Source organism: Phaethon aethereus (genome assembly GCF_964289735.1).
Source record: "Phaethon aethereus genome assembly, chromosome: Z".
Classification (NCBI taxonomy): Eukaryota; Metazoa; Chordata; class Aves; order Phaethontiformes; family Phaethontidae; genus Phaethon; species Phaethon aethereus.
In genome coordinates, this window is record NC_138577.1 from 14,850,981 (window position 1) to 14,995,159 (window position 144,179).

General features: G+C 39.1%; 1 protein-coding gene across 4 annotated transcripts; it reads left to right on the top strand.

Moving 5' to 3' along the window:
• Nucleotides 1–45,222: 45,222 nt before the first annotated feature.
• SLC1A3 (solute carrier family 1 member 3) lies at nucleotides 45,223–108,164 on the top strand (the record flags this gene model as incomplete). 4 transcript variants are annotated; one of them, XM_082012804.1, is made up of 9 exons in its annotated part: nucleotides 45,223–45,403; nucleotides 63,898–64,035; nucleotides 88,591–88,795; nucleotides 90,193–90,235; nucleotides 98,568–98,863; nucleotides 100,213–100,446; nucleotides 104,061–104,255; nucleotides 105,718–105,852; nucleotides 107,960–108,164. In XM_082012804.1, the coding sequence occupies 9 exons, from the start codon at nucleotides 45,223–45,225 to the stop codon at nucleotides 108,162–108,164; spliced, it is 1,632 nt and encodes a 543-aa protein (XP_081868930.1). The 4 variants fall into 4 exon arrangements, with proteins under 4 accessions (XP_081868930.1, XP_081868931.1, XP_081868932.1 ...); XM_082012805.1 differs by lacking the exon at nucleotides 105,718–105,852; XM_082012806.1 differs by lacking the exon at nucleotides 63,898–64,035.
• Between the last annotated feature and the right edge of the window lie 36,015 nt (nucleotides 108,165–144,179).

Below are 144,179 nucleotides of genomic sequence, written 5' to 3' on the forward strand. Positions count from 1 at the left end.
AAAAAGCCAACAACCATGATGTTTTAAGAAACAGTCTAATTCACAGTAGAAGTCAAGTTTATCAGCATTTTTAATGAGACATTGTAAGTCTGTGCAGACAAACATGGAGTTTTCATAATTATGAAATTATGAAGGGTGTGAAATGCAAGGACAAGAACAGTAGATGGTGGGTGGAAGTTAGCTAATGACATTATTCCAAAAGGTAAGACAATGAACTAGAAAGATTTCATTGATTGCTTTGAATGCTCTAAAGGGTTATAGTGTATGTACCCGAAAGGCTTGTTTTAGTACTAAAGAAATTTAGCATAAAGCAGTTTATATAGCATACTAAGACAGCAAGAATTTTACATTTAGACCTTCTTGAAACCAGAGCTTCCTCCAGTTTTTAATTGCTGCCCTTCAATAGGATCTGGAAAACCAGCCTAGTTCTGCAAAGGGTTACCTCTATTTTGGCCTTGTTGCTATTGAAGTTTGTTTGTCCTTATAGATTGAGTCTATGGAAACTAGACACCAATGACAATGTTTTTTGTATAGGTATAAATAAAGGGAAGTTTCCACTGACAGATCTCTAAAGCTTTGGATGACATGAGTGGAAGCAAAGGAAGGTAAGGCCAATACTGACTGATCTTTAAAATCTTTGCCAAATTGCTTTCATTCCTGGAATTTTTTTTCCTTTACCAGTCCAACCAAGCTTTACACCAGCATAGCATAAATTCGGTTGGCAGAACTGAGTGAATAACTGATCCTTCGGTTCATTGGACAAACAGAGAAGTGACTATTTTGGATGGGTCAAAATAAATGATTTGCTGGCTAAAATAAAACACTACCCCTTACTTTCAGGGGTAAAAAAAGGTTTTACCTTTTTTTTCAATTAAATGTAGAAAAGTGAGGCATTTCAAAACAACAAAAATACAAAATACACTTATAAAAATCTGTGTTTTGTTTTCAAAATCCCTGAAATGACTTCCTGAGTTGGACAAGTTTCACACAAAATTACTTTTTCAGATGACACACTATTTTCTAATTTTTCACCACCTTTATCCATTTCTTCACTTAATGTTTTAAGTCTTGGTTAAGCTGATTGAGTGTGATTTGAAAATTTACAGATTTAAATGAATTCTATTTGGAAAAATGTTAAGCAGTAATTTCTTTTGCAGCTTTAAGAATATTGTGCATCTGCTAGCAGTGATACATGTAGTCAATGCAGTCCAAAAACAGCAAAAGAAAACAAGAAATATATCAAAATCCTCAAATATACCAAATTACTGTTAAAACTTCTGTTACATTGATTACCTTGGTTCTGCGTTTCTCTAAAGAAATCTATGATGAATGAAGAAAGCTAACAAAGATCAAAAGCAGTAGGCATCAGTTATGAAAAGTTGCCAGCACTATATGGCTGAACTAGATTTTTTGGTGACAAAACCAAGAGCTGTATCCTTGTAATGCTGTTCGTCATGAACTTGATAAAAAAAAAAAAAATCTAAGCTGGTCTAAACTTTTTCCTGTGAAAGTGACAGAAGTATTCATGTGCACTACACTCCATTAACAGAGAAAATACTATTACCCATTGTGGCCAGAGTATAAACACTGCCCAGATTCTTTTGAATTTCTACTGAAAAAAAACCCATGATGGAATGAGACACTTCAAATGTTGCTGGGTTTTTTTAATTATTTTTTAGTTTTTAAACTGAATTTATAAGAAGTCTCATTTGTTGAATGTGGTAAGATCAAACTACATCAAGCAATTCCTTGCTCACAAGTCCAAGATAGTCTTTCCAGCCAGCACAAATAAAAAAATCTGTTATGCTTTCTGCTTGCTTGTATGTGTGTGTTTCCAACATCCCTCTGCTCTTTAAATATTTTTAATACATGCACACCTTCGTCCTCACCTTCCCTTTCATAGATATTGTACAAGACACAACAAGTACCCAAAATATCAGATAGTGATCTACAAACAACTTAACCTTTAGATAATAAAAGGGCACTCACTCATCACCCTCTACCTGACCAGTAAATAACTCACATTGCAAAGCTTAGCTTCACTGAGAAACAGCAAGGGAAGCTGGATTCCATGTCATATGTTAGTAGCATTCATGCTTCAGAAATTTCTGGCAAAATTTTGTTTCCTAACTGGGGAAACCAGAGTGGCCTTGTTCACAGATGAATCCAAATCGTTCCCCAAGTTTTATATTTGGATGATGTACCACTCTGTTTTAGCCATCTGTCAAAGAACAATAAATTACTTTTTTCCCCATTTCAACCGAGTGGGCGGCAGCTAACATACCTGTCAGCTTGAGTGAAGTCTGAAACTTCCCTAGATCAAAGATACACTTACTAGCACCCACTCAACATCTAGCATAACATATTATATTTTTTCACTAATGAGCTACAAGCAAAATCCCATCTGCATATAATCTGATCTAATTAAATTCCTTGCCCGGCCAAAAGAACTTGCTGCAGGACAGGGAGAGAAAACAAGTGACCACTGAAACAGAAGCACCAGTCTGTTCGAGTCTGAAACCAAACTGACGCTTGAGACTGAAAGGACATCATGGAGATTACCTGGGCTCGCATACCACAACATGTTCAGCCACAGCCATGTTGTTGAATGTTAACAAGTGCCACAATTTGCCTGTTGCGCAGCAGCCATGGCACAGCCCAGGAGAGAAGGTGGGCTCGTCAGCATAGCGGTTCCTCACACGACCTCCCTCTCCTTGAGCAGGGCACAGCGTGATTCAGAAGAAAAGTCCAGGCAGGGCAGCGCGGTGGTCCCAACTTGCAGTGCACGTGATGGGGACGGGCCTGCAGTGTCCCCACACTGCCATGGGCCCTCAGGTCTCTGCCATGAGCCAGAGGTCTCTGCTGAGTCTACCCAGCAACGTAGATGGGGCAGAGAATGCCTACTTCTGATTGGCTCAATTCTCGTGTCACCTGCTGATTGGCTGCTGCCGTGCTCACAGGCTGCCCTTCTGGAAGGTTCTCCACACGTCTGCAAGGACTCAGACGAGGTTAGAAGGGGCAATTTGAATGATTGCGGGGGACCGGGGTTTGTACCTTTTTGCTCACAGGCTTCCTTTAAGGAGCGTGAGCCCCTTGTGACGTGGAGGGTACATTCATGGGTTTGGGTTACCTCAGCAAGTTACTGCCCGTTGTCCGGCCCATGGTGACCGACTGCTACATTTCATGCCGTTTTATAACTGGCTTAGTAATATTTATCACTATTTTAAAAGCAGAATAACTGCATTAAGGTATGCATTGTTTTATGGATGAGATGGTCTGAGATCCACCTGAACACACATCCACCTGAACATTTTTTCCCGTATTTAAGTGATATTCAATAATGCCATTACATTTTTTGGGTAATATTCAGAATGTAATATCTATATTACGAACAACCTTATTTTCAGCTGTAGAAAATAAAACATACAAACATAGTCTGAACTGTATTCATGTTTTTTGATTGCTATATTACTGCATAATGTATGAAAATCTTTCAAAGCAAGCTACAAAATAGGGGGTAATAAATTGCGATTCCTGCCATAGGAAGGTGAAGAGAAAGCTCTCGGACTCAAAGCCAGACACTGTACTTCCTGTCTTTTAGACCTTCTAACATGTAAATTGACCGTTACAAAGAGGATTAACTACTAGAAGTGTATGACTGAAGCCCAACATTCAGCCTTGCTCTTTATTCACCACCAGAGCAGACCAGGTGTCCAGAATCCTAATGCTCAGCTCTGTAGTTGGGATTTATATGATCTGCATACTAAGCACAAGTCATCATTGTTTTCTGGCTTTAATTTATTGGTGGCCTTAACAACTGGCTATTTTACTGCTAATTGTACTTTAAATTGCTGGTACAAAATTAAACAGCAATTGGGACTCTAAACACGCACTTTCATGAAGTACAGTTATTTTTAAAAACTGTTTATTTTATCAGAGAATTAGATTTATGCTCAGCACCTTCAGGCTTTCTCACAGAAAATTACCTTGTGGTATTTTAGTTATGTTAATGGCTTAAGCTTATCATAATTTTCTTAGGAAAGCTTTATAATGTATACTAGAAATGGGACGATGGTGTAAGAAAATGCTTTCAAAAGTTGCAATTGAATCGTAAGTTTATCTGTGTTGTTTGAAAATGAAGCCTCGGGCATTTGAGAATCTTCCCCTCTTAGCAATTCTTGCAAAAACAGGCCCAAGTATTCCAACAAATTAAGTTTTGGAAAATCTGTCTTATTTACCAAAAGTCACCACATGGCTTCAGTTTGTAGTTGAAAGTCTATCTTGTCCTGGTGGCTGTGGGGCAGAGCTGAGGGCTGGCAGGGAACATGTCTGACCACAGATGTGGATGTTATTGTGGTACAGTCTAGGCCTTTTTCTAAGACAGTCTAATCTTCTAAGAAGTAATTTCCACTTGGAGGAAGTGAATTTAAACTACATGGCTTGCCAAATATTTTGGGATCTGTCTTGCTGAAAGAGATAATGAAATATTAATAGCTACCTTCTCCACCTGGAGCTCAAAGCATTTTACAGATCTACTAAATGATGTCTATTAGCCCATTTTTGTAGATGAAAAAACCCTCAAGTTTTTAAAGATTGTAAGTAACTTATCCTGAGTCACGCTAAGCACCCCTTGCAAAGCTGGAGACAGACACTGAATTTTTCATTTCTATCCTGTCCTTCAATAACAAGACCACCATTTTTCAGTAAAAACTGAGGGTCATCTTGACCTACAGAAAATACAGGGGCTGGTATATAACCTAGAAACAAGATCCACTGCATGACTACTCTTCCAGGACCTGGCTTCATTTTTCCACTTCAAAATACTCGCCAGGCAGAGTTGATGGTGTTCTTGTATTTCTCTATGGTTACCAGATGTGCAGTCGTCCATGATGGAAGTATAATTTCTGATGTTATTGGACTGCAATGTCATAAAAATGCAGCAAGAACAATGGTAGCCATATAGTCAACTCTTGGTTTTGTATGAGTAGTTATTTGGGTTGCTTTGTACTCAACCTTGCCAAACAAGCTTGAGTCCTTCTGCTATCAGAATGTCAAACAGTTGTATTTCCATCCTGTGAAATACGGTCCTCATGTTGCCAGCCATGGAATAGCCAGTGATGCTTCTAACTGCAATTAATCAGTTTAAAGTACTTGGCATAAAAGAATGAACAAAATGGAAATATAAACATAAAATTTAATGCTGAGAAGAAAAAATACTAAAACCAAATTGTATCTCATACTCAGACCATAAAAGTAAAAACCCAGTTGCAAGTGCCACTTCTAAAATTATAAATTTATTACAAGATACTTTAGAAGACTATTTTAATGAAATTCTTAAAAACATTAAACCTGCATTGAAAACTGTAAACATTTGATGGAATTTAATATGTGATAAGCAGTAGATTTAAAATTCTCTGGGGAATATGTAAGCTTAAGTATACTCTGCTTTTTAACTCCCAGAACTGAAATCCTCACCAAATGCACTGGAATCTCTGCAATTTACTTGAATGAACACACCAGTGCAGACCTCAGCCCTCAGACCCCAACCCCATGAAGAGGCATGAAGTAGTTGTTTCATGCCATGCAGCAACTCAGCAAAGAGTGGGAAAAAATTGTAGGGTTACTTCAACAGACAGTAACCAGGCTGGATTTTCTTCTCTTTTTTTCCTTTTAATCTTGGCAAAGACAAAAAGGTAAATAACCCTACTTTTAAGAATGGTGCTATAAACATTTTCACCATCCAGATGAGGGCAGGGGCTTGATTTCATACTTCATTCAAGTGGTACCAGCAGCTATTGTGCTATAGCATTGCTGAGACAGTATTTAAGACAATACCTAGCACAGAGAAACTACTACGAGCTGAAATGCTAACATGTAGTAACAACAGCAACACTTTTTCCAAGCTGTGACATACAACTGGTGAATCTATCAGAATAATTTGAGAGACCTGTTTAGATTACAGACTGACAGATGATTTGGTTAGTCTGTGCAACACCTACAGCATTTTCTCCAATGAGAAAAAGTTGAGCAACTGCAAGGTGACACTTTAAACTGTGTTATTGGAAAATCAGTGTTAGGCTTGAAAATGTTATGAATCATTCTTGCTGCTGCTCCACTTTAAAAATAAGAAGAATTAAACCATCATTATTTATAAAACCTGACAAATGTAAACTGACTACTGAAAATTTACTGAACTTTTTTTCAAGATTCTTGGTTATTTGTCTTTAGAAATTTGATGCTGTCATGTGACAGAGGCTTGGCAGAGCTCTACTTTGTGCACAGTCATTCTTTTGTTGGTATCTGGAGCTGAATTAAGTTGTGAACACCCATCTATGATTCTTTCCCATATGTTTAAAGTGTATTGTGTGTAAATAGAAATGAGGAAAAAAAGCCTGGAACAGGGATACAGTCATTCAATCTGCTGAGATTGAAAGATACATTTATTTTATGAGTGCTTAATTTTAAAGGTCATATCCATATGACATATCTGTGCATTATATGTTAAGAATTGCACCCTTTGTCAGTCTGTTCTACAGATTTGGGAAAAAAGGTTGGTTGTCACTCTGGCAGATATACATATTTATATTTCGACAGTGTTGTCACTTTTCCTGTTCTGTGTTCTCTTGTTTCACTCTGAAAACCTTAGAGATTGCTCAGCTAGTGTTTGGATTACTTGCTAAAAATTCATACTCCTCCATGTATGTGGAGGAGATTTCTGTCTTTATAGTGTAGAGTAACACACACTGTTGTGGCAGTGCCCATTGGAATAGAACTTAGTCCTTTTCAAACACTTGTGAGTTGAGGTAAGGAAGACTTTTCGCTTTTATTTTGTTAAAGAGTAAGGCACAGAAGGACTGTATTTTCAAAACTTTGCCAAATAGGTGTGAATGGTTCATTTTTCAGAAAACTCGCTTGAAATATTTCTAGAGAGAACCTGATGCTGAGCCTCTATCTCATTGCTTTGTTTAGTGGTAACTGTAGATGCTCACTCCTTTGGAAAATCAAAGAAACAGCTCTCCCAAATGATCTGTAAAAATGGTGGGCAGCTTTGAAAATTTTGAGCTACATGTAACTCAAAAAATACACAGGAGTTCTGTGAAATATTCAAGATCAGAACATAACTCTTCTAAGTATGGTTCCAGCCCCAGAATTCTCCTATACTGCCTGTTTATTACTCTCAAAAAGTTTTAAATTTGCTCCATGGTAGTCAGCAAAAGGTACAATGCACTTGATGTATGCATTCCATCTGCTTTAGCAGAAGGAGTCACTCCTTTCCATTATGACTTCAGCATTTTACTGATGAACAGATTGAGTGAAGAGCCTTTTCATGAAAAGCTATTTAGTTTAAGGAGTCAAACAAAAAACACAAAGTATATTTTTCTGAACCTATGAAAGCACTTTTGAAGTTCTAGTTCTTACCAATCATTTACTAAAGGATAATCTTTCACATCTTCTTTTTCAAGCCCAGTGGTAAAGTCAAGTCTATGAATATGGTACGTTTAATAGAGCATTTGAAAGTGGTTTGAAATAACTTTAACAGGAATTAATCTGGTTCCGATTTATGTTAGTGAGACCCATATGCATGCAGCTTAGGTCAAAATATGCCCAAGGGATTTATGTGGTTGGAGTTCGTCCATGTCTCATAGAAAGAAATAAAAAGATTCTCATTGAGTAAGAGAATTCTACAATGGCAAATTTACTCTCTAGTTTACACAAGAAACACTGGTAGATTTCAGTGGGAATCGTGCATTCATTCACACCTGGAAGAGTGAGAAATAGAGAAGAAAACCCAGAAACATAAATACTGACTCTATCTGTCTCTGTCTATTTAAGTATAAAGAATTCTATTTGATACTGGTCATCTAAATAGAACACTAAAGTGAGGAGTAACTTTATATAATTGCTAAACAAATGAGAAATAAATAAAATTAAGATTTTCTCATGTCTGACCTACAAAATAAATACTTACACTGCTATAGCAGTGAAATGGGTAAGACTGACCTCTACAGCAGTATTAAAACAAAACTGTAGTGTCTTTTCATATGAATGTTAATTAATTTTAAAATATTCTTCAAGTTTTTAAACATCTTCCGTAATACATTTTCTTAGGGGTTTTGGTTTTTTGCTTTGGTGACTTCCTTTTACATATTTGGACAAAAGAAGTTTAGTTATCACTCGGGTCATAAGTAATTTGCAGTCCATCCTCTTGCCTAATTCTTTCTACCAGGATGACACTAATCCATACAGAGTGAATATGAAAATGTAACCTATCAAGTTAGTTAATAAAACAGAAACTAATCCATATCCTTTACTGGAGCTGGAAGCTCTAAATTCTGTGAAGACTCAGCTGTGACTTTGTTACAAGTTTCAGATAGCTGGCTACTGTGCAGATATACTGCCTCAGGATCACATCTGAAACAAAAATATAAATCAAAATATTGTAATTCAATCACTAGGTTTCCTCCATTCCATCCCTTCAAAGATGTCAAAACCATTACCCTTTCCTTAAGCAGTTTCTGTACCATTCTATAGATTTGATGAACATACTTTTGTCTGAGTGCACATAAATTGTTCTAAGTTAAATAAGAAACTATAAATAACATATACCTCACCCCAGATTCAGATTCAATTGCAGATTCAGATAGCAGTTAAATTTAGATTTATCTCATCAAATGCTTTTGATTAACATAACAGCTCATGCTTTGTTCTTTCTGAAGATCAGGAAGATTTTTTCTATTTGAGAAGGCAGTAGTTCTGACTAGCTAGGTGAAGAACCTACAGCAAAAAAAACATTGCAATTCAAACATTTCCTCCTGAGAATTATCTGTGAATGATAAGATGTTAACAGATTTGTTTGTTGTTCTGATATTAACTGCTAGGTTATTCACAAAATTACAGATTTCAAACTGTTTTTCCTCATGCTTCTAATATTTCTTCACTAGAAGATTTTTTATTATTGGCTGGTACACAAACTTTGAATCATTTCTGGATGGATATCTCTTCTACAAAAGTGCTTTTAGCAAGCTTCATGAATGTTCTGGGATATATACTGGGGAAAAGTTAAACTGATATGAATCTTTTCATTACTGTCTTTTTTTCAGAAATTTTTTGATGAACAAAGCAAAAATATATTTCCTGTACTTGTCTAAGTGAACAGTACTTCATGACATATATCAAAACCCACCTTCAATATATTATCTGCTGCATATTTTGTGATATGTGCTTCATTCTAAGCTTCTTAGAAATATAGCACTTCCCTGCCAACTGATTTACTAGTAGATTGTGTAAAGCATGGAAGCAAACCGAAACAGAGCATAGTGACATACTGCTGAAGCTCCCCTATGGCAGACCAACATATATTATATAAAATTACTGCAGGAATTCAGCCAATGAAGCTGAGTTGCCTGCAGCTTCTAAACATGACTGAAAAACCATAAAAGGTAGGTAGAATTAAAGAGGAAAATGAGACAGGTATGTAACTTCCTTATAAGCTCTGAAGTGCAACAAATGCCAACAGGAGGGTGGGGATGTCCTCCAGTAAACTTTGCTGCACTAACATTTTAGTAATGAACAATAGTCAGAAGTATTAGCAGAATTTGTGTCCTCCAGCAATACAAAATCAATAATTTATACCTAATGATTATTAGTTATCCAGGTAGTCAGAGATTACATTTTTATGCATTATATTAAGTGTAAATTGGTCATATGTGTGGGTTTTGGGCTCTGATGGAATTTTTACAAAATATTCTATTTTGTAGGAGGCCTTTAAACCATGGATATAAATGGATGCAAAAATGGGCAAGTAAGTTATATAGGAAGAGGAAATTGGTCTTTATTAGACTAACTGATAAAGTTGGAAAAAACAACTTTTTTGATGGAGTTTAATTCTGAGAGTTCTCTTGTTCCTGGCATACTATAAAGATTTGGTTTTTATTTTAAAATACACTTCCATGCAGACATACTTGTCTGCATTTTGCTGGTAAAGCAAGCACAAGAATCCACAAAGAGGAGTTAAGGTGCCTGGTTCACAGCTCTCTTCCATTCCACAGAGGCTACCCAAACTGAGCTGCTACACAGCTCACGTTCAGCCCCAGCAAGTCAGGAAGCTGAGGAAGGATGCATTGTGTCTGAATGTTTTCAGGTGCAATTGTGATCCCTTGTAGTTGATTTTTTTTTTTCAAATTCTGCTGAACACTGATTGTTTCATACTGAAGGCTATTATACCACATCACATCTTTGATATAACAAAACCCTGAGCATGAAATGCAGCTAAATTACCAAGAAAATGCTAGACCCTTTTAGTTGGGTTTTGTATTGATAAAAACTGCAGCTTCTGAATGTGAACTTCAGAATCCCTAGGAAGAGGAAAAAATGGAAGAGTCATTCATGGGAGCATATGGGCATATGATACCCTATCACACAGCAGAAATTAAGAGTAAAATCATGAAGCGGGTTCTAATGACTGTTATTTTTCTCTGTGCACTGGTATATTACAAACAGGCCTGAACAGAAAAAGGCAATAACAAAAAGTGTGATTTTTGTGTAGAATGACTGCAGTCTTGAGTATACTGCAATAAAGTGAGACCCACCACCTGTAACAGAATCTTGTTACTCACAATGCCCCAGGGAACCTCTATTCATTTTTATGTGCCACTTCAGGATAGTAAGTAGTCTTTTAAAAAAAAAAAAATTATTCCTCCACACTGTGGTAAGTGACAGGAACTGCTCACAGGGCTGCTGTTTGTGTGCTCTACAACTTCCAACTTTTGGTCACATACTTCATTTGTTTAAAATTACTATTGCAATGATGACTGCTATGGCAACTCTTGATAAACTTCGAGAGGAGGGGAAGGTAAGGGAGGGGAGGGTAAAGGAGGGGAGGGGCGGGAAGAAAACACGTCTTGCACTAAACTGTAGGAAGATAAAACATTTTTATCTTCGGCTCACTTGCTGCAGGACCAGATTCCATTCCCCTTTCTCACTCAGTGAGTTAAGGCACAGGACTGATTATGAAGAAAAAAGCTAGCAACAACAAGAATCAGACTATCTGAATTTATCCCATAAGCTTAAGTTTCCTACTTCCACAGAGCTCTTTTCAACTCCCACTGTACTACTGAGTGAAAGATCTTCTTTTAATAGCACCGAGTTTAAAATCAGACATTATCACTGTTTTTACAAGGTAGATGGATCATACAGGTTTATAAGTACCAGACAATTCTTAGTGTATTTAGTTTCACAAAACTCCTGTACAAACACTCCAGTCAGCTGGGCAAGCGTTTTGCAGAGGGAAGATTGAGCTACAGAAAGAATAAAGTCTCAGACACTTGGCTCAGTCTTATGAATTGCAGTCAACAGCAAAGGTATGTTACCACTTTATGCATGCTTCTAGCCATGGCAAACATGAATTAAATGCATTACTTTATAGTTCAGAAATACTGTATGAGAGACGTCATGGTATCTTAAAGCCTAAGTTAAAAACCATGGAACCCAAATCTATTACAGCTATACTTCATCACTACCATGTTCAGTCTCAGGAGGTTTAAAACAAACCACATGTTACCTTTGTTCATATAATAAGCAGTTAGCTGCATGGACATATTTATAAAAGTTCTAAGTTTCATTTAAAACTTTAAAATTGACCTCCACCTCACAGGGTGGAAAAGATTATTTTTTACACTAAAAAAATAGATAGTTCTTAGCAGGTTGTGTGTTTCTTGCACTTTTCAACCCAAATAGGCCCTGCTGGCTTTAGGTTTATTATACATTAAGTAGAAGTGGTAAACCCTCCCAAAAAGGGTCAACATCCTTATTAAGTTATGTTCACAGAAATCCTAACTGAAGAAGAGAAGGGTGCAGATTAAGTCTGAGTAAGAAGGCAATTTGAGGACAGGGCACCACATTCTTACGAGCTTTGCAAACTGGAAGGCAGGACCTTTCTGAGAGCATCCAGTATCTCAATGAAAATCTTAAGGGTGTCCAAGTGGTAAGAGGATGCTTCAACTACCTGCATGGGCAAGTCTGGAGGCTGAAATATGTGAAAGGGAGATCTTTAAGTGAGTGGGCTAGAGGTTCTTTGGCATCAATGTGACTGCAGGGAAAGTACCTAAATGGTCTCTTCTCCCAAGTAACAAGTGAAAGGTTGAGAAGAAATGGCCTCAAGTTGTACCATCAAGAGGTTTAGACTAGATATTAGGAGAAATTCTTCACCAAAAGCATTGTGACGCCTTGGAACAGGCTGCCGAGGGAAGTGGTGGAGTCACCATCCCTGGAGCTATTTAAAAAAAGCGTAGATGTGGTGCTTAGGTACATGGCTTAGTGGTCGACTTGGCAGTGTTAGGTAACGGTTGGACTCGATGATATTAAAGGTCTTTTTCAACCTAAATGATTGCATGATTCCAAAAGTCTCTCCCATAGAGTTTGCAATGTGTTATTTCTCTTGGATACAAAACCAGTGGTGTTTTTAATCTGCTAAACAGAAAAGTGCACCCAAAGCAAGTTTGCAGATAACACCAAGCTGGGTGCTGCAGTTGCCATGCCTGAGGGACAGGATGCCATCCAGAGGGACCTGGACAAGCTTGAGGAATGGGCCCGTGTGAACTTCCTGAGGTTCAACAAGGCCAAGTACAGGGTCCTGCACATGGGTCTAGGGGACCTCCAACATCAGTACAGGCTGGGGCATGAAGGGATTGAGAGCAGCCCTGCCCAGAAGGACTTGGGGGTGGATGAAAAGCTGGACGTGAGCTGGCAATGTGCACTCACAGCCCAGAAGGCCAACCGTACCTTGGGCTGCATCCAAAGCGGCGTGGCCAGCAGGCTGAGGGAGAGGTTTCTGCCCCTCTGCTCCACTTTGGTGGGACCTCACCTGGAGTCCTGCATCCAGCTCTGGAGCCCTCAGTACAGGAAAGACATGGACCTGTTGGAGTGGGTTCAGAGGAGGCCACCAAAATGATCAGAGGGCTGGAACAGCTCTGCTGTGAGGACAGGATGAGAGAGTTGGGGTTGTTCAGCCTGGAGATGAGAAGGCTCCAGGGACACCTTCTTGCAGCCTTTCAGTACTTAAAGAGGGCTTAGAAGAAAGATGGGGACAGACTTTTTAGCAGGGCCTGATGCAATGGGACAAAGTTTTAAACTAAGAGAGGGCAGATTTAGATCAGATCTAAGGAGAAATTTTTTCACAGTGAGGGAGGTGAAACCCTGGCCCAGGTTGCCCAGAGAGGTGGTAGATGCCCTGTCTCTGAAAACGTACCAGGTCAGGTTGGACAGGGCTCTGAGCAGCCTGATGTAGATGATGTCCCTGCTGTTGCAGGGGGTTTGGACTAGATGACCTTTAAAGATCTCTTCCAATGCAAACTATTCTATGATTCTATGAAAAGCAAGAAATGGCAACTTCTTTCTTCTCAATAACCATTTCTGAGAAATCTTTATCTGGCTTGCAGAATAAGCAGCACAGGAGTAGCACACAAAGTTATTTCTAAAAGTAGTGTATTGCCACTATTAACAATACCTGTTTTGTTAGTGTATTATTTAGTAGGTCTCAGTCATCAGTCTTGGAAAGAATTATAAACTAAAGAAAGAATGCAATTTTACAACTCACAGCCACGATTAACAATAGTTAGCAATGGAATTATAAAATACAAGGAGTCACAGAATTGTTTGCAAATTCAGTACTTTGAGTTCTCCAGTATTTCTCCAGAATGTCAGATCACACTGCCCAAACAGATGTTTTCTTATTGATTTATTTTATGTAGAAGAACTAATGTTGCAAGAATAGGATGCCGTACAGAAGTATGGCAAAGAGAAAACAAAGAGAAACTTTACTTTCTGCAGCATTTTAAATCCCTGAATATGGATTGTCATTACACATAAATCATGTAGATTAAAGCCTGTGTGAACATGAAACAATTTTACTGTCACTAATACTTACTCAACACTTAAAACTAGTGGCATCTAGTTAGATGAGATCAACAGAGGAATAAGGATGTTCATGTAAGAGCTGGGATAAAATCTACTGCCTAATGTATGATGGATAAATAACAACTGGATGGTGATATACGAGAGATTTAAGGTACAGAATTATAAAGGAGAGACACATTATTTTATCGTTGTGAAAGGACATTACAGTGAAAAATTTCATGAAAGTAACTTTGTTATGGTCATGGTCCCTTGCAGAAAATACTTGAAAGTATCTGAAACAAAATACTAAGTAATAGACTGTAGGAGACTGCACTAGATAATTTTGCTCAGTGTATATAAGAAGGCATTAAAAAGGTAGAATAAACAAAGATCAATAAATGAAATCCACATAATCTCTTTTCTTCATGTTGTAGAGAATTTCTAAAGCTGTAAAGATGGGGGTCCTTTGTGGAGCAGACCTATCAGCCAGAATGACTCCTGTGCCTATTGTGCTCTCTGGAACTCAACCAGAGATTTGGGGCACAGAGCTGTGCAAGCCCCATTGAGTCTTCTGTCTGTCCTGGATGTCTGCCATGTTTGGGGAAAAGGCACTAGTCTCAATTTTTTCTATGAGGGAGAATCCTGAAAGACAGGTGGCTCACCTATGTGCATCCTTGCTCACGCTTATTCTGCCACCTTCTTTTTTAAGGGGATCATTTAGGCAAAAAGTCTCTCTCCTGTATCTCATCTTTTCGAGTTATTTCTAGCTGCTCTCCCCAGCTTGCATGTTGTGCCTCTTTCACAGCTGGCTCCTATTAAATTCTTTAAATGCTTTATATTCATCACTTTCTTAAACAAAAGCATACTACATGTGTACAACCTAGCTGCGTTAGTAGGGTAAACACTACCACTAAACACACACTCCAGCATTCTTGAAGGAAAACTTGTGTCTTTCCAGCATAATGCCAGGTACTTTCTGCCTTTTAGAAGCTCTCACAAAATAAAAGGACATGTTGTTAGATAATACGTTTACCCCAGAAAGACAACGCATCAGAGGGCAAAACAGTTACTGAAAATGGGAAAGTACCTGTGGCAGAATTAATTCCAAGACAGAGTAAGAGGCAGACAGAGAAGACAGTTGTTACTCTGCACCTTCTGCCTCTCAATAGCTGTTATGCCTATATAATTTCATACCAATATCAGTGACAAATACAGTAGTAAATCTTTCATCTTTCAAAGACCATCAAAGAGGCCTTTCCGAGGGGTACTGGTATGAGAGGGAAAATCCAGATCTTTATACACAGATTTTCAGAATACTTAATTTACATACAATGCAGGTGCAAGTTAATTAATTACATAAAATTAATGTTTTTTCAAAACATTGTAACCAAGAGGGTAATTTTTATATTAGTATCTTTGTAAACAGGAGTCTAAACTCAGGATTTATTTATAAGACTTAGGGAAGCCATTTATACCACAAAATTTATAATATGCTGTTAGCAAACAAACAAACAAACAAACCAAAATTAGTTGAGAAAGTAATATATTCTGTATGGAAAATCAGATGATGTTATAGCTTTTATATATTATATATAACTACTGTATTATAGCAGATAATGCCACATACCGGTATCAGTTAACACTGTTGCAAACCATAGGCTTATTTCAAGAAGCATTCTCTGAAAAACATTTTTAAGTGATTTCAGGTCTGACTGGCATGATACATATTACCTGAACTTCTTTATAGAGAAAAGTAATAACACAGAAATATTCCATTCCTTTTCTCCACCCCACTCCCCCAGATAAAATGAGTTACTAAAGCTTTGGAATACTTTCTATAATCTTTTCTGAGCTGTCCTCTAATCTAATTCATTGGGCAAGATCCAAAAAATGAATTTGATATTGAGATGCTTAATGCTTCAGTGCCTGAAAGTTAAAATCCAAGCTGCTGATAAATTCCCTGTATAGTGACTGGGAGGGAGTTACAGATCTAGACAGCCGCCAGTGGAAGGAGAAGACAATACCTAACCAATGTGGCAGGAAATGCTGAGGAAAACAGTGGTCTGGAATGCCATCTCTTGCCTGTCTGAAAGCTGCAGTTGTGAAACTTCAGAGCTCAGAGCCCTTGGACACGTGTTACCGATGGCACTTACGCATTTGCCTGGGGAGACACTTCCAAACCAAGGAGGTGACTGAGCTGAAATCTTGCATTTTTGTTACTGATGCCACAAAGTTAATTCTCAGCCAGATCAGTCCCCCAAACCAGGCAACTGTTTTGCTTGGCTAGAATTCATTCTGGCAAATAAGACTTTGGGCAGCAGCTTAAGCAAAGGCTTAAAGAAATCAAGAAATTGCAGCTGAAGGATATGGTATAATGGTACAGTTAAGTGCATCTAATAGCTGAATACTGCTAATGGACAGAACAGCTCTCCCCTTGATCCCTGTTGGTATATTTCTACCTCCTTCCCTTACAATAGCAATGGTGCTTCTTTAACACTTCAGTGATCTGGGTCAGGAAGCTAAACTGACTTCAGGTAGCATTATGGGGGGAAAACAGTTGCATTCCCATCAGATCTCACCACTGTCTCTGCATACACTTAGATACTGTGCAAAACACTGAGGAATGCAACAGGGGTCAGAGAAGTGAGGTGAGAGCAGGACACACAGGGAACAAAGTGGGGACAGGCTGGACAGGCTCCACAAGAAGCAGAGGATCCCCTGCCTTCTTGCCACCAGGCAGAAGGAGGGGACCTAAGAGATGAGGGGAAATGGAAGCAGGTCCCTGCTTGGAGAGGCAGGCGATTCCCCTCCCGGCCTCCCTCACCATCCCAGCTGCCCTCACACAACAGTTATGGGGCTCTGGAACTCGAGGGCCAGGAACATGAAGATGTAGATGAAGAACCATCCAGGGGATTGCCTGGGGTGAGTCACCCAGCCCCACGCATCAAGACTTCCTCTGTTAAGAAAAAAAGGAGGGTAATTGTCACAGGCGACTCCCTTCTGAGGGGTACAGAGGGCCCAATATGCCAACCAGACCCAACCCCCAGGGAAGTCTGCTGCCTCCCTGGGGCCCGGGTGAGAGGTGTCACCAGGAAACTCCCTGGTCTGTTTCGGCCCACGGATTACTACCCACTGTTGGTCATGTAGGTTGGCAGTGACGAGGCTGCGCTAAGAAGTCCAAAAGCGATTAAAAGTGACTTCAGAGCGCTGGGGCGACTGGTTGATGGGGTGGGAGCACAGGTAGTGTTTTCTTCAATCCCTTCAGTGGCAGGGGGAACACTGAAAGGAACAGGAAAACACACCTGACTAACATGTGGCTCAGAGGCTGGTGGCATCAGTGGAATTTTGGTTTTTTTGACCATGGGGAGGTTTACACAACACTGGGCCTGCTGGCAGCAGGTGGAGTTCAACCATGTCCAAGGGAGAAAAGGATTGTCGCTCATGAATTGTCAGGACTCATCGAGTGGGCTTTAAACTAGGTTTGAAGGGGGAAGAGGGTAAAACCAGACTCACTAGAGATGAGCCTAGGGATGGCGTGCCATTGTTGGGGGTGAAACCAATAGCCCAGCTCAAGTGCATCTACACCACTGCATGCAACATGGGCACCAAACAGGAGGACCTGGAAGCCATTTTGCAGCAGGACAGCTATGACTTAGTCGCTGTCACCGAAACATGGTGGTATGACTCACATGACTGGAAGTGCTGCAATGGATGGCTATAAGCTCTTCAGAAGGGATAGGCAAGGAAGCAGAGGCGATGGGGTGGCTCTGTATGTTAGGGCATGTTTTGACTATATAGACCTCAACGACTGTGATGACCAAGTCGAGTGCTTATGGGTAAGGATGAGGGGGAAGGCCAACAAGGCAGATATCCTGCTGGGAGTCTGTTATAGACCACCCAACCAGGATGAAGAGACAGACAAAGCATTCTACAAGTGGCAGACAAAAGTCTTGCAATCGCTAGCCCTTGTTCTTGCGGGGTACTTCAACTTACCAGACATCTGCTGGAAATACAACACAGCAGAGACAAAACATTCTAGGACGTTCCTGGAGTGTGTGGAAGAAAACTTCCTGACACAGCTGGTGAGTGAGCCCACCAGGGGAGGTGCCTCGCTTGACCTGCTGTTTACAAACAGACTGGTGGGAGATGTGATGGTTGGAGGCCGTCTTGGGCTTAGCGACCACGACATGATAGAATTCTCAATTTTTGGTGAAGCAAGGAAGATGATCAGCAAAACTGCTACCATGGACTTCCGGAGGGCAGACTTCAGCCTGTTCAGGACACTGGTTGAGAGTGTCCCTTGAGAGACAGACCTGAAGGACAAAGGGGTCCAGGAAGGCTGGACAGCCTTCAAGAAAGAAATCTTAAAGGCGCAGGAGCAGGCGGTCCCCATGTGCCATAAGAAGAGCTGGCGGGGAAGGCAACCAGCCTGGCTGAACAGGGAGCTTTTGCTGGGACTCAGGGAAAAAAGAGGAGTTTATTACCCCTGGAAGAAGGAGCAGGCAACTCATAAAGAGTACAAGGATCTTGTTAAGTCATGTAGAGAGAAAATTGGAGAGGGAAAAGCCCAGCTAGAACTCAATCTGGCCACAGTTGTAAGGGAAAACAAAAATGTTTTAACAAATATATTAGCAACAAAAAGAGAGGCAAGGAGAATCTCCATCCTTTATTGGATGTGGGGGAGGAACATTGTCACCAAGGATGAGGGAAATGCTGAGGTCCTTAATGCCGCCTTTGCCTCAGTCTTTAAGAGCCAGACAACATATCCTCAGGGTATTCAGCTCCCTGAGCTGGAAGACAGGGACAGAGAGCAAAATAAACCCTGCATAATCCAGGAGGAAGCAGTTAAGGACCTGCTAAGCCACCTGCACACCTACAAGTCTATGGGGCCTGATGGGATCCACCCAAAAGTACTGAGGGAGCTGGCAGAGTGCCAAGCCACTCTCCATCATTTATCAGCAGTTCTGGTTAACAGGGGAGGTCCCAGACAACTGGAGGCTTTCCAATGTGACAACCATCTACAGGAAGGGTCAGAAAGAGAATCCGGGGAACTACAGGCCTGTCAGTCTGACCTCGGTAACAGGGAAGATTATGGAGCAATTCATCTTGAGAGTGCTCACAGGGCATATGCAGGACAACCAAGGGATTAGTCCCAGCCAGCATGGGTTCATGAAAGGCAGGTCCTGCTTGACCAACCTGATCTCCTTCTATGACCAGGTGACCCACTTAATGGATGAGGGAAAGGCTGTGGGTGTTGTCTACCTGGACTTTAGTAAAGCCTTTGACACCATCTCTGAGAGAAACTGGCGGCTTGTGGCTTAAGCAGTTTTTCTCTTTGCTGGGTAAAAAACTGTCTGGACAGCTGAGACCAGAGAGTTGTTTTGAATGGAGTTAAATCCAGTTGGTGGCTGGTCACAAGCAGTGCTCCCCAGGGCTCAGTTTTGGGGCTGGTCTTGTTCAATATCTTTATTGATGACCTGGATGAGGGAATCGAGAGCTCCTTCAATAAGTTTGCAGATGACACCAGGTTGGGCGGGAGTGTTGATCTGCTGGAGGGTAGGAGGGCTCTGCAGAGGGATCTGGACAGGCTGGATCAATGGGCTGTGGTCAATTGTATGAGGTTTAACAAGGCCAAGTGCCAGGTCCTGCTCTTGGGTCACCACAACCCCATGCAACACTACAGGCTTGGGGAGGAGTGGCTGGAGAGCTGCCCAGCGGAAAGGGACCTGAGGGTGCTGGTTGACAGCCGGCTGAATATGAGCTGGCAGTGTGCCCAGGTGGCCGAGAAGGCCAACAGCATCCTGGCCTGTATCAGAAATAGTGTGGCCAGCAAGAGTACGGAAGTGATCGTGCCCCTGTACTCAGCACTGGTGAGGCCGCACCTTGAATACTGTGTTCAGTTTTGAGCCCCTCACTACAAGAAGGATGTTGAGGTGCTGGAGCATGTCCAGAGAAGGGCAACAAAGCCGGTGAGGGGTCTGCAGAACAAGTTGTATGAGGAGGGGCTAAGGCAACCAGGATTATTTTGTCTGAGTAAAGGAGGCTGAGGGGAGACCTTATCGCTCTCTACAGCTACCTGAAAGGGGGTTGTGGTGAGGTGTGTGTTGGTCTCTTCTCCCAAGTAACCAGCGATAGGACGAGAGGAAATGGCCTCAAGTTGTATCAGGGGAGGTTTAGATTGGGTATTAATAAAAATTTCTTTACTGAAAGAGTGGTCAGCTACTGAAACAGGCTGCCCAGGGAAGTGGTGGAATCACCATCACTGGAATTATTCAAGGAACATGTGGACATGGCACTTCAGGACATGGTTTAGTGGGCATGGTGGTGTTGGGTTGACAGTTGGACTTGATGTCTTAGAGATCTTTTCCAACCTTAATGATTCTGTGATTCTATGACTAACTGCTAGAGCAATCAGAACTGATTGAAGTAAATGTTAGATCACTTCAGCTGTTAACGGCAAAAGCAAAGTCATGCATTTGCGTACTGGCACAGAGATAATTGGTTTGTCCCAACAATATAAAAGAATGCAAGTAGGGACTGGTAGTTTTACCTTTAATATGGCAATCTGGTCATTTGAACATTTTCCTTGTCATTAGAAATGTTGGTTATGTTCAGTCTCCCCCAGTGAGATTTTCAGTGACTGCAGGATTTTTAATTTTGGTCTTAAACACACATGAAAGACAAATGTGAAACAAGAGCACATGAAATATTTATTCTGGAGTATTTTGGTCTTTGTAGAATTGGTAAAGATATCTGAGTAAAGCATTTTTCTGTTCATCAGAAGGTAAATTATGTAAGTACAGAATTACGTGGGAACCAGAAATGAGTTTTTTTTAAATGTATATGCAGTTAATTCTGTAAAGATCAAAGCTTCCTCTATAAAATGAATTCACTTTACATTGTGCTTTCTATAATGTTTTAATGTTTATTCTGTCTGGAAGTACTGTCTGTCCCAATAAAAGAACAGATATATTTAAACAGATTTTTTTTGATTCTGTCCACTCCCTGCACTACAACTGTGACCTTATCGTCCTATTCTTTGGGTTCTTGCTTTAATTTGGATACACAAATCCCTGAATAGTGAGTACAAAATAGCATCTCTTTTTTCACTTTCCCTCAGCATTGCAAGTTATCATGCAACACTAGTTAGCCCTAAAAATGTTTCTCCTGGTTTTAAGGCATTCAGCCCATTGCCTACTTATTGTTAGGAGTCTTTATAGACATCCAAGTGCTAACAAATGCAAAATAAAAGAACCTGTGTTTTATGTTACTAGAGGAAAACTTCAGACCAAAAGAAAAGCAGGAAAACAAATATTTTTTCAAGATTTTTTAAACTTCATTGAGGATATGAATTCCAGTAATTGAGTTCTAGTAATGGCATTTCCTGCATTTTCACACACATCCCTCAGCCGAAACAATTTATGTGTTAGTAAAATTATAGTGTGCAGTCAATGCTAATGCTTTCATAGAATAATTTGGGTTGGAAAGGACCATTAAAGGTCATCTAGTCCAACCCCCCTGCAATCAGCAGGGACATTTCCAACTAGACCAGGTTGCTCAGAGTCCTGCCCAACCTGACCTTGAATGTTTCCAGGGAGGGGGCATTTACCACCTCTCTGGGCAACCTGTGCCCGTGTTTCACCCCCTCATGGTGAAAAATTTCTTCCTTATAATCTAGTCTGAATATACCCTCTTTTAGTTTAAAACCATTACCCCTTGTCCTTTCACAAGAAGCTTTAATCACGTTATGCAGATACCAAAGTCATAACCTGTATGATTTCTCATTTTACTCCTTCAGATGAACAAGCAGAGTAGGAATACATTTGAAATATTAATCAAATAAGCCTGGTGGCTTTTTTTGCATCTTTCATGACTCTAAGTGGGGTTACAGGAAAAGAATTGTAGTCTTAACAATGTTGAGGCAGAGTAGTAAAACATATTGAAACCTCTTCCCTTCTTAGTTCCCGTCTTTGGTAAAATCAAAAGTAGAATTTAGGCACTCAAAGTGTAATTTGTGCAGAATTTAAAAGCTTATGTTTGTGACAAGCAACATCTGCAGTTTCAAATGTTTTAAGCCAAAATTTCTACCTGTCTAAACTTGACATATTCTGCATTCCAAATGCACAGCCAGCTATCCAGCTCTCACCTGAGGCCACCTGGAACCCACAGCAAGACATCCCTTTGTCTATGTCCTCAGAAAGAAAAAAAAGAGTGTGCTCTGCAGTAGAGAGAATGAAGCTAATATTTGCCCTGAGATGGAAATTCTGATTGAAGGAAAGAATTTGTCCTGAGGGTTTATGCAACACAGAAGTAGGTGTAAATTATCTCATTCTTATCTTCTCCAAATTTGCCCCAGTAATTTGAATTCCTTCTAGACCATTGAATTAGGATATCTTAGCACTAAATTATTCCTGTAGCTGGCATGACTAGTTTCCTAGCCTCTTTTATTCACAAGATCAGCCTTTTCCTATATTGTTCCATGATAAAATAGAAGTTTACAAAAATGCAAAGACAGAACAGAACACTTTCTCTAATTCCGTCTCCTAAAGACTAATATTTTCCAGGAATCCTGAAGTAAATGCAGTGGAAAAAAAATTCCAGTTAAATCCTGTTGAAACTTTACTTATTCAGAGCTTCAGTTTTGCATATATTTAGATCTGTCTCTGTACAAATTTTCAACTTTAATTTTTATAAATTATGCAAATCCAATTCTGATGTTTATGAATTACATGTACTACTCCAAACCTTCATGCACAAATGACTGAAGGACCCAGCCACCTGACATGCTGAAACAAGTTACCAACCAACCAAAGAAATTGTTAACATTTAATTGTTATGATCTCACAGATATGTCTGGTAGAACAGAACAAAGAAGCAAGATATTCATAGTAGCTTTAAAAACTGAGATCTAAGAGTTTGAGAACAAGAGGGACAGCCACCTGAAAAAAAAAATTTTTTTTAGATTGCCTTACAAGTTAACAGTGAAAGGAAATATGCACAAATAACAAAGAAAACACTATAGTCTAAGGAAGAAGCTTGAAGCAAGGGGTGAAGTCTTTGTGAGTATTAAACACTGAATGGACATTTTCCCAAATTCCAAAAGTGGTAAGGAAAGAGAGACGCAAAACTGTATATGGATATTTCACATATTACGCAGTTTCCTCTGTCTTTCACAAGACAGCTGACCCCCACCTCTAATTCTAATTCATTGTTAGAATGTAACAATGGCTGTACTGGGTCAGGCTGAAGATCTCTCTAGTGCAGTAGTGGTTTTGTTTCCAGTAGTGGTCAAAAGAGGATCCTTGGGGGAGAACGCAATAACAAAGAACAGACCAAGCACACAGTTACTTCCCCAGTGTTATTGCCTTCTACTTGCTCCAAATATGTCTTAGCAGAATATACTAAAACCAGAATACTCTAAGGCTGCACCATGAGCAGAGTTTGGTTTTTAAGCAAGCCAGGGAATTTTCAGGGTTCTCAACCCTACATGGTGAGTATTAGTGGTGAAATGTAGGACTCCTGGGAAGGTGTCATACAGAGGATCTGTGCTTAAATTATGAGACTAATAACCAGAAAAGCCCTTCCAGTCCTTTGGTCATTCAGACCAAGAAGTTATGTACATTGCCCCCCAAAAAGAACACTCAGCCTGTGTCTAGTAGCAGCCAGATGAAACTGGTAATTTCCCTTGAGCTTTCAAAGTCCTAGGCTTAGGCACAGACCACCTTAGGAGGAGGAAACCTTAAATGAATTCTTGGCTAAAGTTGTTATTTACAGCTTGAAAATGGACAGGTAACCTGCTGAATATGAATTTTATTAAACAACACCTAGCTGCACAGTTTCATATAACTCATTAAAAGATGGGAGAATATAGATTTTATAGCTGTACAGAACTTCCTAGTGTACAGACAGCTAGCAGAAGTCCATAGCAAATTCTGTAGGAAGAAAGTAGCCGGCACACCCTCTCGTTCCAGGCTCTGTAAGATTCTTGCATAAACTGCCAACAGAAAGAGACCTAAAGAGACAGAATCTAATTTGCTGTGTAGTGGCAGACACAATAAAGGCCAATATTATCCAACTGCTGTTTCTATTGACTTACTACTTTGACCAGTGCAGTTTTTCAAAACCATCCTAAAATTTTATCCTGGTTTTATTTTATTTTTCCAGGGCTTATGATAATGGAACAAGCTCTAGAAGACTGCATGAAACCTGGGGAAGAGAAAGAAGGGGAAAACATGGCATAAAGGCTATATAGTGCCACAGGACAACTCTCATCTACATGACTAAATGTCCATCCCTCCTAAAACAAGGCACTATAATAGTCCCCGGCGAGTCCTGCATTCTGACCTGTGCCCAATCACAATATTGAAAAAGCATTAGCTGGTTCATAGCCAACGTAACGCCAGGCAGTGTGTTTCGGTTACGCAGAACAAACAGCTACAGATCAGTGCCGCAACTCATACCATGACCCTGCTCCATCTATTAATACAAACATTTCTAATGTCATTCATGATGGCATCATGACCAGTACTGGAGAAATTTTTTTGCTCATGTACTGCTCCCCTATTATTCTCTACAAGTAAATAGAGAGAAGCCTCTATAACTACCCACTTAAAAAAAAAAACACACCTCTCATACAAAGCCAGAATTTCCCTTGTTCCAACTTGTGTCCATTGCCCTCTTTGTCCTTCCACTGTGCGCCTCTGAGAAGAGTCTGCATACATCTTCTTTACACCCTCCCATATTTGAAATATCTGAAGACAGCAGTAAGATCTATCCCCTTTTCTCCTCTCTTTTAAAGGTGGAACAATCCCAGTTCTCTCCTCATATGTCATATGCTTCAATGCCATGACCAGCTTCACAGCTCTCAGCTGGACTCGCTCCAGCATACTAATATCTTGTACTCAGGAGCCCAAGACTTGGTGCATTAGTCTGAATGAGGTATCATTAGTGCCAAGTAGAGGGGAAAAATAAGTTCCCTTGACCTACTAGCTACACTCTGAAAGTCGTCTTGCTAATGTGGTTGGCATTCTGCGAGGGCACAGTAACATATCTGTGAAAATACTTTATTGCTAACAGAGGTGAAGATACATATGGACTAACACTGAGTTACAAGGCCAGGAAAAATAAAGGTTCTGTTTTGATTGCACTCTTAAATGTATCATTAGGCCTTTCTTATTCAAATTTCAAACAAAGCAGTTATGCATCTCTTAAACTTTACTGTCCAGCTTAGGAGACATTCTCCATTCAAGATGGCAGCTTACTGCTTAGACCCTAAGGGAAAAACAATACAAATGGTATTCAAACCCAATGACTAAAGAGTGCAGTAGGAAGAAATGGTTCAAGGGGAGAAATGCAATGGGAAGCAGCAAGGAGGAGTAATGGCATGGGAAGAAAGGAGGAGAGACTAATGAAAGGGCAAAATGGGAAAAGGTAGAGGAAAGGGCAAGAGAATTATTGTAGAGGTGAAAGGTAGGGAAGAAATAGTCTTTAGTCTTTGTAAGCATCTGGGAAGTCTGGCAACACTCACAAAGGCCTCTTCTCAAGCTCTAGAGCCTACTGCAAAAACAGACCCTACTGACCTCCTCTTTCAAACCCTTTTAAAGTTCTAAATGCTATAAAATCTATCCTAGTGTTTCAAATAAACTCAGTGACCGCTTGCAACGCGTGAATCCTTGATCAGTCTTTTGGCTCTGCATAATCAGCTTTCCACAGTACACTGAGACTCTGGCATTGCTTCCTAGTGGCCAGTGCCAGCAGCAACCTGAGTTTCAACCATTTTAATTTGTAAGGATTAAGAATTTAAATCTAAATCCAGTGATTTGTTTGGCCTAAAGGGACATTTTATGCTTTGATTTTATTTTTTAACAAAAACACTCACAAGTCTAGCAGTTGTCCAGAAACCAGCTGATTTTCTGTTAATTTTGCTTTTCAGCTTTCAAATTTTGTGTTCAAACTACCCCTTCTATTTTTAAGCCATTTGCCCCAAGAGGATCAAACAGGGCATTTTTGTGTAATGAACTCCTTTCTCCATGACCACAGCTTTCACTGTGGACAGCAAGAATGTTGCAAATAGGGCTTTATTTATTTATTGTATTTGTTATATAACACCCATCCCCATGTATCTGGCTGCCCTACAAAAGTTAAAGACAAGAATAAATAAAATAAGGCTATACCCAGTGGCCAGGGAGCAGCAGCTGTTCTGCCAAGAGAAGAGCCAAGAAAAAACAACTCAGAGAAAAAGAACTGTTGAGAAAATCAAGATAAAATGATCAAAGATGCACTGTCCAAAAAGGTCAGCAGAGTTTATTATAGAGGCTTTTGCATGCCCTGTCTGCTTGATTGCCATATATAAGCATTTTACAGTCAGCCCTGGAGACTAATGCAGGTGGAGATGCTGTACAAACCTATCAGTGGAACCAAAAAACGCTCTGCAGCTGTGGTAGTTTTTCATGGTAGTGTGAAAAAAGAAAGAATTGTGACACTCAATTCTAACTGTTTAACAAAGATGAGGATGGTTTACATTCATTTGTTAGAGTCACTGCCATAAACAGTCATGTGAAAATTACTGTGATTGAATAGCAGGAACAAAACAAAAAGAAATTAAATTATATTTACATTTTTTTACTGCTAAAAATAAAAGTCAATATCAAAAGTACTGTAGAAAAGTAAGTTTTCCATAGCACAAAAGAGACATCTGAATTCCAGAGAATTCAAAAAAATTATTAACACTCCATTTATCTCCAACCCTGTTGAGTCTCTTACACAGCCATTAGTAAACTGTATTTGAAATTTGTCACTCCACAAAACAGTGGGGGGGTGTTCATTATTCTATTTGTTTAACATAGCAGAATGCAGAAAACAGATTAATTTTGAACCCCAGCAGTACAGCCACATGATCTTGTATTCTCAGACAGTACAAATGCCAGCCAGATCCTCCCAATTTTTTAGTCAGTATGACTGTATGGAGGTGTTCAACCCTGGGTGGAAGATGCACAGACAGGATCAGTTTACATCTGAGCTGATTTATGTCATTTGTACTACTGGGCAGGCGATGAGACTTCTGCTCTTTTGCTCTTGCTTCTTCCTCACGTTCCATGCTGACCTGGCACATCCCACTGGAGATACCTACTCACACAGCAGCAAATACGAGTGTTTTAGGGCACACATTGGGTATTTGTCCTTTCTGGCTGCAGCTGTGCCAGCTCAAACAGCTACAACTCCTATTCCTCCCTGGCTACTCACACTTTCTGTCCTGCCAGCAGAGCTTCTCTGCAAGCACCTCCTAAAACATTTCAGTCAAACTGAGTCAAATCGACAGGATTCAGTGGGAATCTTACATGCATGTCTAGTTCTTAAATAAATCCTAACAGTTCAAAGCAGCATGGCTACAGGCTAATTTCTTCTAAATCAAATACACAAGTCTTGACACCGTAAATATTACCTGTTGTTATGAGCGCCTTGCATTCACTTCTTTTCCCTTTTATCATCAAAATCCTAAGTGCAACTAAAATTCCTTCTATGTTGATACTGTGCTTGGGAATTCTTCCTATTAAAATTCTAACAGATAATTGGAAGTTACTTTATTTCCACCAAATCCCTCCATAAGGCCTCACGCTACTGGCAAATTTCCAGCTGTAAAGATTTCGCGACTGTTTCCCATCCCTGCAGTCCTTTTAATGCTCCTTCTTTCCTAATCTCCAGACTCAGAAGAAAAACAAAAGAAACGGTGCATTCCATACCAGCCTGAGAGCAGGGCTCATTCCCCAGCGAACTGATTAGTTTGGTACAACCTACCCTTATTCTGTGTCTTCAGACAGAAAACCTTTCAGGGCACAGTCTGTCTCTTTTCTGTGCTTCGAGGACACAAAAGGCCCAACCCTCTCTGGGAACCTGGATGCTATCTGGATTCTAGAAGATGCTTTGATATCTCTCCATTATCAGGCCATCCCTACAAGACATCTGGCTCAGGCTGCTGGGGCTCTTCTACATTTGTCATCAGACATTAAATCCATATACAAACAAACATAAGTTTCTTCTTCTTCTTTTAAAAAGACTCCTTGTCCTTATTTTCCCTGTATGGTGGCCCAAGCAGAAAGAATCCATCCCTTGCCGTCTCTGAATCTGCGCTCACAATTTACCACACCCAGGACCCTGCAGTTGCATGAAGACCAATATGAGTTGGCCCAATAGTCAGAAACGAAACCTCCTAATGCACACATTCAAATATGGACTTTTGAACACGCAAAAATTGCAGATACAATAGTCATAATGGCAAGTACATGGAGCACAAATCCCTGCGAGCGTTTTGACTCCACTGTCCATATGGAATTAAGAAATCACCGTGCAAATACAAAAGGTGTTTTCTAAACTGCTCATCACACGAGGCCCAAACTGAACAAGCACAGAGACTGAATTACCTCTTGTCCATGAAGAAAATATTGCTTTTGATTGCAGAGTTGAGGTTTTTGGCAGGGTACCAGAGAGCTCCCAGTGTGGCTGCCGGTATCACTCAGAACTGTATATGGCTAGAGGGCAAACACAAGGTTCCCACTGTGCCAATGTAACAAGCTTTGTAAGCACAAATATGGAATGAAAAATAAGAAGCGGCAAGACTATATCATGCCGGCGGTACATGCTGTATTTATTATTCTAGTTCATATGCTCTGAATAAAAATATCTTTGCGGGGGTTCCACTGCCATTCTCCTTCAAAATTAGGCATTTATAAATGCATAACAGCTGATGAGAATACTTTTCAAGTTGAAAAAGATCATACACAGAGAAATGTACTTTAAGAATGTCTATATTTTTCTTACAGCCTTTTCAGTTTTTGTTTTCTCATTATGGTGTATCTCAAATCACTGTCAGTCAATGAATTGTTTCCAAAGGGTACCCTGGCAGTGCAGAGTTTAAGGACAACAATTCTCCCAGCCTCTTCAGTCACCAGTTTCTTGCCATTGAACGGGTTACAGAGAAGGTGCATACTGTAAGAATCGAATTTCACATAAACTATCTGTGACAAAAGAAAGTTTAAGAATTTGAATTGTGTCTTTTCATAGTTATAATTTAATGAGAACTCTCATATGAAACAGATCTGAGGGAAAGAAATAGATTTCTAAAGTTGTTTTGATTGTTCCATTTTTAAATTTTGACAGAAGATATAATAATGATGGAAAATAATGGGATAACTGTTTCAATCCAGTTTCACTCTTTCGGTTAAACTTACATCTGAGTTTTATATAAAAATTTCTTCACAGCAGCCCTGGGAAGGAATTCATAGCTCTTACCATAAGCTATGTGAATTTTTTTATCTGAGTTTGCCCAGATACTGCATGTTTTTCTGAAAACTGAACAGCAAATTTCTATAATTCATCTGAATCACAACTATCACATTCTCATGTGCTTGGAGACTCTACTTTTTACTCTTCATTCACAAAGAATCCACAGACTCCACCAGAATGAGAGCTGTGCCAAGGGTAAGACAGCTTCAAGATCAAAGTGCAGATTTATCAAGAAAACAATAAAGAATAGGAAAACAAAACCACTTTAAATATACAAAGTCATTGTACATTCATACCAAGAAGATTTCACTCATTACCGCATTTGTGAACAAAAGCAAGAAGCAGGCATAAAGAGGAAAGGCAGAATGATGTTAATGAGGTTGCAAAAATGTAGCTGAGATATTTGTCCCTCAAGTTTCATATATGTGTAATATAATCAGTGGTGGATTAACACGCTGGAAGTGAGAGGTCTGGAACCTTTTCTGAACCCTGAAGAATGTCTGATTTAAAAGCAATGCCATAGTTATTTGGAACAGTCTCCGCTCAGATTTTCTGAGGGTACCTATGGTAAAAATACTGCAATATTAAACTTTTCCAATAACATTCTTGTTTTAATCTTGTTAGAATTTACAATGAGAAAATGCAGGAGTACCTACAGGGAGAAGGAAGTTAATGTTTTCCTGTTTGCAACACTCTTGTTCAAATATAATACAGAATGCTACAGTGATGGCCCCAAAATACTGTAAAAAAACATTTTCCAAATGACATGATCAAGTCAGTTTGACGGAATAAGCTATAATGGCAGTAAAACCAGACAAATAGTATATAAAGGTGGTCCTAATGCTTTTCTTCTTTGAGGATCCTTTTTAAGACTTTTCTGTCCCAAATCCACCAGTCCAGAACTTTTCTATCTGCATATTTGCTGATCAGTTGTGTGGTTTGCACAGAACTCCTGTGATTCAAAAGTCAGTGCATGTACCAAGAGAAAAAAGCCAGAGAATTATCTTACATATATTGTTAGAAAAGGAGAAAGCGTTATTGGAAAGGGGAAGGCTCTTTTTTCATGTTTATTTAGGAAAGCTCAGGCTGTTTGTGATCAAATTCAGGAAGAGAAAGATATTATTCAGATAACAAGGTAGGCAGGACGTAAACTACTCAGGTCTGGCTGCTCTCATTAATTCCAAGTAAAACTGTGTCTACTTTCTCTGCCCTGTGGTAGAACTAACATTCCTGTCCAGAGAGTGAAGAACTTCAAAGATCTTAGGGTGAGAAGAGTAGTTTTTAGATTAACACATATAGCTTATTTAAATATTAAAGCTTAGGTTTAGAATCACAATATTTGTACTCCCTCTATGGCAGCATCCAGATTTCACTGAGTATTTCTCTCATTCAAGAGCTATTTGATCTGTTGATAATGGTAAAGAGGAGCAAGTGAAGATGTAGAGTCCTCAGCATTTAGCCAGTTTCAGGAGCAGAAGGAGATATTTTACTAGAAAGACGACAGCCCCGTACCTCTTTATTTTCAAAAATGTGCACAAGATCCTGTTTCACTAACTATTAAACATATGAGCTAATAGGTCATTTCCAAGTTCAGAAAAGTATATATTTCTAAGTGACAACCGTTTTCCAAAGAAGCTCTGACTTTCAGCTGCCTGAGTCGGATTGCGCTCACCACTGCTGTTTGTGCTTTCTCTTGCTCTCTGCTTCTGGCAAACGCACGCATCAACAGCCACAGCCTTGTCAACCCTGAAGCCTTGTGTTTGTAACGTGCCAGCCCATTTGACATAGTTTCTTCTAGGCTCTTCCACCTCAGCTATCACTTTGGGCCACAGTTGTTGTTAGTTCATAAAGGAGAATCTGACTATTCCTTCATTTACAGTCTTTTTTTAAACCAAAATCTATGATATTAAAATTTTCTATTATTATTATCATAGCAAAACCAGACATTACCTCGCCTATGACAAAAAAAAAATCTGGACTTGGCATTTATGAAAATTGTAGTTTTGGCCCAAATAATAAAAACCTGTACTAGCTAAGGATATTAAGTAATGAATGAATGGACTTACACATATAATCAGCTGTTTACAGCTTTCTGAAAGATACATTGAATTTGCTTTATGCATGACACCAACGTGGTTTTTGAAATGAGGTTCATCCAAAAGGCATTTCAAAAATTACATTAATGACATTTGAGAACATTTTAAGACTTTCTTTGACATGAAAGCATTTAGTATTGTAGTCAAGGACTGATACACAAATAAACAATGAATAAACAATGGAAAAACAGTGCTGTGAGTGTCAGTAAGTAAAACATATGCTTAAACATGTTCCTTTGCTTCCCTGGAAACATTTACATATCCTATGCCGGTTAATTTCATAAGGTGGGCGAGACCATCAAAAACCACAGCTCTTCCAAAGGGTCATCTTCCCTCAACTCTGCCCACCTTTCTACTCCCAGCTGCACCCTCCTGTCTTTTATTCTTACCTGGCTATGAAGCTTGTTGGATCATTTCGTGATTTGGTAACAACAGGGAGTTTTGAAATAGGAAAGTTCCTAACAATTTGTAGATGACTTTGTGGCTCAGGTCATATTCCAGTAATCTCACTTGTTGGTGAAGGATTCATTCAAAAGTCACATATATCTCATAGAACAAAATGGCAGATTTTGCAGACTCATGAAAGACAAATACAGATGTCAGAAGAGTCTTCTCTTCTGTGGACTGTTCCTAGTGAGTAATGTGATCAAATGGCCACCTATGGAATATTCATGAGGGTAATGGTCTTTTTTAAAGATCTTTTCTTAAGAAATATACAAAGTAATTGGTGGATACCTTAAGATGCTATCTCAGATTGAAAACTATCTCCTGAACAAGGTGAAAATCAGGTAATAAACAAGTTTCACAGGATCCTCTATAGTGACACCTTTTCAAAACATCTAGCTTTCAACACAGTCAAAGATAATGACTGATGCCAACTAAAATTATACTCCTTTATTTACATGGGATCTTAACATTACAGTGTAGGAAGATATTGATTCATCTATACTAAAAAGAATTGACGGTTTCTGCTATTTTTTATGATGCTTAAAAATTACCTCAAAACCTTCTAACTCTCATAGCATGTATGTAGCACCTGGTAGAAGTCACTAGAATAACTTCTCCCATTTTACATTTAAAAAAGAAAAGTTAATACAGTGTAAGGGTTGAATAATATACATTCAAATAGTTTAAACAGCCTCAATACTTAGCCCCCCCCTTGAATATGTCTCGTGTCTTCTGGTTCAAAAACTTGTTAAAATAGTGGCATATATGGAGGACTTCCTTTGAATCTTCAGACTGAGCATGATATTCAGGCAGAATTACACCTGTGTGGTTGGTTCATAACAACAATTTCCACGTAAAGAACAAAATTGCATTATATATAGACTATCATTGTCAATATTCCAGAGTAAACTCAGATTTCATCTTACTGTTTTACTTTGATCAGCTTAGGCAGAAATTTTGTACTCGTTTTCTCTTTTAGTAGTTACTCTGAAGTAATTTTATTACCGTAGTTACTCTAAAAGTCATTATTTTATTAAACTCAAACTGCTGTAGCCTGCTACAGGTTTTAAGGTTCAAATCTGAAAAAACGAAACACCAAGAAACCCACAATTCACTATGATTTTAATAGCGCTTTCAACAGTTCTATTTCACAAAATATCAACCAAAACAAAGCCCATTTTCCCATGTTGGGCTCTTTTTGTGGCAATAATATTTACTTACATATATTATGAGACCTAAAACGTACTGAATGTTACTCTGTCTCCAAGAATGATCTACTGCATCAAAAGGTACTTGACTGTTTTATAGACAACTTTACTATGGATAGCTGTGAAGGGTACATGCTGTTTTGCTAAGAGTGAAATATTATTATTGCTTACAATATCTGTAGCAAATAAAAATAAAAAACCATGAGAAAATAACTGAAAATAAATTTTGCCATACTTTGATGTACCATAATATGTAATAACATTTATAGTCTATTACAAATAGTATTTTCAAAATGACTGCTGGGGTTCTATTTTACGCATATACTATACACATTCATACCCTTACTTACAAAAAAGTATTGCAAGGACACCAAAAAAATATAACAGGTTTTTTTTTATATAGAAATGTTCTGCTGAATAAGAAGTGTGCCATTAAAAAAAAAAAAAGAAAAAAAAAGGAGACACTGTAATAGAAATTATCTTGCTACTTGAAGATTGCTATGTATCCTGGGTGCTGAGACCTCAGTTGGAAGTGATGCATGAGGACTCTGAAAATCCTGATATATTGTACTGTGTTAAAAGTACCAGAATGAAGGGAATACTTCTGAGATCGTGAGACTGGGAGAGGCTATTGTCATGTACTGATGCCCTACTGCGGGAACTGAGGATAGCCCTTCTCCAGGGCTCTTATCTGAAGCACTCAGAAAACGAATAGAACTGTAAATTGTTCTAACAGTGCTCAGAAGTCCAGAGCTGAAATATCACTCTGGAAAGAAGTTTAGTAATAAATGTCTAAAGAATTAAAAAATCAAGAGGCTCTAAAAGACCTCTTGTATGCCTTTTCAAACAGCTTTCTTATTGCAATCTACACAATCACAATGGCAAAAGAAAATAATTTAAAGGTTAGAACATACTGATAACTTATAAAAAGAGATGTGATGAGTCCTTTCACACTTATCAATGTGATTTCAGAGGAAAAGAGTTCAGGAAACAGTCTGACACAGAAGAAAAAAAAAAATCTGAGTTTATATTTACCTTTTAAGATTGTATGTAAATTTGGGGTTTTATGGAGTTTGTGACGTTTGCTGGAATCAACCTGAGGAAACCAATACTTGGGATGGGAAGAAGGCTTGTGATTACCCTGTATTAACCGTAACAGCCAACATTACAGTCTGGTAGAAAAAGGTTACTTCTGTAAAAAAGCACCTCAAAAAGACATTAAAAGTAAGTAAAAACCCTACAAGGAAAAGAAATATCATCAGAGAGCTTTCTCTTGAAATATGAAAAGTGTTGGAATGTTCTATATAAATGATACGTCTAAAAATGATCTTATACAAAAAGACACCTAATGGGGAAAAAGAAAGAACCAGAATCTCAATGGAAGCAAAACCCTGCTGGATTACTGGCTATGGAAATGTGATACCTAGCGGGTCCCCATCCCAGAATACTGGGCGAAATGCCATTCCAGGATTATCTAAGGATTCCTCTTAAATAATCTCCACTAATACATTCATCTGATACACAAACAATGTGCTTCATGACTCCTATGCTCTGCTGTCATTTCTGAGGCTTTGAGTGGCTTGTACTAAACAGCTACATTTTTAACATAATCCAAGGAAAGTTCTGTGGTAGGCAAAGAGCTGCCTTTCTGGATCACTGCTCCACTTCTTACAGAGCAATGAGGTATCTGTGGAAGATGGGACTTATTGTTACAGATGGTTCGTGGAGTTTTTGGTAATGCAAATTAAATTTATTAAGGATTATGCTTCATATCGATTTAAAATACAATTTTGTAGTACATTGCAAATGTGTAAAAATCAGCTTCTATTAAAAATGTTTATCGATAAGTATTAAATACACACGACCTACACAAGCATTCACATTGGTTAAAATAGTGGGCATTGAAATTAGTAGCATTTTACACTTCTTTTGCAGTACATTTAGAGAACCTTTAGGTAACAGAGGAAAAAAAAGAATGAAGTTGTTCACACATCACTAATAAAATGAGGGAAATAAAAAATAAAAACAATTTAATCTGAGACAAAGCATATTTGATTTTTATGTTATTCACATAAGTCCAACAAAGTAAAATATTATTCCTACAGTTCAAACAAGATTTCAAATGTTCTAACAACGTTTTATGTGCAAACAGGAATTCTGAGTTTCATTTGTTACTGAACCACTGTAGAATTTAATAGCTTGTGATTATACAAAGTTCACATAACTTGTTTTAAGCTGTGTGAATACAGCACGACAAAAGCAGCTGAATGTGATCATCTCATTTCATTCATCTCTCATTTTATTCTCCTATTTTGAGTCACTGAATCACTGGAATTCTCTATTAAGTTATCAGGAACCTGATCAAAGAATTAAATGCTTTCATATTCCTGGGCTTAGAGGAAGTCAAGAATAGCAAATACTTTTCAAGAAATATTCAGAACTCAGAAAAAATACTGCTTTAAGGATACTTTTCCCAAGATGACATTCTTATAGGTGATGCGTTTTTTAATGTTTATGCTAAACCAAAATTCCTGGCTAATTCTGCAAAGAATTTGGTAGTGATTTTACAGAATTAATAAATCATCAGGAAATTAATAACAAAGCACAGCTGACTGGGTTCCTATTCAGCACTTCTGAATCACTGCTTATTGAGCAAAGCAATCACTGGACAATGGGGGTTTTGCCTGAGCAAAATGTGAGTCCGGAGACCTGGACTCCCATTGTCTTCACTGGGAGTTTTGCCTGCAAATGGAGTGAGCGGGGACTTCTGGTGAATGGGAGCCATTCACAGAGTAGCTAAGTAAAGCACCCAATACATCACCATTTTGAAGTTAACACTAGGTGGTAGACATGACTGGAAGAGATACAGACATTTTTGGAGCCATGTGAAAGACTTGCATAAAGCAGTACTTCAAATGTATTGTCTCTTATTTCCCCCTACTTTGGCCTAACCGTTTTTGTTTTGAAAGGTATCTGGCTGTTCACTCCGACATTCCCTTTGGTTTAACAAATTAATTAAAATAATTTCCTTTTTTGCATGCAGTCTGTAGGCGGAAGAGACATCCATGTTTGGAGGAAGAGAGTTGACATCATTGCAGCTGAAAATGGAAATCTGTTCCACTGTCCGTACCTTCTAACACCATTCAGTTGGAGGAGGGAGAGATTTCTAACTAACCAGCTGACAGCATGCTGCTATTTAAGTGCATATCCACTGATCTAGAGAGACACATCCAGCTGTACATTTGTGATACAAACTCCTCCATGAACACGTCAGTGTGAGTGAGACCTTCAATCCCATTTCCAAACCCAACTGAGAGTTGATATAAGCAGAACACAGGGAAAAGCTAAAGGTGAAAAAGGACACAGGGTGAAGTAAAGAAAAAGAACAAAATAACAGGACAAGAAAGCCTACAGGGAAAAAAGAACATGAGAGAACAAAGGGAAAAGGAGTATTCCAGACTACACACAGAAGGAGCATAAAATAAGGGATGGTTTGGAATAGGTGTCTAAGAACCAAATAGGGCCAAGATCTAAGCTTCCCTCAAAACTTGGGTTCACTGATTTGGATGAAAACAAGACCTGTCCTTAATCACTTTTCTCTGACTCAAAGGAAAGAAGTGGTGGGCTAAAGAGTAAAAAGGGACATAGGCTTACTGGAAGTAAAGGGAGAAGGAGAGCAATGAACCTGCAAAACCATGGGGAGTAGCTGCTCTGCCAAGGAAAATGGGACAAGTAAGCACTCTCTTGGGGTAGAAGTTGAGAGCAGAAGGGATGGAGTAAGTAACTGCATAAAAAAGCAAACTTGATATGTATTATATAGTGAATCTGTAAATGAGGGGTAGGATACTATACTATGGCTGAAATATTTAATTTACATCTTTCTTTTAACAAGTTCTGGTCAGAATGAAAAGACTACTGTTTGGTTCTTTCTACAATGCATTTACAATGTACGTAAGAAGAGCTTTCATTGTATACCAAACAAATCTAAATAAAAACAATGTACAGTTTATCAATCCTTTGTGCCGTTACAAAAAAAAAGAGTTTTAAAATGTGGACTCAACACATTTTTGTTTCTTGATTTTTCTTAATTTTTAATTACAATATTCTTAATTTCTTTTGTATAACAGTAATATTCATATCCTCTCAGACACTAAGTGAAGAACCTAGTCCTTCGGAACAGAACAAATTGAGCTCTTATATCACACCAGTGATATGTCATCTTTCCTTTGAAACATACCTATTGTCCCTGCTATCTAAAGCTTAATTTTTCTATAGATCTGATGATGGGCATTTGATCACGTTTCAAGACAAAACAGTGAGTAATAAATATGAAAGGGCTGTTCCTGTTTTCTTTTAAGTAAATCGCAGATAACCAATGAGTTATGTGGGCCCTGGATCCCAACAGAGAATGGAATTTCAGAATGAAAAACACAGCAAGAAGATAAATGCTGACCACTACACTGCCTAAGTGTTTGGATGCCAGGGATACTGTGAAACAGAGATATTTTGAGCTCTTCTATGGTATATTTAACAGACATCATCCAGGAGAACCTAATGACTTTAAATCATCTCAGCCTATGTGGACTGGAAAGACAGAAGCAAAAATGACTTTCTGCCATTCTGTTCTCCAAACCTGATGCTGCTTCTTCCCTTGCTGAAAATTTGCATGTTTTCTCAGAGCCTGTTTCTTTCTCACAATAAACAATGCAAAGCCCTCCTGCCAAAAAAATGTCCAAATGCTAAACAGTTGCTATTATAGTCATTATTATAACAGTAACTTTGAGCTGTGTGCTTTTAAATTATAATTATTTTTACAAAAGATTTTTATGTGTCTTGATTGCAGTAATTATGATTCCATAGTAGTAAATGTCTATTTAAAAAGTCACGTTAGCTTACTGCTCCAAATAAATGAGTTTCCTTAAATGAACTTCATACAAATGAGTGATTTTCTTTGTATATATCTTACTTGCTATGCTAACAACATACTAGGATGCATTAAACAGTTGATAAGCCATTGTTTCATTATAAAAATAACTATGGACAAAGATGTCACATGAAAAGCAATGTTTTATATGAAATGTGTTGATAATATAATAAATAATAAATGTACACATAATAAATGTGTAGATAATACCAGATTCTAATTCAGAAATGCACATGTCTCTTTGGTATTGTTTCTCACCTATCTGCCCTTGCTTTGTTTAAGGAAATCATGTCAAGAAAATAAAGTGATGAAAAAGGAAAAAGGAACTTGAGACTGTGCCTATTGTACAGGCTAGCACATGTACTAGTGATAAGCCTGTGGCCTGTGCAAAGCACATCCAGTATAAAGAGCATCACAAGATCCAAGAAATGGGCTTCTTCAGCAACCAGTCTCGTAGGGAATAAAGGCACAAAACAGTTCAGCCAGTGGGACACCCACCAACAGTGCTATTACGCCAAAATAGGACCTATGTGGGATCATTTCTCTGTGGCTACCGTGAGCAGCAGGGATTGGAGGTCACAGTTTAGAGTATCCATGACAGTGTGTACTTCTAGCCATAGCTTCCCCAGGGGACTCTCCGTAGCTCAGTCGATTCACAAGCTACTGAAGTTTACAGCTGATCAGAGAAAAGGTTTAAAAAAGAAGAGATCAGAAAGAGGAAACAGAGAGGGACCTGAGAGAAAAGGAGTAGCAAGTTTCTGGCTCCAATGCCATTCTCTTTTGTAGCTAGCCACAATGCGGTATTAACTTTTCAAATGAACCTGTCTGTCCCTCGGCACCCATTTAAGTGGTTGCCGCTGGCTGTGGGAAAGCCCGTGAAGCCACACTATACAGCCCGTTGGATCTGAAATGCTATCGGCTATCCATGTCATCCCATTAGATTTCTTACAATGGCACAACCCCATCCTATCTCCCGTCCTCCCTAGACAGCCTTGCCTGTTCTTTGGTGAGAGTTGCTCCATTGTACATACAGATATTCACATTCTTGGTAAGACAGGGGAAAAGTTCATGAGCCGCATCCTCTGCTGGTATAGCTTCATTTCCCTTCCCCCTTCTCCCAGGAGTGAGTGGGTGACCTGACTCCCTGTGTTGAAAGGAAACAAGGTTGTCTATTCAGCTGCAGTCAGACATCCAGTATGTGTTAAGGCCCAGACAGCCCATGATGCTGAATGGAGACACTAGAGGTTCGTGTTTCTCTGCTGGGAATTTCCACAGAGCAGAAAAGGAATGCCACGTTTTTGTTGTACAGCTTCCGGCTGACAACCGACAGAGATCAAAAGCATAAAATCACCGTTATTCTCATGGCACAAGACCTCAAAATGTAGGGAAAAAAATTACGAAAAGGATTTGTTGGCTGGTTGGCGTGAGCGACGTTAAGACTGTAATGGGACACTAAATGGAAATCTAGAAACAGATCACTGAAAACCTAAGTCCTGCAGACTAACTTGTTCATTACTACTAATCATTCTGTTTAATCTCAGGCAAAACACTTTGCTTTTGAACTGTTCTTTTGATGGAATAGTAGCATTTTATAGTAATCATTTAATCTTTACCATCAACTGAACATTTTACAACAAAATTTTTGTTGATAACTGAGCTTGACCAATGATTTGCAATGTATCAAAGATAAACTCAAGTTTAGTGTAACCAGTAGGGAAAGTTTCCTACTAAAAGTGACCAACAGCAACATGCTTTGATTCATAACATGGAGTGGTCTTAGCAGGTGTGAACTAGATTCCTTCAGGAGAAACAAAACCAGATCACACAGTCCAAGCACTAATGGGTGTTTGGGCCACAAAACAAGATTAGAACTAATCCAAGGTAACACTCCCGCGGTACAGTGTGTACACAGCAAATGTCATGACCTCAATACTAACTAAGGTTCTACAGGTATTTTCCTGCAGCGCTTTATATTTGCCAACAGAACATAGCTTATGTCTTTTATGATGTGTGTAGAGTACATGCAAGTATATAAATTGCAGGACACTATCTCTTCCCACTGCCTTCAATAAAGCAACGTGTTAATTTTCATTGCATCAGATCTTAATGAAAAATCAAGTATATTTTTCACACTTGGCTGGACGGAACTGAGGTATTTGTCAAATTCCACTGTGATAAACAGACTTGAAAAGAAACAAAACCGAACCTCAATTTCTCATACTCATTTTAGCATGCTCAAAAAAGCAAGAGCCAACCAAGTATCTCAGGAAAAAAACAATACCATAGTCCTGTGGAAATATTCAGGACCTTAAAGCTGTGTCCTAGCTCTGCCAACTACTTGCTAACTTGTATGGGTTAAATTTGACCTCTTAGAGACTCAGTTTCTTCGCTGGTACAACAGGGTGTAATGGCAATTAGCAGTTCTAAGCTGGATTGGGGCTTGAAAGGGAGTCATATACATTCTTATTTTGTCCAGTGTAATTGAAGACTGGGGACATATCGACATACCATTTACCATGAATAAACACATTCATTCAGAAGTATTTTATTCCAGTTTTGCCATTGCAGTTTCAACAATACTTCATTGAACTTCTACCTAAAACTCCAAAACTTCAGAGATTCAGCCAGTATTAATTTATAGTACTGATTTATTAACTGGGCTACTCTGAATGTTAAAAAGATTATTTCAGCTGGGATCCATGAACTCATACTAGATTTATTACTATCTGGGAAATGAAATGGTTGTACAATTTGTTGCTTCATTTCCACTTCTTGCATTTGCTAAAACTGACTCCCCTGGGTTTTTGTTTGATAGCTCTAGTCAGCTGAAAACCGCAGTACTTTATGTTTGAACAGCAGCTTTCACTCTAATACCTTTACTTATTTTACAAAGGCACTCAGATACTTTGCCGACATGCAAAGTACATTTACTGACTGATTTTGTTGGCCACAACCAAACAGGGCTCGAGTTTGCCATGACATGTGGCTTCAGCTGGCTGAACCCACGCTGCCTGTGGGGGCGAGGTTCAAGGGGAAGCCCGTCCTCACCCCATACTTGCATTTCCCTGCTTTGCAAGGAACCTGGTGCATCCTCAGAGAAGGGCTGAAACTGACACCCAAAGCACAAGGCAGAGTCCTGAGCTCATAGGACAACACAGACAGACTCATCGAGGCCGTAGGTCATTCCTTGTCAATTTTTATGAAAAAAACCCTGAAGCATGTAGAAATCATTTTGTCAATGTAAAATTGGTGGCAACATCAATGACTGCTGCTCTATTACTCTACAAAATGTACCAATGCTTTTGTGTGTTCTTAGTGTTGGCTGATCCAACCTGAAGTCTACAATGTTTCTAGTAACTTTTATGCCTTAAGTTGCTCTTTCTAGAAACAAATAATACTACTGAAAATTACAGATAGAAGACACAGATAGGAGCAGTAACATTTTAAATTTGTCCTAGTCCTAGTATTCAAGAGTGTATACCAAATCTGTTAAATCTGTGGCATATGCAAAAGGAAATTCCAGTGCATTGTAATTTCATGTATTGCAGGGTGACACGGTACTATGAACTGTGACTCATTTATTGCTATCCAGGGGCATCTAAAATACATGTTTATTGTAATATAAAAGATAATACTCTTTATATGGTATTTCACCATCAAAGTTAACATCAGTAAAAGAAATGGTTATCAGTAAAGGAAGGAGAGAGGGAAAAATACAGAAAGAAAGTTTTGAACAATAACATGTTCCCAAAAGGCTGTTTTTCTGTTTTTCTAAGACCTGTGTAGTAATGTCTGTTGCTCACTGAGAGCTAATGGAAGTACCACTACTGAAGTTAAGCTGTACAACTGCTTATTGCCTATTTTCATTTTGCCTCACTGAATAGTTAATTCTCTCACAGCATTATCCTCATTTCTCATAGACTCCATTATTAATGAAAGCATTAAATGATGACATACTTTTGGATCACCTTGTGTGGGGCCTGACCCCTGTCCTATAAAGGCAACTGGAACATTACTACTCATATGAGCAGGAGGCAAAATGAAGTTCTTATCTGGGATGATTCTAAAAGAACTATCAAACAAGCAGATCACTAAAGGCCAAAGGTCAGTTAAGAGGTCAGTTCCCATCCCCAGGCAAAATGGTGAAAGTATTTAAAAACTGCGCCATGAAAAATAAGAATGAGACATTTAAGCTGCCAGGTATAAAAAAATAGAGTATGTGTTTCTATCTGCGTAACACAGGCTGTCAACATTTTTTCTTGCTTTTTAAAGTCAATTAATAACTTAATTTAAATGCTTACTTTCTTTCTTTAGTTAGATACCTATGATCAAGATTCCATGGTGCACAGTTCAATCTCAAGTCTACATTAGTCATGAGCAAGTTTGCATTATACTGTAAGATTATTTTTCTCTACGTTATTCATCATTATTTGAAGCACATTTACATTAGTAAACACTTTAGCAAAACCATTACTGTGTGTGGAAGTAACACTTTTCTTAATTTTATTTCATACCTGCTTTTTGTCTGTCTAGTACATAAGATTCTTTCTGTACACTTAAAATGACTTTTCAGGGAAAAAATTGTAAAAGCCACATTGTCTATAAGCAAACTTTTAAAATTATATATTTAGCATACATTTTTATAAATTTTCATTTACAGTATTTGTTCCTCTTATAAGAAAATACACTTTAAAATCTCATGAAAGATGCACTGAATATAATTACTGAATATTTCAAACTGACTTTAACAACATTTAAAGTGAAAATGTTCCTCTAAAAAGTGAAAAAGATCCTTGGGAATTCTCTTGACTCTCTGCAAATATCTTTTCAATAGTGCAAACTTTTAAATGCTAAAAAAACTGAAGGCCACTTATTTCTCAGAAGTGGATGTTTTATGCTTTTCCCTTCATCATTCATTCCATGCTATTGAAACAGGCTGAATGGGGCTTAGTACCAGTGAGTTTGAATTGCTAAACAAGAGGCAAGTCTCATCATGCGTTTTGAATATCTACAAGAAACATACAAAGAATTACAGCTGATTATGTTTTTCACTATTCTTGATAATGCTCCAGTTGCTTCTGAAAGATATGTCTGGTTCCCCACCCTGGGAAGAGTAGATCATGAATAACTGTTTTTAAGAATGAGAAAATACGTGACAGCCTCGCACTATGTCTCCTTTTAGAACAAATGAGCACGCTCACATATTTTACCATTTATTAAAAAGCACAGGAAAAGTGTTATGTAATTATGTTTAGGCTTTTCAGATTTCCAGTCCGGAATATCTAACGAAGAAGCACTCCAGCCGCCCCTGCTCTGTGTGTGTGTGTGTGCAGTCCTCCGATTCTTCCTGGGTTCTGATTTTGCATTTCTCACGAGGCTGAACTGACAAAGCGTGAAAGTGGTCTGAAAGGGAAAACAAAGAAAGTGACCCTGCTTTCACTGTGCCAAGGCTAATCAATATTCCAGAAGCTCAGCTTTCCCCTCTCTTCTGCTGTGTTTGTGTTTTGTTCAGGGTCGGGCTAGCAGTCTCCTCCCCTCTCCTTAAGTCAGGGTGGTAGTAAGTGCTGTGTTGCAGAGCACACGCGGACTGTCCCTTTCCTCTGAGCGCTGCAGCTCTCTCGTCTTTGCCGGGAAACCCTCACCTCCGCTGCCACCACCGTGTCCTTACAGCGCTGAAGATCCCAAAAGGTGAGCCGATCGTTTCATTTGGTGGGTTTTGAGTACCAAGTCTTAATTTTTCACCCTCTGCCTTTGTACGCTGCTTAACGTAGTGAGCCTTTTGGCTGTACCCGTGTTGTTTCTTGATCTGAACGTAAGTTATAAAGGAGAGATTAGCTGCATTAATCGTCTTGGAAAGAAAAGGCGCTGTAAATAAATCTTTCTTTTTTTTTTTTACATAACATTAAAATTAATTGTTCTGGAAGAAAAATCGTGGTTGCACGCAGCAGTCATGCCCAAGCTAGAATACTTACTAATTTAAAAAACTAGCTTAGTCTCAGAGTGCTTCCACTCTCTAAAGAAGCAAAGCATATAGCATTCTGTTCAAATTCAGAGAGAATATTGCACTAAGGTGCCAATCTTGAAACATATGGTAGAAACAGTGATCAAATCTCATCATAAATTTGTTACAACATGGTATTTCCTCTAAAACATGCTGTTTGAAAACTCTGTGTATTTAGATTCTAAGTGCTTCCTAAAAAAAAGGTATTTAGACACCAGTTTTATTAAAAGTAAGATGTTAAGAGTTGGACCGTGTATAAATGGATAGAGATTTCAGTGGAAGCACCTAACTCTATCCATTTATTAATTTTTAATTTCTGTATAAAAACCTGCCATTGTATTAACTCAGACTTCAGAAAATGGTATTCTCAGTCTGGAAAATACCTTTATGCAGGCTCCATTGTTAAATAAATTCATACCAAACAGCCATAAAAATTAATTTTAAAATTAATGTCCTAATGAAAGAATTTTAATATTAAAACATTTTAAGGTTGATTCAGTGTGTTTTTTCTTAAAATCTGATTATACCCTCATAATTGCTGTCAGGCCAAGCTAAGCATTACTTTGCAATGTGAACTTGTAATGCAGTCTGAAGCGACAAGTTAAGTGGGGTATAACTCCTGATGTTTTACAGATGTACTCTGAATAGTTTATACACTTCAAAGATTAATGTTATCAACATAAAACTGTCAAAGGCATATCTTCTAAATAGCAGTTGAGGGATAAATAAACTATTCCTGCTGTGTTTTGCCATGTGAAAAGGAAGAATTCAGCCAATGCATTCAGCCATTTAAAAAACATCAGAAATGCAGAACATTTTAAATGTATCAGTTCAAGCAAAATATTTTTCTCCAATTGTTAGTGTGAAGGTGAGCTATCATTTTTTTCAGATAATATGGGCCTGTTAAACAGATGAAAAGCAAGCCTGACGGTTTTAAATATTATAGCTCCTTATACTTCTATGAATTGTACTAATTTTACATTAGTAATCTCTAGCAACTGCAAAAAAAAAAAGCTACGCCTGGGTTTTACAGCTTGACAGCACTTCAGATTAATTTCTGAAGACACAGAACACATATCTAATCAGCCCATATCATCCTTCTTTCAAAGAGTTCTTTAACAGTCATTCATGCAATTTATCAAAAACTGCGATCAACAACTTCGATATTACACATCATATTACTTTTACTGAAACGTGAAGAATATTTGCGTCCGTGTAAACATATGGCTAATCAGTCCTCTAAAATCTAATTGCAATACTTGATATTTCTTGTCTTGCAGGTTTCTCCAGTACCTCCCACGAAAAAGAGTCTTCCATTTTTCTGAAGGGATATTGACAGAAGTTCATTGTAAAAGAAAACTTTCTGCAAGATAGATGACTAAAGGGAACGGAGAAGATCCAAAAACTGGAAGTAGGATGGAACGCATTCAACAAGGAGTCCGGAAACGTACACTTTTGGCAAAAAAAAAAGTGCAGAGCATAACGAAGGATGATGTTAAAAGTTATTTATTGAGGAATGCCTTTGTGCTCTTCACTGTTGTTGCTGTGATTCTGGGTGAGTAATTTGTTCAATGGGAATATTCTGTTCTCCAGCGCATTTGACAATGACGATTTCCCTGGGTGATTTGCATTACAAATGATATCCCAAATTCTTCTGCACTGATAAGAACGTTCTGGCTCAGAGATGTTTGGTTTTGACAGCTGCATGTTGAAGTTTAGGGAAGTTTAGCCATTTTAATTATTCTAGTATTCTGAAGAATAATTTTGGTGAAAAAATAGCTGGTTTATAGATTCTTCTCTTAAAGAATCAGATACAATAATCAAATTAAAAGTTTTCAATTAAATCATTGTCTACTAAAGCTAGCTGCAGCAAAAATGCTCAAGAGGTAACTTTTATTTACCTATCAAAAAATAACACCTTGCAATGAAAAGCAGAAGTCCTCAATGAATGAAATGAAGTGACATTTCTAAGCAAAGGTATCTATTAAAGTGCTATCTTTTCAGTTTTCACTTGATAAATGCAAAACAATCAAACCTAAGTACAAGCTTGTGCTCTCTCAGTCACTCACAATCTTACACATGCATCTTTCAGATGTAATTGGGGCAACAATGGCAGTGTTACTTATTCAAAGGACTGCAAGATAGCACCTGATTAAAGGCCTTTTTAGAGTATATGGAGAGGAATCCAGAACATCAAACAGCACTTAGATTTGGAATGCACCAAAATGTAAATTTAAAATATTGCTACAAATTTTGAAATTACATTAGTAAGAGAATCTTCTGAGAAAAACATACAAGTTTTTAAACAAATTCTCCTTTACATAATTATGTCATCACTTTTGGTAATTCTCCTTTAACTACAGATTTTCTAAATGTCACTATGTGTTTCATGAAATACCATTCCTTATAGTGTGAGCAAGAACAATTATGGTTTTCCAGTACTACTTTCCTTTTTATTTTCCCATTAGTTTAAAATATAAAACTATGAATCTGCACATGAAAACTCAAATGTTAACACTTAAAGATAAAGGTATATATCCTACACTTATGGAGGCCTTCAAGTCCTTGATAATGCTATTCCATATAAATCTGCGTGTTATGTTTCTACAGCTATTTTAGGAATTAATATTTTAGGGCTTTACCATTATTGTTGCTTGATATCACATCTGCAGGGTTATTTAAAATTAATTTTAGGTTTGATAGCCTTTGCCTGGGAGATAATTATATTAATTGGCATATTTGTAATATAAAGTACTTTGTTGCTATAACAGAAATGTCAGTCTCTCATATTTATCAACAATATTTGAACAAAAGTGCTTTTAATTCCTAAACAAGAATATGTTCAATGCAAAAAAACCACATTACTATCAGGGGTAAAAAATTTAGGCATTTCTCTACAATGGTCAGGAAAGGCAGAACAAATTAAGCATGTTTTGAAACACTGTCCAACCTCAAATGAATGCAAGTCTTAGATTGTCACTTGTCTATACTGCACAAGACCGATGTGCTCTTGCAATTTTTTCACTGTCATCTAGCTCCAGTGTGAATCCCATAAATTTGGCAATGTGGGAACAGAAACGTAGGCTGGACAAGTGTTTTTACTGTTATTGAATGTTCCAGTTAGCTTTAGACGACTAGTGACAAATGTCTGCCCACAGCTCCACTACCACCTACAGCAATGGCAGAGTGCCAGTAAGGCTGGAACACAAGTTGGAGAAATAATGAAAATGTGCAGCCTAAGATGAGCTGGCTGCTCCAGTTCTGCTCATGAACCTATAGACATACCTGGTATGATATGTGGAAAAACATCTTCTTATTACTATGACAGAATATTCAAAAATTTTCTCACATTTGTTATTTGAGTATGTAATTTTACCACATATATATGATTAGAATAGTAAGTTCACACTTGGTGGATCACGAAAAGGTAAGATTTGGGGTTTTGGAGAGTTTTTTGCTGTTGTGGAAATATTCAGAGATAGGGAATAGTTGGCTAAAAAGGTGGAAAACACTCAGTGGTTGAACTCCATCTGTCTAGTTTGGCAAGGACTAAATCGTTATCATCTCTCAGCTGGTGCTCTGTGGAAAATCAGATGGTAGGTTTGATCCCTTTCCTAGCAGACAGTAATCAACATTGTGAAATTAGCCCACCAATTAGCACCACTGGCTGTCTCAGAGATGCTTGGATGTGACAGTAGGTGGAAACCAAACTATACTCAGGCCAGGGTTGAATCATTTACAAAAAACAATGCTTAATGCTCTCTCTAATCTAAACAGATAGATACCATCACTTTTTAGGGCTGTGAGTCCAGCAATTTTCATAAAAACTAGACTCGGGAAAAGCAAAATTTGAGCTTCAAAGAGGGCAACATTTCTTCAGAAACATTTCTTTCAGGCGTCTATTGTAAAGGGACTGGAATGAAAAAGCCTATTTAGTAGAGCATTTCAGATTTCTTTGCCGAGCGGGATAGATGCTGGTAGAGGTTAAGTGGATAGGATCATGTGTCTTAGACCAGATACCGGACTGTAGGTTGTAACAGGCACTTGAGTTTGTGTCTGTGGAAACATGCACTTCGTTATGCAGTGGGTAGCTGCAACATGCATTTGTTTGTGTTGCACACTGATATTTTGCAGACAGAGATTTTCTGGCGTTCACATGATAAGGAGAAACATAGCCATTTACCCTAACTTCTGCTGTTACTCTGATTCTGAACTGAATTCTAAACTGAATTCACTAGCTGCTACAATACAAAATCAATTGATCTTTAAAAATCTAATGATGAAGATGTGAGAAGTTATAATTGATGTCAAGAATTACTTAGCACTATTCTGCATTTCCCAAAAACCTCAAGAAAGGTCCTTCTGACTTCACATTCTGCATTAATAGGGTCTATCCAGCACATCATCTTTATCATTGGTTGTTGCTATTTTTAGTGAAATTTGAACTGCTTTGAGGAAAGAATGGTCAATAAGTGAGTTCTGGTACACCTGGAAATATTAAATTTGTTTTTTGTAGTGGATCTTGGTGAGAGCCAATAGATGAGAACAATTATGTGAGGCAAATTTGGGAAGGTGACCACTAGTAAATTCAGAGTGTCATGATGACCAGGAGCAATTTATGGTAGGCTCATGGTCTTGTTCATAGTGGGTCATGGAAAATCTACAGGAAGTCTTACAAACTTTGAAGTGGTAGCCAAATTACTGGCAAAATCTCAGGCAGTGCCTTCTCTCCCACGCTACTTAACTCCATCATCCTGTCCCCAAAATGCCTTCCTTTCAGATATCCTTCCTTCAGCAGACTGTCCTGATTCTCTGCTACTTACTTCCCATTTCCCAAAAATGCCACAGGAGTCGAGACTTTACTCTGACAGGACTCCTAAATGCCAAAGAATCTCCTGTGGGTTCTGAACTTGTATGAAGAAAAGATCAAGACACACAGAGCTGCTACACAGAGATCTGGAGAAGCTGTTCAAGGAATACTGTTTTGACTGAGGGGCTTAGTGAAATAGAGGGAGATTGTGGAGCAACTACTATAAAAAAAAGTTTCTGCATAGTTATGAAGCCGCCATAACTCCAAATCCTTATCTAAGATCCGGTTTACACTGCCAAAGTTATATGCTGCAGTTGGCCATTGGGACATTCAAGGGGGATAGAGATGGATCCAGTTCTGTTTTCTGGCTACTTGTCCACCAAAGGGAGTGTTGGACTGGCTGTGTCATTGAACCCAGCCTTCTGTAATTGAGGGCAATCTCACAATAGATGTGGAATGTAGATAGGCTCATACAAAATCTGTTCTACAACAGCATACACCGTACGTAAGATTCCACAGCTTTCCAACATCCTAATAAAAAAAACTAGTTAAAAGTACAGGAAGAAGATGGGAGGGATGAAGATATTGCCAATACCCCTACGTCCCTGAAAAAAGCAAAGAGTTAAATAAAGCCTGCAGATGATCTTGTGTGATACAGAAGAAAAAAAACAAAACATAAAAGCCCCTGAGATACCTGAACAGTGGAAAGCTGTGCAGAGTAGCAGATTCTCCCATCTCAACACAATCCTGGTTTGAACAATAGTTTAAAATGAGTCCTAAGGAGTACATGTCTGTAATTTACAGGTAGACAGAATCCTCGCCCACCAAAAAGACAGTCTTTTGAGTGTTGAAGTGACATCTTTTCTGCTGCTGGCGTACCCTCTGTATCCATTGAAGACTGAGGCTGACATACCCAGAAAAGGTGTTTGACCCCACTACACACTGACAATGAACATGATGACAGTGCCTAAGGCCACCTTGGTAAATTTTGCATGGGAACAAAGAAAAGATCCATCAGCATAGGAGAAATAGCTGGGGCAGTGAGTCCTAGGTGAGAGAATATCTTACAATATGAAGAGAGAGATATGATACTAGCCAAAAGATTAAGATATATACAAGAAAATCAAGACAGTTTGGGTACAGCTAAAGAGAAATTAATTCCATTTATGCTGAACTCAGAGCCTGTCTCTGTCCCAGTGCTCTCCTAAAGAACATGCCCAGCACAACTGTTTTCTCACTGAGTGACAAAGCCTTCCTAAGTAATATTCTGAAAAAACTGCTAAGTACAACCTTAATTCTTTTTGAATTTAAGAAAGAGTTATAATTTTGGGGAAAAGAACCACAAACAGACACAATAATACCCAGAGTAACACTTAAAAATTTAAAGGAGATGATCTTTTTCAAAAAGGAGAAAAAGTGTAGAAATACAAAGAACTTTAATTGTGCTGTTAAGTAGCCAGCAATAGAAGTCAAGCAAAATATGAACACTATGTTAGTTTAGCAGTTACTTGCGGAACAAAATTATGTTAACTTATTATCACATTCTTAATTTCTTACCGTACACTCTGCATTACTGAAATGAAACGGCAGTGGTTGTTGGACTGTCATACGTGGCACAGAGTAACAACAATAAACTGGGCTACTTTGTGAATCACAATTGTGCATTCTGGAGACAGCAGCTGTGCATATATGCACAGTAAAGATACAAAATGTGCTAAATATATACTTACTACCTTCTTACTTGCTCTACATTGTCAAATCAGTGGACTTACAAGTCATGCTCAAAAGTAGTATGTCTGAGTGGTCACAAACAATCCAGAGAAACGTACATTCACTGCACTCTTCATATAGCTTGTAAAAAGGAAGGTGACAAAACTCTCTCCAGAAAATAAAATTAAATTTATCTATGCAATAGCACTTCTTACAAAGCAGATTTCAAGGCTATCCTAGGTGGAATGCAGGACAGTAACCACATGAGACATTTAGGATGTTTATGTGGTTTCTAAGAGTTTCTACAAGAAAATTCCCTGAATGCTGGTAGGATATGGCAATCGTGTTATCAAAAGATATGCTACAATTGAAACAGTGGTCATCTCAAAGACTGTAGAAAAAATGTTACGTTCCTATGAGCATCAAATGGGACTACAAAAACTTTTCGTCATCAAATTAACTAGTATTAGGGCTTGCTAGTCCTTCCCACTTTTCAGCAGGTAAGCAAGGTGCCAGTGATTTGTATGCTGAGTAAATGTTTAACATGAGATCCTTACTAGCACTGTAGCTATTGTAAAGCTAGAATGAATTGTCATCTGCACTAGAATGCTTTTGAGCTGGCCACAGTGAAGGTGTAGCTGAAGATGACATGTTCAGTTGTTTACGAATTCCCAAAAATTTCATTCATGTTGCTTAAATTTCTTACATAATTTCCTGAAATAACCAGGCACCTAAAAGTTTCCAGGTATTTTATGATACCAAAGAAAAAATATTTTTATAAAATACTTAGATTTTAGGTCAATCAAGATCAAGTGCATTTGAAAAACTACACAAAGAAATCCAATATTAAAGAGAAGTAAATAACGAAATTAGATCTTCTGGATGTTAATAAGGCTGCTTAAAAAAGTAAGATATGAACACAGGCATTGTGATGATTTGTACTGTAACACTGACTTCTGGATCAGCAGCTGAGAGCTATTGACTTTTTTTCATGCCGCCTTAAAAAAATCAGATGTTCTGGAACCACCAACTGCATAAAATAATCCATGCAGTGACATCAGTTGTGTATATCCTCTTTCCATCCTCCCAATTCCTTTCTTTTACTATGCATTCCCTTTAGATTTTGTATTTCATTCTGTTTCAAATTACAATTTGGCTTCTTTGGGTTTTAGGATATTTTGTCATATATTTATTTCTCAGCATACTACAGCTCAGTTCAACCTGGAGCTTTGGTGCAATAAGGCAATGCAAGTGATAAATAAAAAAATAATAAGGAGCTAAGAGATTTCTTCCTCCCATACTAATTTCTCCAACCCTGTTGTTCATAGAATAGGCCATGGTGTCTACAATGTATATTAGAAAACATACTAGGCTCCTGACCAAGGAGTTTTAAATTAGTCATTGGTACAACAAAAATTTGATTGTATGAAGTAGCATAGGGAAGAAACTATGGAAAACAGGGAAAGAATAAATGAAAGTTATTCCTGAGAAATTTTACTAAAAGCTGGATTATTCCATTTATTATGCCAATCCATCAGACTTGAGATTGTAGTAACACTGTTTGTACTTTTAACCAACAGGATGAAACTACAGGGTGTGTAACTGTGTAAAATCCATACAAAAGAGATTTATTTTTAGGATAGATTTTATACGGTATTTTTTAACAAAAGAGGAAAATATGTCCAGTGAACTGTACAGCAGTGAAAAGAAAAACAGCTAAAAGCAAGAAAAGAGGCAAAGAAAACCGGAAGGATAACAGGAGAATCAGGAAGATAACAAAGTGTTACTGTTACTTACATTTTGTGGTTGTTCCCCCATGTCCTTTCTCTTAGCACCGGTTATATCCACCTTTTGAATTCTTGTTCAGTTCTGTACATTGAAGAAATGCATTTTCTTCCCTGAAATTTGACATCTATGTATTTTCTGTTGGCATGGGTAGAAGATCATAAATGGAAATCAGCTTGACAGTTACAAAATGTGTGCTTTTTTTTCACCATTTATTGTATCTTGGCATAACTGGAAATTAATTCATTCAAAAAAGTCTATAAAAGATGGGGCATAAGTGTTAAGCATTATTTACACTGGTCCCTTCAAACTGGTTCTAGTAAATGCTCTGGTTTTATTATTCACAAGGACTAAATTAAAAAAATAATAAAATAGCCTTTGTATAAATATAGCAGGACCATTAATCAGGGAATTCCTGGGAGTACTAACCAAAGGCAGTTGATAAGTAAGGCTACTGAATACATTTTGCTGTCTGCTAAAATAGTTTTGACTTGGCAACATATACATTAAACAAATATGGCTGTACAGTCTAGTCCTTCAAAGCCTGAGACATAAGCATAGGAAGCTGCATACGGAATCCAAATCTCAGAGGTGGGTGTCATTTTAATGCATGAATGAGAGCTAGGAGATTCAAAAGGGTAACGCCACAAGTCCACAGGCTAAGCATATAACTGCCTAAAACTTGCCAGGAGAAAAAAACAAACAAACAAAAAAACCCAACCAAACAAAAAACCTCAAACCAAACTATAAAAACAAAGCAAAATAAAAACATCAAAAACAACAAAAAACCTCACCCAAAACAACAACAACAAAAAAGCACAGAAAACAACCAGAAGCAACATGTTTGCATTGCTACTCCCACTCATTTCTAAGTGGGTCAGGGCCATGCCAGATATTTTCACCCAGTCAAGATCCAGAAACACAAGAGCCCTCCCCTTGGAAATAGTGTCAGGAGTGCCTGAGGAATTGGCTTACTCTTTTCCTTCCAAAACGCAAGCTACAGGAGGATGCAATTCCACCATTCCTTTCAAAGTTGTGTCATCAGGCATAAGGAAGATTTCTAAAGGCAAATACATATGCCAAGAGAGCAAAAGGTGACATGGTGTTTTAACCTAATGGTTAAAACACTCATCTATAAGAGTGATCTCCAGGTTGTGAAGTAATCCGTTGAGCAAGAACAAGAACACAGGACATGCCAAAAAAATAAATCCAGGAGAGTCTCTGCATGCATGTGTCAACCATGGTCAGTTTCTAGATCCCCAGGACTTAGCCTGGAATTAGGCAAATAGATGTTTACGTCATGGCAATTCTGAAAAAAACACAAGGAGAACGGTGAGAAGGGAGGGGTCTTCCAAAACAAATGGTGAAGTGCCCATTAACTTTACAGGTTTCCAGAGCTAAGCTTTTTTTATCTAGAGGGACTTTTAAGGTCACAATTTGGACTCAGGGACTTACTATCTAACTAAGTATTGTTCCAGGTGCCAGTTTCCCTTTGCCATTTTTGTGACCTTTAAGATAGGGAAATTCTGCCATTGTGAAAAACCCCTAATAGTGAGGAGAGAGGTATCGTAACCTATATGGAGGCTACATCTGAATTAATCCTCTATGATACAACATATCTTTCAGATGAGTTAACTCACAAGAAGTCAGGCATGAGACCTTTTTTTAATCAACTGAAATAAAACACTTTTGGAAATTCACGTATTGACCAGTAAACTCAATAGGTTGAAGTTTCTAGTTATTAATAGTTTTGTCAAAGTCATACTGAGATTTTTAGGGATGAAGTGACTCAACTAACAAAATCAAACAACTAGCGGCTGAAAGCACTCTAGCTATCTTTTTAAAAAGATGGTAACATGATTCCATGAATTTCAGTCATTAACCTGATTTCCTTATTGCAATAATTCACTGAATGATAAATCAAACATAAGTAAAGGATTCTGGTAAATTTTACACCTGATACGGCAAAAGTCTTGCATTCTACAACAGAAAATGCTTTCTCTCAGTCTGTCTAGGCTGTTTGCATGTGTCCTTCAAAAAGATCCTTTAAAATCTTTTAACAAAGTCTGCCACATGAGTTATGTTCCATGACCCAAACAGTTCTGGCATAGGCATATCTTGATTCAACAAAATACTTAATCCTCAGTGGCAAACATCTCAGTTACATATTTAGACTATCAACACTAAGCTAAATTACCAAGTGGTTTTGTAGGAATGAAAAGTTGGGCTAGCTCCATAGAGATATGAATGCATAATTTGAATATTCCACAAATGATGGTGTAAAACTGCATATCAAGGAAGCCAGGCCTACAATGAACTGTTTTGTAGTGTATGTCTAAGGTGGAATTAAAAAAGCAAAGGCAACAATCAAGGTCTAACCTCAGGCTCTCTGTTAAACTACACTAAAAGTTCTTCAGAGTAGAGCTCTGTTTTCTGAGCATGTCTGCACAAAGTTCTTGGCATTGAGGGATCTTGGTCTCATTAGCTGTGATTCCTCAGTGTTACTACACTGTAAAAGAGACAAAATAATACAGAAGAGCAGCTGAAACTACAGTAGAGAAAAACACAATTTGGTGCTGTTAAGGACTATGTCAGCTTCCAGTTGAGGATAAACAGGAAAGAAATGCAAAGGTGACAAAGGAATTAAGTCAACTTTGAGAGCAGCTTTCATATCTGTTGGGAAGTATTCTTTATGGGAGTAAAACCATTAACACTACTCAAGAAGGTAAAGCAGCAAAGTAAACCCAGGCATGAATAAAACAGTTATTACAGTAATTTTTAAAGCACTGAGCAGTACCATAATTCTAAATAATATTTCACAAAATATAACCTGGCATATATTGTTAATGCCTGATGTTTTTAATATGCATAGTAAGAAAGAATTCCTGAATTTTGATGGCATTATGTTTTGTATCAAAACTATCTTTTCTATAGCTCAGAGACTAATAAGAGTACATAAACTGGGAGTCATTTGTCTTTCAGCAAAGTCTTTTGTCTGTGGATGAAATCAGGAATAATATCCCTGTTCCATAAAGAACAGTGCCAGCAGAGAAAACTCTCCTTTATTCCAAATCCTCTACAAACGCCTTGCAATCACTTGTCTTATAAATAACAACAAAAGAGAAATCAAAGCTGATAGATAAATAAATACAGAAACAGTTCAAGGAAAACAAGGAAAAAATTAAGAAAAAATTTGAAGCAAACAGAGAAGCAGAAGTCGGATAAAAAGAGAACAATCTTTCGGACATGTTCTCAAAGGAAGAAAATTACCTCCTAATTGGGGAAGAAGGGCAAATGAACCAAATAACTAGAGAGAGAAGGGAAAAACTGTATGAGTGTAACACTGGAGCCAAGAAGTAGCAAAGGACAGATTTCACTGATTTAAATTACAAAAAGTTTAACAGCACTCGGACACTGTTGTATGAAATTTGGTATAAGAAGCATCCTACTTTAGGCCTTACCTCATAAACCAGTGATTTTACTTACTCCTTAGTTACATCAGTTCTTCCTCACAGCTTCAGACTCCCCACCGCAATTCTATGCCTCTGTCTACAAAATCCAAGGAGAGGCCGCTGTGTCTGCAGGTAAAGACAACATGCAGGTGCCCAGCCATAGCTTTAAAGGTGTCACAGTTCAAGCACCTCCAGAGGTAGGCAGTGGCCAGGCGGAGGTTTTGAGCGTCTTAATGTCGAGCTGCAAATTAAAAACCTATATATTTAAGTTAATCTAGCTCTGAATGACCATAAAATACATGAATATTATAAAATGCCTCTGGATCTCTGCAAATTGTAACTGAATAGTGATGTCAGAAGTCTGGTGTGATTTTTTGGGAAGGTAACAACCCTTACTGGATAAAACAAATCTTGAGGGTCAGGTTGAGGAGGCAGGAGTTCCTGACGCACAGGCATGGCGGCTCTGTCTCTCCTCTGCAGCTGAGAGCACCATGGCATGCTCGTGACCTCTCAGCGAAGGTAGCATCCTGACTCCTCTTCTGATGCAGGGAACAACTCTTTGACATCAACATAGCCCTTACTTCACTGTACATTTGCTTTTCTCTGGATGTGTCGCTCTTTACAGCCTTAGGATTCTGTCCAGGTGGAATTGGGGGCTTTTTTGCCTGATGTTTTCTGATCTTTCCCAGCTTAATTGAGACAGGAGTTTAAGCTAAACTGCTTGATGTCTGGAAGTCTCAGAGAGCCCCCGGGTGCATATGTGCATGCACAGAAGACCCTGTAGCATGTAGGCAATGACTTTAGTACTCCCAGAAAGTGTCAGGCCTGCCAAAAAACAGTATGTGCCATCCAGAACTACCACAGGTAGTCCATTTGTGCACAATAAGTATAGTGCATCCTAACTAACACAGATATGTGTTTTATATGCAGGTAAACCAGGTAGTTCATTGTTTCCAACAGAATTAAGTCAACAAGTTGTGAGGTATCACTTTGCTGCTGGAACCATCCCACAGTATATCATATCATTGAGATCTTCTGGATCCCAATCATGTAGGATATCTAGCTGTTCTACAGTACTTCTCCCCTCGTGATATCTCTCAGGCAAAGGAGAGCTAGCTATTTGTGTCCAAAATAACCCATATTCCACTTCAATACAGCTACCTCTAAGAGCTACTTGGAGCACAGGTCCTTATGCTCTCTACAGCACTGACATCATCCAGTTAAAAGAGAAGGAACACATCACACAAAAATTATACACCTATACATGTCAGAGTCTTGGCTGGGTCTCTGTCAGATGAGAGCTGAAGAGGAATAACAGCCAATATTAAGCCAACTGATACTTGGTCTTCCTCAGGTCTGAAACGGAGAATCAAGTTCTTGTGGAAAATATTTTCTTTAAATGCAGCCTCAGAAGCAGAGAATTAAAGGAATTCCAAGCTACCTATTAGCTCCAATTCGGGATTGTTTTAGGAAAAGTAACTGATAAGATTGCCTAAGGGTATGTTTCTGTGATTGGTTAAGCCAGCCCTACCTCTGTCCCTGGCTGTATATTTCCACCCCCAAATGTTTGCTTTCCTCCCTGGCCATCACACCAGCACCACCATCATCTAGCACAGCAGTAAACCTGTCCAGGGAACTAATCTGGCAGCAAATTAACTCAGTAAAAAATAGTTTCTCCCTGGTTTAGCCTCAAAATGAGCCCATCTTAGTATCTGACAAGTACAAGTGCATGGAAGTAACAACTTTGGGTTTGTCTAGTTTGGAGAAAAGGAGGCTGAGGGTGACCTCACTCCTCTGTACGGCTTCCTGAGGAGGGGATGTGGAGAGGGAGGTGCTGAGCTCTTCTCCCTGGTATCCAGTGACAGGATGCGTGGGGATGGCTCAAAGCTGTACAAGGAGATGTTTAGACTTGATATTAGGAAGCATTTCTTTACAGAGACAGTGGTCAAACACTGGCACAGGCTTCCTAGAGAGATGGTCGAGGCCCCAAGGCTATCAGTGTTTCGGAAGCATTTGGACAATGCCCTTAACAACACACTTTAGCTTTTGGCCAGCTCTAAATTGGTCAGGCAGTTGGACTAGATGATCATTGTAGGTCCCTTCCAACTGAAATTATTCCATTCCATTCCATTTCATTCCATTCCATTCCATAGAAAAGATCAGCTTAAATTGTAGTCTTTTCCTGGCTGTAGCCACTTAGTGCTCTCCACAGCGTTATTCCTCTCAGTTTCATGCCATACATGCCCTACCTTTCCTAGTTATTTGCCTACCACAGGACTTGGATAAAAGAGCCTGTAACTGTCTCTCCTGAACCAAGGGCATTTCTTCTTTTTTGGAATGAAGACTCATAAAGCACTTTTTAGGTTAACCTGTCAAATATACTTTGTGTGAAGGCCCTTTAAAGAGGGTCATAATCTTACACCTTTAGGATAAAAAAAGGTCCAAGAGAGGTAACAAGGCAGCACTGATGACTGTATAATACAGGAAGTACTTCTCAAATGCTTAAGAGCAGTAACTCTGCTGCAGTTCTAAATTAAATAAATTGAGTAAAAAAAAATAGTTAGCTACTAAAGAATAACTAGCATAGTAAGAACTAATCTTTAAGATAAAATTAGTAAAAGTAACAAAAAAAATCACAAAAAAAGATTGCTGCAGTATTTGAGTATTGAATATCTAGGTGAGGTACCTAGTATTTACATTCAACAAAATGGTTTTGAAAGGAACATGCCTCCCTACCTACATAAGGAAAACCGGAAAGTAAGGAAGGAGTGGGTGCTATGCAAGATGGGGTGAGGGTGGGGGGAAGTTTCAATATAAAATTATGGGAAAAAAAAAGATGAAAATCAAAAGCATGCCAGTGAACTGGTGAGCCCGTGTTTCTTGTGGCATGCAAAGAAAGAGATTAAGAACGACTGTGATTTTGTTGGCAACTTGAAGTATTTCTTATCACTAGAGAAGATATTTACCTGTTTGTTTCAGGTAAATACAGTTGTGGCCTTAACGGAAACCAGTTGTTAGAAGAAAAGGTGTCAGAACAAAGTGGTAAATTAAGCAGAAACAAATGACCCAAAGAACAAAAGCATTCATTCCAGAGCTCTGCAGGAACATCAGAATGAAATGGCTATGCAGCTAACAAAAATACACAATATCCTGTTAAATTGGTCGGAGCCTGATTCTCTTGCTGGCTCTAGCCCAATCTCTGCTATAGAACAAAATGTTATTTGCTTGCTGCTTACAAGGTTTTCTGGAAGAGCACTCTTAACAGCTGTTACTTCAGTGCACTGTTCTACCTAGTTTAAGGTATTCTTTTCCAGTTATTGTAAAGTTTTCTATTTCCTGATGGAAAAGAAAAATTAAGTCTGTACCTCATCTATTAAAGAAAAGGATATTGATATGGAGCTCATTTAACAGTGTTTTGAGATTTACTGGTAAAAAGCAGAAGTGTATGTGACTCTTAACTGGTGTGTTCTGTTTGAATTGGCAAGCACTAATATGGAAAAGGCAGCTCTTGCACTGTCATAAATATACCACCTAGTAATTTCCTCTTGAAATATACTTGAGTGAGTTTTGATCAACTAAAAAGTAAAGCTGCTAGATTTTCTACTTTCTGCATGAAAATACAGTAGAGCATGGACATTTAAAAAAATATGAACTCCAGGTTACAGTATGGTCTTAATTCCGGTGTGTTTCTGGAATAAGATAGAGACCAGAAACTCATAAGGATTCATTTTAAAAATTGAGACTTCACTTATTTAACAAAACCACTGCTATTGTTCATTTAAAAACATCATGCCAATTAGGAGCTTCAATATTCTTTTAAAATTATGAATTATTTGAAGTAGTGAAAAAAATAGTCCTCTCTTTATTAAACGTTTATATTGAATTCTTCTAAGTACGTGAAGGTTGAGGATAGACTTAGGCTTCCCTAAAGTTCTTGAGTGGGCATTTACATCTGGGTAAAGCCACATCTCTCATCTTCTAAGAGTTATGGTTAATTTTTTTTTACTGATGTGGTGTTTAAACCAATGTGCAGGTGTGCAACCTGTTTCATCTATCCAGCACAAAAAATTATATGAAACAGCTTTCTACCATTGTGAGACCAAGGCATTTTGTAATAAAATTAAGAACTTCCTTTTCTCCATGAAGGATTTTTAAGTTCATTTTAAAATTCAGTTCAGGAAATTCTGTATAAAATGATGATACTCTGGTAGATCACTACAACAGTTTGGGGTTTTTTTATAATAACAACCGAACAAAAAAAGAAAAAAATCTCTATAGCAAATCTATTCCTAAAAACCTGAGTATTACAAAACTATTATTTTTTGTCTTGCTTCTTCCAACCCTGATTTTAATGGTCACTTCATCACACTTAAGTTAAATGTTAATCCATTTGAGAAATTGTATACAGAAGGTTGCATGTTTCTCAGAAATTACAGGTATACCCATAGTTTTTAAAGCCTAACATCAAGACACTATTCTTTCCTTTCTGGTACTGCACCATCTAGAAGTGAAAACCCTAGGCCATTCATGGATGTCTTCCTATCTTAGGAATAAGCAATCTCAAATAATATCTTCCGTTTTTGCCATTTCCATCCCATTCCCCTCACTGTCAGACTTATTTGCACCTTCTACTGCTTTTAAGTTTTAAATCCTCTCTTCACTGTACTCACACAGATTGAATTTTATTTTGAACGTGTACATTAATATAAAAATGCAATAAAATGGTTTAGTTCAAGGATAGTTCTGATTGTCATCAGGATTATCTGCAAATCAAGTTTTCCATAGATTTGACTACATCACTGACAAGAACACCTCAAAAATATTTTTATAACTCTAATCTGATTTACTTTTTCATTATGAACTGTATAAATTATTCAGCAATATGGTTCTGTTATACAAATATATGCATGTACAGAATTCAGCTCCTTAACTTAATCAAGCACTACTGATTTTTGCCCAGAAAAAACCTAACATATTCTGTTGAGAAATCTACTCTTCCCTGCAGTGCAGAAATGGTACACCATTTACTATTTGAGGAGTCAGGCTCTGATAGCGTTGATTAGTTTTCTTTTCTGTTACAAAGGGTAGACAGAAACCTGCACAACAGGTTGTGGGACCTTGTTTCACACAAGGCTTTGTTTCATTACGATTTTCAGCATTAATCAGAAACTTGAAACTTTTACTGAGAAGGGCCAGCTGCAGTATTTAATCTTCTCAGTCTTGATTGTGGAGCGTGCTAAGCACTACGACTCTTACCACACACACAGATGTGGATGGTTGCTGAAATACCGTACACCTTCCAAAGATTTAGTACCTCCTACCATGTCTTACTTCCCAATTTTATTTTGATATTTTGTCATTGTGACTGTCTTCAAATCACCATTGTATGCTGTTATCTCACTACTTAAAACCTGTAAATGTTGGTTCTGAGAAGTGAATTAAAAGAAGTCAAAGCTACCTTGCCAAGTTTGACTTTTCTGTTTCAAGTTGATAATTTTTGTTAATAAAACTTTGTTGGACAGGGTGTAATACTCAGTATCTTGGTATTTAAACTCAGAATGGAAAACTTTAGCTTGATTGCTATATATTCTAAAATCAAAAGAGACTGGTGAAATCATGCTGCTCTTTCATTATCACACACTACAATGAGGAAATAATTTGCTTAAATTGCTTCTTGCACTGCTGAGATCACTATGTGAACAGAATTTTCAGAAACACCTGTGAAGCAACTACTACTGTACCTATTTTACAAGTAGGGAAACTGAGTCAGAGAAAGGTTCTTATGGCTTAGGCATGACTGCATATAAATTAATAGCAGTGCTAAGATTAAGGCTGAAGAATTAGTAACTACTGGGTGTTATTTACCAGAACACACTACCAGGGCACATTTTTTCCACATTGCAGAAATTCTTTTTGTAAACTCTAGTGCTGGGCAACTCTGTAATTATGCACAGAACACTTTAGGTCAAAAAAAGCAATAATTTTTGCCTCAACAAGTTTACATGGAGCTTTAGAAACTTACTCTCACTACCAGTAATATTAATTCAAACATATACTTGGTCCCTGATTCTCTCTTAGGCCGCTTTGTACTGCTTGGACAGTAGCGGACCAGATAGTCAAGCCCTTAGAGTATGACATAAGGACTAGTTCCTATAGCAGCCTCAGAAACCCGTACTAACTTCAGTGAGGCTTTGTACTAGTGCAGAGATGAATTCATGTGGAACTAATGGCAGCACGGAGGCCTAAGTAAGAAACTGGTCTAGCTCTATTTGCTTGTTACCCAGTTGTCAAAATGTAGTGCTCATTAGGTGCAGAAACAAAGCGTCCGGTTGGATTCTTTATATCTGAGAAATGTCTTTCCCATATAAAAAGAAAATAATCGGTAACACTGCAGGGGAATTTAAAATCTTATTGAAAAGAAGAGAACTCTACGGCAGCTTTTTTCATCAAGAATAATTCATAAGCCCTTCCTCTATGCAGTATATTATCTACTTCCACCTAAAAATGGACTTTGACTACCTGGGTCTATAGAACATGAATGAGACTAAAACAAATGCCTTCTAGTCCCACTGCTGTCTTCCATAGTGTGAACTCCATGTTCCAGCTGGGCTCTAATCACTCTTCTCCCATCCTGTAACACTGAGATTTTCTGTCCTACGCAAGACATTTCTGGACTCCTCTGACTTAACCAACCTGCTGATGTCCCTAACAGCATGATGAGACAGACAGGGGTCACTAACACAGGAGTTATAGCTGTTTCCTTACATCAGCAGATGTCAATAAGCTAGTTTAGGAGATATAACAGCATATTTTAGCTAATAAAATTTGGCATAAAGATATTATCTGCTCTATGGATGTACCAATCTAAAATATGATTAAAAAAAACCCAAACAAACCAGAAACTCAAAGGGATTAAGAATTGGAACTATCAGTTTCCAGAAGTGTTCAATGTTACAGCATTTTCAGGAGGTACCCAGGTTCTAACATGATCTAGAAGTGAGCTTGAATGCTTTGCTGCCTAACAACACTGAGGGTGCAGTTTCATGAAAATTTTTAGAAAGTCTAAGTCTGCCTATCAGGCATTCCCACTCTCCTCCAAAGCACATCTCTACCTATTCTCTTGTGAAGATACCAACGCTTGTGCAACCACGCGATCAAATTACCTCAGGGAATTGACCAGGCTGAAAATTAACCCAGTAAAGTAAATTCTTTTTGCAGCAGGATCAATTCTGTGATCCAAATTTCCACACAGCCACAGTTAGCACAAATACCAGTACTAGGCAATGAGGAAGAACATAGGGTCAGGAATGGGCAGCTGAGTTTCACCACCCATATGGTTAAGGTATGTTCCAAATAAAGCCATGTGTTTCCTAGCTGTATATAGAAGACCTACACCAAATAAGCACCAAACAAGCACCAAACATTTAACATTCAGTAAATTGTAACTAGTTATGTCAATTAACCAAATAACTAGCCAAATAAGGAAATAAAGCAGTTGGTGCTGAGTACAGAACAAAATCTAAGACGTCCTGGCTGAGAAGTTTAGGTTACCATGTCAGCCCATCTATGGCTTCCATTTGTAAATGTACCTCAAGCACCATTGATCTGTTCCCAGCAAGTTAAATGGATCCAGGCACTCCCTTACACCACTCCCTCAGGCATTGAAACCCACCACTTAATCATCTGGTAAGACCTTCCAAACCCAATTAGCTGCTTCTTTGCAAGTGCCTGTGTTTCTGAAGGTAGGCATGGGTAAAGCTACTTACCTCCTGATGTTGTCTTGTTGTGTAAAGACCTAATCACAAGGGGATTGTCAAATGTGTCTGTCCTGGTTATCCCATCCCATCCCATCTGAAGCACATCTACAGGATCAGGCCCCACAGAGTAAACAGGCATGGACAAGACTTCTGAAGGTTAGTAGCTAGTATGTATATGCATAGCATAATTACAGGCAAAACCCCAGAAGTCAAAGCACTCGGCTGCAGTAGCAGGGGCTATTTCCTTTTCATTAATGCTCAAGATGTACCTTTTACATTAATCTAGATTTTTAAAAATAGCAGCATAAATAACTTTCTGAATCTGATACAGTGAAAAATAATTAAATGGCTTCAGTATGACTACTCATAATAGTAATTGCTGTTTGAGAGAGCAAATCAGGAGTGCAATCTGGGGCATAATAAAAACTGCATGTTACAGTCAGATACGTCAGGTAAGTACTATACATATAATCATGCTCAGATATTAATACTACTTTAGAAGAGTAAGTCATGATATCTTTTCCCCTCTCTTCAGGTGTAATCCTTGGATTCTCTCTCCGGTCATATAAGATGAGCTATCGGGAAGTCAAGTACTTTTCGTTTCCAGGAGAGTTACTAATGAGAATGCTGCAAATGCTGGTCCTGCCACTAATTGTATCCAGTTTAGTCACAGGTAAAAAAATAAAGAGTTTTTCTTTTAAATAATTTGAAAAGATGCACCCATCGAATCATAAAAAATGAACATTCCATGTCCTAGAAATGTTATAACCATGAGAAAGAGAAGCCTCTGCTGTTGCTGTTTTAGAGATAATGTAACAAAAGGTTTTAATTAATATGCAAAGAAACTAAAAGATGCTTTTCCCAATTCCAAGACAATCTAACTGTATAGGTTACTATATGTAGCTGCTATGAAACTGACTCTGTACTCCACTTCCTTTTACCTTCTGAACTGGTATTTCCTTCACAATGTCCTATTGATATCAAAGATAATGTATCTCAGAAAAACAGTTCCAAGACCCAAGAAAGTTTAAACTATAGATTGTGGGCAATAACCCATGCCTGTAAACCCAGATCTGTAGAACATCTTTCTACCTCCTAATCTCTTAGCAACAGATTAGAAATAATAGATGATAGATGAGATAGACTGAATAATGTGGAAGAAACTTCATTCCATCAGTTCTGGTTTCCTGTCTTCTGGTCAGCAGCTCTATTAAGCATGAAGCCCTCTTTGATGACTTTTTCCTTGAGCTAGAGATATAATAATTAATTTCTTATGATGATGTCTGCCTTGTCATTCCATCCAAGTTTCATGGAAGAGCTCTCAGATTTTTTATGAAAGTTCCAGATGTACTTGTGATATATTTATCCTATTAATGATCTGAAGAAAAGAAAGCATGGTCTTTGGTCTATCAGGAAATCAGTGGTACAGCTTGGAGAACTTACTCAAAACTGCTCACTGTGCAGTCCTAGGATCTAAACAGCTAATACACTACTTCAATTGTCAGAGGATCCAGAGACTATAAGATGCTCTCTATTTCACTGATTTTCAAATATTTTAATATTAAGATCTCCTCTTGCAAATGCAAATGAGCATAGACCCCATCTTCACAGACACCAAAGGTAGTATGTATACAACAGCAGAAAACTCGGGCATTCACAGTCACAAAAACATTTGCCTTCACAAATTTCAAGGAGAGTGTAAAGCTTGTTTCTATACACACATACTGTATAGATAATGAAATCTTAATGCACACTGAAACTAGACCTAAATTTATAAATCTTGTAGGGGAAACAATAACGGGTTTTATTCCCAACCAGTGTATAATTCTGTTACATGCCATGTCTCCTGGCTGTCTTCTTGTCCCTTTCACCTAAAAAACTTCCTGGGTTGGCTGGACAGTGGTAAGAAGAACCATTAAAAGTAGAAAAGGAGAGACATTTACCCTTCTTCAGTGTCAGCTAAGACTGGCATTGCTGCTTCTTTTTCTAGGATGATTATTGCAGGAGAAATTATCTGCTCAGTTCCTTGTAAGGCTGCATCCATATTGGTTCTCTGAGAGAACTCAAGGTAAACCAGGAAATTAAGTAGATCATCCTGTACAAGGATTTGAATTCACTTTCAATATTCTTAGGAGAAACACTTTGTTCAGGTAAAGCTCAGCAAATCCACCTCAGAGTGTCACAAGCATCACAAGGAGCTGGTCTTGTGGTAAAACAAGCTTGTTTGCTCTATCACCAGGTCGCAGTGGAGGTTTTGTGAAATACAAGAACAACGAGTTTCCAACTAATTCTATTCCGAAAAGAATCTTCCATCTCTGGATTCCAACAATACCCTTCTTTTTGATGGCTTTTTTTTTCTCTTTTAAATTCTTTGGAGTCCTTTATCCTTTTTATGCCCTTTTTTAATAAAAAAAATTTCCTTTATTATATAAAGGCTTTTGGCAAAGAGAAATCTATCGATAAGATTTGTTTTATTATCATATAACTGCCTTGAAATATTAAGTGGATTATTCTTAGAGTTTCCATTTGAAGTAGAGATGGTAATTTTCAAGATTAATAACAACATTTTAAACTTCTTTGGTTGGGCAAGGAACAATCAGAGAAACCTCAATGGAATTCACAAATGACAGATTTAATAATTTTTTAAAATATTTGAATACAACAAGACTTTGTAATTTTTCATGGGATTAAAAGACATTTTCCAGTTTATTGCTAAAAACTGTAGAAAAACTGTTTTTTTCACTGAACAATACATCATTTAGCATACAAAATGTTTTTTCTAAAAAAAGGTGCTCTTACATATTTGCTGCAGAACTCTCATAGGCACGTAAATATTCAGGTACTATCAAATAACTAAATAGTAACAAATTTTTTAGTTCAGGTGTACTACTTCACAGGTTTACTACCGTGCAATTTTATAGATGTCATTAGTTTATTTTTTTCATACTTTATAGGATAATTCATTGGGTAAAACTCTTATGCTTCTTAAGTCAGTCCTAAGACCACTTTTGACATCCATGAGGTAAACCTCTTATTTCCTGTATTTTGTTTGTCAAAGCAAAGCAGATGCCTCTTTAACTAACCTCAAAAAGATTAATCCACGCTGATAGTATAGTTGTTTCTTCCAATTGTAAATGATCTGAATAAATATTTTTTGCTGTTTGTAGGCATGACAATGTCTCCCAGATATGATGTTCTGGGTTTCCATTTGTATATATTTAAGTGTGCTCAGTATAACTGATTATGACAATATCAGAACATGTGGTCTCTGAGGTATTAGAAATGGGCTGGGGATGATTACATTCCTTTGCAAATTTTGGGAATGTCAAAGAAATCATAACAATAAAAATAAAGTAATAATTACAGAAGCTATGGCATGTTACATAAGTGAAAGATAAATAGAAAAACTGAAGACATTTGCTATACAGGTAAACAGTTCTGACTGTTCTGACTATTCACAGACTGGGAAAATAAATTATAAAAGGTGAAGTAAACCCAGCCACATTTCTCTATAGTTTGTTTCTGTGCTTTCATGAAAGAAACAGTGGAGAATCACATTCAGAGGTCTTTATACACTTTTGCCTTACAACTTACCATTACTGGCTCAAGCAGGTATGCAGTTTTCTCCATGAGATTCTATCTTCTGATGTGTATGTTACCAGGCATGTACCGACATCTGCTTGGGAGAAAATAGAGATTATTTGCATACCTTTCACCATCTTTTACTGTTTATAGGAAAATACAGGAAAACATGATTATATGACTATCTGTATTCTTCATCTTTTGTGGTTTATGCACAAATGCAACTGCATACCCTACGTTGGTCTCTATTCTCTGCAGTCTTTCAAAGGGGAGAACTCACCTTTGGAAGTTATTTTTTCAACACATTCATAGTATTTACCACTACAAAAATTACAGAAATTGTTGACAAAGTGCAGAAAGCTGGAACTTCCATGTGTGGATGCCTCTTAACTAACCTTGGATGTACATACGATGCTTTTGATTTCACCTATCAAATGAGTGCAATGAATGGCGACGATGTTAAAAACAAGTAGTAAGGAATATGATGGATTCCCTCACTGCGATAAAAACTAAGGCACACGAAGTGACTCAAGTAATAAAACAAATTGAAAGTACAGATCACAATTAACAGCCAAGTTGCAGACACTGTTGCTTACCTATAATGAAACAAGGATAATATTCAAAGAAATATCTGAACTTGAAATAATCTCCAAGCCACTCCCTTACGTAAGTCAGGAAAAACGCAGCATCTGGGTATGAACAGATTCAACTGCTGAAAACCCAAATGTTGCCCAAAGCAACTTGCAGATATAAAATGTGGAAAATCAATGCTGTCACACGTTGTATAACCTTAGGGAAATCGTTTCCTTCTTGCATCTCTGCTTTCTTTCTCCTTTCAGAGGTAGTGCTGCTGAAGTTTTTTTTATCGCTACCAGGCAGAAAAGAACATAACTGTATATGATGGGAATTTTAATGGAGACATGTAGATTAAGTTGTCAGAGCTCAGCAGATGCAAACTATATAGCTGTTTTAGTTGTATCACCACAGAGATGGAAATAAAGTTAAGCAAATAATTACAGCAAGAATGGTATATAGGGCTGTCACTGAGACAGTTGCTGTAGAAATACTACACCCCAAGTTACCTAGTGACTGCCTGCAGCTATCTATGATGATATCACCAATAATGAGATATACATAAATAGACCATCTTTTTTTACCTGAAACAACTGTTTAGAAGGAATGTGTTAGCCATGAAGTTTAAAAAAAAAATTATCCTGAAGTTAGCACGTGGTGTGATGGACCTAAATTATGTTTTATGCCAAGGAACTGTGATACAATGGCACATTCCCCCAGCTCCAGATAGCAGCTGTACCCAGTCTTCTGTAAAGACATAATTCTAGAAAATACTACAGTCTCATGTTATTAAATTTAAGAAATTAAGTTTTATATTTGCCTTTCCAATATTTGGAATGAGGCAGTAAGTGATCCATCAACTGTAACTGGGCGCAAATGCTATTAAATCTTACCAAAACATCTATCCTCTCGTGAATTATTAGCACTTTTCATTTTGGCAATTGTAATGTCCTTTATTAAGATATTAAATGAATAGCAGTAAACGGACAGAATTTTTAAAATTTGCTCATCCTAACCCCTCACAGCAGAGCACACAATAGGAAGGCATCATGAAGAGACCTGTGCATCACCTCCTCAAAAAAGAGGCTGGGAATCCATCCTGTGTCCGCGTTTGTGGAAGCAGGAGCCATACTGCACGTAGTCTCTATCTGGTTCCAATGTTCTCCCGCCTACTAGCAGACAAGTCTATTGTGGAGTAAGGGCTGCCTCTTACAACAAGGTCCCAGGTGTTGTGTCATATCAGCGACAAATGTTTATGGTAATTTCAGCAGATAGAAAGTCTCTCACTCAGCAGGATTCCAAAGCAGGGAACAAATACTGTGGAACCAATGTTATCCTTCCTCCAGGAAGTAAAAGGAGGGGCCTAGCGGTAATTCTCTTTAATTCATTCTGGCAGAACAGACCTATAACCAGTGCCTGTGCAACATCTTGGGTACTCACGGTAAAGCTGGAAGCCAAAAATGTTAACAGAAGTCAGTCTTCCAATTCTGTATTTTAGTTTAAGAAATACAGCATTCCTGATTCAGTTCATATAGTTCATGCATGAAAATTGAGAAACAATTAGTCAGCATTTGCTCAGTTTAAGTGGTGATCAGAGCAATAAACCCATTTTCCAAATTCTAAAAATTGGAAATTTTCTGATTTTCCACAAAATTCTCTGATTTTTGCATGTCCTAAAGAAATTATTTTAGAAATCAAAGTAATCAAACCCCATTAAATCAGTGCAAAGTTTTATACTGATCTCAGTTGACTTCTAGGCAAAAGAAAAGAATCGACAGATGATGAGTGAAGCACCTTTTGGACTGCAGGTGTATTTGAGCTGCCTGCCTATTTGTACTGGAAGTTTTCTACAGAGGAACCCCGTAGGTATCTCCTACGGTAGTAAGCTTGCTATGAGTAACCAATCCATGAACAGCCTATGAGTGTCGTATTTTTTTACTTATGCCTTTCTTTTAATACATAAAATATTATCAAAAAAGTAACTTACCTTCTTTTTCAGGCAACTCTTCCTTCTTTCACCCAGTACTATATAAGCATGTTAACGTTGTAAAAGCTGAATTGCATGGCAGCTTTAATTTTATGCACTTGCATGTTCAATGCACACATCACTTTATGCATCCATATAGGTATTTACATAGGCAATTTGCATAACTAGATGACAGTGCTATTTAATTTAAACATCCAAATACTCTTTTCCACACATAAAGGAAAACTCATGCTTTGATTGTGTGTGTACAAAACCAAGACTAGCTAAAAATGTGGGCATGAAAGTTACTAAGTTTGTAAAGATTCAGCCATCTTGTTAATGGGATTTCCTGTAGGGAGAAAGAAACAATTGAAGAAATATTACTAGTGTTGATCCATGTTCAGTAACAATTTCATCTCAAACTAGCATCTTTATGGTAGATTTGGGCCAACAGCAGCTAAAAATACACAAACATGAAAGCTCGTACACATAATTACGTTAAACACCTGCACTTCAGCATCTGCATTACTGTATAAAACAAATGTCTGTCAAGTCTGGCATATAGTCTTAATAATAATTATTTAGACAGACAGTCAAATATTAAAAAATTGGAACCTTCTGATACTGTTCTCCTCCACAGTCTTTAAAGGAATGTGGGTAGGGTAAGCCTAACAATTATGTAATGTAATTCTGAAGTATTTTGCACAAAAGTTTTTAAGAGTTAAAAAATTAGTTTAAGTAGCAGGCAGCTACATTTTCAAAAATCAGTAAGAAAAAAAGTTATTTTGGAAATTATTCAATACCTAGAAACATCAGTTTTCAAATTGAAACACAAAAAGAACTATGTGCAGATTCAGTGTGTGTTAGCAATCTGTTTGACTATGATTTCCTGAATATGTTTCCTGAACAAGTTTTTGGAAAGAAAGTGCTCTAGAAAGAAACAAACTATACCCAGCTGGAAGTCAGAAAACATTGTGCAGGGCATGTATGTTAGAAAATCATAATGAAATGTCATGGATATTTGTACAATAAATACAGCTTTGAGTGGATCCTTTACTCAGAAAGTGCTACAACATATCTTAATCTATGCAAATACTAAAAGCAAAGATCTACAGAGATGATCACAAAACAAAAATATAACTCACTTCTGAACTATTTCTGAAACAATTTTGCAATAGGAAATACACAGCAATCTATCTTCACAAGAGCCTGAGAGAACAGTTCTAAATGAGCCCAGATCCCACCAAAAATTAAAATGCAGTAAGAGCAGAGATTAAATTTCTGCATATAATGACACTCCGTATGAAATAAAATTTGATTATACCTTAATAAAGAAAACCTAAACATGATATGCAGCATCCAAAAGCAGAAAGTACGCAGCAATGTAGTTTTTGAACTCTCAGTCTCTGCAAGCAGTAATGCACAAACAGCAAGGGTGTTCAAGAACAAAGTGTGCAATAATTAAAGAAAGCAAAACTAAAAAACCCTTCTAAAATTATTCAAGTTTGCTAGAAGCCCTTAATTAAAGATTATTTAAATATAATTGAAAAATTCAGCTTTTCTTAATAGGCCACTACTTTTGTTTTTTTCACAAAATATTGAATAACAGGTTGTTACACACTTTTATTCAGTTTGCATTCTGCATGGGATTCCAACTGAGATCATGAGGTAACAACCTCCTGTCCACAAAGACTTAGTTTCGATTTTTTGTCTTAGCTCAACTGCGTAACATCAAGACTTTGCTCGCTGATAGGCAAGTCACTGGCAAAACAAAAAGCAAAAACTATTTGGAAGAACACGTAAGAGTTAACGCATGTGAGCACTGATGGGCCACTGTAAATCCACACTGTCTCTTTATTAACATTTCTATTTCAATGAAAGGCAGAAGGATTAAAAATAACCTAGAGACAACTCAAAGACAAATTTTTTAGTCTAATACAAACAAATATGAATTGGATACAGAAAAACAGCATACCTGAAAATTAAAAAACTCAGAAATATTGCAAAATGTAAAATTAGCTACATTAGATTTTAAATGGAAAAGGACATACTGTTGTACAAAATACAAAACTAAGTATCAACATTTTAGGAATTAGGACACTGAGAGCAAGCATTTTATTCAGTAAGACTGGAACTATAAAGAACTACGTTTTTAACAATGAACAACTGTGATAACATGTCAGATGAACTAGAATGGTGCCAAGTGCAAAGTAATACACCTGGGAAAGGGGAACGTGCTATACCTATAATACACCTAATCACAAGCTCTCAGCGGGCCATTAGTACACAGGCAAGTGTTCTCAAACCCACTGTGAACAGTCTGGAGAAGGTGACACGGCTTATCAGTGGGATGGGGTTCTACTGAAATGTCAGGAGGGATTAAACTTTTTGTCTTGAAAGAGATACATCTGTGGAAGATTGCCATAAAAATGCACAGAAATCATTAATCGTTTCTAGAAGCTTAGATGGAATAACTATTATTATATCTCATAGTTATTTTTCATAATAAAGGAAATAACTAGGAAGTGCATTTATAATAAATAAAAGGAAGTACTTTCTCACACAGCACATAATTAGATTGTCTTGTACAGTGCCACAGCCAGAAGTTAATAGTTTCAAAATGAAACTAGAGACTTCACAGATACAGCCATCATTGACTATTAGATTTGGGGAACTAGCAATATAGGAAGACCCTTGTTCCCACTGGTGGGATGCAGGAAGGGCAGGCAAGGGCAGGAACATGAACATTTTTTGTTTCTTGTAGTCTTTCAGTAACAATCTGTTGTCAGGTAGAGCTGAAGACAAAGAAATGGGTTGGGAACAATAGGACTAATTTCCCATAGATTTGTGTTAGAGTTACACTCTATGGAATTTCATATCAGATAAAGGGATCTCACTGTTTAAGATTTCACCTACCAATTGCTCTAAGGCAATCACTGGGTCCTTTGAGACCCAGTTCAAAACAAGGTAAAACTCCTCCAGGATCTGACAATCATCTCACTTTCAACTAATGTAAATTGACTCCATTGACATGAAATTCGACTTAAAAGTAAAAGAGATAAGGCAAACCATATGTCAAGAAAGGAGGAAAGAACTATGCAGGAAAATATCAGCAGCTCTTAATTATGCCACTCGGGAAGCTGACAAATAACAAGAGTGTAAAAGCCATATCAAAGTATGACAAAAAACAGCCTGAAAACTTGTGAAGAGTTACTCCCAGAGACAGGTACACCGGCACTTCGTTCAGGCTTTAACAGCTTTCACTTTCCTACTCCTTTCACCTCTTTACCTCTAGCCTGAATGCCGTGATCTGCACCCCCATTTCGTACATGTGAACGTAGCACAACTCCATCGTATTTGCTTCCTTGTCAGTTTGTCTTTGCTGTAACTGCTCGTGAAGACCAGAAGAATCTGATCAAGAAAGCTCCCGAGGCTGCGTTTTGGGGACTCCAGGAACATTACTGGGAGTACCTGCACACCAGCAGAAGTAACACACATTGTCATTGCATCAATGCTGTAAAATCTGGCAGAGACAAAATAGTTTCTGAATCGCTGCATCAGCTACACAGATCATTGCAGAAGGACCAGCTGCAGACCAAACCAGACACAGAACGTTGTCATCTTGCAGAAACAGAAGACTGTAATGCTATCGTTAGGTCCTCTACCCTTGTTTTCACTCCTGATCTTTTTCCCTGTTTTGATAATGGGCAGTTGTTGACCTATAATATATTATTTCCATTTAATTCTCAAAATTAATTGCTGGATCTCCTACACACTGGCCTTCAGCCATGTATTTGGATTGGAAACTTCTATAAGGCAGATCCCTCATTATCATCATTACTGGAGGCACAGATACGGAATACTCATCTCCTGATAGCACTGCTGGATGCCCCACCTGAATTCTGAGCAATGAAGAATGAGGAAAGTCACTGTGCACCACAAGAGCTACAGGACTCAAGCCTTGGGTCTGGGTTCCAGTAAGATGTCGGATTGGCTGGAAGAGGAGGAAGGCTGCCAGCTAATTGTTCATCTTGTTATGCAGCCGCATGACACAGCTCTCACTGGTGATGGAGATTAAGAAGGAGAAAACAGAGACACTCAGCACAGAAATCTCTTAATGATTTATTGAGGCTATGGATATAACTAAGGATCAGTAACATCTGGGATTTCAGCTGCATGTTAGAGAGTCACAAAGCAGAGCCTGCGTCAGCTGCAATTCCTTTCATCCTATTAGCATGTATTTTTTCTTTCTCTTCCAGGCTGTTTCTGAATATTTTTTATTTCATCCAGTTCAGGCATTGAGAAATGAATGCAACAAAATATAAATGACGCTGTTGCATATGGCATGAAGAGTGTCTCAAAAGATACCACAGCAAATATTTAAGTGCTTGCCTGGTTGCTAGGAATTGCTTTCCAGGTGTGTCCTATTTCCTTTTCATAGTTGGTAACTTTTTGCAGAGTTGTGGCTGGCACAGGGTAAAATACCTTTTCCATATTCCTTTGTTGCAATGCTCTCTTCAGATGAGTGCCTGAGGCAGCCATGAACACAGCAAAATGTTTGCTGAAACACAGAATCTCCTTACAGAAATGCCAGCCTTTTTTAACTGGGTAGAAAGTCTGTCAATGTGAACTTTTTCAGGCTTGCACAATCAGATCTGATTTTCTTCACGCAAGTGAGTCCAGGGTGGTGTTATACTGCTGAAGTTTGATGCAAAACTCTTGTACCATACCACTAGTCCCAGAAATGACTGGGTTTTGTGGTGATGGTTTGTTCTAGAAAGCATCTGTTTTGACTAGGTCTGGCCATACTTGGCCACTTCTATGCACTGCCACAGGTATTTTACTTGGGCCACCCTGATGACACATTTTCCCAATTACACAAGGCCTTTTTCCTCTGATTCTCTCTAGAACTCGAATCTTCCCAGGTTTGACTGAATGATGCCACTGATACATACCAGGGCAAAGTTAATCCAATTTACCTAAAAGCCCACCTATGTGTCTCTGGAAAGCAGCAAGTGTTATCTGAATTCCAGAAATGGAGGAAAAAGAAATTCGTACAGGCCCCCACCTGTTCTCAGGGTTGGCTTTTCTTGACTCACCTGTCTCAGTGTTTCTCAGGTCAACAAAGTTTGTATATTTAGCCTTTCTGATCTTGGCCAAGGGCTTGTCGTTGTAAAGCATGGCATTTCCATCTGAAAGAGGGACACATACAATCAGGATAAACACAGACTCCCCAGGGGTTTGTACACTTAGCAAAACAGGGCACTTTTGGGACAACCACGAACTTTTAGTTCCTGCTATCAGGAAGACAGTTATATCTAGCAAAATGGCAAGCACCTGGTATGGCAAGCTCTTAAGTTTTTGTTCCTCAGCTCTCCAGACACAAAAGTTCCATGTATTCCTTCTATTGATAGTATCTTGAAAGAACTTTTTTCTCTGCAGGAGTCCATCAAAGCCAGATATACCAATGCTGATCTACAAAGAGAAGTAAAAACTACTAGGATACAGAAAGACTTGTGCAAAAAAAAGTCTAATTATTCATGGGGCTATATCATGTGGGAAGTGAAAACATAAAATTCTTTACAGTTTCACACAATCAAATAGCAATTCAGTTCTAATACTGAGTAAGAAACATGCAAATAAAGGAAACAGTCAAGTGCTCAACTCTCATGCCAACAGATGCTTTCAGATCTTAATGTTATTCTTAAAGACCCATCATCTCTGGAAGCCAAGTGTCAAAGGAAATTAAATTCCTGGCCCCCTGGTTGTGAAGAAAAGTTCAAAAATAGATCCTAAGTATATTCTGAAAACTCAAGAGTCCCACAACAAAGAGCACTTATTTGAGAAAATATTGGAGTTTAGGGTGTTCCAGTATTTGGAAAGAGTGACTTGTAATTCCTGACTAGTTAGAGTTACCAGACCTGGTATTAATCTTTAAGCAATATACATCTTCTCTACTTCACTGAAGAGTTTGAAAGGCTTCAAGCATGTCACAAATTGTGAAGAGTTTTCTGGACTAAGTACATAAACATAAACATTTCTTTAGATGCCTCAGTTATTCACATTTTCAGGATCAGACTCCAGTTTGCAATAACTATATATTTAAACAGAACTAATGTTTTTTCAGATGATTGCACCTTTTCATCCTCAGAGAACTATACCCCTAGCTCCTTACTAGTGGTAGATAAGAGAAAGTGTACAACATAACAGTAGAACTACACTATTTGCACTAGAATTAACATACTGATGCTGATTCTTTCCTCCATAAACAGCTCTTTTATTTTCTCTCTGCTCGTAAGCAAAGCTAAATACTTACTTTATTCTGACATTTCACCACCCACTTCTAGCTTAGATCTGAATACTTAGATAATATCAGAGATTCTCCAGTGAATATAGTTTCTATTCTGAGCTAGAGGAAAAATAGGTTTTGGTCAAGAGTTCACCTAATGAATAGCTATTTCATTAATGAATAAGTTCTTGCACTGAAAATCAGCTTTGTCCAATATTTGTAATTGCAGTATGTCTTAACTCCCCAAACCCTGAAAACAGAGTTAAAGAACGTTAGCTTACGAAGCCTGGCTAATACTGTCTCAAGGCTAATGAATCTGTGCAGAGAGCCCACATCCATAGAGAAAATAAAGCTTTCAAATTCAAGATAGGATGTTTAATAGTTTGTTAAAAAGTAAATAGCCTTCTTTTCTGTTCTGCAGAACGTCACAGCCCAATAGCAACCGTGACCTAAAAACACCCCAAAACTTTTCTCTTGCATCTGTTTAGTTTAAAACCAGCTGATAAGTTCTTTGGTACCTCAGACCTCTCATAGAAATTCACATACTCAATCCTGCCTGCAAGCAGACGATGCCCAGACGGCACCTGTGTAACACTTGAACTGTGGAAGCCAAAACCTGGTTTTCAGCCATACTTAGCACTGCAACATCCTGGAACAGAGATGAATAATATTACTAAAAAGCACTGATTGCTACCGTCAGGCATTCGAGAGGAAGTCTTAACTTCTTTGCATTGCCTCCTGCAAGTCTGTAAGGTGGAGAAATACAAAGCAAAAAAATGTACAGCTTTGATGTTGCAAGGCTGTAACTGAATCAGTGACCCAAAGTTCAAGAGGTCACTGAAACATAGGAGAGAAAAGGAAAACAAAAGCCTGTTCACATGAAACTCCATTTCCACACTTTCATAATGAGTTCTCAGAACAGCCTTAACATCATTACTGAATTGTGAAGAAAAAAAACCCAAACCAAACCAAACCAAAAGACTAAAACCAACAAGTTATATCAACAATTTAAAACGTACTAGATTAATAGCAGGTAAAGTAATGACTCCTTAGTATTCATGTGGCATATTACCAGAGGACGTTAAATTCACAGATAGGAATTATTTTTTTCCTAAGGTTGATTTGACTGTTACCTATTAAATCCTTGGGGGAGGATTTAGGGTGTAATTAAATTCTCATTCACTGTTATGGTCCATAAAAAAAATGAAAGCATGCTTATCTTGTTATGCATTAGAATGTTCTTATTAAGATATTAACTTATAGATTGTAAGTGGTGTTTTAAAAGGCTGATAGTTCATCAATTTAAAAATGTCTGTACAATTTTTTTTCAAATTGTCTGCATCAGATCCTGCACTCTTTAAACAGGTTTTGCTATACTTGATAAAGGAAGTCTCAGATTGTTTCTAGATTCTTCGTTAATACAAGATTCTTTTTTTTTATGCCATATAAAACTTTACATGCAGAATTTTTCTTATCAAACCCAAGTTATTGTGATTTTTTGAAAAATTAGAATCTAAAAGTACTCTGTATTGTCAAACTAGTTACTGTTCTGCAATTTCTAATGCAAATAATGACTTAGAGACATGGAAGTGTTCCATGCCTTTCCTTTTGACATGCACGCATAATACTATGTAGTAGTACATCTGAATTATACCTGAACTATTAGAGGGGCTGAGGCCCCACTATACCAGGTCCTGCACCAAAGTCAATACAGTATTGGGGGTGATGTCTTTCAGAACAAACTTCCCCAGATTGAGATGTCATGTCAACATTGCTGACTTCACTGTCGCAGATAGACAACTGAGCTGATTTTATATCAGTTGAGGAGCAGGATAGCAACATCCACAAGCAGCTCTCTTCAAAATTATTTTCATGATTGCATCATGTGAACACAGATAGCACTAGAACTTGTCAAAAATTAAAATTATACTTGAGGTATGAAAGGAGGAAAGTCAGCAAACAAAGCGTGAATCCATCAAGAAAAGCCCATGGAAGTATACATACTGTTGCAAAATAGTACAAACTTTAAAAATGCCTGGCACATAAGAAGGAATGTAATAAACTAAAAGGATTACAAGAACATGTAAACACCAGCAGGGTGTGTGTAACATAGACAAAAAAGAAAGCGACAGCTCCATGAGCAGCTCGGATAAATTCTCTGGAAAATCAGTGGATAAAACAGCAGCAGATGAATGAACTGCTGGCTTGAAAGCAAAATGAAAATTTATCACTTCTAAGTTGGACACAGATGCACCAATCAATGTTGTGTCACTGACAAGATATATATATATAAAAAAAAAAAGACAGAGCAATTTTTATTACTAGTAGACCTGGTACAGGGATAGCTAGTAGCTACTGCAACAACAAAAAATACACAGGATTCTTTAGTGATTGGACAGTTACTAAAGTAACTTCAGATTACTCAAAAAAATCCAGTCTTGTTGAACATATCCAAAGGCAATGTCACACCGTTGTTTTCCAAATTACCTTAATATTGCTGAATTAGCAAAGAAAAATGATCTCAGTGCTTTAAAAATTGTTCTAAAATTAAAATTCCTAGCAGAAATCCAAACGCCAGGTTGTTGCCAGATGCATTACTAACACACTACCATTACCTCAAATCTTAGTTGAGTCACATCCAACTGGGCAAATCTTCTTTCCAAATGACGGCTGCTGCATGTAATCTATAAAATTATCTTAACTAGTGTGAGATCCTTGTGGACAATCATCCAAACAAAAAACACTACCACTGCGATAGACTCTTATTATTGGCAGTTTTAGTGAAGAAGCCAAGAACCAGCTGGCCAACAATACTGGATTTCGTTTTGAGTGAGAAGGTGATGCATTCAGCATAGCTGTGACAAGTTACAGATCAGTACCATTCCATACCCCAAATCCCATGTAATTTTGCACACAGATGGGGATATGTCTCTGTCTTTCTTTAGACAGGCAACCTTAATTTTCCATTCTTTAAATCTCGCACCTCTCTGACTAGACTTATGTTCACATCATTTTTCGAGCAACTCAACAGAAGTGTCTCTTCAGACATATGTTATATACAGAAGATGTAAAAGCAAATTCATTTTTATATTAGACTGCTGTATAGCTACTGTTCCCCTATGGACACTTCTAATCTCACATCTGTATTCTCAAGTATCTCATATTATTTTTTCACTAGCTGCTAAAGTAGATCAGGAGTGATTTAGCATAGTAAATAGTTTACAGCTTCATCACATGGTATACTGCCAGTCAGATAACAGAAGCACTCTACATTTGTGGAATGTTGTTTAATAAATGCTGCACATACAAAAACATGTCTTTGAAGGATTCCAGGCACAGTCTGCCAAAACTCAGACCAGTGTTTTAACAGAATAAAAGCTTCATGTTTTAAGAAACTGCATTATGGATTTTTATGGAGCACTAAGTAACGTGCTTAACACCATCCAGAACGCAAAGGTATCTTTATCCGTGGTATGTTGCCAAGATGCAGTGCGTTTCATGTTTAAAATAGATGTATTTGGCAGTATGTTCAGAATAAGTGAAAATTAATATTTTCATCCTTGGGGAATAGATGCTTCAGTAGAATCCTTACAACTATGAGCATATTTATTTCAGTCTTGTAACAACATGTCCATAGGATTCCAGCTAACTTAATGTGCTTTGTCTTATCAGCTACCACAATGAACTTTTTTCCTAATTAAACTGAAATTATTTACCATGTTATGTTATGCTTTTTCTTAAGCAAATGTGCTCATTTTTTCAATTCTGATACAGAAAATAAGCAGCTTTATGCCCAGCAGGAGAATCCCATTTCCAGGAAAGCTTGGTCCAAATGTCTTCTCATAAAAGGATGTCTTTTTAGAATTGCACTGTACAGGTAGCAGCAGTGTTTTGTTACCAAAAAAAAAATGTGAGCTGCTATTTTCTGTGTTCCTGGGTCTCTGATTCTTGGCTTAAAGACAGTCAGTCCTTTGTACTCTGTTATTACAATGAGGTAACCAGAGAAAGAGAGTCTTGGTTTGAGACTGTCAGCTGTTACTAATCACTGCTCCATGGCTTGCTGTGAATCCCTGCTTGCCTCTCCCTCCTGCTCTGCTTAGCACACATAAAGAAGATAAATTACTCCCTAGTTTCCCTTCAAAAAGCATATTGTTTGGCACATTCCAATACTGTGAGCAAAAGATGGAATAATGTGAAGAGTTAAATGGGTATCTAAACAGCCCCACAGCAGGGTCCTTCTCAGGCAGATGTGAGTTTCAGGAAATTTATTTTCCTGCTGGTTCTCCAAATGTATTCTGCTATCTTGCAAACCCAAAAAGTAAATCAACTATAATTTTCAGGACAGTAGAGTATATTCCTGCAGTAATGCAAATATCACTGAGACTCAATAAAAGCAGCATCTAAGTGTACCACTTTTACATATTTCGTTTTACTGGGAGGTGTAATACTTTGGTGCCTATAAATTATTTAGCAACAACAAGCACAGTCTGAGGAGGTTTGTGGAATTCTTCCCTGCCTTCACTAACTGATGCTGTCCTGATACAAAGAAGAATTTTAAAGGAAGAAAAATCAAGTTATCTGTACATGGAGACAAAGAAAGAAAGAAGCAAGCAAGGCTATTGAATACCCTACCACGAAAACAGTTAGGCTAAAAATAACAATTGATTTGAACCTCAAGCTCAACAAATTTCTAACCAATGCTGTATAACATATTTGCCTGTTGTATCAGAATGTTGTACTTGATGGTCTGATGGTCCAGGAAATACTTTCCAGCATAGACTACTGTCATATGTTTTTTGTAAGATGACGACTAATCTTGATGCACTGAAACCAAGCAGAGTTTCGTAAAGTGAAGTTATTCCACTGAAAGAGCAGTATCAGGGATGAGTAACAACAAAATGGTCTTTCATTATGCATGGTTAACTGAGAGGTGAAAATCACTGTAAAACCACTATAGGTTATTTGGGTCTCCACACTTTACAGCAGTCAGTGATGTTCTGACATTATCTTACCAGATACCTTGTTTCAGAAAAATTTTGCTTCTAATGACTAAACAATGGCTAGAAGAGCATGTGTTTGCAGCCAAGAGGGTGAAGGATGAAAAAACATGGTCAGTTACACAATATTTTCACTTAATAAGAGTTGGAAATGGATGGAGAAAATATATTTGAAGGTAGCACACATCATACGTATTTGCTAGCATATTTTTACACTATTTACATCAAAAATATGGGACCAACTGAAAGAGTACATGGTTCAGTTTGCATCACTTTTGCATGTGCAGAAGCTTTCAGAATCACTGGGAAGTATCCAGCATCCACATTCAGGTGCATATCAAAACTCTTTGAATAACAGAAATAAATATGTATGGCAGGGCTAGGTTAGCATCCTCTAGAAAAGGTCTTTTCTCATCATATGCAACCTTTCTCCTCAAGGTAGTAGCAGAGAATCCACAAAGAAAGGTACATCGCTTTATTTAAGGTCTTATGTGGACTTTTCTATACGTTATTAAGTCCCACCTTTCTGTTAAAGTCTGATTTCTCTGATTCACTCAGGCAGTGAGGTTGTTTTCTTACCTGTAAGAGGAACATGTGTGTATCTTCATAAGGGTATATTTTTATGCTGGTTTTTTTTTGAAGGCAATTTTGGTTTGAGTAGCTGTGGCCCTCCAGATCTAACCGGGACACAGGGAAGTAAGGAATGCTTAATTTTCTTCAGCAGTGCTGCCACCAAAGTGCAAAGGATGCAGTTTAACAATACAGGCAACTTGAAGTAATGGCAAACAGCTGCCAAAATGCCTGTTTTCTGTCCCCAGACATGCTCATCTTCTGTTTCCCTTGTACAAGTTCTGATGTTTACAAGACATGATTCTGAGATGATTCAGAATGACAAACTGACAGAAAAACTAACTCTACAAAACCCAAAGCTAATAGTTTTCTAGCGGCAGGGAATACGGCAGGACTACAAAGCTGCGGGGCAGGTCTAGTCCTTTAGGAGCCACTCTATGCCATTTAATTGGCTCATTGAATTGTATTACTATATCCCAGCCATGGGTTTCATCAGTCAACTTGGCTCATGGTCATGTAATTTTGGATCGAATACAATTACTAATTGTCCTGTGAGGTATTTGCCCAGTGTTCTTAATGGGCCTGGAAAAATTAATAAAATATCTAATTTCATTATTTAAATTTCCATATTTGAGTAAGGAGAAGATAAACTGAGATTTGGGGTCAGCCTGTCCCATCAATTCATGCAAAAAGGCATACAGAGATATATTTCAGACATGTATTTTATGTGACTTTAGGAAGTTATTAGCTGTATTGATTTAATATTAATTAACTCCACCAATGCATATGGCGCTCTGAAAATGTTATTTAGCTTTTTTTTCTTTGCAATTTTATTCTTTTGCTGCTACTGCTATTAAAAATAGTAATCTAGAGTTTGGACCTGATCTTGTGAAGGGCCTAATTGTCAAATTTTTAAACATTATTTAACTTTTGTTTTCTGGGAATGCAAAGCACCACTCAAGATATTCTCAGCGGCTACCAGAATAAAGCTCTAGAGCTTACTCGTATTAATTAAACTCAGGCAATACTTCCACTGTCTTTACCTAACTATCGCTTTAGAATTTTTCTGTCAGCATGTTTCGCTGTGACCTTGCATAGTGTTATTCATTTCCACAAATCCTCATCAACATACACAAAAGGGATTGTTCTCATGGTCTCACACTGAGAGTTTACTCATCACACTGTGCTTAGTGGATGTAGGGGGTCGGGAGTAGCCCATTTAAAACTGCTTCATTAGGAGAGTGAAAGACAACCTTAAAGAAACAAAATTAGGGCAACACTCCTGAGTCAACAGTTGCCATTATTGCTGTTCCACCATCGGAGTTCTTAACAAGCAACTGCAATTTCCTAATGAGAAGACTGTAAAAAATTAACAGGAAAATAATTAGCAATAAAAAGATTCTCTAAGCTTAATGTTTTCTTTTTAAAGACTAAGTCCAAAAGAAAAAAAATCTGTATTGGCAAGGAAGTGCCACCAATTCAGTTCTAATACATTGAATAAGGAAAGAATTCATAGTGACCATAGAAATCCTCTTTTTTTTTATTTCCAGTAGTCAATAGGTATGAGGACCAGAATGCACAGTTTGTTCTACACACTCATTCGGAACTGGTTCATCATCTCAGCAGGATTCTGACTTAGAGGCGTTGGGTCATATGCCCGCAGATAGTAGCCTTAACGCCACTGGCTCCTCAGCCAAGTGCCCACAGCAGGGCTCTGAACTTGCAGTTCCTCTTGTACTGAGCAGGATTACTCCTATCCCATGAGGAGCAGCTGAGGACTTTGAGCTGGTCTAGTTTGGAGAAAAGGAGGTTGAGGGGCGACCTCACTGATCCCTACGGCTTCCTGAGGAGGGAACGTGGAGAGGGATGTGCTGAACGCTTCTCCCTGGTATCCAGTGAGAGGACACGTGGGGATGGGTCAAAGCTGCACCAGGGGAGGTTTAGACTGGACATTAGGAAGCGTTTATTTCCTGAGATGGTGGTCAAACACTGGAATCGGCTTCCTAGAGACATGGTTGATGCCCCAAGCCTGTCAGTGTTTCAGAAGCATTTGGACAATACCCTCAATAACATGCTTTAATGTTTGGTCAACCCTGAAGTGGTCAGGCAGTTGTACTAGATGATGGTTGTAGGTCCCTTCCAACTGAACTATTCTACTCTATATTTAAAATTTTCATCATATGCATCAAAAGTAATTTTAAAGAAACTGAAATTATAAAATATCATCGGCAAAATGTTAGATTCTCTTGTTAGAAACACAAAAATTCAAGTACAGGGAAGCAAACATAGAAACTTCATATTTTTTCCAAAAGTTTTTAAAGGGCAGCAAAAAGATTTCAGAAGCAGGGACTTGCAACATGAAAAGCAGTATCTGAGTATTTTAATTGTTTTCAAACTGGAATTATACACATGCATATATGCACACACTCACATGAACACCCCATCCCCTCAGTAACAGATCTCACTTGCTCTGACAAATGATAAAATCACTGAAGGGACTAGGATGAGTCCTAAGTAGTTACTGTTTTTTTTAGAAAAAGCAAAAGAAAATTAATATTGCTGCTTGCCCTGTTCTTCAGTGGCTTACTATTTACTGTTGAGTGTGAAGAAAAAATCCCATTTAAAAACTGCTAGTTATGGGCCCTAATTTGGCAAACCATGTTAGTCAGCGATTAACGTTAAGGGCAAATATACATCCAAGAATGCTTTGCTGATTAGGATTTACATACAGAAATAGGGCCTCAGTCATACCAGCTGCCGACCAGTTATCATTGTGATAAATACGCATACTCCACCTAATTGTGTAAATACGTATATTCCTTCTTTCTAAAAAAACCCCACAGGCAGAAATTCTTAAGTACTTTAACAGGAAAATTAAGTATGTGCTTAAACTAAAATCTCAGACTAAAATAGCTCATAACTTATGACTTGAGGGCTGTTCTGCAAGAATCAGTTGATGCAATTGCACTAATTAAAGAGAGAAAGTGTTCTGATGTTATAGGACTTTTTAGCATAGGCTCTGCTTTTTGGTTTTTAAAAGAATTCCTTGGAATTTATTTTTGAACAAGCAGATCCAAAGCTATTATTGGCTTGAATGTTATCTAAAGAGGAGGTGCACAGTGTATTTTACCTTCGATCTTACTGAGGAGCACAGTACCATCCCTCCACATTAAGGTGCCCTTGTATAATCCAAGATTACACACAGATTTTGTACAGCACGCTTTCAATGCCAAGAAAAATAAAAACAATAGAAGTAACTGGATTTGTAAATTCTAGAATTCTGTTTAATCTAGAATCATAAGTTCAATATAAAAAAAAATTAATTGACACAAAGCCAGTCATAGTATAGTAGCTCTTTGGGAAAGTTTTTGCATCATTAGTTCATGTTAATTTGCAGAACCATGATCAAGTCAGGTGAACAATCAGAACTATTAGATTAACAATTCAGAATTTTTGGCAAGTTGCCGTAACTAGATGTCTTCTCCTCTTTCCTGCATCTTTTCTCCCTCTTCCTCCTCTTGCAATTACCTTACTTGCTTGCTCGCTGCCTTTCCTACATCCTAAAATATTTTCATTTCTTTAATGCCTTTGTCAAAGAACAACGCAGTGCTTTGCTTTTTGCCCTTGTCATGTCTTTATTTCACCCACAGTGTGACTGATTCCTCACTTGCTTCTCAAGAGAGGAAAAGAGTAGGTGAAGGCAGAGGGCAAGGGTAAGGGCGTGGGTTTGTTTGCGGTTTTACAGACTTATGCCTGCCCCCTTCTTTCCGGTTTTCCCTTCCTCCCTCCCAGCCTCCCTCCCTCCCCATCAATACTTAAAAAATCATTCCCATTCATGTTGTGTGCGCGCACATGCTGGGAGAAATTACAGGCGCTGTGGTCCAGGTTGCCTTGACAACTTGAAGGCATCCCTGTGCGTGAGGACCGGTGGCACAGCGCAGTTTCCCAGGCCCCCCGAGGAAGGGGAGGCAGGGGAAGAGAGGAGGCAGAGGTGCTGGAGCCAGCAGCCGTGCGGAGGGGAGAGCGGCGAGCAGGATGAAAGGGCCACATACATCTCCCACGGGACAATGGGAGCTTTGCTGGCTGGCTGTGAAAGGACACACTGAAGATACAATGGTCCGTGACACATGAAAGCTTTGGAGCGAACTTTATTGCTTCTCCATTAAGGGCCCTTCCAGAGACGCATTCAGCTCAAAGAAATCCTGTCAACATCTTAAAATGTAAATTAAACAAACACCTTCATTTTCTCGTGTTTTAAAAACAGATTTTAAATATTTTTTAGATAATTATTGTTATTGGTATGCTGGAAGCTTTTGCAGTTTTGGCCCTGGACGGTACCGAGTGTCCCTCTTGCGAGTTCCCCAAGTTCTCATTAACTTCAGTGGGAGGGAAGGCTGCCCAGCAGCTCCCCAGTAAGGGCTCTCTGAGGTGAGAATTTGCTTCCTCCTCATACAGCTTTTGTTCATACTTCAGCCTGTCATCCCTCTGCTTTGAATGCTTTGCTGCTGCACATGCCACGACTGGTTAGAGCTCAAGAAGAGAGGAACTGCTGTTCCCTACTTTCAAGCTGAGAAGTCATTTCTGTGATAAGCAAGAGCAGGAATGAGACTGAGCAACCTAAAATAAGGGGCCATGTAGTCCCAGCTGGAGTGCATAATAGGAAACCAAGCTGGGAAGCCGCTTATAAAGAAAAGAGCATGACTCCTGCTCCTTGACATATCACTTGCACATGGTTCGCCACTCAATCCTAGAATCAGTCCAATCAAGAAATAGGATCACAAGCTCTAATCCTTCAACACAGCAATCATTAGTGGTAAAATATGCCCTACACTGACTCCTAGTGACTTTTGGAGTGTAGGATACCCAACCTAGTTTCAAGTGTAGAGTAAAAAGAAAGACCAGGCTTGGTTAAAGCAGTGAACGCATGTGCCTGCGAACCCTCTAGATTGGCAGCGCTCAGCATCTGGTCCTGAATCTATTACCCGGCAAGGGCAGGATACTGGGAACTGACTGACTTAACATCTTCCCAAACCTTCCTACCAAACTATATTCATTGACCTTTTCATGTTCAGGATGTAAACCAAGCTGATCTTAGCTAAAATGAAAAAATACATAGCCTATTGCTGCTACTTTAGAAATAGCCAGTAAGAACATAAAACAGCGAGTAAAATATATAAAGAAAAAGTTGACTGGACTAGTATGCACACATTGATTTTTCACTTTTCACATTACAGTTCATTTTAAGTTACCTACTGATACTCTTAAAAGAATATTTGTAACAAATGCTGTCTGATATAAACATTGTGCAACTCAGTAGCAGATCTGAAATTCTAAAAAAATTATTAATTTTATTTTTAGGCATTGGTTAATTATACTTGCATTATTTTGCATTTGCATTATTTTGAGGACTCTCAAAAAAGACTTGAGCCTCCATCTGCTGACAAGAGGGCTACAGGACTTATTTCCTGTTTGTAAAGATAAGAAAATTATTTATTACTTAGTAGTATTTACAATTTTCCTCACAGAATTTCAAAACATAAATGTAAACTTACCACAAGCATTACTGTCCAGTTTTATGGATGGAAAAGCTGAGCAGAGGCATGAAGGACTGAGTGCTTCAAATGTTGGATTTCCATTTTCACTTTCTTACTGTGCCAGCAATACTTTGTTCTTCCACTACAATGACACATGTAAATCAAGCAATATAGAATGCAAACCTAGTGATCTCCCTTTGCAATTCATTTTGTGGGTATAAATATTACTGGCTCTAATGGCTTCTATCAAAAGGACAGGCAAATGCTAGCTGAAATGACAGGGTAAGTATGAAACTTATGTTTGGTTTTATATTTTGAAGAGTTGATCAGAACCTGGAACACAGCCTTGATCTCAGTTACATCAGTGACTAGAGTACTTCCACTGTAACTCTAGTAGCACGTGTTTCCTCCTTCAGAAGGTAGACAGAAGTATGATATTTCTACAATGATTTGAGAAAACACGTAGTTTTACCAGGTAATGATTCCCATTTTAAGTTTCTGTACTTTTTATATTCATGCAGTCCTGTTGCCTTGTTCTAAATGCTTTCTCCATTGAGGTAGGTACCCAGAGCAGAAGGTGGTCAACTTTTGTTATATTTTGTAAGCAGGTGGCATCTAGATCTGTCGGATCTAGTCCACAGAAGTCAGATAAGACAGTGCCATATAGGCAGTCACAGGACGAGGTAATAAAGCAAAGAGATTCTTTCCTGACCTCTCTCCTCATTCTGCTGTTTGAAAACTTGGGTCCCACAAGAAGCATCAGCACTGTTTTGAGACAGATGGTGTGGACCTCCAGCTGAAGTATGGGGAAGTTATTGATTACTTGAAATTTTAAGGAGAAGGAGCAAAAGGGAATTTTAAGGAGAAGAACACTAACTGCACCTGCTTGGAAAGAGAAAGAGCATTTCCATTTCTGACGGTCCTCAGAGACACTGCTTCTCAAGAGATTCAGAGCTCTTTCCCTGGCAGAACTGTACCTTCATTTAAAAAACACAGTGCAACCCTGTTGATGCAATCTGATGAACAATCACTTTAGCAGATGCCATAGTGAGCACCCTAGTATTCACATTAGATCAGACGCATTAAAACGAGCCAAGAATTAGGATTAATGTCGCAAGTTTTGCAAAGCTTATAAAAGACTCTAAATGTTTATTCATACAATAGTCAGGATTTTCTGAAACAAGCTAACAGCATTTAATCTGCTCTAAACTCACATGGCTTGGGACAGAGGTAAACTGAGGTCATTCCCTTAGGGATTGAAGAAAACTCTTCATACACATTAATTGTAGCAAACATTATCAATGTTACACGAGAGTACTCTGTTTCCTTTCCTACTATTACAAATCTGGTGCACTGCATTTCTGAGGCACATTTTTCAGACTATGGTAACTGTGCTGATCAAAACCCATGAATTGGCTCACTGGAATACAGGGAGTGCCACACTGCATCCGAACGAGAACCTTTGGTTTTAACAAAGTGTTAACAAAGCACAGAAATCTGTAACTCTTGTAATAGCAAATTATGTAATAACAAGTATTAGGGGTGGGATGGGAAGACAGGGGCAGTACAAGAGGCAAAAGAGGGCCAACTTACCTTGGGTAGCTTTAAAAGTACTGGTCATCAAATCTCTCCCCACAAAACAATTTTCGTCATGCTGAGTTTATACTCCTTACTCACAACTGTATGAGGTGAATGTCCTTCTGCTTAAATTTACTAGGAATTGCTGCCCTGGATAGTAAAGCATCAGGGAAGATGGGAATCCGAGCAGTAGTCTACTACATGAGTACTACGATCATTGCTGTACTGATTGGTATAATCATTGTGGTCATCATCCACCCTGGGAAAGGTACTAAAGAAAACATGCACAGAGAAGGCAAAATTGTGCAAGTGACAGCAGCAGATGCCTTTCTTGATTTAATCAGGTATGGCTATGATACTGCACATTTTCTGTACCAATAGCAACAACAGTGGTATTTAGATTCACACGAGAACAAAAGTAGAGAATTTTAGACAGTGACAGCAGATTTCTTTCAACTATGTGATATCAATATCTCTAACCCCTACAACACTACAAAAAAATACATGGATTTATTTTCAAATCAAGATATTGCAAGGGAAGAAACTGCTTTTAATATTCAATGAAAGATTCTTTCTTTCACTCACAAAAGGAAGACTTCTGTTCTGCTATCTGCATGGGTCTTTTCCCCTCCTTCCATAGCACAATCTGTATTACCAAATTCCTCTGCTTTCCTTTACTTCCAACTTTTGAGAGTTTTCTCACTTCACATGAATCCCTGATTTAGCTGTTCATCTTAATTTTGAATTGTAGCCTCCAACCTGGGTGCCTCTACTCAACTTGTTAAATTGTATGGATGGGAAATAAATTCCAGGGACAGGCAAGTAAAATGCTTGAAATAGAGGGGCACAGATATAAAATCTTGTTTTCTCCTTGCTCAGAGACTGCAATGCCTCTTTTATAGAGCTAATATGTCACAGATGTATTCCAGGGAGTAGGGAAGCTGAGGTTTTGAACTCGGGAGCTTTTCCACAGGTAAAGCCACCAAAATTTTGTGTTCCACTAACCCATTTGGAGAAGCCAGAGACATGGAGAAAGGCCTCCAAGAGTCATGCTGCCAGGAAGGGGGACTTCAGAAAGACCCATGAAGAGGTTTGCACTCAGATTCCTCAAGATTTATTCAGTTAGGCTGCTTCTAATTCCCTCAGAAATGTCACCATTCTGGAAAACAAACAAACAAACAAACCCCCATGTGTAACAAGTATACACACACATATATAATTATATGTGTATGTGTTATTATTAAAGAATACTCAAAGTTCAGAAATATTTCTTTCTTAAGCACAACAAGACTCTAAATCGAGTGATAAATGTCATGATGTACTAGGCTATGTGGTTGCAAAAATTCTTTGAGAAGTAGAAATGCATTAAATATTAATAACTTCTTTATTAATCTGGAAATTCAGAAAGCATTAATACAAAGTTAAAACTGAGCACTGACCCACAGAGCTTTGTTCATTTGGTAATTTAGCTAATATCCTGCTCCATAACCAGACCTGCTATACAATATTGGATACAGAGATTGCAATTGCCAGGATTTGTCCAACCCCACCGCATTTCCTCCCAGTAAAGCTAACCAGCCCAATGCTAGATGCAAAGCTCTACTCACTGTATACATACTTACATATTTACCTTAGGATTCCTTTGAAAATTAGCTCATTAATTCTTTTATTAGCTGTGCCCCTACTTAGGATATTACTCGAGTCTTACTACTTCTCATGTTATTTTCTTTCTTTTTCGCAGAAATATGTTCCCTCCAAATCTGGTGGAAGCTTGCTTTAAACAGGTAAAAATGTTTCATTATTTCCAACTAAAACAACAAAGTAAGAAATTGAAATGTAATAGCATTTGCTTTAGGAATATCACGTACTTGTACAGCAGAAACAAATCTCATGTATGCTGCCAGCTGCCAAAAAAACCCCAAACAAACCAAACAAATCTGTGCTTTGTTTTCTAATCATATTGTCTCAGTATTTGCTATGAGAAGTGAAGAAAACAGACCTGGCACAGCAAATCAAAAAATAATTTTTTTCAAAATGTCAAATTCATAAGTCTAGAGCAAGCTTCATTAAAGTCAATACAGAATTTACTTTTCAAAAACAGTGTTATGTCAAATTGAGACATACTGAGGTATGCACCATCTGTATAAAGACTGGAAGATGTTAAAGAATGTAATGTGAGAAATGTGCACAGGTCTGAAACAGTGGCAACAATTTTGTGGACATAAATAACAAAATCAAAACAGGGAACTTCCTGTCACCTATGGTATGAGTGCATAGGAATGCTCTTTCTATGTTGCTTCTCAAATTCCGCTATCATTAGCCTGGTCTTGACCTTAACTGTTCTATGGAGAAAATAACAGTAACTAGTTACATTCCTTTTTTAAAGGGAGGACATTATAGATTCAGTGAAACGTATAATGTGTATTTCCATAATCTAATTGCTTCTTATTGACCCCACAGACAATCTTGAACTGAAATTATTTACCAGTTATTGCTGTAGCAATAAAAAAAAGCTGAAATGTGGAGGTCAAGAAGCAAGTTTCCAAAGTCCAGATGAGTTACATCTTGCAGAAGAACTGAAAAGAAACAGTAACATTTTCTTTAGTTATACAAACAGAGACTAATAAAAAGCAGTGACTTTCTAGATTAAAGATTTGGTCAAGATTAAAGATAAACTAGACCCAGGTCCAAAACCAACAAATTCTATGCCTCTGTTTTAAGTAAGGATGATGAACTCAGGACAGTAATGCAGAAGAGTAGTACAGAAATACAAAAGTCTATAGCTAAACTAGAAACAAAATTCAAAGAATTTAATGTAATAAAGTCAGGGAATGATATAAACTTTATCTCAAACTAATGAAATAATTAGGGCATAAAGTTACAGATCTAGCAACAAGTATTTTTAATAAATCTCTCAAGTTGGGAAGTTATTGGAAGCAATATAAGATGTACACAATGAATTTTTTTGTATCAAGATACATAAAAAATGCTGAAGAAGGTGGTATGTCCCTGGCAGACTGTGATACTATAAAGTCACAAAACCAAAGTGAATTGGCTCTTGCAGACATTGGCATGTTTGGTTATCTCCTTGTAGCTCTTCACCACATGTGAAATAAACATTTAGAAATTAACAGTAATTTTGGCTTTGAGATAAGAAGTCATCATCAAAAAGAAAAATAACCACCACACCTCTAACTCAGGTCTAGGATATATTAGGTGACATAACTCCAAGAGAGGAAATAAAACCAGAGGAATGTGACCATCTGGAATACTGAGTATATGCTGGTCATTACATTCATGGGAGGAGTCGTACAAAATGAGCACAATGGAGAGAGGAGTTACTGGGATTGTCAGAAGAACACAGTGTATAGAGCAAAAAGAATCTTGATTTTAAAACTATTCAGGTGGAAAAACCGAAGTGGGAACACAGCTGTATAAGATAAAGAAAAATATTGATACAAGAGGCAATAGAAATCACTATGACTGAATTTAAAGTGGGAATCAGAAAGGTGTTTAACCTTCATTACCTGAAAGGTGAGATCCTGGAAAAATCTTTGGTTCGGAGCTGTGGGAACAAATTGCATCATCAGTTTTAAGATACAGCTTGAAAAATTACTTCAACAAAGTATCCCACAGCAGCAGGAAACCTGACTCCGTGACTAGCAGTCCTAAATCTATGTTCTTAATTAAAGATGACATGTTGATTCTGTTTACTTTAAGTATGTTGTATTTCTCATGTTCTTCACAGCTTAAAGAGGTTTCCAAAAAAATGGTTCAAAAACAGGAAATGTTTCATGAAAGTTTTTTCTGACTTTCAGCAGCAGCTACGCTTACTGAAGCACCAGGATTTTAAGTCTGTCATACTGATATTGTTACCTTTTGAATTAGGTACCAAAACCTAGACTTAGGTATCAGTTATTTTGTTATAGCAGATTTGTTAAACCAAAAACATCTTACAGGATAAATAAGTACGTGTAAGATTCATAGGTATCCAAATGACTTTGTACATCTGACCTTATAACTTTCTTTTCAAAAGTTTACATCAGGTTTTTCATATGTTTCTCAGAAGATCCATCTTCTCGGGATGATCCATCTGGCACTAATCTGGTTGTGTAACACCATGTTTGCTGGCCCAAACATAAAGCAGATTACTACTCATAGTTGTCCACACTCAAAGGTGTATCACAGAATTACAGAATCAGGTCCACAGCTTTGCACACCTGGAAACCATCACTGGCATATGCACTCCACATTCAAATCACATTTTTTGATATATTAGGTGCTCACATACTATCTTACGGCATCCGTAGGCAGGTTTCTTTCCTGACAGAGGTAGGTACTGGAACCCAATGGAAGTTTGTTCTTTCTTTCTCACCATGGCCAGCAGATAGGTCCTCTAATACTGTGTTAGTACTCACAGCTAGTTTTGAACCTATTACTTCCCCACCAATAGCAAGCACTTCCCAAAGTAGCTCCACTAACACACAGGACCAGCTGTCATTTCCAAAGTTTTAACCTCAAAAGATCAACTATTACTTAAATTTTGTAATACCAAGACATGGAAAATTGTACTTTCCTCTGCATAATTAATTTTAGTGAAGTAAAGTTAGTTTTCTGGATGTGGAATTGCTCCCCTGAAAAATGAAATGGAGCTGTGTGGAGAGGATAACCAAGGTGAGGACAGCTAGATGGAGTTGGGAAAGCTTTTATAGGATTGTTGCTGGAAGAAGAGTCATGAAGGAAAACTGGGACCTTAGGACATATTTAGGAAGGATCTTTCTAAATTTTCTACTGTTCCTCATTCAGTCTTCTGGGCCTCTGGATTCCCTTTCCTGTTGTTCTTTCCCATCGAGTCTGTAAGGCAAACAGAGCTGCCTTCTCTTGCCTCTTCTTCTCCTCCTCCTCCATCTTTGCACATTTTCTTCCCCAGAAACAGGAACAAAATGCCCGTTCCCCTCCAAAAAGGATCCCAGAAGCCAGGAGGAATACCTGCAGGAGAGAAAGAGAGACCTTAAAAGAGCTAAGGGAACCCTTTCATTCAAACTCTTCAGATGACAATTGGCAGAAACATTTCAGGCTTAGCTGGTGGCATTCAGTCCCATGCCCCAGGAAAGTCTATGGGGACAGAGAGCCACCCTTGCCTAGCAGGTCAAGTTAAGAAGAATAATTTGGAAAATATTGGGCTGTAGCTCCACTCTGTTCTTCCCTAGTTACTCCCTCTCTCCCTGTGAAAGACCAAAGTCCTGTTGGCACCCTGTCTCTAATGGGATCTCCGCCGACTAAATCAGTGGCAGATAGGGATGACTGGAAACGGCAGATCATTAACCCAAACAGCACACTTTCTGATGCTGGTTATTTCCATATGACATATGTTGCTACCTTCGCTATGTACTGATCATCTGGGGACGTTTGTGATTTTTATCCATAATAGGGGAATCTGAAAAGACAGACTGCAGATAAATATTCCACACTTACCTAAAACCAGATTACTTTGTTCGAAATTTTCTCTATACCACTATATTCACGCCCAGTTTAGGGACATTTAAATAAATCTTTGTATTTGTCTTTCAGCTCTGGCCATTATCTCTTCATTTCTCTTTCTTTGCTAAATTCAAAAGTGCTATCTAGCCTAGGGCTAAGCAATCGTAAGCACTCGCTTGTTAAAGAGATACCGCTTTGTAACTGCTTATTCCTTGTGCTGTGCTCTGGGGATATATCAAAAAGACAAAAGAAACACAAGTGAACGTGGTATACCAAGAGAAATAGAACGAGTCAAACAATTTGGGGAGGGTCATTCTGTTGTGAATAGGTGGAATGTGATGCCAGCTGAAGCTGAAGCTTAAAGAACTGGAAAAGTGCATCTGAATGATAACTGCATTTCTTCTGAGCTATTTTTAATTAAATATTCTTTCCTGAACTCATCCTTATCAAGAGGATTGGAAGTGTTAATCACACATCCAGACATGAATACTAATTAATATATGCTGTTTATTCCTCATGATAATTTTGGCTAGTTAAGATATATTTTAACCTGTGTCATCAGCTCTTCTGCAGACAATTTAGAATGCTTTCATGCATGTCCATATGGAAAGGAAAGAAAAAATCAGGTAGGAAGATGGGATATCATTTTAATTATCAAATTATCAATCAATAAATCAATTATTTTAATATAATTTTTTAAGCTTGCATTTAAGCAAATTTGTTGCTTTTAAAATCATTGCTCACTAAAAACTACATAATCATACAGACTTAGCACAGACAGTGCTAATTATATTGTCTCAGGGTACTGACAGTAAATTAATGAGTTTACAGAGCAGTTACCCATGCAATTACCTTGTCTGCAAGGTAACCACTGGAATGTGCTACTGCCATGTTATAATGTTGCTTCTTAAAAAGTCATGCAATATATTCAAGTCAAATGACTGTCAGTATCTTGTACCACTAATGAAAACAAAATAATAATAAAAGTGTAAAGAGCGCATTCATTATATTATGCAATAAAGTAATTATATTGCCTATTTCATAATAAGATAACTTAATTAAAATTCATTTCAAAGTTGTTCATTAGCATGTGTCTTGTGAGAAAGTGCAGAAATGACATTTTTATATCCTACTTGCAGATAAAGTTGTTCATTGCAAGATATTTGTATTAATATGTTCCAAATAATATTTACTTTGCTCCTAATTTGTTCTCCATACATGAACTTAAGGGAAAATTATGAACATTTTGTATCTAAAATCTGACCAGGCAAAAACACCTCTGCCTGGAGACAAAATGCACCAAACATCCTCAGAAATGACGGGACTTCAGTGATGTTGTCTAGTCCATCACAGATTATCAGTATAGGTGTGTGGACTTCTAATAAAACATAAACAGCTCTTCTGAGACTTTTAAGCCTACAGTCTGTTATATGAGCAGTTTTAATTTGTCTAATTTCTTGCATTAACTGAATGTTGCAAAAGAACAAGGATCTGCAGAATCACAGTGTGATATTAAAATGTTAGTTTGAGGTACATGAGCAGCTGATAACTCTGATTCCCATCAAGATACAGATATGCCTGAAAGTAAGAATCTCATAAAAGCTGACAAAATGATCTCTTATCACCAGTTTCTCTGCAGAGCAGTAATAGCTAACTCTACTGTTACCTCATCTATTTCAAAACCTTTGACATTTTCTATCATCTTGAAGGTGGTCTTTCATCCTGTCACTTCCTATAAACAGTTGGCTTTTCACCATTCCACACACAGAAAATGTGCTTTGTTGTGGTCAGGCAATCTTGTGTTTTGCCTTTAGTGTCATCTGAAAAAGCACTAACAAGAATAAAGCTCAACCTACAATTTTTTCTTAGTAGATATCTCCATTTCCTGTTTTCTGTAATTTCTTTTGCTTCACCAGGAAGATTCTCATGACTTTTGATAGACAACTTGGGGCATAAGACGACAGAAACATCCACAGAGTTATCCTTAACCTCATTTAGCAATAAAGAAAAAAAAGCTTAGCTCAAGTGACTGTCCCAGAGCAAATAAAGTTGCTCTCATTCCCGTTGCTCAGATTCCCTTTTCAATCTCGTTCTAAATAAAGCATTTCTCCACTGATCTGGAAGGGGTTTTAGAAAGACTATTCTCCCTAGTAACATTTCTGGATACTTAAGTCTGACCAACAGGGTGAATCAACAGATAAGATCTACATCTCTGTGTACCAGTCTAGTAGCTGAAATGGAAATGGACTTTGCTAAGTGAGGTCGTAAAATCCATATTATATCCCTAAAGAGATTTAGCTATAAAGGATTAAAGGCATCCCCTGGCTGGGACAGAATTCAAGAATCAAAGCACAAAAAAGAAGGAATATGTTAATTACAACCTAAAATTATTTCTAACTGGGTTTTTAAAGGTAAGAAATTTCATGCCATTCACTTCACTGCCAACTCCTTCTCAGTGCCCTCTCATAATTTTTGAGCCCAATGGCCAGTTCCAACCTAATTTGACACAAGGGGTGCAACTCTCAGGCAAATCAAGACTGTGCTGCCACTGAAAGAACAGCAGTTTATGACTTAGCTTGTGGGCTGTTTCAACAGGCAGCAGCCAACCAGCCAGGCAGCACACACCTCACACTGTCTGACAGCTGTATCGCGTCTTGCTTTTGACCTGCCCACATAGGTAGGAATGAGAGGGGGACCTGAGGGCAGTGGAGGAGAATCAGGGCAAGGTCAGTTATGATGTGTCTAGGGAAAGTAGGAAATTAAGAGCAAATTTGGTAGGAAATTAGGCTTTAACTCCAGTCCTTATTAAGCAGCTTGCTTTTCTATGTTTGTCTAATCTGTGTGCCCACAAGTCCAGCATAATTACACCCTTCAGTTATTTGTATTAAGGAATTTTTACTTAAGGATTTTTCCTACTGAAAAACAGTAATAAAAACATACATGTAACAGAATTATCATACCTGTACACATTTAAAAAAAAAAATTAGAAGTCTTTGATGTATGGTGTTAGGCAGTATTTACACATTCCTGTCAGGACTGAATTAAAAACCCTTTAGAGATAACTTCTAGAAAATTTCCATTTCCATTACAATACCTCTGTCACTTAAAGAGGCAAACCCATCCCTCTCTCCCTGGCTGTGTAGTTCCAGTCTCAGTGTCTTGCCCTCTCTTGACAATCAGTCAGTGAGCTGATTCACCACCATAATCTTTACCCAAAATGGCCACTTTTTTTGCTTGGTAAATTTTCTGCCAATTTAAAAAGCAGAATCATCTCACTGAGAAATCAAACCAGAATTGACACAGAGGAGAAATTATCACAGGTTGGATGTGAGTGGGTGAGGGAGTGGAGCTGAGCTTTTCCATGTCAGACGACTGTTCAAACAGCTCAGCTGTCTCCTCTAACCACAGACCAAACCTTAAAATGTTTTAGTAAATTTCATTTAAGACTCAAGAATATCTGACCTCCATGGAGATTTGTTCTGCTACATCTTATTCAGAAACTTTCCATAAATCTCCTGTAAGCACGTTTTATTTGAAATTCTGAAAGACTTAAAGCCTTGAAGGGTATGCAGAAAATGTGTGGAAGGAATGCACCAAGACTGTTCAGGTGTGGAAAGTAACAGAAAATTAGGTCAGTGTTGATATTCAGGTTTCCCACCTTTGTCATAAGTATTCCATTTCACTCAAATGCTTTCGAAGTGTGCAACAGCCTCCAGGTGCTACTATTAGTTCTACAGCTCCTGGATTAAATACTTGTTTTTTCTTGGCAGACTCAAAGGAATAAAAATCCAAAGTTGCTGAATAACCTTGACACAAGCATCCCATTGCCATAATAGGGTATTTAGCATTCTGAGATATATTAGAAACATCACACTGGTGATATTTAGTATTCTTTGTGCTTAACAGAATTTAATCAGGACAGGGCTGCAGGGCTTTTTGAGCGCAGACAGAAATATTCAGGATGTACGTTTCTCTTTGAAAAAGCATTGGGTGGTGAAAGATTGGTTTTCAAAGTAGACATTTAGGAGCATATTGAGATTTTGAAATTGATTTGCTCCTTCCATAATGGAAGCATTTAAGGTAGAACCCTTTTCTTAATTGAGAAAAGTGGTGATTTGCTACTGCAAGGCATAGATTACTAATGGCTTTTCCATAGCAAAGGAAAAAAGAGGTATGATATATTAAAGTTACTTTTAGTCTAACTTTTTCTAATTCAGAAAGAAGAAAAAGTAAGGAAACACCAGAGAACATGAAAATATTTTAACTAGCCAAAAAAGACCTATTTATTTAACAGTTGGAAAAAAGTTATTGGGAAAAATAACAGTTTACAAAAATGCAAACTAAGAATCAATAGTTTTGTCACAAAACTCGTAAGCATGACAAATCCTGCCTTTGATTTTGACGTATTTATGAGAAAACAAGTTCTGAAAACTGAAGATTAAGATTTAGCTTTGAAGTTAATGTGGGGTTTTATTGCTTTCAGGGAAGCCAGGTTTTCATCACAGTACATTTTGCCAACAAATATTGCACAAAGAATTCAAATGTCATACAATAGTAATTAATAACGTAATGTGTGATTTTTACCTTTGTTTGCTATAATTCACAGAATTCCTATCTTTCTTTTATTTTTAACAGTTCAAAACTAACTATGAAAAGAGAATGTTTAAAGTAGATATTCCATCCAATGACACATCCACAGTGGCTTCCATAATAAGCAATGTGTCAGAAGCAATCGAAACCCTCACCCAAATGAAAGAGGAAATAGTTCCTGTTCCAGGTTCTGTAAATGGAGTAAATGCCCTTGGCTTGGTGGTTTTCTCAATAAGCTTTGGCCTGGTGATTGGAAGCATGAAGGAGCAAGGTCAGGCATTAAAAGACTTCTTTGATAGCCTTAATGAGGCTATCATGAGATTGGTAGCTCTAATCATGTGGTAAGTGACTCTCTGATAAACTCCATTTTAAGTTATTAACAATATTTTTTCATTGTAGTCAGGCACTGAAACAGGCAAGACCCTGTTTGGCAGCAAGTCAGACAATAAGATCTTAACTCTGTTACAATTTTTTTTCATCAATGAACCCAAGAACTCTAATTCTGTATGTATGTCAATTATTTGCCCAAATTTATGTACTCTTTTAGTGTGTTTAGCTTTTGACATGAGAAAAATCACGGTCTGTGGCAGAACTTACTAAGCTTACACAAAGCCATTCTACATCTTCATAAAGATAGCAGTCACAACAATATGTTATCAAAGCTCCTTATACCCCAATCTGGCTTTGCTAAAGGAAACCAACAAACCTCTCCCATAATCTTATTTCTACACAGCAAGACCTTGTTATCATTAGTTTCCAACGCAATTGGTTCCTGCAGTTGTGTAGTGTATATATATGTCCTTGCATAGTAGCTGCACTGCTTACACGTACACATAATTTTCCTACTTTCTTTATTGTGTTCAATAGGTAAATAAAATCAATAACTTTTTCCTCACACATTAGGCATGAAGTCTTTTCAACAATGAAGATTCATTATTTGTCAGGTAGAAGATTAATTAAGGAAAGAAATTGTGTCTTGTGGCCTTTACTACAGAAAACAAACAAACAAATTCCAAAAGCCTACCCAAGAGCACACACACATATGTACTAGGTACAAAACTAAAAATTAGTATACTTTTTCCAGTAACTAAAATTCTGTTCTGCCAGAAAACGTCTATACAAAGCAAAAATGTTTTCTTCTTCTGTACAAGCATGCTAAAGATGTTAAAGCTGCGGATGAGAATTGTTACTTCTGAGACATTTCTACATGGATTTGATGGCTTAAAATACAGTTGAGATATGCTGGAAAAATTTTGTTCTGTGGTAATTTAGTGTGAAAAGACACTGGAGAAATACTAGAACTGTGCACTTGACATAGTCTACAGCTATGTCAGTTGAGCCTTTGTTCGTGCAGGTAGAATTAGAATTGGCTAAACTAGCTTTTAAATATCACTTGAATTCCAAAGGGACGTCATCGCCCAACATGTCTGAAAGGCATGCTATACATCTTGAAATCCTTACCAGATCCTAAATCCAACAGAGCCTATCAGAAACATTCACTGCTGTGGTTTAATCCAGGTTGAACTGTTAAGAGTTAAAGAGTTAAAGTCTCGAACTGCTTCTGCATAATCCCAGTCATCCTAACAGTGAAATCCTACATTCATGCATGCATACAAACACCAAAGGTATGGATGGGGGAGTGACCTTCTACTTTGTTCAATGCAATACTGAGGTGATTTCTCATCTGCAGGTATGCTCCACTTGGAATCCTCTTCTTGATTGCTGGAAAAATTGTTGAGATGGAAGATATGGGTGTGATCGGTGGTCAGCTTGCCATGTATACTGTAACAGTTATCATCGGTTTGCTAATTCATGCTGTCATTGTCCTACCTCTTCTCTACTTCCTGATCACTCGTAAGAACCCTTGGGTATTTATTGGAGGCTTGATCCAGGCATTAGTCACAGCTTTGGGAACATCTTCCAGGTATAATACAACATTTTAAGGCCATATTTGTTTCATAATATTACTGGTTTGAGAAACGATTTTGCTTAATGTAATTGGTTAACTCTGTATTCAAATATTTACCTGGGCACTTTATTTCAGTTCTGCTGCTCTTCAACAGAGATAATTATTATCATTATGTTGACCTGAACTCTATTTTTTTATAAGAAACCCTGAACAAAGGTTAAATGACATATCACTGTTTGGTGATGCAGACCATATTGCCAGAATCCTTGTGACTTTGATTAGCCTTGGTGTTTAAAATTTTTAAATAGTTTGTAATGGCTTGCTAATAAAGGATGAAGATGGCAAAGGATGTGCATGGCAGAAAGAAGTAGCAAGCAGGAGAGTTCAGAGAGGATTCTGAGAGAGCTTGAGAGCCCTTCACAGAATCACAGAATGGTAGGAGTTGGAAGGGATCTCTGAAGATGATCTGGTCCAACCCCCCTGCCAAGGCAGGGTCACCTAGGGCAGGTTGCACAGGAACGCGTGCAGTTGGGTTTTGAAGGTCTCCAGAGAAGGAGACTCCACAATTTCTCTGGGCAGCCTGTTCCAGTGCTCCATCACCCTCACAGTAAAGAAGTTTTTCCTCATGTTCAGGTGGAACTTCCTGTGCCCCAGTTCATGGCCATTGCCCCTCATCCTATCACTGGGCACTACTGAAAGAGACAGGCTCCATCGTCCTGACAGCCACCCTTCAGATACTTATAGACATTGATAAGGTCCCCTCTCAGCCTTCTCTACTCCAGACTAAACAGCCCCAGGTCTCTCAGCCTTTCCCCCTACAAGAGATGTTCCAATCCCTTAATCATCCTCGTAGTCCTCTGTTGGACACGCTCCAAAAGCTCCTTGTCTCTCTTGAACTGGAGAGCCCAGAACTGGACACAATACTCCAGATGAGGCCTCACCAGTGCAGAGTAGAGGGGGAGGATAACGTTTGTCGACCTGCTGGTCACGCTCTTCTTAATGCACCCCAGGATGCCATTGGCCCTCTTGGCCACCAGGGCACATTGCTGTCCCATGCATAACTTACAGTCTACCAGGACTCCAAGGTCCTTCTCTATGGAGATGCTTTCCCTTATAGACACCTGACATTCTGTGCTCAAAATCCTGATAGCCAGTGATGGATACACAATCTGTAACAGAAATGCCACTTTTGCTCTTTGTTGATGAAGTCATAGGAACATCATATGAATAAAAAACCTGTTTGCATCTATGACGAAAGGAAAGATTATTGTAATCAAATATAAATTTCTATACCATATGACCTTTCATGAAACACCTTTCATTTTAATAGATTTTAAAATTGTCTCCTAAAGACAGAGGTTTTAAGTCAGATATCCTGTATTACTAAATTCAAGTCCCTGGTGTTTGGGATTACTTTGAAGATCTGTGTCCACCTCTGGAGCCCTCAGCACAGGAAAGACATGAACCTGCTGGAGCAGGTCCAGAGGAGGGCCACAAAAATGATCCAGGGGATGGAACACCTCTCCTGTGAGGACAGGCTGAGAGACTTGGGGTTGTTCAGCCTGGAGAAGAGGAGACCTTACTGCAGCTTTTCAGTACTTAAAGGGGTCTTAGAAGAAAGATGGAGACAGACTTTTTAGTAGGGCCTGTTGCAATAGGGCAAGGGGTAATGGTCTTGAACTGAAAGCAGGTAGATTTAGACTAGATGTAAGGAAGAAATTTTTGACACTGAGGATGGTGAAAGACTGGCCCAGGTTGCCCAGAGAGGTGGTAAATGCCCCATCCCTAGAATCATTCAAGGACAGGTTGGATGGGGCTCTGAGCAACCTGATGTAGTTGAAGCTGCCCCTGCTGATTGCAGGTGGGTTGAACTAGATGACCTTTAAGGGTCCCTTCCAACGCAAACTTTGATTCTATGATTCTATGATCTGGATGAGAAGGTACTGTGACCATTAATGTAGAATCTGATTAAGTTTTATATCACTGAAAAACTTCTTCAGGACTTAGAAAAACTATGACAGTATATTAATGGGTAGAGAGGGACAATTACATACTTCACATTTGACATTTTAATGACAAGCCTTGCAAATTCATGAAATGCCTAAAAAGGAATTTGATTAATAATGATTTATAAAATAAGATAATAAAACTAATGCCAGTCAACATAGTTGAAGAGAAAATAAAATTAAACTCCAACTGGATAACAGTAGTCATGGTAAGAGGATATGTTCCAGCTTCTGTAAGACATTCCACTTGGTGTTGCTCAAGATTCTGAGTAATAACCTGGACTGATCCAAGAGATCATATAAACCATACTATACTGCAAGTGGATTTAAAATGTGTTTAAAATTCAACTGTTAGTTGACTGTCATCAAAGAGATTTTGTAGCACTATCTTGCACAGCCCTTCTTTACATTTTATCAGTATTTTATTTTATCAATATTGATGACGTTTGCAAAGGCATGAAAGTCTGTTAAGTGGTTAGCAGTGAAGAGGTCACTGAGACAAAGTAATCTGAATTTCTGGATCTTGAAGAACTTCTTTACTTTGGTGTGATCAGATATAGAGATACATCTTTAAGAACAAAGAGCCCAGACAGCTCTTAAAAAATGGACAATCTGTCCTTCCTTCTGAAGCAGTGTCTCTGAAAAGGAATTTGGCATCACGTGGGCAGAATGGGTACTCCTGTAGCATATGAAGCCAAGATGTTCAATTATGTTGGTCTTTAAATGAAATTATCATTTATATCATATTTGGATGTAGCAGCTGGAGAACAAGATTAAGTGGTTAATTAATTCTGCCCCTCCCCCTGCCCCCAGCGGTGCCTAGCTGGGACAGAGTTAACTTTCTTCATAGCAGCTCGTATGGTTCCATGTTTTAGATTTGTGACCAAAACAACGCTGATCACACACTGATGTTCTAGCTATTGCTGAACAGTATTTGTACAATGTCAAGGCCTTCTCTGTTTCTCACTCTGGATCCACAGTGAGTAGATTGAGGGGTGCAGAATAGGTTGGGAAGGCATACAAACAGGCAGATGACCCAAACTAACCAAAGAGATATTCCATGCCATATAACAACATGTTCAGCGATAAAAAGTGAAAAGAGTGGATTTTAGGGAGGTTAGGCATCTTTTACTTGGGAACTGGCTGCACCTTGGTCTACCTGTGGGAGGTAGTGAGTGACTGTCTTTGCATCACTTGTGGTTTTTTGTTTTCCTTCTCCTTCCCCTTATCTTATTCCCACTTATTAAACTTTTTTTTATCAACCCCTGCATTTTCTTGCTTTTACTGTTCTTTTCTTCTTTGCCTATCCTGACTCAGGGAGGGTGAGCAAGCGAGTGGTTGTGTAGTGCTTAGCTGCCTAGTGGTGTTAAACCCCAAGTAGTAAAGTAATGTAATTGTCCATCAAAATGACTTTTTTCAGGGGAGCCAGCAAATTAATAAGAGAAGGACCTCCAGCATTAGAAGTGTTTAAATTCAGCCTTCATATTTTTTAAAAGAATATTCTGGTAGATCACATAAAAATTAAGACAGAACAATCTCTCTTGTCATCACAATTCATGACACTCTTTTCATTTCCTCTTTGTAAAATTTATATTGTATATTACCTTTTCTTTTTTTTTTCAGTTCTGCAACACTACCTGTTACATTTAAGTGTCTAGAGGAAATAAATGGAGTAGACAAACGAGTTACAAGATTTGTACTCCCAGTTGGTGCTACAATTAATATGGATGGAACTGCTTTATATGAGGCTTTGGCTGCAATTTTCATTGCACAGGTTAACAACTTTGATCTGAACTTTGGGCAGATTATAACAATCAGGTACAGAAGCCATTATTACCTACATCTAATAAAAGCGCCTTTGTGATGACTCCTTCTTGCTGTTATATGTGGGATTAAACAAAAACATCTAGAGCTAAAAACAAGAACTGCTACAGTAGCTGGCTAACTGTAATGATTTACATCTGCACAGAAGAGGCCTCGCAGCACATATTCTCCATTAGGTAAACATTTAAAGAACTGTAACACACCTACCACCGCACTTAGTAGAGTCAACAAGAACACTTTTTAATGACTTTTAAATTTTCTTTCTTAAGAATTCATGCAGCTGAGCTGTTGGGAGCTATGGACTTACAATCAGTACCAGGTAGTTTATAATGCGTGTACAAAGTAGTTGCATAGAAGCATCACGATGCTAATGCTAGGAAGAGGTAGTGTTTTCCTAGTCCTGATGGTCTCAAGATACAAGTAGAGCAAGCTGTGTAAGGAACAGTAATACCTTTTATTACACAAGCTGATAGAGGTGGAGAAGATAGGTATGTTTTCAAGCACACAAGCATCCATGTTTGAAATGGAACAGCAAACAACCCACTAAGTAGCACTTGATAATAACTGAACTGCATTTAATTTCATTATGCTACTCAAATGGTTTAAGAGAAAAGGGTGATGGGTACATGTGCAGAAGAAAGAAATGTCAGCAAGGGGAGAGTGGGAGACTGTAGGATAGAAAGACATATTTAGCACTCAGGAACACTGAGTGGAACACTGGAAGTTCAGATATGGTGAACTGGGAATGTAGAAGGTTTTCAAGCAGAAGTGCTTCTCTCCATAAAAACCACCAGCATAATTCAATATTCATCTACAGAAGGCAAAACTGCCTTCACATTCTGAGACAGTAGTTCCACATTCATTAATACTAGAGTTGGTTCCTTCCAAATCACCTGACAAAAACAAATTCTTCCTAAACCAGGTGTGAACAAGCATATTTCTATCAAGTTACTACATTCTATGATTCAGGGTTTCTTGGCAGCTTTCTGTTTTCTGATGGCAGAATGCCAACTGCTGGAGGACATATACTTAACCTGGCATGAAGTTATAGTGAGAGATGGACAGAGAATAAAAGTTCTTGCATTAGATCTGCCAGGACAAAATTACCTCCTCAGCTTTTCTTTTAACTTGTTTGAGTTTGTGGAGTGAGTTTATTCAATGGGTGGGGATGTGTAGCTATAACGGTTTTGTTTGGCCCTTAGCATCTAGTAGGGGATTTACCACCTAACAAAATCATGTTTCCAGGGTTCTGGATAAAGGTTTAGTATGAACTTTTTGGATTAAGATCCACACTCCCCTGCATCTATGCAGTGTTCAGGTAAGGGACTGGGCTCACTTCTTTATTTACTACTGAGCAAATGCCTTCTTGCTTCCTATATGTTTTTAATGTTTGACAGATGATGAGGAGAATTTATTATGGAAGTCAATTAACTGCTCTTACTATCTCTTTGTACAGCATCACAGCTACAGCTGCCAGTATTGGGGCTGCAGGCATTCCTCAAGCTGGACTGGTCACCATGGTCATTGTGCTTACATCAGTAGGTTTGCCTACAGATGATATCACTCTTATCATTGCAGTGGACTGGTTCCTGTAAGTATTTTTATGGAGTCACTAAGGGCTTAGACCATATTTAGAAGTGCAGTAGTCAGGGATATTTTGGCAATACTGCAATCAGTGGTGTAATACCTCTGCTGTGGAAGGCAGTTGGAAAGAAGTGTTAAAAAGAATCATATTTTCTTGCAATTAATATATTTTCTTAAAGCAGATGGTGAGGGGTGTTACTTAATGATGAGTCCTCTTGCATGCAAAAGGCTTTCTTAGAAACCCAGATCCTTAGGGTACTAAGAAAACTTTCAAACACACTGTAATTAAATTAGCAAAGAATTGCTTTAGCCTTCTATTTTTTGTAGGATGGCAATGAAAACCTTTCCATCAATCAGGCTCAGAGGTGGTTCAGATCCAACCCAGTTCATCACAGCCCTGCTGACTATCTAATCTAGGAAAGGTTCATATGTCTACCCCATGGACACAGAAATTAAAAATAGTTGTGTAACATTCTTATCCAGCCACCACAGTGTATTGCCCCTCAGTTTTTCTATTCCTCCGTTTGTAGAAGACTGATATCTGTAAGTATATGGGGAAATACCTCATGTCCAGGAGCTAAATCAAAGGCAGAAGCTTTCCTCCGACATCTATTTCATCTAACCCCTATTAATTATAGTTTCCAGAGGCTTTTACCTTTCAGCCTTCTCAAGTGATGCCTGCAAGAAGTTGCCTGTGCTGTTATCAACACATAATGTCTTCAGATAATTACGTAACGACATGCCTACAGCCTTATGTCAGCGGACGCTTAGCGAGTCACAATCCCAGTCACTCTGTGTTCGCTGCCTCCTACACCTTCTGGGCAGCGCCCTCTAAGAGGGCTGAATCGTAGTTTAATTGGTGACAGAGGAGGCAGAGAAGGTGGAGTTACTGAATGCCTTTTTCACTTCGGTCTTTACTGCTAAGATTATTCCTCAGGAATCCCAGACCCTGGAGATAAGCAAAAAAGCCTGGAGGGAGGAAGACTCTCCACTGGTTGATGAGGTTTGGGTTAGAGATCATTGGGCGGAACTGGACACTCACAAATCCATGGGCCCTGATGGGATGCACCCGCAAGTGTTGAGGGAGCTGCCTGATGTTGTTGCAACACCTCTCTCCATCATTTTTGAAAAATCATGGAGAACAGGAGATGTGCCTGAGGCCTGGAGGAAAGCCAATTGTCACCCCAGTCTTCAAAAAGGGCAAGAAGGAAGACCCAGGAAATTATAGACCGGTCAGCCTCACCTCCATCCCTGGGAAGGTGATGGAACAGCTCCTTCTGGAGGCCATCTCTTGCCACATGGATGAAAAGGAAGTTATCAGGAGTAGTCAGCATGGATTCACCAAGGGGAGATCATGCTTGACCAATCTGATAGCCTTCTATGATGGAGTGACTAGCTGGGTAGATGAAGGGAAAGCAGTGGATGTGTTTTACCTTGACTTCAGTAAGGTTTTTGACACTGTCTCCTGTGAAGCTCAGGAGGTATGGGTTGGATGACTGGACTGTGAGATGGATCGAGAACTGGCTAAGCAACAGAGCTCAAAGCGTTCTGGTCAGCGGCGCAGAGTCCAACTGGAGGCCTGTAGCTAGCGGTGTTCCCCAGGGATCGGTACTGGGTCCAGTTTTGTTCAACATCTTCATCAAGACCTAGATGAAGGGTTGGAATGTACCCCTACCATTCTGTGATTCTGTGATTAATTTGAATTAGTTCAGCAGAATTCCACTCTTAATTACTGTAGTTTATGGTTGGGAGGGAAATAACACTAACAAAATAGATTCTTATTGGCTTATGTGTTCAGAGGATATAAACTCAAACCACCAGAGTATAGAAATGCCTCTGAGAAGCATCTGCCATATGCTCCCTTTGTCATCCTCATTATACAGCTGTTTCTTGCTGTGAAGTTGCCAGGAGTATTAAATACATTTTGTGACTCCAAATCCTAGTATATTTGTTAATTTCTGTAGAAGAAATCATGGCATTAACAGTTCGGATAAGTGGATACACATAAAATAGCTGAATTGTCTAGTAGCTACTTAAAGGCCATTTTAACAGCTGGTCTGCATGCTTCCCTGAACAAGTGGTGAAATCAAGGCTAACTTACTATTTCATCTTAGGGATCGTCTCCGTACCACTACCAACGTCTTGGGAGACTCCATTGGAGCAGGAATAGTTGAACATTTATCACGGCACGAGTTGAAGAACAGGGATGCTGAAATGGGTAATTCTGTGATAGAGGAGAATGAAATGAAGAAACCATATCAACTGATCTCACAAGAAAATGAGAGTGAGAAACCATTAGACAGTGAAACCAAGATGTAGGGTAAAGAAAGCATGAGTCCAACACTACAAGTATGGAAAACACACACTTTTTCCAGCCATTGATATCTTGAATTCAACAAGTTCACTTATTCCTTGTTTTGTCCCTTTATGCTAGCACTGGAAAGAATTAAAATATATTCCAAATTAGCAGTGATCACGGTATATGTTGGCTTCCCACTTAAAAATAAATTAACAGGCAACAATGCTGGTCCTGCTAGACTGAGGATAAAAAAAGAGAGATTGTCAATTAAATAAAAACAAAAATCAGTGTATATCTTTCTCAGACCTGTAAACCATTTTTTTTTTTTTATGAACTGGAAAGTAAAAACAGACAACAGAGCCTGAAAATTGTTTTATTTTTTTAAATACCTGTTGCAAAATTCCTAACATCAACAAACACACAATCAATACTTCTAACCTGGTAACTGCATCCAGCTAAGTAAATTAACAGGATTTTTGCTTTTTTATCTGATTTTTTTTTTCTAACGTTATATTGTTGTTCAAATACTAGCAGGACAATAAAAGAAGGTCATTAATTGAAAGCATAAAAAGGGGGAAGATATATAAATAAAAAAATACCCAAAATCAGTACTTTTATCAGCTGAGTTGAAATATTTCTGAGAAAGTTATTTTATCTGGACGCAGTTTTTACATTAGCCTGAGCTGTTCTCAACAAGAACTTAGCCTAGTCAGCTCCCACTGACTTGCAAACATTTACGTATGTACGTACGTACCTCCAATCTGGATGTGTTCCCTTAATTTCAACATCACAACCCAGCTGAACAATCGATGCGTGTAAGTGTTTGTAGGGGCAAGGCCCTGGGCTGTACTGACTCTGGGACAAGACAACATGTCTTCATCTCTGTTTGAAAAAAAAGCGTAGCATGCTCTGAGTAAGCCAGTTATCTACTTCATGCACAACAAGAAGAAGAGAAGGCAGTCCCAGCCTTCCGCAGAAGGTGCAGACAGGTGAGATGCTCAGATGTTAAAGGGACTGGATTCTAAATCTCAATCCCCGAGACCAACAGGAGGTTTTCTGATTGGAAGCCTCCCAAGTGCTTGGTCATCCCACTGGTAAGTTGTAGAGCTATTAGCTTGATTCACATTTTTACATCTGGAGAAGAAGGCTCCTTATCTCAATATGAAATTTTGAAATCCTTGTGTGGTTATCAGTAGCATCTCAAAAAGGAAAAATAAGTCTTTAGTAAGTAAAACTAATGGGTGCTTTTTTACTTTCTACTAGGAAAAAATCTATAAATTGCAAACCAGTAAATACTATAATAAATGTTGAATTTTTAATTGGAAAGGATTTTAAAACACAATACAGTAGGCTTCTTTCAGGGAATAGATAAGGAAAGAATGAAAAAAGAAAGACAATGCACTTGTAATCCTGTGTCTTTTTTTGTTCATTTCAAGATTATTCCCTGATTAGTCCCTTTTCTAGAAACATGAGTTATGTATTTTTTTCCTTTTTGCCTTCTATTATTATAGAGGTTAAACTGGAAAGATTTATAATGCAGTTGCAGTTGGGGGAATGAAAAAATATTACTTGACAGGCACAACAGTGTCGAGTGATTTTTTTCATTAAACTGTTTGGTTGTCTTCTTTCTCCCTCCCCCTACTAAAAAATTCTGACGATGGAAATGAAGGATGCCTCAGTTACCACTCAAAAAATACTCAGTATGTTGCTTCTTTCACTAAAAGAACATAAACACAGTGTACAAGTAGCTGTAGTGAAAATGTCAGCATGCTCGTTGAAGGCAAATCTTTTCCCAGGCAAGACTGATTCTTTTAGGACTGAAGACTCCTGCCTACCTTCTCCAGCTGAGTAACCCAGACAATATGAGCATGAACTCTCTAGTGAATGCAGTGAGCAAGGTTTAATACAGAGTATGGTGCAGTCAAACCAACAAAGCTCTAAATGAATCTCTGACTGAAAGAAAACAAGTATAGGGGGTTTTTTTTGCTAACAGAATGCAAATCTAGGATACAGACAGGCATTTTCTCATATATAATTAGAGATATTTTTATATAGATACTGTATTCAAAATGTGTGTATAAACATTAACTGTAGAATTTATGGCATAACAATTTAATTTTTTGTTAAGATTTTGTTTGGAAATACATTGCAAAGACAGTGTAAACGGCTGTCTTTCTATGACATCAGCTGAGAAAAATGAATTGTGTCACAAAGAATGTGATCTTTTTTTATACTAACTTTGTTTCTTATGGAAATCAGGTATTATAGAAAGATTCCTTTCCCCATCCCTCATCGGTTCTGCATTGGTATGCACCCAGAGTGGATTGAGAAACATTACTTTGTAGATGTATTTTCAATAAAAATAGTTTTACATTACTGCTTTTTTGTGATTTAGAATTTCTTTCAAAGGCACAAACTCAGAGCCAACAAACTCATAATACGGTATTTCAGGAACTCCAGGCCATTTTGTACAGCAGGGTTTTTATATAGCAGGGCTTCCTCACTTCAAATACCTGCTTACACTTTCATGATCAAAAATAAGTAAGTAAAGGGGGCAGGAAGGAACATTTAAAAATTAAAAGAACTAATTTTCATCCTACTTAAGTTCATTCAAATTCAAGTATATAAATTCATACTGATATCTGGAAAATACTAAAAAATGCAAGTGTCTACATTTTCATTGATTCATCTACTGCAAAGCTGCCAGTTCATTTTGGATGTATAATTAGATGGTCCAAAACCCCCATTGACTGGGGTATCCCAGCATCACACCACTACAGCCACCCTTTTTCTCACAGAAGCAGTTTGTGATGGTGTCAGGGTTAATTCAGCAATGACTTCAGCTAGCAGTTATCATCTAATGGAAGTGAATGTCTTGTCAGAAGGGCTGGGAAGGTATAGAAGACACAAGCTGAATCACTTGCATCTGGAAAGTTGTGTTGGCTGGAACAGACGGAGGCAGCGGAGAGAAGTTCTACCTTGCTGAACATCCACCAACAAAGGACTGAACAATGACCTCTGTGAATTTGTCTGTGGTATTTCAGGTGAAAACAATATATAATGCAACCAGTTTTGTAAAAAAAATTCAAAGACATGGTGTTTGAAAGTGCATGGACATAAATTTTCCCAATTTTTTTCTACTTATCTACACATTCATTCACTCAATCCAGGCAAGTATCTTTGTGTTTCTAGAATTACTATGTTGATGGGAAGAGCTAAAGAAAGAGAGTTATCTCCAAGTACCACTTGGAGATATTACTGGCACAGTGGCCTTTCTTACTCTTCTGTGCCCACATGCAGAATAAAGATGTCTGGTATTCCATAATTTTTCAGCAGTGTTTTCATTTGGAAGTTGAGGTACAAAACAGCCATGCCATTCTTTGGCAAGAATTTACATCTCTGTAACAGTGTGTGGCCAGTACAAAGCAAAGTGATCATGCATGTGGAAAATCAACTACTGGCACAGGAAAGCATTTCCGTCTTCCTTTCTGAAGGACTGGATTTGTACAAGTGACATCTGTGTTCCAACACAGGCACAACTGATAAGAAATTTAGGGCATCCTTTTTCAACTAACCCTGTAACACGTGCTTGGCTTAATACAGTTACAATGGAAATAGTGGACAGGAGTGTATCTTGCTTCTAGTGTCATCAACAGTGTGCTAGTTGTGCTAGCCATGATGAACAGTGTGTGATCAACATGCTCCTGGTGTGATCAACCATTTCCCAGAACAGGATAAAAAATCTGAGATGAACTGATAGATCACTCCCTGACTGGATTTCTGTGTCATCTTTTAAAGAGATCGGTTTTCCCTGGAAGCATGGAGTAAGATGGAAAAGAACTCTGGGAAGATGGAGAAAGACTTGTACACCAGCATGACAAACTGAAAACCCAGACTTGCAACATCACTGAGGCAGCAAGATTCCTTCAGATAACAGAGACCTGTAGTCAGCTGATATAATCCTGCATGGTGACCCCTTTCCTTTCCCCTCCTCCCCCACCTGGCTCCTCAGATGTATACCCAGAGGTACCTAAAATTCCAAAATTTTAGTACAGGAGCACTTTCATCTCTAAACAAAGTTTTTCTTCAACATGCCTCATTACACAACTAGGGCTGCACAAATAAGTGATTTTTCACTTCAGTGAGAGAACTGAAAAACTGGGGAAAATAATTCTTCGGGGCATCATGAAACAATTTTTTTATTGCTTAAAAAAAAGGAAGACTCTCTTTCAGGTATAATGAAATGTTTCATTCTCCACTTCTTGAAACATCCTATCTCACTTCTGGATTGCTTTTACTCTGCTTTAAAATAAAACGCAGCTGTAAAATTAACTGTAACTTGGAACTAAAACGTTGAACCAGTTTGCTAGGAAAACGTCAAAATGAAGTATTTCAACTTTTCTATAATAATATCTCCTCACTTTAAAGCCAATTGTATGTACAGAAGTTGGCACAGATTCACAAGTGTTTGCCTCAAAACTGCATTTTTCAGCAGCATATTATTATATTAATGTTTTTCCTTTGCTCTTTATAACTTCCTTTCTCCAGACATTGCACATTTTTCTGCTTTTCCTGATTCCTTATATTTTTTCTTCATTGTACTATTGCTTTTTAAGAGCCTTTTAAAACTCTAGATATTTGATAAAAATTATAAAAAACAACTCCTTCCTGATATTTTTTTATTACTATCACTCTTGCTCCTAAACTTCTACGTTCATTTCCTGCATCGTCATTTTTTTCAGTGCCTCAACCAGTTCCCCGTTTTCTGCAGTACCATATTCCTCTCTCCATCTACCCCACTTTCTCTCTTGGCTCTACTCTTAACTTTTACAGCTTCTCCTCCAAGAACTCCACTGCAGCAGGTCTTCATAAACCCACATTCAGATCTCAATAGTATCCTCGGTCTCCTTCACAAAGCTAGAGACAGCCCTTCTGCATTTTGGTTCCCCTCACAACAAAACGGGGACAACAGCATAGCCCTGGCACCAGGGTTGTTTCCAGAGAAATCAAGACTGTGGAAAACTGGTACAACGGAGCTCACACACACACACACCTGGGTCACGTCTTGTGCACCATCCAAACCCTGAGGATGTGCCCCTAGTGCATAGTACCTTTGTACCATTACCTCCTGTGCTGTGGACAATTAAGGTGTATTTAAGAATTTATACTGCCTTCTCTTCAAAAGAAAACTTAAATGAATTTGTTCATTGTAATTGTACATTATTTGTACATTGTACAAACAAGCCAAATCCTGTGGTGCTTGCTGGCTCCTTTCACTGGCAAAACTCCCATGAACAGCGATAGGGAGGAGGGTAAAATAAAGATCTGACTTGGATTTCACGCACAGAGAATAAACTACAGTGCAAACATATTCAGCATAAAATCCGTACTGATGAGAGGTGGCGACTGTGACTCGGCCTGAGCAGGCACGACATAAACCTCCCGCACGCGGATCTGCTGGTTGACCTCGCTCGTGACCTGCGCTTCCTCTCCTGTTTGAATCCCGCTCCTCTCCCAGGCAGCAGCTCCTGGCCATGCCAAATTGCCTGGCGGTTTTGTGATACACACAAATGGGGACTGGGATGAGACCACCCAACTCGCTTTCATTTACAGGCTAAGCCAGGATGCAAGGCCGAGCCTGCAGAAGAAAAAGACTACGGTACTAACCCACTGTGCCACTTAGCCTCCACAGTGCAAAGGAGCTATTCAGATGCTGCCAACACTTCATTTTCAGACGTACCATGGCTCTGTAACCACCAGCCTCCTAAACACTGCAAAGTGTTTCCCAGCAGCGACAGCCAAAACTTTTGTCTCATTGGATTATGCTGCCGCCGTGTGGCAAATGTTTTTTAAAAGTAATATATTCCCTCCAATTAAAAAAATTAAGTTAAATCCTCTGATGAACAGTTGAGCACAACACGACATTGTTTCAGCTGCAGAATGTTGTTGTTATTGTTGTTATTATTGTATTATTGTTATTATTATTATATCAACCAATTTATTCACATAAAGAATATACTCATTCATCTGTACAGCACAGCCTTAAAGAGCTTCAGCTGTGAAAAACTTCATTCTTATATTGATGCTTTCGTGTGTGTGTGTTCATTTTTCTGTGCTTTATCTGAGCATCTCTCAGGCAAGACGCAGGTGTCTTGGGGAAAATATGTGCCACAGTTCCTGAAACACTCTTTTACATATTGGGGTAATTGTGGTGTATGGGCTAATTTGCTGACACTAGTTACTAACAGAGTGGAGTTTCACACAGTTATTAGTCTCTCTTCCAGCCTAAATTGTTTCTCTTTGAAGGGGCTTCCTCTTGCTAATGCGATGTCCCCCATGGTGCTATGAAAATGCTAGATTTCCACAGCTGGAATCTATACCTGCCAAACCTTGTCCCTGTTGACACACAGAGAATCATAGAATCACAGAACCATAGAATAGTTTGGGTTGGACTTTTAAAGGTCACCTAGTCCAACACCTCTGCAATCAGCAGGGACTTCTTCAACTAGATCAGGTTGCTCAGAGCTCTGTCCAGCCTGACCTGGGATGTTTCCAGGGATGGGGCATCTACCACCTCTCTGGGCAACCTGTGCCAGTGTTTCACCACCTTCATTGTGAAAAGCTTCTTCCTTACAACTAGCCTCAGTCTACCCTCTTTCAGTTTGAAACCATTAACCCTTGTCCTATCGCAATCAGCCTTCCTAAAAAGTCTGTCCCCATCTTTCTTCTAAGCCCCCTTTAAGTACTGAAAGGCAGCAAGAAGGTCTCCCCGGAGCCTCTCCAGGCTGAACAACCCCAACTTTCTCAGCCTGTACTCACAGCAGAGCTGTTCCATCCTTCTGATCATTGTTGTGGCCTCCTCTAGACCTGCTACAACAGGTCCATGTCTTTGCTGTGTTGAGGGCTCCACAGCTGGACACAGGACACCAGGTGGGGTCTCACCAGAGTGGAGTAGAGGGGCAGAATCCCCTCCCTCGACCTGCTGGCCACGCTGCGTTGGATGCAGCCCAGGATACGGTTGGCCTGAGCTGCGAGCGCCCATTGCCGACTCATGTCCAGCTTTTCATCCACCAGTACCTCCAAGTCCTTCTGGGCAGGACTGCTCTCCATCCCTTCATCCCCCAGCCTGTACTGATACTGGGGGTTGCCCCGACCCAGGCACAATACCCTGCACTTGGCCTTGTTGAACCTTGTAAGCTTCACACAGGCCCTTTCCTCGAGCTTGTGCAGGTCCCTCTGGATGGCATGCCATCCCTTAGGTGTGTCTCAGCTTGGTGTTGTCTGCAAACTTGCTGAGAGTACACTCAATCCCACTGTATGTCGTTGATGAAGTTATGATAATTAGCGCTGGCCCCAATACAGACCCTCAGGGACACCACTAGTCACTGATCTCCGTCTGGACTTTGAGCCATTGACCACTACCCTTTGGATGCAACCATCCAACCAAGTCCTCATCCACCCATCACATCCATATCTCTCCAATTTAGAGAGAATGATGTTGTGGGAGACCTTGTCAAAAACCTTAGAGAAGTCCAGATAGACGACATCAGTAGCTCTTCCTTTGTCCACTGATGTGGTCACTCCATCCTAGAAGGCCACCACATTGGTCAGGCAAGATTTGCCCTTGGTGAAGCCATGCTGGCTGTCTCAAATCTCCTCCCTGTCCTCCATGTGCCTTAGCAGAGCTTCTGGGAGGATCTGTTCCATGACCTTCCCAGGGACAGAGGTAAGGCTGACAGGTCAGCAGTTCCCAGAGTCCTCCTTGTTAGCCTTTGTAAAAACAAGTGCAATGTTTCCCTTTTTCCAGTCTCCAGGGACTTCACCTGACTACCAGGACCTTTCAAATATCATGGAAAGTGGCTTGGCAACTACATCAGCCAATTTCCTCAGGACTCTAGGATGCATCTCGTCAGGTCCCATAGACTTGTGTCTGTTCAGGTTCCTCAGGTGGTCAGGAACCTGATCATCTCTTACCATGGGAGGGACTTTGCTCCTCGAGTCCCCACCTTGAAGTCCATCCACTCAAGAGGTGTGGGAATAGACACTGCCAGTGAAGACTGGGGCAAAGAAGTCATTGAGTAGCTCAGCCTTCTGCTCATCCATTGTTACCAGTCTGCCAGTCAGAAGGAGCTCACAAAACTCGATGGGTGAAAGGCTGCCAGGTAAGTTCCCCTTTAGACAAATATAATGTAGTGTACCTATGGAAAAAAAATCTAAACTATGTGTGATCCTGAACTCAAAACTGGCAGTTATGAGCCAAGAAAAGGATCTTAGAGTTGTCACTGACGGTTTCCTGAAACCAGTGGATCAATGCATTGGCCAAAAAAGGCAGCAAGATGCTGGGTGTCATCAGAGCAAAGATAGGCAGAACAAGAAGAACAGAGAATATAATCTTGCTCTTATGTAGGGGCCTTCATGCAGCCACAGTTTGAGTCGTGTAGGCAGTCCAGGTCTGTGCATTTCAAGGAGGTTGTATAGGAATTGAGAGAGGTACAGAGAAATGAGCATGGAAATAAAACAGCTGCCTTACAAGATGATACAAAAGGACTTGGACTCATAATTTGGAGAGGTTGTATGACGTTTGGTCAAACATTGGAATAGGCTGCCCAGGAAGGTGGTGAAGTCACCATCACTGGAAGTGTTCAAAAAATGTGTAGACATGGCGCTTCAGGATATGGTTTAGTGTGCGTGGTGGTGTTGGGTTGATGGTTGGACCTTATGATCTGAACGGTCTTTTCCAACCTTAACGATTCTGTGATTCTGTGATGAGGAATAATAAAATCAAGAAGGCAATGGATAAGGTAAATATAGAACTGCTATTCACCATATCCAATACCACTAGACACAGGGCGAATTTGATGGCACTAGTGCGAGAGTATTTTAAAATACAGAACTGAAATTAGTTAAAAGAGTGTAGAGCTTTATAAAGTGGATAGTGAACTTTGGAACTTGGTTGTCACAGGTCATGCAGGCAGACAGTATCACAGTGGATGCAACAGTATCAACAGGTTCAAAAAGTGATTATATATGTTCATGAACAGGCCTAAATGCAGATACCAAAAGGAACAAGGAAGGACAAATCCTCCAGCATCCTTACTACAACAACTTTGGAAGTTGAAGTCACCCACCGAAGTGGCCAGCTCACATGCTTTCACTAAACAGTACCTCCACCGCAGGGACGTGAACCAATATTGGGTTTAACAGAACATTGGTCTGACCCAGCAGGACACTTCTCATGTGTTTACTTTTCTCCACCTGTCCCACAGCAGCAGGCATCTGAGCAACACAACACGGCCCCTTCTGTTATCTGCTGATAGGTATCCTATGGCACCCGTAATTCCTTCTGGGGCCTTCCACTTCACCAGCTCACGCCTTGAAGTTCTGCTTCTTGCATAAAGTAGCCAACCTGGAGCGGCAAATTGATGGTTAATATCTTTCAGGAAGAACTTTTTTTTTCTTTCACACTTGTAATGCTGCGTGTGCTCATGTGTATTATCTTCCTCTGCAGCACATTACAACATGCAGCGTGTTCCCTGTTTAAACATTTCACAAAATTGACATGACTTCCCTAGGCAGAGATCTCTCTTCCAGACCTGGAACAGCAAGACCTGCTTCCTAAATCCTTCAGTAAGTACCATTTTGCAGTTTGGGCAATGCAAGAAAGGCCAGGTGAAATAGTGAAAAAAAGGTCACATCCCCTCATCTCCTGTTTTTCTGTTCCTTAATCAATTTCAGCAAATCCAACCTCCTTTCGGAGCAGCCTGCTAAGTGTCAATACAAAGCTGTACAGCTGCTCTCTCCTGTTTTCCAGCCAATCCACTCATGCAGAGAAAGCTCGAAGTCTGAAGCACAGAGACTTCAGCTCATCTACATTTCCTGAAATACTGCTTTTGTTACTCTGATGTTTCCACCACTTTGTGCAATATTTTCTTAAAGAACTTGGGGAATTATTGGAACTGTGAAAAGCAAAAACTCCAGAAAGCAGACTTTTTTCCAGATTCATCCCACTCCTTTGATTGGAGAGAGCAACAATAGATACAGAGAAATGGCAACTTGGCACAGTAGTTCATCATCTGTTAATGAAAGTGCTGTCAGTATCAATCACAGAAGAGCTCAGTTTAAAATTTCTTTAAGACAAAGAAAATGAATTAATTATAAGTATTTTGTGATATAATGCTTTTGTTATATATAATGCTTTGTTAATAAAAATATTATTATTATAATAAATTTAATTATCATTAATTTGCTAATAAAATTATTCTTTAAAATGCTCTTGTGCAAATGTTTTATGAATTTTCAACTTTGGTTAGCAAACCTATGAGAGTATTTTATTGAAAGCATGTCACTTAGAAAACCCAGCATAAGGATATTTAGATGGCATACTATGAAGTTGCTAAGTTTTGTCTCTCTCCTACAAGGTACTGAGCATTGTAAGTTTTTATTGTCTTGAAATGCAGTTCTGAAAAAAGTACGCAAAAGGTTTGTACCGTATGGCAAATCAGACTTACAAGTTTATTTTGATCCCCTTTAATGCATTTATTTGGGAGAATTCATGATAGACAAAAATATCATTAGTAGTAAAATCCTGGGGGGCTCCAGATATGATGTGATGTCTCTGTTTTAACTAGCGTGCCAAGCGTGATGGGATAGAAGACTTGTGATTTCCTCCTCTTAACAGGTCGGGGCTGTAAACAGTTATAACCCAATCATGGGGTCATCATTCATTGGCCTGATTAGCTACTTTTGCCAAGAATAAACATTCCTTCTGCTGACATCATAGAACGAAGCACGCATTTATAGCAAACTGTAAAGGATATCAGTTCATTTAATTTTTCTCTCTTCTCATCTCTCTCCTTCTTTACTCATCTTCTCCTTCTGCCTCTTGCTCTCTGGAGCTAGGACTGGCATTTTTTGTACATTTATGTACGTTGCCTGTTAAGCAACAGGGCTCCTTGAAGTCCCTCTCAGAGTCTGGGCTGTGGCCATCCATCCTCATGTTAAGAAATTGGTTGAGACAAGCAGCAGCACAGAATTTGTTAGTTCCCACACACTAGAAATTTTGCATCTAAAAGCTGCACTAAATCAGAGAGGTTTAAAGCCCTTTCAGGACAGTGCTTTTGTGCAGAAGATGCGCTGTCCTTACAATATCTGATTTCAACTTCCGCAAGGGCAGAGCTCACCGTACAAAGAAGTGCAGAGCAAGCTGGAGCAATAGATGTGACAGGGAAAGCCAGTCCAAGGACGGTAAGTTTGTTTCCTCCTCCCTTCCCCAAGTGGATTCATAGGCTTTGCAGTAATCCCTTACACCACGATGAAATTGACTCCAAATCGGGCAGTGTGAATTCTTCGTTCTGCCTGACATCTAGCGGTCCTAAACAGAAACATTTTCAGCAACTCCAAACGTTTTTTTCCACAAGTTTCCTGTTTGGCTAGTCAGCCTGAACATCATGTGAAACTTTACTGTTTCAGATGGAGGGCCTGTGGCCTTTTCTAGCATTTTCCCCTGAAAATGATTTAAATCAGCATTTTGATCTGTATTCTGCTTACCTTTCAAGTGAAGCAAAAAACTTAAGTAAAAGTATAGAGATGTCAATCAATATTCAAGAGAATAACTTGCCATTCATCTTTATCACATGCACAAGCATCTTGTGGAAGAACAGCTCTGATACATGACCAGTAAAATAACGGTACTATGGTACACAATCATCCTGTTTCTTAAAAATAGTCAAAATAGAGATTTTCTAGAATAACCATGTTACCTTTAGACATGGCACTCAGTACAAGACATATATGGAAATGCATCTTGGATTTTATGTACTTTACTCATCACTTTTGATTATTCTGATTTGATGATTTAATAGCTCTTTCAACTACCATTTTCAAAGACACCCAAGAAATATTGGTATGAAATGCAGTATCAAAAATGTCTGTCGACAGAAAGGATGGATAAAAGCGGAAAATAGTTGTGTTTTTTTTCCAATGGGCTGAATAGCAACTCCTCACTGTTCATATTTGGCCACATCATTTCAAAAACTATGCAACAGCAAAAGGGGATTCCAAGACAGGAGAAATTATATTGGAGGAATGGAAAACTTGCTACTTGAAAGGAGCATAGGAGTAGAACTAGTTGGAGTGCTACTAAAGAAGACATTAAGTGCCAAGATCTCCATTAAGTGGAAATAGGATGTGCCACTTATGCTCTCTTTTAATGAAGAAGCAAAGTGGCAATCCATGAAATGAAAAACTGAAAATTCACACATTACAGTTAGGTACTTCACATGATATTGAGGTGAAGATTTCAGCAGAACCTAGAAGAGTTTCCATGTTTACAAAGCCAATGAGAACATCCATACTCACATCACATAAATTCATATACAAACTTTAAAAAGGGACAAAGATTCTCATGCCTCAGGACACACACCAGTCTGTGCTGAGTAGGAGGAAAATTCCCCAGCGGCATGCTAGAAGATCACATGCCTTCTTTAGCAGTTTTGCACTTTCTCTGAAGCTTCGGCTTGCTGTTGTTGCCAAAATCAAATTATCAAATGAAATAAACCGGAGGTCTGATCCAGGAAGGCAGTTCTCATGTCCCCAATTACCACAGCAGCATATGAAATCAAAAGACAAGTATGTTGTTCACAGGAGGACAGGAAGGCTAGAGCTTGTGAGGCAGGTGCCCTCTTATCATTCATACCAAATCATACATCTCCTGACATGAATTTATCGAGCTCCATTTTAAAAGGAATAAGGATTTGGCTATTTACCTCTATCATTACCCTATAATTGGTAAGTTGTTTATTAACCTACCTAATGGGTAGGAATTTCCTTTTAATTTCCTATTTTATAAAACTGTTTTATGTCCATTTGTTCTTATTCCAGATACTTTCTAGCATGTAAGTAGCTCTTTTCACTCCCCATGTTGAGTTACATTATGCCCTCTTAGGCTTCTTTTGTCTGGACTAGGATTAAATTTTTTCAAGTCTACTCCCACATATCACTGCTCCCCTGATTGAGCTAGCAGTCCTCTTCTACACTTGAGCCTTTACCCTTCTTGCATATGAGTGACCAGGACCGCCGATGGTATTTCAGATGAAGTTAGGGATGCACAAAACCATTAATAGCTACCAAATGCTTCACTGACACATCCCAAGACTCATTTACTGCTTTACTACCATTCCATTCTCTCTACACGCAGTCATCTTTTAAACATTTTCAACTAATTATCTCCCAGTTTATAGCAAAAATTCTTGTTATTAGTCCCTAAGTGCAATGACTTTGGACTTTGCACAAATGAATTTCATTGCATTCAATCAGTACTTGACTTTCTTTTTATATTAAAGTCATTAACAGAATTATTAAAACTTGTCTCAAGTGGGCAACTTTACTAGCAGCCCCCCCTTTGAAGTTACTCGTTTTCTCTTTTAACCGGTGTCTCAAATTCCTGAGCAGTTCTATACAAACAAATCTCCTTCAATTTAGTTAATAATTTTCTTCAAGACATCACACCAAACACTAGGTTGAATATCAAATAAATAACATTGTAAACATTGTAAACATAGTAAATTGGTTTTGTCAAGAAAATTATTTATATTTAGAAAGAAAATTATACAGAAAGTTTGGCTTAATCAACATTTTGTGAATCTACTTTGCATTTAGTCCCCACTTCCTTCTGATTTTTGCCAAATCTTTACATTCTACTAAGTTCAGGCTAAACTGGTATCAGAGAAATGGGGGCTTCAGAGAGATCTGTACAGTCTAAGTGCCTGTGCAGAGGCAAGAACATTATTTTTGACAGATGTTTGTCCAACCGGCTCTCAAAAACAAACATGGCTGTAAAAACCTTCAATTAACCGCACACAGTGTTACACTCCAGTTAGATGTATCTCCTACTTTTCACCTCAAGCCCTCTCTGCAACAAGAGATGATGGTTTTTGCTTGTTCTTTTCCCACCCAGAACAGAAAACTATCGATTACCTTTTTATAATAGCCTTGCTATATGGACAAACTGTGGCTGTTTTGCAGTCTTCTTTCTTGCAGTCTAAATAAATGTCGTTCCCTCAGCCTCTCTTAATATCATTTTACAAACCTTTCACATTTCTTCACCTTCTCTCTGGGACTTTCTCCAGTTTATTTAATAATATTTAAACTATTATAGGTTCTAACTTATCAATTATAATTTACACTATAATTTCCCTGGAATCCTGTAGTTCCTGTTTCAAGCACGAATGAAACTTGGTAACCAGTACAGTGAGTTGTGCAACACGTACACAGGGACACGTGCGCCTGTACAAACAAATATACAAAAGATCTGCCTGAGCCTGGTAACCAGTGAAGCAAATTCTCACTGTGTATCAGTCAAATAGGTGTACCTGCTTCCCCTTTGAAGTATTTTATTTTTTCCTCTCCGCTACATATCTGAAGCCCTGACCCTACAGACTTAAAAACCTAAGTAATTTCAATCACTCTGGAGAGTTCATGCCCACCGGTTTTGATTACTACATCAAAAGAATCACTATTAACACACACAAATCTACATTTCGCAAATAGTACCTAAGACAGCTAACAGACTCCTTACACCTACGAGCAGCACAAAATTTCTACCAGCATTCAAAACTATTCAAAGAATATTCGAGTGAAATCGCAGCCAGTGTGTAGCCTTCCGCTCCCAACCTGTCTGTGGGAACCCATCACAGCCTAATCCAGCAGTGACCGCCTGCCTGGTCGCCAAGGACCCTGCTCCCTCAGGACGAGACAGCTCCTCGTGAGGGGCTGCTGCTTATTTCGCCGGCAAAAGGGTGCTGCTCTCCCCTTGACTGATTCTGGGATAAAGCAGAAGGAAAGTAACCTTCATTACTTGGTTGCAGAGGGTGCACCTGCCCTGGAGGTAAGAAAAAGCGCTCAGGGTGGGGGCAGACGGAGACAGTATGGTCTCTTCCTTTGCTTAAAGTTGTACCACTACATGGAAAAGAATTTAACGTGCTGAGCCAGAAATATCACCCTTATGTTGTTTGGTGATTTAGATACGCAGCTATGTTCTGGCCTCTACTCCAATACACACTTAAATATTTATATTAAAATTAAATTATATTAAACAGTCAATTAATACAAACACATAAACACAGCTTGAAGCAGGAACTGAAATCTAGAGATTTTCTCTCTTAAGCACATGAACAGCCATGTAACATTGCCTGCCCACAAATTCATCAAATACCATTTAAAAGAAGGTATTTATTTTGATGCCATAATTCCACATGTGATAAGCAAATGAGATATTCAGGAGATAGAATATATGTAGTATATATATATAATATATATAGTATAAAAACAGACATACAAAATCATTAGAATACAGACTCTTGGAGATTTATCTTGGAAACTTGAGCCTTGCCATACTCCAAAATCTCCCATCCTTTGCTACAAGGGACTCCTAAGGCTTATCCCATGGAGCCTTTCCCCATGTAGAAGTCCTAGTAAAGTACTAGCACATGCTAGATTTTATCCTTTCTTTAAAGATCAATTTATCATTTTGACAGTAGATATAATTTCATTTATCTCATACATTTTTTTTCTGCAGCATTGATTTATTTTGGACGTCCTCCTTTGTATTCTAATTCAGAGCCTAAACTGTATGTTTAGGAGTTTTTCCTTCACTCCTTTCCATCACAGAGGTAACTAATCCCTTGCCGTCAGCTCCGTAAGCGCTGCTGCATCAGTTTACAGGCTTGAATTCCAGTCGTGTTGTCAGAACAACCACGATGAAAGTGCCTGAATATCTGATGCAAGAGCACAGTCCCCACGTGGCAGCTGTACCTTATTAACCACATCTTAATATGAACTCTTCTGCCTGTCTCGGAGAATGCTGCAATGCCCACACTTAGCCTCCTCTGCTCCTCTGGTGCTCACTATGCTTACTTGGCAGTAGGACTTTCTGTAGCTCACTCTCATCTCACCTTCTGCTGCCCTGAGCTTAAAAAAATGAGCTAGCAAGGATGTTGTCCTTCAGCAATCACAGGTTTTACAATAAGGGTGTGCTCCAGTCCCAGGTGGCTCTCCAAGTTTCTGTCTTTCTGATGCTCCATGCTAATCAGTGAGAGCATGTCTCAAGGGGTTATAGAAGCCTGGGCTTGCACAGCAAGACAGAAGGAAAACTTCTGTCTTCTGCAGCTTAAAAGGCTATGGAAACTTTATCTTCGTTACTTGAGACGATTTCAGAATCAGCCCTACTTGAAAGTATCTTCTTGAAAAAAGTCCATAGAGCATTCAGCTGCTTTTATCCACTCGTTTTCTGAGTATGATTGCTCATTTTGATATCACTATAAGTCACACTCTGCCCTTACCAACTTACACAACCACTCATTTCAGATGTAATGAAAAGCTCAGTGCAGAATTTATTCAGATTTTCTTTTTCCCTTCCCTTGCCAGGAGGAACAGGAGAGGTGGGTGCAGGTCAAAGAGGTGCCCAGTGTGTGAAGAAGTCATACCACAGCAGCCAGGTCCAGTCTTTCCCTTACAGCACCAACCATAGGGACTGCAGTGTATTTTCCTTTTGCAGCCTTGTGGTCTGATTTCACAGTGACCATGCTATAAACCCCTCCCTCTTTGGAAATAAAAATAAGAAAATGGACCGAAATGCCCCTTGAGTACATCTCCTCATGGAAAGAGATGGCCCTGTCCCTAATAAAACATTACATTTGTAGTGGTCACTTGAGTGACTTCATTTTTTTTACCTAAATATGAGGGGCTTAACATTTAGCATAAGTATCCATTGAGGTGCTGGAGCGTGTCCAGAGAAGGGCAACGAAGCTGGTGAGGGGTCTGGAGCACAGGTCTTATGAGGAGCGGCTGAGGGAACTGGGGTTGTTCAGTCTGGAGAAGAGGAGGCTGAGGGGAGACCTCATCGCTCTCTACAACTACCTGAAAGGGGGTTGTGGTGAGGTGGGTGTTGGTTTCGTCTCCCAAGTAACTAGTGCCAGGACAAGAGGACATTGCCTCAAGTTGCACCAGGGAAGGCTTAGATTGGATATTAGGAAAAATTTCTTCACTGAGAGAGTGGAACAGGCTGCCCAGGGAGGTGGTGGAGTGACCATCTCTGGAAGTTTAAAAAAAATTTGTGGATGTGGCGCTTCAGGACATGATTTAGTGGGCATGGTGGTGTTGGGTTGATGTTTGGACTTGATCTCAAAGGTCCTTTCCAACCTTAATGATTCTGTGATTGTGTGATCCCACTATCTGCCTTCCCTGTGTGTCCTTCACTAAGTATCTCCATATTTATTCTTGTTTATGCTTCACTCAGACAATAAGCTTGATGTCTTCCCTTCCAGGAAGCCAGCAGTTGAAATTCAATTTGAAATAACAGTTCCCAGAAGTTTCATTTACCTCAGTAATTACTGCTTAAGTAGAGAGAGAAAAAAAAAGTCTCTAAATCCCCATAGTTTGGCTGGTAGTTCCTCTTTGCAGCTGACATTGTATTTACTGATATATTTTAATTCAAGCATGAAAATTAGTCAAATACCAATAACTTTGTTATCCAAAGTGCTGACAAAGGAAATAATGGAGCAATTAAACGACACATTGGAACAGGCTCATTAAACAAATATAGCCACTGTTTTAGTGGCAGCAATATCTTCATTAAAACTGCATTTAGTATCAGCAGAGGAAAATGATGAAAAGGGAGGGGAGGTGGGAAAGTAAGAAAGGGAATGCAATAATATATTGCAGGACATTTTCCAGCATGCGAAAGAACAAGATATGAAATTATGTTTGTTTATCTTCTGTCAGAGAGCCAGTGCCAGCAGCAGGCTATGTTGAATTCCCCTCACATGACGGAGGACCTTCTCAGTTCACATTTGAGTAACTTTATAAGGGAAATAAATCATCTTGATTCAGCAACAGACTAATTCCTCCAAATAGTGCTGACTGGACAGTATCATACTGTGCTCCAACCTACACGGCACTATAGGTTTCCCTGCAGGATCCACCTATAAGTCTCCAAAAGCCACAGGACCTAGTCAACTGTTCACTGTCAGACACTTACCTAAGCACCTGGGCAAACTGGGAAGGAATGTGGCCAGACACAGCCCCTGTACCAGATCCACCAGCATCCTTTCTTAAGCTAGCACAGTGAGCTCAGTTCTCTGCATGGATCCTCGGATTTTCAATGAAGTGTTTGTCGTCATCTTGAGCAATAAATACCTAGCTATTTGAACAGGTTGTTTGCTCATTTCACAGCTCTTCTGTTTTGCTGCTTGAACTAAGTGGCATTTATAACAGGAGAGATCAGGCAGAGAAGAGTTCTCTAGGCTAAGCATATCCCCTGTCTGAATCTGCAAGCAGATGTCTTGAAATGACTAGATTCTCCTGGGGAATTTATTTCTGCCAGAAACAGCAAATCTGCCTCAGCCTGAGCCTTTCAAGCTCACCCAAGTAAATATCTCAGTGTCTTCATAGGTTGTTGTGTCCAAATCATGTCTGCAGCCACAGTTGCCCACAGTGAAGATCTTCCACTGCATCTCTAGCCAGTCTGTGAAAATTCAGTCCCTGGCACCTACTTGTTTATTAGCTCCATATCATCTGATGTGGGAACTGGATGTCACAAAGCAACCCCACCCCTCCCTTTCCAGTCTGTACAGGAGCCGTGCACGCAATATTTAATGTTAATTTGAAGCTAAAAAACCCCTGCCGTACGTAGGTTAGAACCATTTTAATTTCAGAGAGTAATTACTCAGCCAGCATAAAAACGCGTGAGTCAGAGGTGGAAGGGGACGGCTCAGCCAGCAGGCGCGGCAGGGCAGCGGCACTCCTCATTGCCACCGGGGAGAGCCGAGTGCTGGCGGGAGCATCCTGGGAACCGGCCGGTGCTGGCCACGACACGCGTGGCAGAGGCGGACGGCGCATCTTTACAATGGCACTGGCAATCACATGTTGGCATCTTTGAAATGCTTTCTGAACATTAAAGGGTTAATTCCGGCCCTTCTGTTCCCTTCCTCTGTGAACTCTGAAAATGTGCAAAGCAAAATGCAAATAGGGCAACAAAACCAAAGCGTGAGGCTCTGCCTCTGACAGGGAGTGACGGGGAGTCACTGACAGGGAGTTACTGCAGTGTTACCCTCCTTATCACCACAAAAAGTACCTCCGTCATTACCTTGCCTCCCTTCAGGAGGGTTCAGCATTACCTTGACCCCCCTCAGGACACCCCCTTCAAGGCCAGCAGGATATGTGGAGGTCTTATGAGCAAAGGGAGCAGACACATTACTTTGGCATACTTCCCTGTAGCCCTGGGGAGGTCTATGGTTCCACCAGCACTTCCTCTCATCCTAGGGTGACCAGAAATCTATTACTGGTTTTGGAATTAAATGCTAAGAAATGATAAATGATGCATCCATGTGAATCAGTCTCACCCCAAGCATTCAACTGTTTTGCATCCCACAGATCTCTAGATAGGAGATCTTATCAATCTCCTATACTAGATATTAGGAAAAATTTGTTTACTGAGACAGAGGTCAAGCATTGGAACAGACTGCCTAGGGAGGTGGTAGAGTCACCATCACTGGAGGTATTCAAAAAACGTATAGACGTGGCACTTCGGGACATGATTTAGGGGGCACGGTGGTGTGTTGGGTTGATGGTTGGAGTTGATGATCTTAAAGGTCTTTTCCAACCTTAATGGTTCTGTGATTCTGTGATCCTACAGTCAGAATTGTGCACAAAGCCTGATAAAACTCTGCTGCTGCCTCTAAAATTCACCATGGTGCAGAGCAAAAGAGATTTTTTAGGGCAAGTGGAAATACAAGACAATGGTGGGCTGACAAAACCACCACTACTTGGAGCCAATGAAGTAGTTGCTGCAGCAAAAGGTAGGGATGGCCATAGATCAGAAGTGCTGTAACAGTTGGTGATACCCAAACTCTCTCTTAGGATTGTTAGAAGCTGGGTGGAGCTGTCCCTCATTTAGGCCCAGAAACAAGTCCTGGAAGCAGAGTAAAAGCAGCCCCCATCCGTGCGGCTCAGAGGAAGGTTAAACATCAGGGAAGTGGTAATGCCAATGGCTGGAAGTGTGGGGAGCATCAATGGCTTGGGAACAAAGATAAAGAGGTTTGGGTGAGAACATGTGAACAATTAATTTCATAAGAGAGCAAGGGGAAAAACGAGTGGATGAAAGGAGGGTGGATCAGAAGGACTCAGGCTGGTTTGTGATCTATGAATACAAACTATCTACAAAGATAGAATCAGAAAACATAGCATCAGCTGAGATCACCAAAAAGTGAAGTGATGGAGCTAAGAACATCTTGTTAATTAAGAAATTAGAATACGGCAAACATAAAGCACCAAGTTCATCCAGAGTCTAGCTCATTTCCAGCCTCTGTTGATTTTCATGGGATTACAGTACATATTCTGCCCTGAGAGATGTTTAATCAGCTCTTTTGTCGCAAAAACCATTTAAGCACTATTCTGTCCCTAATCATTAACTTCTATATAGGATTAATTAATTTTTCACATGGGAGAGAAACTTGGAGATGCAAACTACAGAGACTATATCTTGGGGGTACAGCTTTCTTATTAGAAATCATGAACAACAAAACTAAAATCCATGCTGGACCCAGAGTGATTCTGTAGTTATTGCTGTGCAGCCCTGCGCCTAGCTTTTCAAGTCACACGTCTGACCTGCCAGAAAGATCCCTGGCCCAGGCATTGTGCAGGAAAACAGAACTCATACTCTGCATCTAGATAAACATTACGGTAACATCATTCTTGTGGGCAAAGACAAACAGGTTCTTGCTCACCAGGTGAGCTGCGTCTGAGTGCTCTGAGCGCATAGCAATTGCAAAGCCATGTGACTTAGCCTAACTTTCTTTCACTGCAGACTGAGCTTATACAGGTGTTTAAGCTTATACAAAGTTCATGTACTGAAAAAGCAAGGTTTATGAGGCTCGCAAATAACACAACCCAAACTAGCATAAAAAAGGACTGCTAAACCCCTGCCACTACAAAGACATACCCATAGAGCCAAAGAGTGGTTTTAAAAAACCTGGTCTTTCATACCATTACACAACAAGACGCTGCCTCTTAGAAAAACAGAAGAGAATAAGATGCTTGTCAATGGTTAAAAATGGCAAAGCTGAAATTTATTTTACACAAATTGGCACACTCCAGAATACCTCCAGCTTCTCTGTATGGGTCACTGTACACCATTTCTTCCAAAGTAAAGCCTTTTTAGGGGATCAAGGATTACAGAATCATAGAATCACAGAATCGTTAAGGTTGGAAAAGACCTCTAAGATCATCAAGTGCAACCATCAACCCAACAGCACCACACCCAGTCCCGAAGTGCCATGTTTACATATTTTTCGAACACCTCCAGTGATGGTGACTCCACCACCTACCTGGGCAGCCTGTTCCAACGCTTGATCACTCTCTCCATAAAGAAATTTTTCCTAATATCCAGTCTAAACCTCCCCTGGGGCAACTTGAGGCCATTTCTTCTCGTTCTATCGCTGGTTACTTGGGAGAAGAGACCAACACCCTCATCACCACAACCCCCTTTCAGGTAGTTGTAGAGAGCGATAAGGTCTCCCCTCAGCCTCCTCTTCTCCAGACTGAACAACCCCAGTTCCCTCAGCCACTCCTCGTAAGATGTGTGCTCCAGACCCTTCACCAGCTTCGTTGCCCTTCTCTGGACACACTCCAGCACCTCAACGTCCTTCCTGTAGTGAGGGGCCCAAAACTGAACACAGGATTCAAGGTGCAGCCTCACCAGTGCTGAGTACAGGGGCACAATCACTTCCCTACTCCTGCTGGCCACACTCTTTCTGATACAGGCCAGGACGCTGTTGGCCTTCTTGGCCACCTGGGCACACTGCTGGCTCATGTTCAGCCGGCTGTCAGCCAGCACCCCCAGGTCCTTTTCCGTCAGGCAGCTCTCCAGCCACTCCTCCCCAAGCTTTGCAATTACACTGGGAATGGTTCAAAGCTGCACCAGGGGAGGTTTAGACTGAACATGAGGAAGCATTTCTTTACCAAGAGGGTGGTCAAACACTGGTACAGGCTTCCTAGAGAGGTGGTTGATGCTCCAAGCCTGTCAGTGTTTAAAGGGCATTTGAACAATACCTTTAATAACATGCTTTAACTTTTCATCAGCCCTGACGTGGTCAGGCAGTTGGGATAGATGATCATTACAGGTCCCTTCCAATTGAACATTTCTATTTTATTCCGTTCTGTTCTATTCTGGTTTATCCTACCCTACTCATTGATTTCACCACAGACACAACAAAAAGCACTGTTGGTTGGCAGACTAAAAAATAATGTAAAATCCTTTTGGTGTACAATGTGCTCTTTCTCCAATTTCTTTCCAGCCCCTCATATCCTTCCCAGGAAAAATACACCAAAGACAAGTCCATGGAAGTAGAAGCAATGCTACAGGAAGGCTGGTTTCAAGTGGGCAGGGACAGATATTTGTGAAATGTTTGAGCACAGTGCTGTCTAACACAATGCATTCCAGGTTCATAACTCAGTTTTAGCTTCTCCACTAGGGATAAATAACAGCCCCGCAACATACCCAGAGAAAAGATGTGTGTACAAGTTACAGTATAATCAAAAAAACAGGTTCTTGCCTATAACCATTTCTACTAGCTGATCAGATTGAGCCTAACATGTGCTCAAATCAGATGAAAGGATTCGTATGTGTCTTGTCTCATTCCTTCTGCTCTAACTCAACTCCAGGAAATTTAGCCCCGCAGAGTAAAGGCTGCTTGCATTGCATAGGATATTGTCCACTGAGGTTGGGGCCTTTATTTCCTGGAGGAAGCTCAGAGCTTAGTTCATACAGGTTGAGGAGGAACAATGGTCAAACATCACTCCCAGTGTGTGCAACTCACTGCATTAACGATGTCTTTTGCGGAAAAGCCCACATGGTTCTTTCCTTGTGCATCTGATGAATAAACACACTTTCTTGGTGCCAACATGTGGTGGTTAGACTGAATGTCGGTAGATAAAGCTCTCCTTACCCAAATCCAACACAAGCAACACACAAATAACCAAGAGCATAGGAAAATCAGCAATGCAGATCTGCTTATTTTATCAGTCTTTCCAGTCAAACGGTCCTGCCACTTATCACAGATCACTGTAACTACAGCCTGTCTGCACACAGGCAAGACTAATCTCATGCTGTGGTAAACCCTGGGACACTTGGGCTGAAACAAGCCACAGGCTAATACATTCATGCTACAGGGGTCAGAAGGAGGTCAACTGGCATTAGGAACTTTTTAGGAACTGCTGTCTCTCAGGCTAGAGCTGGGCCAGGCTCCACTGCTCTGCAGTTAGTGAAGCTCTGAGCATTCAGCAGGCCAACCAGAGCTCATTAAAAATAAGGAAGAGTGGGGGCAGGAGAGCAGAGAGACTAGAGGGCACGTGAGAGGAACATAGCCAATTGTGGTACAATGGAAATTTCCTGCTGCCTTCAAGCCAATGGCAGCCATGGTCCTAGTGTTCAGGAGAGGAAACAGGGGACAGAGGTAGCAGGAGACAAATGTTATGAAAAAGGAATGGCTGCCACTGAGAGAATTGTTTGTTTTAGTCTACTTGTTGCACTTATTACTTAAAATAAAACATCATTATTTCAGCTTTTTGTGTATTGATGTTACTCAGATATGGGGCTCTTTCCAGTAAGACTTTAAATGCTTTCAGCAGGAAGGTGCTGGATGGTGAGAGACAGATGTTCAGATTTGATCCAAATGAATCCAACAATCTTAAGACAGTCTTCAAAAAATCTCAGCTTTATGGCAAATACTAGGATAACTTTTTTCCCACTTACATCTGATGCAACATTGCAGGGTTCTTCCACCTACTCTGGAACTACATCTATCAGTGTAACAGAAACAAGTAGAAAAAAATTATTTTGCAAGACTGAAGCAATTACAAGGAATGTAAACAGACTTGCCTTTCTCTCTCACAATAATGTATGATAACTTTATGGTTATTTGCATTATCTTCAGACTTTCAGTCCGTAAAAAATCGCTGGAAGTACTCTGGAAAGCATGATGACCTCTACTGACTTTGCATGTTACAGTCCCTCAGGCTTCTCATTGCAAAGGGGAGCCATGAGCTGGCCAGAAGCTCTGCACTGGTGCTCATGTCCTGTGCATTGAAGCATTTTGTTCCTCCACCCACCACACGGCTCCACTGACAGTATCTCCACTGCAAAGACTTGTGGTGGCTAGAGACACCCAAGAGGGGGGCAAAATCCCAAAATATCGCTTAAATCCACTCTTCTCCATCTGACCACAGGCACAAGTGTCCTCTGGGCTTCACCCTGTTTCCAATAATTTAAAAGTCAAAATCAAAATATATTTTCATGAATGCCAGTGAAACATAGCTTAGACAGGTGTAGTCTTCGCTAGGTAAAAGAGGGGCTGGGTGTCCAAGCCCAGAGAGTCATGGTGAATGGCATTAAATCTGGCTGGTGGCCGGTCACAAGCGGTGTTCCCCAGGGCTCGGGTCTGGGAATGGTCTTGTTCAGTATCTTTATCGATGATCTGGATGAGGGGATCGAGTACTCCCTCAGTAAGTTTGCAGATGACACCAAGTTGGGTGGGAGTGTTGATCTGCTGGAGGGTGGGAGGGCTCTGCAGAGGGATCTGGACAGACTGGATCGATGGGCAGAGGTCAACTGTATGAGGTTTAATAAGGCCAAGTGCTGGGTCCTGCACTTCAGTCACAACAACCCCATGCAACACTACAGGCTTAGGGAGGGGTGGCTGGAGAGCTGCTCGGCGGAAAAGGACCTGGGGGTGTTGTTTGACAGTCGGCTGAACATGAGCCGGCAGCGTGCCCAGGTGGCCAAGAAGGCCAACAGCGTCCTGGCCTGTATCAGCAATAGTGTGGCCAGCAGGAGTAGGGAAGTGTTCGTGCCCCTGTACTCAGCACTGGTGAGGCTGCACTTTGAATCCTGTGTTCAGTTTTGGGCCCCTCCTTGCAAGAAGGACGTTGAGGTGCTGGAGCGTGTCCAAAGAAGGACAATGAAGCTGGTGAGGGATCTGGAGCACACATCTTACGAGGAGTGGCTGAGGGAACTGGGGTTGTTTAGTCTGGAGAAGAGGAGGCTGAGGGGAGACCTTATCGCTCTCTACAACTACCTGAAAGGGGATGAGGTAGGTGTTGGTACCTGAGGTAGGTGAGGTACCTGAAAGGTGAGGTAGGTGTTGGTTTCTTCTCCCAAGTAACCAACGATAGGACAAGAGGAAATGGCCTCAAGTTGCCCCAGGGGAGGTTTAGACTGGATATTAGGAAAAATTTCTTTATGGAGAGAGTGGTCAAGCATTGGACCAGGCTGCCCAGGGAGGCAGTGGAGTCATCATCACTGGAGGTGTTCAAAAAACGTGTGGACGTGGCATTTCAGGACATGGTTTAGTGGGCATGGTGATGTTGGGTTGATGGTTGGACTTGATGATCTTGAAGATCCTTTCCAACCTTAAGGATTCTGTGAAATACCTAACACATTTTTGATGACTCATCAATATATTCAGCATCTTCCATCCATAGCACTTAACACAGGAAAGAGAGAAATCAGTTCAGACTATTGGAGTCTTTTCTCCCTTGGGAATAAAAAAGAGATAGGTGTTAATAGAATAAGCTGATATTTAAACTCGTTATGTGCAATGCCTTCATGAGAAGGTGTTACTTATTCAGCAGAAATATTTAACTCCACTGGTCATCACTGCACAGTGCTGCCAGCTGAACACAAGAGGCAAGAGGAGAACACAGGGCAACAGGAAAATACAATTTCACTCTGAAATTGAGGGTATGCTCTTGTGGTATCAAACGATCCTGTGGGATTAGCGAAGCACATTTCCTGCTTTGCTTTCATGGCTTATTTGTAGTGTCTTGCTGCCATTGCACAATAATTTACCTTTCTTTAACTGGCAGAAAAGCTAGGAGAAACTGCCTCATGCTTACTATTTATTACTCTATACTACATGTAGGCACATGGGCAGCTTATGTGTTCTTACCATCTATTAATGGGAATTTAAATTAACAATCGAAGTAAGGGGTTTGTTGTTTGGTTTGGCTTTGCTACTATGAAACTACAGCTATCTTCAAGAGGAAATTTGGAAGTCGTTCAGCCACAAACAACAACATTATACAATGACTGGAAAGAAAAATTTGCAACTATCATAAGCGAATAAATCTGCAGAATAGGTTTAGAAAGACTGAATACATTCTTTGAAGACAGCTAGAATTTTGCTAGGACAGTCCTAACCTTATCAGACATAAATGCTTGGGATCCTTCAGTGATGAACAGTGGCCAATGCTTCAGCTTTGCATTGTGCACATAAGATCAAAAAAATTGTTTGACTGGCTAATCTGAATTCAGTTGATCTGAGTAAAGAAACATTTAAGTCACAGGAATTTGGCAATAATCCTTCTTGATGGACAACCTCACGTTACCCAGTACAGTCATTTCCCCGCACAACATTATCCCCATGGTGAATTAACTTTCTTAATATTTACCTTCCACTCTTTTTTGGTTTTATCATTTATAGCCAGACATCAAACAGTTTTCATATTTTAGGAGGTGAAATGAAGATCACCCTGACGTTCAAGGACTGCCCTGATGACGGCCCTGAGCAAGCTTCACCACCGTGCGCACCAGCAGCTTGGTGTTGTCACACGTGCCCAACAGGAACTTCTCAGCTCTAATTTGCTCCGTTGCGGTCAGGAGGTGTTTGGCCGCACACTTCTGCACCAGGACATTGCAGTGCCTGGACATAAGGGAACAAACACTGGCACAGAGGGAAAAGGAGGGCCCAGAAGCACAGGCCTTGGTCATAGCATTGCCCCTGCCATTGCTGGGGGAAGAAGGCATGTCCAAACCAGGACAACGAAGCTGGTGAAGGGTCTAGAGTACAGGTCTTATGAGGAGTGGCTGAGGGAACTGGGGTTGTTCAGTCTGGAGAAGAGGAAGCTGAGGGGAGACCTTGTCGCTCTCTACAGCTACCTGAAAGGAGGTTGTAGTGAGGTGGATGTCAGTCTCTTCTCCCAAGTAACAAGTGATAGGATGAGAGGAAATGGCCTCAAGTTGTACCAGGGAAGATTTAAATTGGGTATTAGGAAAAATTTCTTCACTGAAAGGGTTGTGAAGCATTGGAACAGGCTGCCCAGGTACCTGAAGGTATTTAAAATATGTGTAGATGTGGAGCGTAGGGACATGGTTTAGTGGTGGATTTGGCAGTGCTAGGTTAACGGTTGGACTTGATGATCTTAAGGTTCTTTTCCAATCTAAATGATTCTACGATTCTATGAAAAAATCACTTCAAAAGCCCCCAAAATAATGCATTGTATTACAGCATGCTTTACCATTTTTAAGAGAAATTATAAATAGTCAAATGAGATTTCTGCTAGATGACACATTAATTTTCATTTCATGTTTAGGAAAAACAAACTAGCTTGAGGGGTTCTGTACAAGTATGTACAGAAGTATGTACAAAATGGCAGTGGCATCTTTTTCATCAGAGCTAAGATCGTCAGCCTTGTTTGGCTGCCTTGATGGTTTCACTTTCATTCCCAGGTGGACTTTTTGGGGATGATTTTAGGAGCCAGATGTTTTGAAACATTCCATGCTCAGATATGTTTAAACCCCACCATTTGTGGTTCTTCTTTCTAGAGAAAAAGGATAAGCCACTGCCTGGAGCAAATTAATATCTTAAAATGTTCAAGAAATGCCAAGAGTAATAAGAAAGACTGGCAACATGTTGCTTGGTGTTTTACTATAACACATTTCTAAAAAGAAAATCAGTTGAGGATGTGACTTAATTGGCATATATGCAAACTTTCAGTTCCCTGTGACCTAAGACAATAACAACCTTAAGGCTAATTTTGGTTAATCTTGTCTATAACTTGTCTTCTAAAGTCCACTACTAGCTAGCTGGTATAGCCAGTGGTCAAGTTACATTCCTGCGACGCTCCTGCCAGAAGCCGGAGGGGAGGGAAGAGCAGTGCGGCACTGTAACTGCGCAAAAGGCAGGTATCAGCAGGAGAAGAGGTGGGAACCACTGAATGGCATCGCTACATCCCAAGCAGGACCTTGACAGGCTCATCTGCCTCTCGGGGGAGAATCTCTGCACAGCAGCCAAGGACAACTTTCTCCTTTCATAGCAGAAGCAAGAAAGAAACAATGCATGTCAAAATATGGCTCATTACTGCTAAGTATCTGCAGCCATTAAAAACCATGATTGCCCCAATCACACGTAATTTTTTTTGCGTATAGTTTGCATATGGGGGCTGCTAGCTGCCCTGACACACGGTGAGAAAGCATGACCTACACCGGACGCTTTGTCTGTACGCCATGAAACCTCTGCTCTGGCGGGGCGGCGGGGTGATGCAGGAGAGACAGAGAAGCAGAGGTTTTTATTTCAGCTACAGGTTGTGGGCATGCTACTCTAGAGAAGAAAATGGCAGAAATTACTTTTTTCTCTTTTTTTTTTTATAAAGTAGGCAACCACCTGAAAGCAGTGTACTGATGCAGATACACAATGAGTAACACTGAAAGTAAGCTCATGCCAAGTAATCTGAACACAACTACAAGATAACATTTTACAGACTGAATAATTGGAAGAAAATTCCACTTTGTCTTCTCTCAGAAAGTAATGCAGGTAATCTGCTTAAGGCAGGGATGCATGTTCCTAGATGTTTGTGCAGAACCTACTGTATTTGGGGAGCTTCACGTCATGATAAGAAATTGCAATTTGGTGAGGAATGCAGCACATTATTGTTGGTTGTTCATTATTTATTTCTGTTGATGTATTCTAGAAAGGTACATGTGGGCAAAAAGGTTTCTGGGTAAAATGAAACAGATTAAAATACTGTCCTTGTAGTCATAATCTAGAGTGAGTTCTGCATGAGAATGAAAATCTATATGCAGGTGATAATAGGTTACTGCAGTTTCTAGCCCTTTATACAAATAGCACAAAACTCTTCTCATTATATCTATTCATGTTTTATTGCAAGAATGTTGTTTGTCCCTATCAGAATGGATGACTATTCTTGTTATCTTGGTCTTTAAAATTAAATTATCTCTTGTAAAGCATCATACTGGAAGACTTGTAGGCCAAATGATCATACTGGAAGTTTTTAGGACAGTAAAATGACTACAGGTTATTTCAAAATTATTTTTGCAATCGTTCCAACCAAACAAATTTCTATCACTTCAGTGGTGGTGTATTCAACCAGAGCAGCAAATGCTGTTTAATTTCATATTTATACTGAACTGTAATATCATTGTTGCATTAACTGAATTTTCTCTATATAATTCCTCAAGGCAATGTTTTCCTCGCGATATAAAAAGTATTTTAAAGTACCAATTCAAACCACCAGAGGGCAATGTAATAAGGTTGATTTTACAAGGTACTTTAGGAAGGAATAGTGGACTCTAGGTGAAACACTTTCATGTTAAAAACCGTTTTATAAAACTGAAAATACATTATCTATCTCATTTATTCAACATTTTCATCATTCTTTTTCATAGAAAACAAGAAACTGTATTGTACATCAATATACCAAACATAAAAATACCAAGGAGAGACCAGAATATGTGAAAGAAGGCATTCTGGAGAAAATTACAAAAAGATAACAGAGCATCAGTAACAATTCCTGTTGTTCCAACTCACTGAATTTCTACTCTGAGGTGGTGTGGAATGCTGGGGGTCTAGAAGGAGAAAAAACTATGATGTTTCAGTACATTTTCAGGCAGAGAAAGGTGTTTAACTGACTGTAACTAAGGGCAAACCAATTAATTTTGAACATCTGTTGATGTGGAACAATCAGGTATAACAGCACATGATGCCTTTACAACTGCTGGCAAGACATTTATGTAACGAATCTCTTCCAATCATGTATATGCAAATACTGCCTTGCAGAAGAAACCTGAAACTGTGTTTATTGTAGAGCTGACTGTTCAGCTAAATCTGAGGAAGCTGGTATGTTGACTAATTAAATTACTGATCAAAATAGGGGAGTGAGAACTACAGGGCAATTGATAGCTAAAGAAGTGTAGATGATTTCAGAGATGATGTTTATTCTTACAAAATTTAGACTGGACTCTTCATTTCATGTCATTAGCCTGCAGAGTAATTGGCTTTCCACTCTAGCTTCTAAATAAAACTCAAACCTGAGTTACAAAGAAATGCCATTTGGAGGGATGCTTGTAAGAGGATGCTTCCAAGAAAGACAGAATTGCCATAATCCAGGAAATAGGATTTTATGCAGAACCAGTATCTAGACAGTCTTGATGTCTATTTAAGAACATCCAGGTCAAATGAGGAAAGGAAGACATTTACCTCAAGACCTATCACAGCAGGAAGTTCTAGGCTTCTGACATTGACACCACAGGGGTACTGGCTTACGAAGAAAAGCTCCACTTAAGAGTTCTTCAAAGTTTGAGGCTGTTTAGTTCCTAAAAGATCTGACTACTTTCCCACATATGAAAACTATTACAGAAATTAAACTCTCCCTGGTTTCAGTACGGTAACATTTATACTAATATAATTAAGAAGGCCCAAAGACCCAGCTGGGGTCCCTCATAGAGGAAACAGTAACTTGAGATATGCAGTATAAAATGATACAGGAATAGTGTGTTATCAATGGGGACGGAAGGCACATTCCATTCCCGGGTTTGCAGGGTTCCCAAAGCCTGATAAAATCAGCTACATTTTATAAACATCAAATATAGCAAGTGCTTACATTGCACAGACAGAAAGGAGTTTCTAGAAAGTGGCTTGTCAGTCAAAAGACAGACAGATAATTAAAATGACTGCAAGCTTTGTGCAATGAAAGTATGCTCACCAGAGAGAATCAGAAGAGAAATACTTCAGAAAGAAAAGGGTTGCAGCAGTGCTGATGCTTTGCTTTTAAATGCTATCTTTCATATAAGGAAATCATTTTCCAAAAGGTGGGAAAATGTCTGAGAAAATGAAATGGTAGGATCAGTTTTAGCCAAGGTCACACCATGAATCAAAGATTTAGGAACAGAAATCCACATACGCAACTACCTGATCTGCTCCCCAGACAATGTTTAATACTTCTCTTGTTAAAAGCACGTTTTCACACAACACACTTATTCTCCTGTCACTGAGAGGCTAATTCTACTCAAACCAGAGCCTACCGTGTTATCAGTTACGCTGAGAGGTGACTGCTTTGCGTGCTGCTGTGTTACGTTTAGTGCGTCGCACTCTGTGATCTGAAACCGTCGTTTGCGCGAGCTGAGCTCACATTCACCAGGAGGTTCTGCTTAGCCATTAGTTGTAATATATGCACACTGTATATTCCAGTCACCTGTGGGTGCAGCACAGGTGCATCCAGCTTCTAGAGGGGTCACCTCGAACTACAGGTCTGCCTAGGCTTCAGCAGGTTTGCACAAAGCTTGCACACACTAATACCATGTTCAAGCAAGGCTTGCAAGCAGTCTGCAGCGCCGTGCCTGGAGAATACATCTGTCACTGAATGGCTAAGCACAGCACAGCAAGCAAAACTTGATGCAACTCAAAGGCGAATCTGACCTATATTCTGGGCTCCACAGAATTCAACGACCATGAAAGAGTATGGATGACGAGAGGAGAAAAGAGGAAAGCGATTTAGAAACATGTGGTCTAGCTGGAATTCCACCACCATTAGACGTTTGAGTACTCACGTCAGGGTCAAAATAGAGCCAAGGTGCATCTTCTGGACACACTGCAATGAGAAACTGCTGACACATCCAGCTACTTTCTCACTTTTAATCATCAAGCACCAGCCAGTAATGGTTTCACTAGCAGTGCAGTGGCACTTGCAGCAACTAAGTCCTTTGTCCTGGACAAAGCACACTACTTAGAGTAATTCTCAAATGCAAAACCAAGACATTCAATGGCAATACAGAGTGGTTATGACAGGTTAGAATTGTCCTAGATGGTGCTTAAAATGAGCACTGAAGGCCAAAGGGGCACCCGAAGCATTATGCTTTGGTTTCTTTCATGTTAGAAAGTTGGCAATGCTCTCTTACCTCTGGGGTGCAGTATTGGATAGTTAAAGTGGATCGGAATCCTCTTCTAACAAAACAGAGCTGAATAGGTCCCCCTTCCAAGTGGTGTTGATTTTGCATCAGTCAAGTTTGACAGCAGCTGCTTTTCATTATTTTTTAAGTATGTTTGGAGGAGAAAACTCTAATATCATTTACAGTTTCTTAACCTGAAGCACTCAATTTTCCTGAAGTGTTAGGTTTCCTATAGCCTAGACACCTAGGGCTAAGTAAAGATACACACAGTAGACCATTAATTCATAAAAGGGATCTGGACCTTACATCATTGTCGGTTCTTTCCATATAAACAGTTCCTCACCTGAATGAAAAACTTAATCAGAAAGGTACAGGATTTACTAGCTATAAATACGGACACAATTCTGTGACATGTAAGAACAGTTCTTCCCCAAAGTCAGCCTTGCAGCAGTTAAAGAGTTCAAGTCACATCATTAGTATGAACAGAGGAAAGTGCCACCAAGACGGATTACATGTTAGTAACACAAAGATTGTGGGGACAGCAGGAAAGGAAAATTAGCCAACACTTAGAGCCATATACAAAGATTGTGTATTTATGGCTCCAAGTTTAGAAATTTCCCAGGCACTGAATGAACTGTCATGTAAACTGTGCTGACCTGAGGTGAGCTATGCATGTCCCCTAGCAGTTAGTATGACTGCTCAGGTAGCTCAAGGTTGAATTCATGTACCTTTCTGGACTGCACTTCAAATCAGAGACCAATTCAGAAAAATTACAATAAAAGTGCTAGGAGTACAAATAGCAGGAGCAGGAATACACAAGATGTCAGCTGCTTTTTCACTTTAGGAACCTAATTCTTAAAAAGATATGTGTAATTTTGAAATCCTGTTTTTATAATAAATAAATAAGTCCTAAAGTAGGAGCCCTTGCCAGCTTCTTCTCTTCAAAGTAGTATTTTAAATCTAGAAACATACTCTACCTACAGCCCTAAGGCTGAGTTAACTCAGATTTGAACTCCTTTGCCTGAAGTACCAGTTGGTGGTAATACCCTTTAGTGTTGCTTATCCATCCCAATCTCTTCTTGTAATCTTCGCAGAATAGTCACATCTCTCAGGGGTCAGATCCCAAAAGCTATTTGAGTAAGAGTTTAAGAACTGCACTTCTAAGGCTCTCCCATGCTGTCAGTTTAGCTTAATTAAACTTGGACAACCTTGACTGTACCTATTCCTTCTTCTCAAATCTCTCTCCCAGTCCTAGCCTTAGAACTTCATGATGCAGAGTTCACAGAATCAGAGAATGGTTTGGGTGGGAAAGGACGTTAAAGATCATCTGGTTCCAAGCCCCCTGCCATGCACAGGGGTACCTTCCACTAGACCAGGTTGCTCAAAGCACCATTCAACCTGGCCTTGAACACTTCCAGGGGTGGGGTCTCCACAGCTTCTCTGGAGAACTTGTTCTAGTGCCTTACCACCCTCATAGTGAAGAATTTCTTCCTTATATCTAGTCTAAATCTACCCTCTTTCAGTTTAAAATCATTACTCCTGGTCCTATCACTACATGCCCTTGTAAAATGTCCTGCTCCAGCTTTCCTGTAGGTCCCCTTTAGGTACTGGAAGACCCCTGTAAGGTCTCCCCAGAGCCTTCCCTTCTCCAGGCTGAACAACCCCAACTCTCTCAGCCTGTCCTCGTATGAGAGGTGTTCCATCCCTCTGATCATTGTTGTGGCCTCCTCTGGACTTGCTCCAATAGGTCCATGTCCTTCTTATGTTGGGGGCCCCAGAGCTGAACATAGTACTCCAAGTGGGATCTCATAAGAGCAGAGAGGCAGAATCCCCTCCCTTGACCTGCTGGCCATGCTGCTTTGGATGCAGCCCAGATATCACTTCTGGGCTGTGAGTGCACATTGCTGGCTCATGTCCAGCTTTTCATCCACCAGTACCTCCAAGTCCTTCTGGGCAGGGCTGCTCTCAATCCCTTCATCCCCCAGCCTGTACTGATACTGGGGGTTGCCCTGACCCAGGTGCAGAACCTTGGACTTGCGTGCAATAGGGACTCCATGTCAACAGAGTGAATCTAAGGCATCGTTCATTGTGGTATTTCTAAGTTTAGTACTGGACTTTTGGAAGACTTGCCTTGTATCTTAAAACATACTAAAATTAATGTGGACTCTAAGTATTTTTAGACACTCATAGTGTCTAAAATAACTTATTTAAATGTGCATAAGACCTTAGTTAGTTTCCAGTGCTAGAAAAGCAGAATTATTTCCATTACTGATGGCTGAGCAATGGCATAAACAAGTTGTAAGATAGGACATCCCAGGATGGCATTGATGAGGAGGAATAATGCAAATATACTAGGTGTGTTTAACACTGCAGAATTTTAATATAATATTGCTGTTCAGAGTACTAGGCACCGTGTTCATTATGTGGTATCGATCTGTACATGACAAACAAAAACCCAACAAGGAAGGACTGAGCTCTCCTACACAATATCTCTCAAACTTACCTGGTGGCAAGAAGGAGGTAAAATTGGTGGAATTTATCTGCCTTTCTTTGCCTGGTAGTCTTTCCCTAATACACATTCACAGCATGGCTACACTTTGAACTTTAAATACAAATTCATGCTCTTCAGTATTTAGGTTGCTTCTCAGATCTGTTAACTTGTGGAGTTCAGCCCGTACTTTTGTTTGTGCAATGGATGTTGTCAAGATGTCTGAGTGCTAACTGTAATCTACATCAAAGTCAATTTTTGTTACTTAGCATCTCTAGAAGAAATATTTCCATTCCCTCTCCATCCCTTTCTCTTCTCCATGTGATTTTAGCAAGCACTGGTGAAAACTAAGGCTGTCATTTACAACTAAAAAAGGCATATGGCTCTTGCTGGCACTGTAGAAAAATAGTCATTAAAATGTTCATAAGTGTATGATACAAAAACTGAGAAAATATATGCTGGAGCATGGGGAGCATTTGCAGCATTTTTGTAATAGCTTCAAAATCTCATTACTCTGAAAGAGAAACTATGTGTATGAAATCCAAGCATTTAAATTAGCATATGCTGTAAGCAGGCTTGGCCACGTGGTCAGACCTGATTAAAGTTCAAAATCTCTTTCTTCTGGGTTCTAAATCCAAAATCTATTAAAAATACAGACATGGGCTACCACATCTCACGAGTCTTCAAGCAGCACTGACCTTAGAAAATCTGGGACTTCAGGTAAATCTCTTCCATACTTTCTACCTCTCTCTCTCTCATACACACTATATATCGTTTTCTGTTGCATTTTACAGATTTTTTTTTTCAAGTTAGAGCTACAGATTTAATGTATGCTATGAAGAGAAAATCTCTTTTCAGATTTTCTACAACTACTAAACTGTAATTTCTACAACTGCCTGTATCAGCACTAGTGTGGCCAGCAGGAGTAGGGAAGTGATCGTGCCCCTGTACTCGGCACTGGTGAGGCCGCACCTTGAATCCTGTGTTCAGTTTTGGGCCCCTCACTACAAGAAGGACGTCGAGGTGCTGGAGCGTGTCCAGAGAAGGGCAACAAAGCTGGTGAAGGGTCTGGAGCACAAGTCTTATGAGGAGCGGCTGAGGGAACTGGGGTTGTTTAGTCTGGAGAAGAGGAGGCTGAGGGGAGACCTTATCGTTAGGTAAATACAGTAACGTTAAAAATATTCTTCACAGCACATGCAGATGTAACTGTGTAAACAGCTGTGGTACTTGCAGGTACAAATACAGACAGTGACAACACAAATGCTTTTGCATAAATGACAGGGATCCATTTTCCAGATGCTGCCTATCCAGGAAGATCACTTTCCCTTTTTTCTAATGTTCTCTCGCTGGATATGGTGTACATGTCCTCTCTTTCCTCTTCTGCTTTCATTGCTAAGTTAAATTATAAAAATCATAAATCTTGGTCTGAACTTGACTATACCTCAGGTTTGACAGGACAGCTTCATTTCTGACCTTTCTGCCTATGCCTTAGAGACAGTCTACCCCTTACGCTTCTGAGACAGTCTGACTTCT